Below are 144179 nucleotides of genomic sequence, written 5' to 3' on the forward strand. Positions count from 1 at the left end.
AATGGCAGAGTACCTCCATAGTGGTGGAGTGCCTCGGTAATGGTGGACGCCCCTTCCACACCGAGCTGCAACGTCCTGGGTTCAGGTGTGCTTGCCGTGAAACTCTCAACCCTGAGCGTTTCCAATTGCTGTTTGGTTTTTGTGGGGGTGGGACCCGCCGAGCCTGATCACCTGGCTCCCTGCCTCAGAGCCCTTTTTTTTTTAAGTTGCACGGTTGACTCTCTCCCAGGTGTTTCAGTCATCTGCTGAAAGGGCACCAGGATCTGTGTGATTTCCCATGCAGCGACCCACTGCACTGGCTTAAACAACATTGCTGCCTGGGAATCTCCTGTCCTGGCTTACTGTTTAAGTCCTGTTTAATCAGATAAATGTGCTAATCTGCCTTCCCAAATCTCAAATTGCCAGTTTAGCAGGGCAACCAGACCAGTGTATTTTGTATGGAGTGCCTCTGTGCTGTGGCGCTGGCCGAAACGGCCGTGCAAGCTGAATCAGCTGTGCTGGCAGCCCATGGGGCTCCTACACCTGGGAATCTCCTGGTCTGTGGGCAATAAAGATCCGTCTGGAAATCCGGCGTCCATTCATCCTCTGCACTTTCACTGGGAGCTGCAATCCTGAGTTGCTCCTATAGCGCCATCTTCTCCTCTCCAGAACCTAGATTTTCTCCAAAAGCTGTTTCTTTGAGAAGTTCAATAACATTGATAAACTTCCAGCCATTGGTTATAATGTTACCTGTAGGTTTTTGTAGGAAGAAACAAATATGAAACAGGAAACACAAAAAACACAGATTACAAGTATCAGGGATGAGAGAGGTGGGATCACTACAGATCTTACAGATAATAAAAGAATAATAAGGGAATATTATTAAATTTGTGGCAATAAATTGGACAACTTAGATGAAACAGAAAAATAGACAAATTCTTTGAAAGATACAAACTACCAAAGATCATTTCAGAAGAAAGATGATCTAAATAGCCCTGTATCTCTTAAAAGAATTGAAGTTGAAATTGTAGTTGAAAACTCCCCCCAACAAAGAAAACTCCAGGTCCAGATGGGTTCACTAGTGAATTCCACTAACTATTTAAGGGAGAAACAATGTCAATTCTACATGAAGTTTTCAAGGAAAATGAAGAAGAGTGGATACTTCTCAACTCATTCTCTGAAGCCAGAATTACTCTGATACCAAAATCAGAAAAAGACTATAAGAAAACTATAGACCAATATAAATTATAAATATTTATGCAAAAAATTAAAACAAAATTTTAGCAAATCCACTGGTACAATAAAAATAATAATATGTTAGGACTAAGTTAATTTTATCCCAGGAATGCAAGGCTGTCTTAATATTTAAAAATACAATCAAATATAATTCATCATATAAAAAAACTAAAACAGCAAAACCATATGATCATCTCAATGAATACAAGTTTGACAAAATTCAGCATTAATTCCATAAAAAAACTCAGCAAAATAAGAACAAAAGAGAACTTCTCAACCTGAAAAAGGTTATCTAAAAAAACCTACAGATAACATTATAATCAATGACAAAAAATGGCATCTTTCCCCTCAGATCAGAAATAAAATAAGAATGTTTGCTTTCTTCTATTCAATGGTGTATTGAAAGTTCTAGCCTGTGTAATAAGGGAAAAATGAAACAAAACCTTCAGACTAGAAAGAAAGAAGTAAAACTGTCTTTATTCACAGCTGACATAATCACAGTAGTAGAAAATCTAATGGAATCTACAAAAAAGCTACTAGAAATAATAAGTGAGTTTAAAGAGGTCACAGGATGCAAGCTCAGTGTACACAAATACATTGCATTTCTATATACAATAAAAAATCAGAAATTAAAATTAAAAATATATAATAGCATCAAAATATGAAATACTTAGGAATAAGTGTGACAAAAATGTGAGACTTGTAGAGTGAAAGCTGCACAACATTGCTGAAAGGAACTAAAGACCTAAGTAAATTCAGAGGTACACCATATTCCTGGGTTGAAAGATTTAAAATTGATAAGATGTCAATTTAAATTGATCAACACAATCCCGATAAAAATCATAGCCACTTTTTTCTTGATGGAAATTTTAAAAACTAATTCTAAATTTCATATCTAAATGCAAATAACCTAGAGTAGTAGAAACAAAACAAAAACAAGGTTGGAGGAGTAACACTACCTGGTTTCAAACCTATAAAGCTACATTAATCAACACAGTATGGTACTGGTGTTGAGATCAATAAATAGATCAATGGAATGAAATATAAAGTCCAGAAACAGACCCATGCATATATGAAAAGCTGATTTTGACAAAGGTACAAAGACAACTCAGTGGAGAAACAATAGTCTTTTCAACAGGTTTGGAGGCATAACTTTGTTAGATATGTTATAGAGTAGTAGCTAGATTGCCAGTTTGTAAATGTAAATGCTGAAACAATTAGATATCCAAGTAACATAACAAATGAACTTCAAGTCATACTCCAAATTATATACAAAACCCAAAACGTTTCCATTTAAATCATGGTCAAAATATTTGAATAAATACTTCACCAAAGAAGATACACCAATGGCAAATAAATGCATGAAAAAATGCTCAACATCATCTGTCATTAGAGAAATACAAATTAAAACCCCAATCAGATATACTACACACTTAGCGCGGTAGCTAAAATTAAAAAGACTGACCCTATCAAGTGTTGTTGAGAAAGTCAAGCAAGCAGAACTCTCAGACACTCTTGGCGAGAACGTAAAATGGTAAAACCACTTTGGAAAACAGTTTGAGCGTTTTGTAAAATGGTAGATATATATCTACCATACTTTCTACTCCTGGGTATTTATCCAAGAGAAATGAAAGCATATGTACATTCAAAGATATTTATATGAATGTTCACAGATGATTTGTTTGTTATAATCAAATACTGAGAACAGCCCAAATGTCTATTAATAGATGAGTGGAGAAAAAAAACTGGTATATTTTTGTTATAAAATACTACTCAGAAATGAAAAAGAATGAACTATTAGTACATGCTACCACATGGATAAATCCCAAAATAATTATGCTGAGTGAAAGAAGTCAGATAAAAGGGTACATAATGATAATTCTACTTATATAAAATACTAGAAAATGTAATGTATAATGATAGAAAGCAGATCAGTGACTATTTGGAATGGGAGTGCAGAGAGAGACACAAGAGGGAGAGATTACCAAGTGGCATGAAGAAACATTTGAGGTGATGAAAATGTTCATTACCTTAACTGTGGTGATGGTTTTGTGGATGTACACATGTCAACATTTATCAAATTATACATTTTAAATACTTGCAATTTTTTTGTATATCAATTGTATCTCAATATTTTTAAAAACCAAATCTTATGATTTGGCTTCAAGTATCTAAAGCAAAATATAGGTCGAGGGGCTCCAAAATCACAGTACTTAAAGGATTAACTTTATTGGTTCTAAAATGCACCTTGTCTTTGTGAAAGCAACTATTCTTGTTAATTTCCCAGTCAACAGGCCACAAAGTCCATAACCAAAGCTTTCTCAACATACTCAGTTCAAGTAGATCAAGTCCTTAAAAACAGGCGTCACTACCCCATTTTTCTCTTTCCTTATCTTGAGGAGGGGAAGGAAGAGATGTATGAAAAATATGTAAGATAAGATATAAAAGAGGTTGGTGGAAATGTGCGATGGAATACCAGAAAATGTCTATCAATATCCAAAATATAAGATTTTTCTTTACCTTTTCTCCTTTTGTTTTCCTTCTTTCTTCACTGCCCTCTGCTTTTAAAAATTCTTTTTCCTTTCCCTTGTTTCTTTTACCTTCTGTTTTTCCACTTTCTTTCACTTCCCACATCTCAATTCCCCCATTTGCTGGCAGGATTGTACAGTGGCTGGCCACAGCATGGACTATGGAGCAGTCTGCCCAAGTTCAAATCCCTTGCTCACAGTGTTAGGCATGGGAATATCCTGCACTTTATCTCCCCTATTTTAAATGGGGTAATATCAAATGCTCCTTCCTTCTAGGTTGCCGTGAGGATTAAATGTATCAATATAGGAAAAACACTTGGAATAGGTAATCGCCAGGTAAGTGTTATCATTCTTAGAGCCACCATTCTATATCAGACACATTGGACTCCAATCAATTTAACATAAATAGCCCTGGGCTCAAAGAAAGAAAGCAGAAGTGAGGTTCCAAGGGCTGGAACCCAGTCCTGACTTGGTCATTACAGTTCTCTGACCCTGACCCTGTTACCTACACATCAATGCTTAAACTGTTTATTGGTAAATGAGAAGTTTAGTGTAAAAGCTGGTCCCATTCAGCTTGTACCACTGCTTTTTGAAATCCAAAAGTATAAAAAATATTAACAAATGAAAAGCTGTTTGATAACTTTTAGGCACAACTGAGAAGTGGCATGGATTTTCATATTAAAATAAAGACCATTTTTTTACTTAGTAAGAAAGATAACATCACAATTACATGGACATCACTAAAATTTTAGCGGACCACTAAATTACCTCTTTAATGTTTTATGAGAAATTGCAACATACAGTTTGATTCTTATCTTCTGAAATCAAACATATTTAAAGTTTGGGTCAGAACTCCGCCTTTCCAAAGTTGTACATGAAGCCTCTTGAGAAGTTAGCAGCTTGCTTACTCATCAGTGAGTAGAGAGTGTACCATCAGCTTGGACTTTGCGATCCAGCAGGAACAATCCTCATTTCAGGAGCACTCTGCAGCTGTTCTCTCTTCTCTGAGGTCAAGCAGCATGAGTGGTGAGTGAAGTAACCATTGAAAACCAGAGTCCTCATGGCTCACTTTGTGTGAAATTCCCTGGAGTAAGTGTAATATTCTACATGCAATCCTGTCATTCAAGAAAATCACTCAGTAGGGGTTTAATATAGAAACTGTTTTTACTTGGCCTCATTACACATAACTTTTTTTTTGTTTCCTTGTTTTTATCTACACAGCACCTTTCATATATCTGCTGTGAGTAAGAGTCAAATTAAGCCCTGTTTAAGTACCAACTCTTTCTACTTGTTAAGAAAGGCCTGTGGCAAGTTATTTATCTATTCCAAGCCTCAGTTATGTCATTACCTATATGGAAACAAGAATGCCTCCCTCATTGGATTGGACTGAGGATTAAATGAACAAAATATCCTATGTATCCTCTATAGCAGGGATCCCCAACCCATGAGCCACAGACTGGTCCTGGTACTAGCAACTGGCTGGTGGCCTGTTAGGAACTGGGCCTCACAGCAGGAGATGAGCGGTGGGCAAGTGAGCAAAGCTTTGTCTATATTTATAGCTGCTCCCCAATGCTCATATTAGCACCTGAATTCCTCCTCCTGTCAGATCAGCGGTGGCATTAGTAGGGCAAACCCTACTGTTAACTGTGCATGAAAGGGATGTGTGTTGCAAACTCCTTATGAGAATCTATTGCCTGATGGGTCTGTCACTGTCTCCCTTCACCCCCAGATGGGACCTTCTAGTTGCAGGAAAACAAGTTCAGGGCTCCCACTCATTCTACATTACGGTGGGTTGTATAATTATTTCATTATATATTACACTTTAATCATAATAGAAATAAAGTACACACTAAATGTAATCCACTTGAATCATCCCCAAACCATCCCCCACCCCCTGGTCCATGGAAAAATTGTCTTCCATGAAATTGGTCCCTGGTGCCAAAAAGGTTGGGGACCACTGTTCTAAAGCACATCCTTCTAGGTTATCAGATTCTAGTCCTGTTCATGGTTTTTGAGCTATTTAGCAATTATTTGCAATGTTTTTAATTTTTAAAAATTATTTTTAAATTAAAAAATCTTTTTTGAAAGAATATCACTCTGTCACCAGGCTGGAGTACAGTGGCACAATTATAACTCACCACAGCCTTGATCTCCTGGGTTCAAGTGATCCTCCCACCTCAGCCTCCCGAGCAGCTGGATCTGCAAGTGTGCACCACCATGCTCAGCTAATTTTTATAGAGATGGGATTTCACCATGTTGCCCAGGCTGGTCTTGAACTCCTAAGCTCAAGTGATCCTCTTGCCTCAACCTTCCAAACGTAACTTCTCTGATTATATGGCTTTATGAGGACTACAGATATGACATTATGACTCTGAAAGCGGGCATGCAGCAGGGAGTTAATGCTCCTTTGAAGGGTTATTTCCATGATGATGAGGGGAATTCCTTCTTTTAATACTCATTTGGAGAAATTGCCAAAATGTTAGAAACTTCTAATTCTCTAAAGATTGAATTAGTAGTACTACATTTCCACTGGGTCAAGCTCATATCCAGAAACTGCTACACTGATTACCCAGTCAATGGGCATCAACTTGTCAATTGAAGACATATGAGAAACAATGAAGAATTTTGTCAAAATATAATAAAGGAACACTGATTAGGTCTTATGTCAGGTTCCAATTATGAGTCCCAAATCCCACTGTGGCACCAGGAATATTTCTTGATAGTCCTCATAATTCCTAGAGGACGTGTTTACAGCACTCTGCTGGAATGAGTTGCTCCCACAAAACCTACAACATGGTTGATTCTATGTCATTTGCTGCTAGCTGGATTCACCTTTCCATACTTACATATTCCTTTAGCTGTTTAGAGATGGTCAGAGGTATCCATAGCCTCTCTGCATATCCATGAGACAGCCTGCAAGACTCTTGCCCCATCTAGCCATGAGTTTTAACATTAAACCAGTTGTCAGAGGAAAGTGGGTGAGAACTAGCTGGACTGATTCAGTATCTTGATTGACCGTTATAGAAGATGGGTTTAGGGGGTAGCTTAATATACCTAACTAGAATGTCTACATCAGGGCTTAAAATTTTGAGTGTGTGTGTGCACACACCCATGTATTTGGGACAATAAACAGAAAATCCAAGTTTTTACTCTGATTTCCAAGATGAGGCTGATTAAGAGGTAGCAGGGAATCTTTATAACTCACTGCTAAGTACAACCTAAAAAATAATTTTATTACTAAAAATTGGAAAAATGTAGGAAATAAAATACAGCTCCACAGAAATATAAACTACTACTATTTTAGTGTATTCCCTACTAGAATGTGCTTATTTTTATACTGTTGAGATCCTATGTATGTAGTATTTTTAACTTGTACTTGCACTTAAGATGTTCTGTGAATTTGCCTATATGTGTAATTATTTTTAATGGCAAAATGTTATTTGATTGTAGTTATATTTCAACGTAGTTAACTGCTTTCTTTTTGTTGGACACAGTGTTATGTTGTTATGAATATTTGTGCATCACTCATTGCAGTTTTCTCTTTACGATTATTTCCATGACGAAGACTCTCAATAAATTTTACCAAAGGCTTGTGCCAAAATACTCTTTAAAATTTTTTTAAAAATAATTTTTATATTTAAAATATTCTCCTGTTATCCAACAAAATATTCTCCTGTTAACCGTGTATGAGAATGCTCCATGTCATGTCAATATTGCCAGCATTAAATGCTTCTGGAATAAAGAAAAAAGTCCTTGCTAGTTTGATGGTAGAACAGTATTTTATTTACATCTTTTGATTACCAGTTACATTTCTTTTTTCTCTTCTGCCAACAACTTGTTCGTGTCCTTTGCTCAGTTTTCCATTTTTCATCCACATTAATGAAATTACTTTGTTTTATTAAGTCTCAATAGAAACAATACTTATGAAAGTTCATTTTATTGGATTTAAATATTTTATTTAAACAAATGTTCTGAAGGCTGCAGTTTATTGATAAGAAAAATATAAAGCATACATGTTTGTAGATTATGTATTGACATGATAGTATATAGATTCTCCAATAACATAATTTCGTTGTGCTACTAGTGGAATGCATTCTGTGGAAACATGCTTTTACCTTCAAATCTGAGCACAATACCCTTACATCAAAAATGAAGAAAAGGATAATAAAAGCACGACTTTGATTAGTTTAAGTTTTGGTAGGCCACATCTGATTTGTTGAAGAGTAAATTCGTTTATTTACCTCTTCAAGGAAGTCATTACTTTTTGCATCTCTTTCTGTGCCTCTTTATCCTATAAAGAAAATACAAATACATAATGAAACTTCATGCATTCATCTTGATACTCTAGTGTGCTGAAATAGACTTTTGTTTTGAAAGACCATTACAAAGAGACCAGCTGGGTGCAGTGACTCACACCTGCAATCCCAGCATTTTGGGAGGCCAAGGCAGGGGAATTGCTCAAGCCCAACAGTTCAAAACCAGCCTGGGCAACATAGTGAGATTCTGTATCTATCAAAAAAAAAAAAAAAAAAAAAAAGAAAAGGAAAGAAAAAAATTATCTGGGCATGGTGGCATGCATCTGGTAGTCCCAGCTACTTGGGAGGCTGAAGTGGGAGGATCGCTTGAGCCTGGAAGGCTGAGGCTGTAGTGAGCCATGATCACACCACTGCACTCCAGCATGGGTGAGTGAGATCCTGTCTCAAAAAAATGAAAAAAGAAAGAACTGGATTTTTAAAGACCAGATCCAGATCTATGATAATGTGGGCAATGTGGATAGCTATTTCTGGGCTCTTCCTTCACCAGATCTGGAGTAATGGGATTCAGGACGAAGAGACTTCCATGTAAGCTGACAATGGATCTGCCCTTGTGTCAATCTATTATGGATTTTTTTCTTCAGCTGTGAGATGTGAAGAAGTACTAGACCTAGCAGCAAGATGTGAAGAAATCTGAGATTCTGTTAGAGCTGGTCAACATATATTTCATTATTGACTTTATTAGGAAGCCTATAGTTAAGACTAAAAATCATGTAATATGTTTTATAGGACACTATATCTATTGTTAATTCTTTACAACGAATGTGGATTTGAAAGAGTGGCAATAAATTCAGATGACGGAGTACTTTTATGCATTTTTGCATTTGACAAACATTTTCTGAGCGCCTATCCAAGGCTTTAAGAGATGTAACATATTTGAAATAATCAGATGAAGACAACAGGACAAGGGTAGATATTTGGAAGTATTTGTTAGCTAAATTATTTTTGAAATTGTAGGTTTTCTAAGCACTGATTCTATTGTAGTGATCAACTAAAGTCTATCGTCTATTAAACAATATTTACTGAAGGTTGTGAGAAAATAAAATTACTGGTATCTGAGATACTAATGTGGTATTTAGAAGAACTGATTTAAAAATCAGTAATTCCAGGTATTGAGTTCATGTTTATCAAACTGCTGGGCTATCTCAGTGCTTGGCAGATGCCATCTATTAGTAAATAGATGGTCCTAAGTAAATGTCTGCTAAATGAATGATTAGACACTGAAACATGGTGGCAAGTATCTATATCTAGGAATTAATTTCTTACAGCAGAATTACATAGATGAGAGCATTATTTCAATTAGTTGGTTAAAGAAGTGAATATTCACAAACTGTAACAGAAGAGGGCCCTCATGTGCTCCAGATCCCATTCTCTCTGGCTTCCCCAGGCCCTTATTCTATCAATTATCTCCTTTTTCTCCAATCTTTCTTGAACCCTTCCTTCTTTGCTGGCTTTTTCTCATAATCATTTAAATGTGCTTCTGTACTTCCCATCTACAACAAACCCTCAACTCAAGCATCCCTTTAACCTTACGACTCTCCTCCTTACCCCATGAAATTCTCTGGAAGAGTGTCTACACATAATGACTATATTTTCTCGCCTCCTGACTGCTTGGAACTCTGGTTTCCACTCTCTGCTGTTCTACTAAAACAGCCTAGTTTAAGATCACTGATGATATCCACATCAAGTTCAACACTCACTCCAGTCCTTGCTTGCTTGACTTCTCCAGAGCATCTAACGTAGTTTACCATTTCCAGCATCCCTTGGCTTCCGAGGTCTCACCTTCTCTGACCACTTCTTTCAGTCTCACTTGCAGGTTTCTCCTCCTCCCCCATTCCATTATGTTGGTGTTTCTCAGGGGTAGATTTTTTGACTTCTGCTTTCCATGTACTACATAGTCTCTTTGGATGACTTCTTCCATAGGGCACCTTCAGACATTGTTTATATGCCAAATATCCAATTACTCACTGGACTTAAAAATCTCACAAACACAAACTCAACGTTCCAAAACTGAAGTCACCTTCCCCACCAACCTGGTTTTCCTGTATTTCCTGTGTTAATAAAGCGCATCTCCATCTATCCTGGTCAGTTTCCCAAGCCAGAAACCAAGATGTCATCCTTGAGTCCTCCTTCTCCCTCAATAACCAATCTCCAAGTCTTATAGAGAATACTACCTACAATTCTGTGGAATCTGTTCTCTCCTCTTAATTCCTCACTACCATCATCTTAGTCCATGCCACCATATCATGTCTGTGTCATTGCAGTTGTTACCTAAATGATATTCCTGCTTCCAGTTTTGCTCCCCTCCACTCCAAGCCAGTCTCCATATGGTGGCTATTGTGCTCTTTTCTAAAAATCTCATTGTATTATCTGTTGCTGAAGACCCTTCAGTGGTTTTCCTCTGCTTTAAAGAAAAAGGCATATAAGGCTCTCATCTCTTCTCCCCCTCCAGTATTCAACATTTCAGTCACATCATATACTTGATTCAGTACTTTCTATGTCTGTTTTCTAGTGTTTCATAAAGTATGGCCCCATACTATGTGTTCCAGTATCATCTGGGATATTTAATACTATAATGGATATTTACCTGTATTTCCATTCTAGCCAGAGAGATACATATTTCAACACTCACCTAATAGTTATCACACAAGATTTTGTGTTCTACATTTTCCAGTTACATTAAAAATAATTTTCTGGCCAAAGTCTTTGTAAATATGTTTAGAGCTGCATAAAAAATGGAAGCTGATCAACTGATAATAATGACAAAATATTAAAGGAAAAAATGACCCAATTACTTGGCATGTTTCATTTGTTAAAAGATAAATATCAATAGGTTATATTCCATTTTTACTTCATTTTTAATATTCCATTCCGACTTTTACTTCATAGATATTCTCTAGGACTAATCTATTAAAGAGGGGTTATTTCATTGCTCATTAAGTACTACCAAATTCTATATTCTACACCTCTAAGAAAGAATCACAATTCTATACCTTTATGCTACATTTTTTTTTAAAGTAATACATCACTGGGCAAAAGTCTCAATTATTTGTTGAATTGTGTGCTAAAGGGTTCTTGGTAGAGTTTTTTCCCAGTATAAGTTGCATAAAATCCAGGTAAAAGCATTTTCTATATTGACTTGAGGCCTGGGGAACCTCCCCAACATAAGAACTTTTAAGGTTCATGAAGGTATGGGCAATCGCTGAAGACTTTCCCTAATTCAGGACACTGACAGTATTTTCTTTCTTTATTATTATTCTTAATAATTTTCTTTTTTTTTTTCATTTTAACAGGTTGCTTTTCTCTTAGAGTGTTTTATACAGCATGAATCCTCAAATGTCCTAGAGTGCTGCTCTATGAGTAAAGGGTTTATTATGTTTATTTCGTTGAATTGCTTCTCTAGCATGAATTATTATTTTTCCAATGGTTTCTTCCTCCTTGAAAAAACTTGCCACTTTCTTTCTGGTTTTACTCTAAGTTTTTTTTCTGCATATCAAGGCTTGAGCTTTGCCTAAAGGGTGTAGTGTTTAGCCCCGTGGGAGCTCTCTGGTATCTAAAAGCAGAACCCAGACAGATGGAAACTTGAGAGACCACCTATAAAGATTAGGGCTGAGGCTGAAGGCTCTTCCAAATGCTGTACATTCATATGGTTTCTCTCTATTGTGCATTGTCTCATTATGACTAAGGTGAGACCATTAAGGGAAGGCTTTCCCACATAGATCGTATTCATGTGGTTTCTCTCCTGTGTTAATTCACTGTGTTGTTTAAAGGATAAATGGTCCCTGAAGGCATTTCCACATAGATTACAGGCAAAGAGTTTCTCTCTTGAGTTCTCTGGTATGAGTAAGAATTAGCTCTCTAGTGAATTGTTTCCTACATTCATTATATTTATAGAGCTTCCCTCCAGTGCAAGCTAACACATGTTGAGTCAATGTTGGCCTGTGAGTGACAACTTCCTCATACTCATTATATTCCAAGGGCTCCTCTCCACTGTGACATCTCTGCTACTGAGACTATAACAGGCTGTTGAAGCCTTGCTCACATACCTTTATTTATTCATTTATTTTCCCACATATGAATCTGATGCCAAGCATTCAATATAGTCTCTAATTAACATCTTCCACTTTGGTTACATTCATCTGGTGTGTTACTCTCCTTTGCGTATAGAAATTTTCTCCTTTGTAGTAGGTCAGCTGCAATCTGACTAGTTTTAAGGTTTTCATTATGTTTCAAGCACTTAATATATTGGCTATATTTATGCAATTGCCCTCGTATAAGAACTCAGGTTATGATTTTGAGCTCAGGTTATTCCTTTTCTTCCAAATTTGAATTATCCACACCTTTGAGCTGAGATAGCACACTTTCTCTAACTTCAAATTAAAGCCATGTGATTGTGCTGCATTCCTAATTTGCCCTCCCCAGGCCAATCCTACTGTGGAGGAACAGGGTTCACCCCCATGAATCTCAGTATTGACATGCTGTTACATGGCTCCTTCCTGTAGATATTCTCCATGGAAGTTCTTTGTTTTTAAGACTTTCCTAACAGACAATTCCATCAAACAGTGGTAAAGGATATGAACAGACACTTCTCAAAAGAAGGCGTTTATGCAGCCAACAAACATATGAAAAAAAGCTCATCATCACTGGTTATTAGAGAAAGGCAAATCAAAACCACAATGAGATACCATTTCATGCCACTTAGAATGGGGATCATTAAAATGTAAGGAAACAACAGATGCCAGAGAATTAGTTCAACTATTATGGAAGACAGTGAGGCGATTCCTCAAGGATCTAGAACCAGAAATGCCATTTGACCCAGCATTCCCATTACTGGGTATATACCCAAAGGATTATAAATCATTCTACTATAAAGACTCATGCACACATATGTTTATTGTAGCACTGCTCACAACAGCAAAGACTTGGTACCCACCCAAATGCCCATCAATGATAGACTGGATAAAGAAAATGTGGCACATATATACCATGGAATACTATGCAGCCACAAAAAGGATGAGTTCATGTCCTTTGCAAGGACATGGATGAAGCTGGAAAACATCATTCTCAGCAAACTGACACAAAAACAGAAAACCAAACACTGCATGTTCTCACTCACAAGTGAGAGTTGAACAATGAGAACACATGGAAACAGGGAGGGAAACATCATACACTGGGGCCTGTCACAGGGTGGGGCTAGGGGAAGGATAGCTTTAGGAGAAATACCTAACGTAGATGAGTTGATAGGTGCAGGAAGCCATCATAGCACATAGACTATGTAACAAACCTGCATGTTCTACACATGTATCCCAGAACTTAAAGTATACTAATAAAAAAAAGTAAAATTATTTTTAGAGATAGGGATCTTGCTGTGTTGTTCAGGCTGGTCTCAAACTCCTAGGCTCAAGTGATCTGCCCTAGTTGGCTTCCCAAAGTGCTGGGATTACAGGCATGAGTCATCACACCTGGCCACATTTTTCTGTATATCTAAAATAGTTCTAAGATTAAATGCTTGTTTTTAAGAACAAAATGTAGCTACCTACATTTTTCCCCTTCTGACCTGTCCTGACCATTGTTATCACTCAGGATCATTTGTGAAATATTTATGGGAAACTAAATGTAAACTGGAGAAAGTAAAAAAAGAAAGAAAGAGAAAGACTTTCCTGCCTGGATGCTGGTTTTGAAGATTTTTTTCCAGAATCACATCTCTGTGCAGCTTCCTCTGAGATGGGTCTAGCAGGGCCTACTCTTTCTGAGTAAAATCCAAAGCCATATCCTCAAGGGTTAACATTTCCTAAGGATGTACTGTCAAGAACTCAGTCACCCCGTCTTTTTCTGTAATCTCACCCACGGACCATAGGAGCACTAAGCCAGAAAAGCAGAACCCAGATAGATGGAAGCTTGAGTGAGACCATGATGACACTGAGGTTGGGGGCACCACGTTCTAGAGCTCGGAGCTTCTCCTTCTCTCTAGAAAAGGCCAGGAACCCGTATTTTTCATGAGCCCTCTACTGCCCAAGCAGGTCTTAAATATTTAAACAACTGTGCTTAAATTCTCATTTCCTTAGATTATATAGCAAAACCTCAGGATCACCTTTCCTAGCCCGTAGCCCAGGTTGCAGTACCAGTTTTATTTTCTTATAAATCTCTGTGCTTACATTTCCAAAACACTCATTACATTTTATTGCTATGACTTTTTCAGTGCCTGCCTTTCCCACTAGACCACAGAATTTGTGATGGCAGAGGTGTCTGTTCCCTTTGTATCCCAAGCCTCTAGCAGAGTACACCTCCATATTTGTAATGTAAGTGAATAAAGATAATCTCTCTTTCACTCACTCAAACACACACATTAAAAATACAGATTTATTTCATCTGATAATGTTGGAGAAATACAGTTTAGAAAAATACATCAATGCTCTCTGCTAAAGACTTTGGATAAATAAGAGAGAGACTTATTTATTTTAAACTGTCATTATTCTCCTAGCATTTGGGTAATGATTATCAAACACCAACTTCATAAGACAAGGTACTGGTTAGGAACAGCTATTCCCAAACTAATGCTGTATCATTATTTATTTTAAGAAAACAAATAAATAAAAGGGGTCTAAGAAACTTCTTTAGAGTGTTTTTAAGATCCATTTAAACAATACACCAAGGCCATTACAAATATTGCAAAATCTTAAGAAATAATACATTTTAAATGCAAATGACAAGAAGGTAAGAGTCAAAAGAATAGAAGTAGGGGGTTGTAAACAGACTTCCTGCAACTCACGAAAATGTCTGTTCAGACAGTAGGAAAAGTCTGTCTATACTATAATCGCCTAATTTTTTTAAAAAGTACTAGGAATAATTCTCCAGGCATGGATAGCACAGATGAGTTAATTTATAAGAAATAAGTTTTAACCAGAAAGAAACGGGCAAACAAGAATTTCTAGCAAATGAGACACCATTACTGGATTTTGGCAAGCAATCCATTTATTACTCTGAGCAGTAGCATTCCTATAAGAGGAAGGCAGAGTAAATGTATACAAATTCTGTTTCATAAAGCTATCCAGAAACCAATGTCTTAATTAAGATAATCAAACATGATATCTTAAGAAAGAAAATTTAAAGGAGAATTAGGATTTTGTTACTAAGAGTAGTTACCAATGAGAGTTTTGCTTCTTAACCCATGTAACAGGCTGGAAATATAGCTCAGGACTTTAATCTAAAGGCCATTTTGGGCTCAAGCCTGTAAACCCAGCACTTTGGGAGGCCGAGGCGGGTGGATCACGAGGTCAAGAGATCGAGACCATCCTGGTCAACATGGTGAAACCCCATCTCTACTAAACATACAAAAAATTAGCTGGGCATGGTATTACGTGCTTGCAATCCCAGCTACTCAGGAGGCTGGACCCAGGAAGCGGAGGTTGCAGTGAGCCGAGATCGCGCCATTGCACTCCAGCCTGGGTAAAGAGCGAAACTCGGTCTCAAAATAAAAAAATAAAAATAAAGGCCATTTCGAAGACAACTATACGACTTGCTAAATATAATGTGCTCTTAACTTTTAGCACTCCCAGACTACACTTCTTGTGGTTTGTTTCTGGTAACACTGCGTTTACCATTCTGAAAGTCTGTTTGTCTCAGAAAGGTACTTAATGCCATTTCAAAATATTTCAACAATGTCAAAATATGGGTTTTTCTTTACCAGTTTAAGACATTTCTTATCATAAAACAAAATATTACATAATGCTTTTTATATTTGATCTTTCTCAGCAGACTCCACGTCAATGAACTTTAATACTGCCTCCAGGCAAGCAACTTTCAGCTTGCCAGTGAAGTCATTATTTCATTCAGCGATCATTCTCACTCTGTCTTAGACATCGACATCCCTTTTTTAAAAAAGAAATGTCTCCCAGGATCTGCGATTACTCTCCCAGGGTCAAGAAAAGTCCACATGAATAATAAAAATACTGCAGTTTCAAATTCTGGGATGTAAGGCTGCCTACACCTATGAATCTGGGCTCTAGAGACCAAATGGCTAACACTCCCAATATGAAGCAGCAGTGTGATGAGCTTAGAGTTCCCTAATAGGGGACAGAAGACATGTCCACAAATGACTATAATGCAAAGAAGAAGCTATAAATGCTACAGGAAACAAACATGTTATGAAATTTCAAATGAGAGGGAAAATTGATGGCTAGGTTGTATTCATTGTAACTAGTGGCATTGCTAGACATTTTGGAAATGAATAAACTTGGTTAGCAAAATCACTAATGGGGTATATTTCAATCTGAAAAAAGTTTATAGAGATGGATAGGCACTACATATAACTTAATTCATCCTATTTTCTCATTGAAAAGGAAATGGAAATATTCCTTACACAGCTTTACTACTTAGGAAAACATTGCTAAGAATACAAGTGGAGACATCACTGAGGAAAACAAAATGCAATGTGGGAAATATTTGCTCATATGATTTTGCTTATTACAGAGCTACTTCCAATGTCTAGCCTTTTTAGTTACATTCATTACTAGTCCTCTTATTAGTATTGACACTATTATTTTTTAAGAGCACATTATATTTAGCAAGTGGTATACTTGTCTTTGAAATGGCCTTTTGATTAAAGTCCTGAACTATATTTCCAGCCTGTTACATGGGTTGAGAAGCATAACTATCATTGTATATGATATTAATGTCTTGGTTCTTTCTACCAACACTTACCAAGCGCTTATTATATGCCAGGCAGTAAACTCAGGATTAGGGGTACAGTGGTGAATGAAACAAACCTGGCTGTTACTTTCATGAAACAACTACATTAATAATGACATAATCACAACTGTGAAATGATAGCAAGGAAAAGCATAGGAGGCTTTCTTGCCAATGGGTGTCAAGAAAGTCTTTCCTGAAGAAACGGCATTCATGGTGAGACCTGGAGGATAAGGAGGAATAAAGCCAGTGGAAGGAGTGGAGGGTGGGTAGGAGTGTTTCAGAAAGTAGGAACAGTATGTTCTAACAGTGAAGGGCAGGCTGGATGGTGCAGAGGAGGGGAAAGCGGGGAACAGATGAAGCTTGAGAGAGTGGTAGGAGCTGGATCAGAGCCTTGAAGGACATGCTAAAAATTCTGAACCTCATCCTAACAGCAAAGGGTTTTGAGCAGAGAAGTGATGTGTTGACATTTATGTTTAATCTGCTGCTTGGGCTGCCACTGGAGTCAAGAATGGCCTGGCAGGAGGCAAGGAAGCTGTGAGGAAAAAGGGTGGGAGGGTGGCACAATTCGTGGTCCAGGGGAAAGTGGGCACACTCCTTTCACTATAGGCAAACAGAGCTTTGCTTTTTCACTTTTGTGCCTCTGTTCATAACCTGCAATGTACTTGCCCATACCTCCACATTATATAGATCTTTCAAAGTCTACATCTGATGCCACCTAGCCTCTTCTAGGTGAAAATAATTTCTCCCTTTTCAAAATTTCCAAAAACTGATGATTTGTAATTCTCTTAGTACTTTCTGCTTTGAGCTATAGTTATTTGGACACACATCATATGTTCCCTTCTAGGCTCTTGCCTCCTAGAAGGCAAGAGGAGTGTTTTATTTGTTTATAGTTCAGATCACAATAAATATTGGAACCTGTACTGCTCCAAAAACAGAGAAAGAAGAGGGTTTTTGTTTTTTCTGAGGCATTTCTTTTTTGCTATGATTTAGAGGATGATAATGTTTGGTGGTGTGAGAAGAGCAGGAAAAGATGTACCTGTTTTTGTTTTCGTTGTGCCCACACCACCAGTCAATGGCTCACAGTATCAGACTGAGTTGTTAACCCTGTGGAATGCTTGAAACTTACATCATACCCAGAATCCTGAATTATTAAATAAAAAGGCAAGAGACAGGGCAATAGTTTCTTTTTCATTAATGGCTAGTGTCCAAAAACCAAGAACATGTTATTACATTTTTTCATCTTAGTCATGGCCTTGGATACCCACATGTGCCGTGAGCTGGGGACTGAGGATAGCAACCATGGACGCTCATGTTGCTCTAGGCTGGGCCACCTATCTAGGTTGTTTGCTGCCTAGTTAATCCCCAGGTCCCCAGAATTATGCTGCGCCCCCTCCTTCCCAGTGGAGGAATTATGCTTGCTCCAGTCCCTGCTGTCTTGCATCCAACAAGCATCAGGATGTTTTAATTACTAGGGGTCTCCTGGTGACAGGTTATCTTACAGAGATACAGCAAATTCTAAAACTTCATAGTACATGTAAAATCCAAGTCAAAGATTTTAGTAAAAAAGAAAACTCCATACAGAAGGAGAGAGTAGAAGGGTAGCTGCCAGGGGCTGGGAGAGTGGGAGAATTGGGTAGATACTGGTCCAGAGTACAAAGTTTCAGTTATGCAGGATGAATAGGCTCTGGAGATTTAAAGGACAGCAACATGACTATAGATAATAATACTGTATTGTATATTTAAAATTTGCTAAGACAGTAGATCTCAAATGTTTTCAACCACAAAAAGAGTAACCGAGGTGATGTGTTAACTAGATTGATTGTGGTAGTCATTTCATAATGTATATGTGTACTAAAACATCATGCTGTATACCTTACATATATAGTTTTTATTTGTCAATTATACCTCAATAAAGCTAGAAAAATAAAAATAAATACACAAAATTGAATAAAGAAAGAAAACTACAAATGTATCTAGCAAGTTGTTCATATTTTGAGCTTGAATAGTACCAAGGAGACAACAGCACTCACCGTTACTTTCTGGACTTACCTCTTTGGTAACAGTAGGAAGCAACAATGCCAAATTACAGAACTTCAAAGCATTCTGGTTTTCCTCAAGATCAGTATAACACTGGAAATGAGAAATAACCAATATTAAATGTAATCATGTTTTTTATGGGTTCAAAGTGATCTTAAAGCAAAACAGTGGTCTTCATTACCTTTGCTAAGTACATGTAGTTGGGAATAGAATAACCAGGGCATAGTTCTTCAGCCTGATTTAAGAGAAAAATACAAGAGAATAACAGGGCAATATTAAAATAACAATAATCACAAGTAGAGAAAATATATTTTAACAAATCAACTATTTTGAACCAAACTGCCCTAAGAATTTAGGTTGGTTATTTCACATGTGAATCACTTGATCAGTTTAAGTATCTTTTGGGAGGAAACATAGCTTTTGCATTTAGCCATTAAAATAAAATTGATTACCATGATCATAAAGCTTGTAAAGCAATGAGATACTTTGTGGTTTTCAGATTTCTTTACATAATCATTTTCCTCAGTCTTCTTTCTCTATCCTTTTACTTTTAAGAACAAAATAACTAGTGATATGCCTAGGACAAGTCCCATCTATCCATCCATCCTTCCATTGACAGGGTCTTGCTCTGTCACACAGGCTAGAGTCCAGTGGCATGATCTTGGCTCACTGCAACCTCCGCCTCCTAGGTTCAGGCAATTCTTGTGCCTTAGCCTCCTGAGTAGCTGGGATTATAGGCGCCTGCCACCATGCCTGGCTAATTTTTGTATTTTTTAGTAGAGACAAGGTTTCACTATGTTGGCCAGGCTGGTCTCAAACTCCTGACCTCAAGTGATCTTCCCCTTCAACCTCCCAAAGTGCTGGGATTACTGGTGTGAGCCACTACTCCTGGCCTCACTATCTATTTAGAAAATGAGAGTAGTGCATGACTGGTACCCCATGGTAAGCATCTTCCACTAGATTAATATTTGATTTCTTATGATTTCAACATATTCCACAGGAGTTAAATATTATCTGAAGTATATCACATCATGGACTGTTAAAGGAAAGACAGATCCTTGAAATAACCAGTCCAGGTAGTAGACATCAGTATTATAAAGGTACTTTTCTCCTATCTACTAATCTTTTATGTACCAGTTCCTTTATCTCTGGGAAATAAGAATTCTTTCAGGTATGGTATTGTTACTAGACAGCTCTTCTTAGAACCTAAGTCAGTCTAGCTTCAGAGTCAGCTTTTGTTGTTTTGAAGGGCCAGGCAAGCAAGCTTACAACCTGCAGTCCCCACCGTAGGGGTTGTAGAACATAAGATAAAAAGATACTTTTAAAAATTTACAAAAATACGCTTTTTTCACAAGATATAAACAATCTAGACAGTTCCAAAATTAAAAAGTGAAATTAGCTCCTTCCTAATTTTATCCTCAACTTCAATCTCATGCCCCAGGGGTAACCACTATCAACAGTTTGACATGTGTCCTACCAGATTCTGAGCCAAGCATGGGCAAATTAAAAAAACAGATGTTTTGTTTCTGAAAATAAAACAAAATGGAACCGTTTTACATATATATAATTTACATATATATAAAATTCTTGTCAATTATACCTCAGTGAAGCTAGAAAAATACACATAAACACATAAAACTGAATAGATGTATATATTGACAGAAAATCTACATATTGGCCCCAAACTTTTTTCCCATATTACAAACACATTTTCATGTTAGCATACAGAGACACCTCATCACTTTTAAGAGCTGTATTTCATATTCTGCATGAATCATAATGAAAGGAAGCATTCCCCATTGGACATCTTGATTTATTCTCAATTTTCATTACTACTACTAATAATCAATGAACATACTTTTCCCCATATGCTTGTTTACATGTGTGTTTATGACTATAAGGAAGAGTCCCAGAGTTGAATTGCTGAGTCAAAAGCATATATTTTTAAAGACAGATACTAATGAAGATAAATCCAAATTAGAGTGCTGAGGAGGGGTCCAACACCTTATGAGAGCACATCCCTTGTAAAAGACATTTTATTCTGTACAGAATCCAAAAGAGAAGTGTTTTAGAAGGAGGAGGACAAAAATCTCTTGGAGTAGGGAGCCAGACTTGATAAAAATCTTTAAGACCAGGTAGGTTTACATTGTCTGGACGTGGAATGGAACCTGCTGGAAAGACAAAAAAGCTACCACAGATGAAAGGAAGTGGTCAATTTCAATCAAGTCAGAGCCTTGACCATCCAATAGTGCCATCCATGGATTCTGGTTCTCCTGCTTTTTTTTTTTTTGTCTGATCACTTCCATTTCAAGACCTCTCATTTGATAAGTGCATTTCTTGAGCCATTCTAATAAGAGGGGTAAAACTGAACTTTATTCAGTTATACCTTCTTCTATGCCCAGTAGTTGTCTCAGCTCTGTCCAAATCCCATATTGGGGATAACTTGCCCCAATATATGCATGTAAACAGCTTATTTTTTTAATGCTGGCATTTTAATTCTGCATATATATCTTAAAACCTATGTTTAGTTAACTAAAGTTATTATAAATCAGAACACCTCTTTCTGTTCTTATGGCTTAAAACACTAAAGCCCAACAGGACACAGACAGGCAACTAACAACACTGAATTCCTAAGGTAAAAGAGATTCTGACCTTTCACAAAAGGCCTTGGATGAATTAGAAGGGGTGTAGCATTAGTTAAATGCTCATGTTTCAGTGTAATGTTCCAAATGATGAGGCAGTTTCTAGAGAGGCCCTTAGAACACTCTTTATCATAACACCTAGCAAAGAATATTATACATGTTTAATTTCTCTTGGCTATCCAAGTTCCTTGAAGGCAGGAGCTGTGTTGGTCATTTCTGTGTTACCAGTATTTGATGCCATGTTTGGTACTAGTTATGTGCTTAATAAACACTGTTGAATAAATTAACTTTTCTTTAAAACATCTTAGAAGCTCAAGCAGCAGGCTTATACCATATCAGGACACGGCAGAGAGCTCTGCAGCTGGGGAAACCACCAATACAGACTCAGGGATCATATGATTGCAAACAGTAAGGGCAATCAGGGTAGCCTGTATCCCAGCATTGCCACACCTGTCATTTACTACACACACCCATCCTCTGATCCAGTGGTTTCCAGCTATGCCATCAGCTGCCATTGGAATCAATAGCTTTATGATCTTTAAAAACACTGATCAAGGTTTAAAAGCACATACCATACGACCTAACAATTCCACCCCTAGGTGGTTACCCAAGAGAAATAAAGTATGTCTACATCAAAGCTTGCATTTGAATGCTCACAGGAGTTTTATTCAAAATAGCATCAAACCAGAAACAACTCAAATGTCTAACAGTAAGTTAACATAGAAACAAATTAAGGTACATACATATAATGAAATATTACTTAGCAATGAACTAGAACTGCCGATACACTCAATAAAACGAATGAGTCTCAAAACATTATGCTGAGTAAAAGAAGCCAGATACATGCAAAAGTACATGTTGTATGATTCCATTTATATTAAATTTTAGAATGGGCAAAACTAATTTATAGTAATAGAAAGAAGATCAGTGGTTACCTGGGGCAGGAGGCAGGGGAAATTAACAGCAAAGGGGCAAAGATAACTCTCTAGGATAATGAAAATGATCTCTTGAAATGGTGGTGGTTACATAGATATATAAGTTTGTCAAACTTCACTGAGCTGTACACTTAAAATGGGTGCAATTTATTGTTTATAAACTATACTTCAAGATACTCAGAGGTTCTATAACAATAAGGCTGGGTCATGGCCTGGGCCAACATTTTGTAAAGTGCCCCAGATGACTGCAGTGCACAGCCAAGGTGGAGAACCACTGCTTTAGGAAATCACACCAGAATTTTGGATGAGGTGGAAAGCATGCTATAGTTTGCAAGAATTTCCCCACGGGATTCAAAGATGACTCCTACAGGTGTCTAAAACTACCTCCCTAGATGCTTTGAGGCTATGGAGGACCAATTTTCTCCTGCTATAATAGCAAAATAATAGTAGCTAACATTGATTTTTAGTTAGAACATTTAACATGTTAGACCCTGGGCCAAGAATATCAAATGTATTATTTTATGTAACCTTCAAAAAAACTGTACAAAGTACGTATTATTATGGCCACTGCACAGATGAAGAATTTGACAGTGTGAGAACTAAGGAAATGTGTCCAGGTCACACAGACAGGAAAGGCTCAGGTCTCAACTTCACTCGTCTGACTCTAAAGTCAGTGCTCTCAATGTCTACGGGACCCAGCTGGATGGCTCTAGAGGCACATTCTTGGCCCTCTTTGGAGGGGTGGTTTTGGGTCGGGGGTCCTACAGTCTGGGTCCCATCGACACGGCCTCCTGTGTTGTAGGACCCAGGGGGTTGCAGACTCTCCTGGGTGTGGGAGCCAGGGTGTTTGCTGTTTCCCTTTCCTTGCCTCCACCTCCCAGATTTCTTAGCTCCACCACAGCCTTAGCCTCAGCACTCCTCGCCCCTCAGTCCCCTCAGTCATTCTGCTAAATATGGTGAGAAGCATTCCTGATGCCTCCTCTCTTTCCTTTGACAAACACCATGGAATGTGTTTTCAGACTAAAGTCTAAGTCATGATTTAATGTGGGGCTCCCCAAGATGGTTTTCCAAGGTGTTTAAATTTTAATGAAATTAAAATTCTGTGACTTTTTACTGAGGACTTACTGGGCACCAGGCATACTCTAAGTAATTTACTTGCAGGGATGTAGATAATTCTTACAATACTGCTGTGAGGTAAGTACTATTATCTTCATGTTATTGATTAAATTGAGAGAGAGATTAAGTGAATTGCCCAATGTTACTCAGCTGGTAAGTGGTACAGCTGAGATTTAACCAGGTAGTCTGGTTCTGGAATTTGCATTCTTTACCTTAACATTATTGGGCTACTTACCACTTTTGATTTTATCTGTGTATTACTTTAGGTACATTAGCATCTCAAGAACTTTTCTACAGTGTTCTGAAAAGCTGCTCCTCAATTACAACTTTGATATTATGAGGAAATGAGTTTTGAGTACAGATAACATTTTTTGCTGGTGAATGTGGCATCTTTTACATAAATCTTTTATCTCAGATATATCAAAATCTACATTTGTATACAATTTAAAATGAGGAACCTAATTTTCAGTGGTAAGAAAAAGGTGAAGAAATGGGAGTGATACAGTCTCAGCCTTCACTCGTATTTAAATCAAATCTTTGACTGCCATTGTGTGAAATGAAACAAATTAAGTTTCTGAGGTCTTGACTCCCTTTTAAAAAACATACAAAAAAGGGATCACATTACATAAAAAACAAGAAATGTGCAGTCCTTTTCTTTTTATTTTTTAAACTCTGTTCTGCTGGGCTTGTGCTTAATTTCAGGACACTTCACGTTTTCACTTGAGGCAGCCACTGGCCATTGGTGGTGAGAGATAGAAAGTGAGAAGAAACCTACTTGCCATCTTAGACTACGTGATTTATAAATTCCCTCTTAGTTCTACAAAATCGATCCCTGAAATACAGCCCAAATATTAGCATGTACAAGACATTTATTTTATTTTATTTTATTTTTGAGAAAAAGTCACGCTCTTTTGGTTAGGCTGGAGTGCAATGGTGCCGAGCATGGCTCACTGCAGCCTTGAACTACTGAGCTCAAGTGATCCTGCTGCCTCAGCCTCCTAAGTAGGTGGGACTACAGGTGCATGCCACCATGTCCAGCAAATTTTTTATGTCTTGTAGAGATGGGGAGTTGCTATGTTGCTCAGGCTGGTCTCAAAGTCCTGGCCTCAAGCAATCCTTCCATCTCAGCCTTCTGAAGTGTTGGGATTACAGAAGTGAGCCACTGGACACAGCCTTATCTATATTTTTATAAACTTGAAATAAGTAGGTTGGGAAGGAAAACACATTTAGTAACTAGAAAATTTTGAAGGTGGTTCCAGAGAAGGGATTATTACCCCAACAGGAAGTTGATTATGCAGGTGGCTATATTATACATTTACATGTGTGTTCATACACACATATTACTGCTTAGAGTTGTATTAGTATAGGGACTATATACTTTCAGACAGAATTGAGAATACTGATTTGGTCTAATGCCCCAAGAATCTTCCAGAGAAGTGTCTGCAACTTTAGGAGGTAGCTTTTAAAATAACTCTTCCTCTTGACACTTTTATTTCTTTAAGATTAAACTGGTTCTATGTTAGGCTAATCAGGAGTACTGGGATTATGCCTAACCATCAGGGCATGACTTCTGAGCCACCTTCTGCACATGCTCATGTGACTTGGAGAGCTGTTCTTGGACTTAGTAGTAAAGGCTGTCATACCTAAACTTTCCTTTAGGCTGCTGAGTTATTTTTTATAAGTAGCTTGTAATTCCTAGAACCTAGGGCATAACTAGCTGTTCTAGGAAGTTTAGATTTAAAACATATTAAATAACTTTTATTATGAGAGGCTTAAAACAGAACATGCCAACACTAGGATTCAAACTAAGGCTTCACATGGAGAAAAGATTTCCTTGACAATGGTAGCAGGGATTGGTGCAGATGGTAATCAGTCTGACACTAAAATAATGAATAGACAAAATGTACCTTAAGGAAACTGTGTAAAGCTTCTTCAACAGTTGAAGATGGTACTTTTCCAAACAGAGTAGCAGCCATTTTTTTCTCAATCCAGCTCAGTTTGGAGACCTGCAAATACACAACAATGTCACTCTTGGAAGTTGTTCACCTTTTGAAGGGATTAATTTTCTCTCCCTGGTTAGATGTGTGTGTATGTGTGTGTGTGTCTGTATATAAATATATACAAATGTAAATATATAGCCATAAATAATATATATTAGTAATATTACCCTCATGGTATTACTGTTAATATGTTACCTTCCTTTTTCACAATTCTAAGGAACGATGGGCTTCAGAAGCACTGGTTTCAAAACCAACTTGAAATACTCTTAATAAGAAGATTTGTGTTGAATCAGAGGAAAAGGGAGTGGAGTGGGAAATAATGCTGATCCTGTTTGTTCATCTGATTCTGCATTCTGAGGTGACTACAGCATATTTCTTCATACAGCATATAGGAGCTACAAGACTTTTGCCTTTGCTCTCCTCTCGCCTACTCCATGCTGCCAAGAGGCCTCCTGACCCAGAGGTAGCATCTCAGGTATGTAAATAGAATAAGAATCCTTAAGCCAGGAGTGTAGAATGGGGGCTCAGTACACATAATTTACAATCCAGAAGATTTTTTAAAAAATCAATAACACCAAAACTAAATTTCATATTACCATTGATTTTTTGCTTCTAAAAAGTTTTCTTTTTTCTCCAAATATAAATATTAGAAGTTCATTATAAAAGATTGAACTGGCTCAAAATGAATACTTAAAAGGGTATTGACCCAGTTGATGCTCTGCCCAGCCCCATAAAGTATCTTCATTCTCAGTCCAATCATCTAGATTCCTAGGTAGCCAATATCCTCTTTTTTTTTTTTTTTTGACAGTGTCTGACCTTGTTGCTCAGGCTGGAGTGCAGCAGCACGATTATGGCACACTGTAGCCTCGACCCCCGGGGCTTAACAATCCTCCCACTTCAGCTGCCTGAGTAGTTGGGTGGGACTACAGGTGTGCATCACATGCTCAATTAATTTTTAAAATCTTTTGTATAGACAGGGTCTTCCTGTATGGTCCAGGCTGGTCCTGAACTCCTGGGCTCACGAGATCCTCCTTCCACAGCCTCTCAAAGTGCTAGGATTACAGACATAAGCCATCTTGCCCAGTCCATTATCCTCTACTTAAAAATTATTTCCTTATTTTTTGACATAATTTTTCTTATTGGTATTCTTATTTTTGCTTTGTTTTGAACTTTGTAAAAAATAATATACTGCTTAGTTCCTTGTATGACTTGCTTTTTCACATAATGGTATGGCTCTAAGACTTCATCCAGGATAATGAATATGACAGAAGTTCAGTCATTTAAATAACTGAAAAATGTCATCATTTCAACAGACATCAGCAATGTTTTTACCCACACTTTTGTCAACAGACATTTGGGTCTTCTTCATTTTTTTGCTCTTAGGACCAAGGGTGCCATAGCCATTCTTGCACATACATTCTGGAGCACATTTGGGAGTCTCTGTAGGGTAAGCACGATCATATGGCAGGCAAATAGTCAAATATAAAAGATAATACTCAATGGTTTCCAAGGTAGTCATGCTGATTGATGTTTCCACAGCAAAGTAATAATTCCTGCTGCTCCATATCCTTGCAACACCTCATACTGAGATTTAAACATTTTTATCAAATGAGTAGGAATAAAATGGATCTAATTGGAGCTTTCATTATCATTTTCTATAATTTTGTTTTTTACATTTTTAGTTTAATTGCATTATGGTCAGAAAAACTGCATGACATCAATTCTTTGAAATTAATTAAGACTTGGTTCATGGCCTCATATATGGTCCATTTTTGTACACATTCTGCATATGCTTGAAAAGATGTCTATTCTACAGTGGTTAGCAACATGGCTTCATATTTGTTAGATCCAGCTTATAAGTTGAGGCGCCAATGTTTTACAAATACTTTTTTGTTTTCTTGTTCCATTAATTACCAAAAGAGGGGGCTGAAAATACCAGTGCATGGTTGATCTGTACATTTATCCTGACAATTTGGTCAATTTTTACTTTATAGTTTTGAGGCTGTTATTAGAAGCACAGTAGTTTATAAATACTTTCCTTGTGAAGTATAATTACTATATAGTTACCCTCTTTATCACTAGATATACTTTTGCCTTAAAATTTATGTATGTGTGTGTGTGTGTGTGTGTGTTGTATAGTAGTAGTCCTCTTTTCTTCATAGGGTATATTTCAGGACCCCCAACAGATGCCTGAAACCATATATATGTTTTAGTTTGATTATTATTTATTTGGTTACTATTTGATATAACTTTTCTACATGTTTCTACATTTCTCGGTCACTGTGTATTTTTAAAATTGGCTTTACTGAGGTAAATTTATGTAAAATAAAATTTCCTCCTTTAGAGGTGTATAGTTCAATGAGTTTTGATAAATGCATACAACCCTGTAACTGCCACAACAATCAGTATATAGTACATTTTCATCATCCTAAAAAGTTCTCGCATAACCCTTTGCCGTCAAACTCCCTAACCTGCCCCTAGCCCTAGACAACTACTGATCTGACTATAATTTGCCTTTTCTAGAATTTCATATCAACGCAATTAGGTAGTCTTTTGTGAGCTTTCTTGGCATAATGCTTTGAAGTGGCATGCATGTTGTTATGCTGCTAAAGCTGCTATGAACATTCACATACTATTGAATGTGTGAGCAGATATTTTTATTTCTCTTGGTGAATACTTAGGAATTGATCAGATATTTATTTATTATTCACATATTTCCATCGAAACATATGAGCTCCAATTGCTCTATATCTTTGCCAGTACCTGGTACTGTCATCTTTTTAATTTTAGCCCTTTGGGTGAATATACAGCAGTCTTTCTCTGTGGTTTTAATTCACATTTCTCTAATGACTATGGATGATCAATATCTTTTCATATGCTTGCTTGCCACTCACAGACTTTCTTTTGTTAAGTAATTGAAATTTGATCTGGAAAACAGTCAAACATATGTGGAAACACTTCTTTTCAATTTAATTTTACACTATAATTGGTGTTGAACAAAATGCTTTAATTAGCATAGGTAATGTTATAAAGACTGCCTGGCATCCTGGAGTAGGAGAAAAGCTCTGTCAAGTCCTTTTGAAAGTTCCAGCATGTCTTGTTGCATGGCTATAACTAACAGTTCATTTTCAGAAAGCAGCACTGAATTTTGCTCATGCTGCTCATCCATTCCCTGCCAATTCCTCTTATTTTAAAAAACATATTATATATAGCTATTTAATATTCTGTATCCCTTAGTTCCAAAATCTGAAGTCCTTTTAGATCCACTGCTGTTTTTTGTTTTTTTTTTCTGCTGGCAGTCATTACTGTTGGCTTCTTTCTTGGTATAGTCTATAATTTTTGACTGTGAACTTATCATTGTTGGGACACTTTCTGTGAAAGTTTTACAAAGCCTCTCTAAAGGTACATTCCTCTACAGAGGATTAGCATGTGCTTTTTCTACTTCCCCATGGCATGAAGATCAGAGTTCAATTTTGAATTAAAATTTCTTTCTTGGACCTTTAAGCCTAGATAGGTAATGTACATTCAAGTTCCAGACACTTGTGAGGTTGGGTAAATAGCTTTTAAAATCTTAGGAGCATTTCCTCCTTTCAGCTCTATCATCCCAATGGTTAAGGCTGAGAATGAATTTTCACTGCTATAAGCTTCTGCTGAATAAATTTCATTTAAGTTCATCTTTTTCCCCCCTGGGCATTGTGCTTTTTGAGTCCTAGATATATTGTGGCAGTCTTCAAGTTGCTCTCTGCTCTGCTCAGGTCTGTAGTACCCCAACCCCAACAAAGATCTACAGACCTAAGCTTTAGGTTACCAGCCTTGGTAAATACCTCGGACTATCAGGTCGTTTCAAGGCTGTTTTACCAGTCCTTGGAACTGGTATTCTTGCTTTGTTTCTGGCCTTTGGCTGTTCTCCTTTTTTTTTTTACAGGTTCTTCCATTGATCTGATTGGAAACAGACATACAGACTTCAAACTAACACACAACTTTAAGATATTGTGTGGCCAGAAAATTTTGAGTTCTTTAGTCTGCATATGCTGGAAACAGTCTTTACACATTTGCTCATACTTGCATTATTACCTTGGGGGAAGCTGATTCCCTCTGATGGAAAGAGTTCCAACTTCCTCTTCCACAATTAATATTCATTATCTAGACTTATAATTTGTAGGCAGTAGAGCATACTAGTTAAGAGCAAAGATTTTAGAAGCAAACTGCCTGGGCTGAGTGTGGTGGCTCATGCCTGTAATTCCAGCACTTTGGGAGGCCGAGGTGGGTGGATCATTTGAGGTCAGGAGTGTGAGACCAGCCTGGCCAACATGGCGAAAACCTGTCTCTATTAAAAATGCAAAAAAAAAAAAAACCAAAAAACAAACACTAGCCAGGCGTGGTGGCACATGCCTGTAATCCCAGCTACTTGGGAGGTTGAGGCAAGAGAATCACTTGAACTCAGTAGATGGAGGCTGCAGGGAGCTGAGATCACACCACTGCACTCCAGCCTGGGTGACAGAGTGAGACTTGATCTTAAAAAAAAAGAAGAAGAAGAGAATAAAGAAACAAACTACCTGTGTTTGAATCCTGTTCCACTACTTATTAGCTGAGTCAACCTGGGCAAATTATTAACCTTAGAGGGTTTTTGAAAAAGTGAGTCAGCTACAATATATAAAATGTTTACAGCTATATAAAATGCTTATGGGAGCCATGTATATGTTAGTCATTATTACTACTGCTTTTCATATTCTTTGTTTTTTGTACTTTTTCTCTACTTTGAGTGAATCAATCATTTAAGCAACAAATAGTTGTAGAAGCAGCTTATTTTAAGTGCAAAAAAACCTGAGCTAGATGCTAAAAAAATACCAAGATGTATAAAATGTGGCCTCTTTCCTTGAAGAGCTTTCAGATAACTTGGGATCAACAGAAAATAAACAGTAAGTAAAACGTGAGTTGTTGTAAGGTAATACAACCTTAGCAACTAGCGTGCTCAACAGTGCAATATTCAGAAAATGAAGACATCGTTGTGTATTTTACAACATTAAGTAGATCATAAAAATTTGAGTGTTGTAACCATTCTATTATTTGACTTTGCAGCCTAACAACTAGGAAAAAATGAGTAAAACAGATGATATACCTTTATACCTTTTTCCTTAACAAAATGTAGGTTTCCTTCCTATGTAACACAATATAAAGAGCATAAATTTTGGAATTAAATTTGAATTTCGATGCTGCCTCTTTCATTGACTAGTTAAATGGGACTTTGGGAAGGTGCTTATCATCATGAAGACTCAGATTCTTACTCGTTAAAACTGGTATAATAATAACTGCTTCCCAGCACTGTTTTAAGGATGAAATGCAACAAGAAATATAAAGGACAGAATGCATATCTGGCACACAGCAGCAGGTGTTCGATAAAAGCAAACTTCCTTCTTCATCTCTAATTCTCTTTCATCTGCAATGAAGAAGTTATCTCTTTGCCTACCCTAATTTTATCATTCAAAAAATGGCATTTCCCTTTCATGGTAATTTTTTTCACACATTCTTTTTTTTTGAGACGGAGTTTTGCTCTTGTTACCCAAGTTGGAGTGCAATGGCGCGATCTCGGCTCACCGCAACCTCCACCTCCTGGGTTCAGGCAATTCTCCTGCCTCAGCCTCCTGAGTAGCTGGGATTACAGGCACGCGCCACCATGCCCAGATAATTTTTTGTATTTTTAGTAGAGACGGGGTTTCACCATGTTGACCAGGATGGTCTCGATCTGTTGACCTCGTGATCCACCTGCCTTGGCCTCCCAAAGTGCTGGGATTACAGGCTTGAGCCACCGCTTTTCACACATTCTTAAGATATATTTTCACATTCTGTAATTTTCTATAAACTAATAGTCATTTAAGACATGGATCAGCTGCTTTTATTTGAGCTATATCTCTATGTCACATAACCCTTCCAAATTAAATTCCTTAAAAGCAAGGAGTGTTTTATTCAAGTCTGGCCAGTTAGTAGTTAGCACATAATTTGGGCTCAGTATACAAATTATACTGCTGGATGAAAAAAACATCCTCCCAAGGAACTGTGAGTAATGTACCTAGATACAGGGCATGTGTGTGGATGGTTGATCCCAACCTGAGACAGCCACAAAGGGAGGGAATGTGATTACTGCAAAAAGAAATGAAAGAGCAGGAAAGAGAAAGATCACATATATATATAAAATGTGTCATATAACATACATATATATATAAATTACAAGTTTAGAAATAAAATACATATATTATAAATTTAAAAATTATAATGTATAAATTATAAATTCAAATAAAATTTTAACATATGTATTATACATTAAGTAAAACTTATATTGCTATTATAATTCTCCCTAAATCAGGCACTGGGTAAAAATAAAGCAATGAATAAGTCATTGAAAATGTATCCTATAATCAGAGTATATTCAAATAAAGTTTATAAATAAAGGCATTCAACTTACAGTATAACAGTATCTTCCTTTGAGGTAATATAGAAAGGGTTCTTCTGGTAAAAGTTTGATTGCTATATCTAGATGTTCCTGAAAGAAGCATCCAAAGGAAAATCATCTCCCAAGTTTCAGATATTGTAAAATGGAACTATGCCAAAGCCTAGTAACCCAAAAGTGGTTTTAAAATGTTGTCTCAGTCCTTCCCATCCCTATCATTAATACATTGAGATCTTATCAATAATTAAACTACCAAAATGATTGCTTACAACTAGAACCAGAACTGTGACTAGGATTTAATAATTTAAATTGTTTAAATTAATGTGTAATTTAAAGCCAAAATACTATTATAAAAATAGAAAACATCAAAATCGTATGTTTGCCTATCCATGACTTGACTACTGAATAGTTACTGATTCTGAGGTGAGCTTACAAATATGGAATGACATGGAATGGGTAATAATGGCAGAAAAAAATAGCAGAGCTAGATGGGAGAGAAATCTATTCCTCTGGCATTATCAAATGGTTATAGAGAGCTGGAAAATAGGGAAGAACTGTTTACTTATCTCTGTAATTACTGATGTTGAGGGGTTACGTACTGAGCTCTGGAGGCAAATAATACATTATGTGTATGTATTACTCACTTTATTCATCTATCATGGCAAATTTAAATCCCAGATTGGATCTTGCTTTTCCTCCACCAAATCAATACACAGAGATTGTTAACTACTTAGTGCTAGTTACACTTACGATATTAGTGAGCTTATGATCAAAAGGCTAGTTTTTTTTTTTTTGAGATGGAGTCTCGTTCTGTTGCCCAGACTGGAGTGTAGTGGCACAATCATGGCTCAATGAAACCTCCATCTCCCTGAATCAAGTGATTTTCCTGCCTCAGCCTCCTGAATAGGCGGGATTACAGGTGCCCACCACCATGCCTGGCTAATTTTTGCATTTTTAGTAGAGATGGGGTTTCATCATGTTGGCCAGGCTAGTCTCGAACTCCTGACCTCAAACTATCTGCCTGCCTCAGCCTCCTAAAGTGCTGCAATTACAGGTGTGAGCCACTGCACCTGGCTGGCTAATTCTTAATCTTTGAAAAAGCAATACTCATTTATTCTGTGACTTCTTTCAAATTAGTAATAATCTTTAATCACCCAAATAACTTATTTTTGTCATAGTATTATTTAAAGAATATCATTTCATTTTCTAATGTTTAAACAAACAAAAAAGCAAATTCCCAGAGCTTAATCTGTTGAATAATCTGGCTTATACCTGTTGAAGGAACATATGGCTATCTTAAAACATTTTTAATATTAAGAAATACCCTTCTGTAAATCTGGATCTGAAAAGAAATATTAAAAAAAAATACCTTGAAGAGGTGCCCATAGTTGATTTTGTTTTGTAAACCCTCAAACTCAGATACATAGCCACACAAAACTGCATACCTGAAAAGGATAAAAACAGTTGCCACTGTGTACATTTTAAATAAACTGCCACCAAAGCATAACATTAAAAGAAAATCTAAAGCATTCATTAATATTTAACAAGAATATTCATATGAATATGAGGGCCCTAACAATAACAAATACTTGACATTAATGTGAGGTCAGTTCTCTCATCTATAACCAGGGATACTAACAATATTTACATGAATACTACGAGGGTAAAATAAGCTAGAACAGGTCATGTGATTAGAACAGTGCCTGGGATATAGGGAGTTTCAACAAATGTTACCTGCCACTGTCAATATCATCATTTTGTGACAGAATCTCAAAAGAAACTCTCAGAAAAAGTCTAATCACATTAAGTGTTAAATTAGAAAAAATATTGTCAACAGATTTATAACATTAAAAACATTGTTAAAGTCAACTTTAAAGAATTTATTCCCTCCTTTAAAAAAACTTAGTTTCATGAGCTCCTTTAATATCAATGAAAATGCAAATAAATACTATGATTATAACAAAATCAAAGGTAATTTTAGAGTATGCTTTCTCAAAAAATTTCCCCTTCTCCCTCAACCCTTCCTGGAAACACTGCATTACTAGAATAGTGCATCCCATAGGTCATTTACTTGTTTCTACTGGAAATACAAAATTTACACGAATAATTATTTGACTATAAATTGCATGCAATCTTTGTTCAGCAATTTGCTTATTTACTGGAAAAACTGCGGATATGTTGTTTTTCACATTCAGAGCATTTCTATCTGTATAAAAATCTTCAGAATATTTTAGAGTGTTTTTGTCTAAGGTAAAATATCCATTTACCTTATTTACCTTTTTTGTGGGGGGGAGGTTACACAATAAGCCTTTCAGCAGTCATCGTTTACTGTTTTTCTTAAAAGACTATACTTAAGATTAAAGGGTGAATACTTCAGTTGATTACTTGAATGGTTAAAGAAAGATTCCAAAGTTGGCCACCTCTGAGACCTGGATGGGAAGTAAGTGGAAGGCACTTGCTCCCTAGGGAGGAGGGCCAGGTAAGTCTCCAGCTGTGGAGCCAGAGCCAAGTCTCTGAGGTGCTGGGAGAGGTGAATGGCCTGGCCTGCTTATTAAAAAAATATTTCAAGAGTAGGTGTTAAGTTTTACTTGCATTGTCATAGTAACTAAGATGAAATATATAATTTTGGATGTTATTTATCTCAGTCCCTTCTGTGAATACGTATAACTTCCACATACAAAAACCAGTGAGCAATTTTAATTTGGAACAATAAGATCATTCCTAGACACAAAAGATGCCATCATTTTAGTATTTGTGTTTTTCATATTTTTTTGGACTCTGCCTCTTTAAAGTTTAAAATACATCCATCTTTTTATGTATCATAAATTCAAAGTACCTGGTCACTTTCTCCCAAAGGGTCATTACTTCTTTTCTGTCAATCAATTCTACCTATGTTTGTGTGTGTATATGATTTTTTTAATACTGCTCATCTAAAATACATAATTTTATGCTTTATTTCTCAAACACTCAGATTGACGGAAATTCTGAAAAAGTTAATTCACACTATGGTGTATTACCTCCATCTAGAGGTCATTCTAACTACATACGTTTTGACAAGAACACTGTATTTTCTTTGCATTGATAGTGAATATATCCTTAATAATTGACTATCATACTGGTTCAACAACTACTAAAACAACTCCATTAATTTCCCTGCAGTATTTCTGATTCAGCACCAATGCTGTTTTCACAATGAAAAGCAGAGGCAGCATCCTGTTAACGGAAAAATGATTAGGTATATAAGAATATAAAACTGGGTTCTAGTTTCTGGTTTCCCACTTATTGTATGGCTCTGATTACTAGCCAACACACACCCATGCGTGCGCACACACACAGAAGTACCTTGCTTACTCCATCTACAAAGTGAAAACAAGCTGTTCTGTGAACCACAAGCTATAACACATGTGGATATAATTTGCAAACAGTAGAGCACAACAAATATGTAAGACATTACTTATAATTAAGGTCAGGCTTATTTGGCCAACAAACTGCAAATCCTTTGGTGACTTTATTCTCATTCTCTCAATTCCAGAAGTATTAAGTACTTTTTGTTAGTACAACAAAAACAACTGAATCTTATAGAAACCATACATAGCTTTAAAGTTACAAAGCCATTTCATTTTAGAAAAGATAGAGATAAAACTAAGCCATTAAAATAATCTTCATTTTTCAATCATTCCCAAATAATATTAAGCCTTTATTCTTAAAATTAGAAAATTATTCTTAAAGATTACATCTTTTGTTTCAAAATGAAGGTTTATAAACCATCATATAACACTGTAAACCATGGGTCTGCAAACTTTTGCAGTAGGGCCAGAGAGTAAACATTTTAGGCTTTGGGACCAGACAGTCTTTTGCAACTACTCTGCTGCTATGCAAAAATGCATGTGTGGGGCTGTGATCCAATAAAACTTTATTTACAAAAACAGGCAGTCAAATTCATCTGCAGGCCACAGTTTGTCATTCATGCTGAATGAATGAGAAAATATCTTATTAACATATTAATAAACTCGGTTTTAGTTCAGTTTTAACATACTTAAAGAGTACCCAACAGAATAAGATTTCAACATTTTATTACAATTAATTATAAAATCATTGCTTCTCAAGTCAAAGTTTAAATTTCTTTTTTCATTCCCTAAAACATCTACAATTTTAGGAGAACTTTTGCATTCAGTAGGATATAGTATAAGAATTAAGATTAAATTGATATTTAAATTTCTTAAATTTTAATCAACTGAGATTTTAATTTTTTTAATTCAAAACTGATAGTAAGAAATTAGGTGAAACACAATTGGATCACTACTCTGTGTGTGTTAATCTTGGGATTAAATGCTACGGTTATAAACAAAGTGTTTAGTTCTCAACAAACAGTAAAAGAAGATGAACCAAGAGATATAACCAGATTAGTGGAAGACAGACTGGGAAACCCACTAATGGAGAGCTCAGCATAATCTATGCTCACAAGATACATTTCAAGGTACTTAATGAAACCCTCAGAGAAAATTCAACATGGCTCCTCTATGAAAATTTGGAAACTCACACTGATAAATAACCTCAAATTAAGGATTTACTCCAAATACACATTTTAAATGTGATTATTCATAGGTACAGATGCATGTAGGAGAGAAGGAAGAGGACAGGATGGGGAAGGAAGAGCAATAGAGGACAGGGAGAAAGAAGAGAAGGAAAAGGAGGGGAGGGAGCATAGAAGGGGGAGGTAAGAAACAGGAAGAGTGGGGAAGGAAAAGGAGGAATTGAGAGTTAAAAGCAGGACTTGGGTGTTCTTTCTGCATCCTAATTAGGCTAACCAGTTCCCAAATGCCTCCATTATCAAAGGAGATGAAGAGAGTAAGGCTTGATCACCACAAATTCATTATAGTTACTACTAAAAGTAGAACAAAAGTACTTTAACATGTATGTTAATTTACTAGTGTTATTATGTAAATTAGATGATCTAGGTAAACCTGGCTAATATAAAAAATAGCCAAGCCCCTCTGTACTAGGGAAGTAATCTTGAAAATCTGTATCAAATTGTTATCTGGAAAATTACCTTTTCCCTAGAATTCTGGCAGAAGCACCCAGAGTACAAAACAATACTTTATCTATCAGGTACTCTAATCCCTAAAGCAAGATTCTCTACTACCAATGCTTGACATACCAAGAAATTATTCACAGGTTCTGTCAGATTTAGCCCTTCACTCTACTCCAGGCTATCTAAGAGAAGGCAAAGAATTTGCAGGAGGGAGGGAGACTGTGAGTGAGGATTTCTTCAGGGTTGGGGTGCTGTGGGTTCCACCTTCTACCCTCTCATGACAGAGGGCAGGTGACAGGCTTGCATCTCATCTAAAGCCATCTGAGGGCAGCATCAAAAAGTCTATTCATATTTTGGCATGTGTCTCTTTGAGTCTGGACAAATAAAATGTTACCAGATTCCTGCCCAAGGAATTTTAAGTGAGAGTTTGTGAGTGGAGCTCCCCCTGCTGATAGCAGAGTGAAAAAACAGGTCTCCTTTGGGAAAAGGGTTTGTACTTCAGATTTTGGTGGGGCAAAAATGAAACAAATGTGGACCTGTGGATAGGGAGCCATTTTGAGAGAGATTTTGCCTGGGTGCCCCTACGTCATGGGGATGGGAAAGAAAATAACTGCAGAGAAGGGTGGATTTCTGGAAACTTAGGGCTGACGAAAGGGTCATACATTTATTATTGTATTTTCCCACCATCTGGGGTACCTGCATTGCTGGGGAGAAAAAGAAACCAAGGAACTACAAATGTAAAAATGCAACTACAAGTAAAAGGAAGAATAATAATTAAAACGATATATTTCTACTTGTTTTATAATAAGTTATATTTATAAAATAATGTTTACATAAACATACAAAGGGTCCAAACACAACACAATTAAGAAAGATTTTTTTTTGCTCCAAGGATATTTACCTATACCTATCTAACTAATTAAATTCTCTTCGAGCTTTTTATATCATAAATGACTTTTCCTTGATCTGTGGAATTTGTATATTACGATACATCAATGCTTAAGAAATGGTTGATGTGCTTTTCTATATTTCATTTAGAAACATGCCATCATTTTAGTATTTGTGTTCAAATAAAATGTTATACTGAACTAGATTTAATTATAATTTATCATCTTCAAAGCCAGTAGACTTGGTAGATTCATTCATGAATTTTTCAATAAAAGTTTTGCTTAAATATATTTAAAAGAATGCATAATAAAAATGTGAATAAACAGAGTAAGAACACTTACTGTGCTATTATGTGTATTTTTCAAGGAATGTGACTGACAGATTAAACATGTGGGCCAATAATATTTTGAAAAATCCATTTAATTTAGAAAGAGGCAGATTAGAATTTAAAAGCCTGCATAAATCCTATATACTTACCACAGATGACAATGTCCATTCATGGGTGCTCTATTAATAGCTCTTTCACTTAAAGTTTTTCCTGAAAGATAAGGTACTTACACTTAGTATCTTCAAGTGAGTTGGTAGGAGGTGGATTCTTGAATTAACTCAATGGTTCCCAAATTTCTTTAAATATAAGATTCATATCACAGTACTTCAGAAACATATTGCATGATGGTATACTCACTTTGAGTTTTATCAAAGAATTCTGTCCTCTCCAGTGATTAAATCTTTCCTAAGCATAACAATCTTAAACTGCTATTATAAGAAGAAGATGAATCCCAGCATTCTTCCACGGCTGGTCTGAGCCCCTGCCTTGCTCTCGGCTCCAGTGTCATTACCATTACTAACCACTTACACCTTATACACTGAATATAATTGGCTGCCCCTTTATTATCTTTTCCATAGAGTAGTTCCTTAGTGTTACGCAGCCTTCATCATATTTATGCCTCTCCTCTCCCTCCTCCCCTGCCCACCACCCTCCATTTTCACACTGTTCCTCGACAAAATAATTTTGAATAAATATTTCTTAAATGGATAAATTAAAGGAATTCTTTTACATTTATTTCAATATCTGAATGAACACATCTAAGCCTTTTTCGACTCCTTTCTCTTTGGTACTATAAACTTCTTTTTTTTAAAGATATATCCTATTTGAATCCTATGCTTCATTATTGCCCCTGAATTCTCTTCAACCTATTGCTTTCTGAATTTCACCACCTAAGACAATTAACTCAATTAAACTCCTATTCCATTTAAAAATAGAGATCCAGATTGATTTTACCCATGGGAAACCGTAACTTCCATAAGAAAGACTTCCCTGCATCAACCTCCAACCTCTGCCATCATATCCTCCTTTCTGCTACATGGGCTCACAAACGACCTGATCTGTCTGTCTATCTGTCTATTTGTCTGTCTATCTGAGACAGGGTCTCGCTCTGTCACCCATGCTGGAGTGCAGTGGTGGAATCATAGCTCACTGCAGCCTTGATCTCTTGTACTCAAACAATCCTCCCACCTTAGTCATGTGTTATTTTTAGTAGAGACAGGGTCTCCCTATGTTGCCCAGGCTGGTCTCAGATTCCTGAGCACAAATCATCTAGCTACTTTGGCCTCCCAAAGTGCTGGGATTACAGGCATAAACCACTGTGTCCGGCCTCTGTACTCTTCTTTAATAAGAACTCATTTCCATTCATTTTTGTATATGTATGATTATTTGAATGGTGCTGCCTCCCCTATAAAGCCATAAACTCCCCTGTAGTCTGAAAACATGTCTATTTTACTATCTTATTCTTACCTTAGCACATAATACCCAGGGTAGGGCGGGTACTTATGAAAAAAATGTATTTAATATTGATGAATGTTGGAACAGTTTACACAGATATACTTTGATTTTCTCAGTAGATATGAAAATAAATCCCCTTGTTCTCTTTTGTTGTTTTTATTTATCCTGAAATTAATACATCTCTAGAATTCTGTTTTGTATATGGTCTTCAAACTGGATTGCTACAGAAAACCTCTACAAAGCTGATGATAAATATGCCAACAAGAGGGGAATGCCCTCTCATCCTCCTCCCACTGCGGGGAACTAAAGCACAGAGGTCATTCAGCAAATAAATCTCCAAGTGGAAAAAAATATAATTACAAGGAGTTTGGTAGAACTTTCTGCTTGGAAATAAAAATTACAGAGAATTAGACTGGGAAGAACCCTTTCTTGCTGTGTCTTCCTCTTGCTATCTTTTCCAGAAGAAAAGACTGGAAAAGAGAAGCCTTTGGAATAAATGAAGAATTAAAATAATTTTGATGTCAAAGTACTATACTGACATTCAGAGAGATTGCAGGTAGGGGCTTTTGCAAGAACACATTTGACATTCAGTGAGAGCCCAGGTGAAATATAAAAATAACAATTTGACATTTTGTCTATTTATAGTTGTTCTCATTGTGATGAAAATTCCAAAAACATACAGAAAGGTATAGATGACACAATAGTGAACCACCATGTAATCATCATTCAGCTTAGAAAATTATCAAACAAGGTTTTTAACAAGGTTAATCTTGTTTCATCAAGTTACATTTGGAAAAAACATTAAAGTCTGAGAGTTTATTCAGTAACTTGTCCTCTACCTGTTATTATTCTCGAACACCGCCACTACATTTCTTGTCTATGTTTTATAAAGTTAAAAGATGAAATTTGAGTGTTTTCGGTCACCTATTCTAATATACTCAAGTATTTCTGAAGACCATATACTTTAGTCCTAAAATGCCTTTCTGTTCTGTGAATTTTTTTTGTACCAGAATATATTAAAACAGATGAAATATATTGGTTTTAGCTAAGATAATTTAGCTTTAGTTAAAATTCACTAGTGATTTAGTATAGCTCTTAATGGTTACTTGAGAATTATCTTTATAAAATGCTTACCAATATTAGCATAATGTTTCTTTTCCTGTGTGTCTGTAGATAGTTCATACATGTCTCCATAAGCACGAGCAAATCGCCACATAAACTCTATTTCATCTCTAAACTGAAAAGAAAACATAGAGTTCCTTGTTAACTTAACTTGGTAACTGGTCTATTCTATTCTTGTTTTCTTTTCTTTTTTTTACTTTAAGTTCTGGGGTACATGTGGAGATTGTGCAGGATTGTTACCTAGGTATACACATGCCACGGTAGTTTGCTGCCTCCATTCCCCTGTCACCTACATTAGGTATTTCGCTTAATGTTATCCTTCCCCAATCCCCCCAGTCCCCTGCTATCCCTCCCCTATTCTACCCTTGTTTTCTACTGAAAATTTTTAACAACTTAGGCAGGCAAACTGGTATTTATAGATTCTCGAATCTACGTATATGAATATTTCAGTGTGAAACATTCTGGAATCCAAATACTCATGGCTAATAAATATGACCTAATGTAGTGTTACATTTGGATCTTAAAACCAATTAATAGTATCCAGACACTAGCTCCATCTATGCAGAGGAGACATTTGATAGGTACCAAAATCTAGAAATTCTTCCTGGGCTGTGGCATCTGTTTCTTCTTTTCCTTTCCAAATTATCTATTATCAATATAATGAGCATCCCAGTTAATATCTGTAAGTTGAAAAGCATATACTCAGGCCGGGCGCGGTGGCTCACGCCTGTAATCCCAGCACTTTGGGAGGCCGAGGCGGGTGGATCACGAGGTCGAGAGATCGAGACCAACCTGGTCAACATGGTGAAACCCCGTCTCTACTAAAATACAAAAAAACTTAGCTGGGCATGGTGGCGCATGCCTGTAATCCCAGCTACTCGGGAGGCTGAGGCAGGAGAATTGTCTGAACCCAGGAGGCGGAGGTTGCCGTGAGCCGAGATCGCGCCATTGCACTCCAGCCTGGGTAACAAGAGCAAAACTCCGTCTCAAAAAAAAAAAAAAAAAAAGAAAAGCATACACTCAAAAGAGCAGGCTGGGCGCGGTGGCTCAAGCCTGTAATCCCAGCGCTTTGGGAGGCCGAGGCGGTTGGATCATGAGGTCAACAGAACAAGATCATCCTAGTCAACATGGTAAAACCCTGTCTCTACTAAAAATACAAAAAAATTAGCTGGGCATGGTGGCGCGTGCCTGTAATCCCAGCTACTCAGGAGGCTGAGGCAGGAGAATTGCCTGAACCCAGGAGGCAGAGGTTGCGGTGAGCTGAGATCGCGCTATTGCACTCCAGCCTGGGTAACAAGCGTGAAACCCCGTCTCAAAAAAAAAAAAAAGAAAAAGAAAAGAGCAGTAACTGTTTTTACTTAAATTACCTAAATATAATCCTGAAGATCTATCAAGTTTTAGATAATGTGTTTAGAGCTGCTAAATCCTCAAAGATATTTATTTTTCCTTGGGACACTGCAAACTCGTTTAATTTTTTAGTGGTGGTGGTGAGAGCACTGGACAGGCTTTCCTTTTCTTGTTCAGGCCTCACATTAAACACTGCCAAATTAACAAATGACCATTGGTAGAAATAGCTTTAAATGCCCTTATCTCTCTCAAAGTATTTACTAAATATACAAATTAATCAAATAAAATAAATCTGCATAATTATAGCTCTGGTTCTCATTTTTGTGACCTTAGAGTCTAATAAACTTTCACATTTACTTTTTAATGTGTGAAACATTTACTTTACCTGTGTGAACCATGACACAATTATTATAGTCATAACTGAATGAGATGGCGGGTTAAATAAAAAAGTGAAACTATACAAAGAGCTATTGTCATGCCTCTTACCTTTTCTTTGTGGTCACAAAGTAGTTCAAAACTCTCCGACTTGCCGGACTCACTCATACGCAAATGATCTACCTTCTGAAGAAGGACATCTAAATTTAATTCCTCTACATGTATGTTAAATGCCTTAGGGACTGGAAAACTCTGTTCTTCTGTGTCAGTATTAGCTGTAATATACCTAAAATCGCAGAAATAATCATCAACTCCTTTGAAAGTTATATATAGTAGCCAGAGCAATGCTTTTAAAATGCAAGTCAAATCATGCTCCTCTCATGCTTGAAACTGCAGTAGCATCCACTTTCACTAAGGAAAAGCTCAAGTCCTAAAGCAGTCTACAAATCCCTGCGATTTGCTGCCTAATCCCATTACCTCTTTGATCTCATTTCCTACCACTCTTCTCACTCATTCAAATCCACACAGTTCACCTAGCTGCTTCTTCAATACTCTAAGAACATGCCTACTTCAGAACCTCCACTTGCTGTTCCCTCTAATGAAATGCTATTCCCTTAGACAGCCACATAATTCACAACCTCACCTCCTTCAAGTTTCTGCTCCAATTTCATTTTCTCAATGTGGCCCATCCAGACCATTCTATTTAATATTGCAATCCCCACATCCTCTTAATCTCTAACCTCCCTCATCACACTTGAGTTTTTTTTTCCCATAGCATGTATAACCTTCTAACATACTGTATAGTTTACTGGTCTACTACATGTGCTGTTTCTCAGTATCCTCCCCATTAGAATGCAAGCTCCCTGATGGTAGATTCATCAACTGATGTACCAAGTGCCTAGAACAGCACTATTCACTGAATGTTGCTGAATGTATGATACACAGAGTTGTAGGAACTCAGCAGGCATTCAAAATTGTGAGTGTGCGTAAACTCACACAAACACATATTTATAGTTCAAGATGATGTTCTAAATTTTAATTTTAACTTGGTTTTTAAAAATTAATACTATTGCCCACATTTCATTTTTGCCAGCAAACGATACAAACAACTTATTTTTATTTTCATTAAATCAGTCCTGCCTGTTCTAAAAAGATTTTCAGGAAGTATATAAGGATATATAACATATAAGAGAATAAATTAGAAGTAGTGAAAAAAGAGAAAGGCCAAATGTGAACAAAGTCAATATGAAAAACACACGAATTTTAGATAGCTATACCTTTGCTACAAAGGATACAAATGCTCTTCATTTTCTAGCAGCCAATGCAATCAGTTTCACAACTTGCAGCTCTCATTAGATACAAACAAAAATACTAACAAAGCAAGTTCTTAAATTTCTTTCATATGCCTTATTAAGAAGACATTATATGAACTGATTTCCAACTTCTTCAATAACATTTTTTACTAATGGAAACCTTATTCTTCCAATTTCTCAAACCAAAAAACTTGGAATCATCCTTGAAGCTTCTCTTTTCTTTCTCCTAAGCAACACCCAGTCTGTTAGCAAATCCTGTTGGTTCTATCTTAAAAATGCATTCAGAATCTGGCCACTTCTTCCCACCTCTCCCCACTACCACCTTGGTCTAAGCCTCCATCATCTCATCTGGATTACTGTAATGGCCTTTTATCACATCTCTTTGCTTTCGTCCTTGACCCTTGCATTCTATTCTCAACACAGTAGCAAGAATAATTCAGATCATGTCACTCCCTTGCTCAAAACTCTCCAACAGATGCCGAAATCAGAGTGAAATCCTAAGCCCCTTCAGGGGTTTACAAGGCCTAACATAATCTGGTCCAATACCTCTGAGTATCTTCTATCACTTTCCTTCTTGCTCACAGTATTTCAGAAACTCTAACTTTCTTGATATTCCTTGAACACATTAGTCAAACAGAAAGTAATAACATCAATATCAACAAAAAGGATGCCCATGCAAAACCCCATCCTAAGTTGCTCTGAATCAAAGATCAATGGTAGATAAATCCACAAAGATGAGGGAAAACCAGCACAAAAAGGCTGAAAATTCTGAAACCAGAATGCCTCTTCTCCCCAAAAGGATCCTTGCCAGCAAGGGAACAAAACTGGATGGAAAATGAGTTTGATGAACTGACAAAAGGTGGGTAATAACAAACTCCTTAGAACAAAAGAAGCATGTTCTAACTCAATGCAAGGAAGCTAAGAACCTTGATAAAAGGCTACAGAAACTCCTAACTAGAATAACCAGTTTAGAGAAGAATATAAATGGCCTGAAGGAGCTGAAAAACAAAACACAAGTATCAACAGCCAAATCAATCAAGGGGAAGAAAGGATATCAGAGATTGAAGATTAACTTAATAAAATAAAGCATAAAGACAAGATTAGAGGAAAAACAATGAAAAGGAATGAACAAAGCCTCCAAGAAATAGGAGACTATGTGAAAAGACCAAACCTACATTTTATTAGTGTAGCTGAAAGTTATGGGGAGAATGGAACCAAGTTGGAAAACATACTTCACAATATTATCCAGGAGAACTTCCCCAACATAGCAAGACAGGCCAATGTTCAAATTCAGCAAATACAGAGAACACCACAAAGATGGTCCTTGAGGGCAACCCCAAGACATAATTGTCAGATTCACCAAGGCTGAAACACACACACAAAAATGTTAATGGCGGCCAGGTGCGGTGGCTCACGCCTGTAATCCCAGCACTTTGAGAGGCCAAAGTGGGTGGATCACAAGGTCAAGAGATCGAGACCATCCTGGTCAACCTGGTGAAACCCCGTCTCTACTAAAAATGCAAAAAATCAGCTGGGCATGGTGGCGCGTGCCTGTAATCCCAGCTACTTAGGAGGCCGAGGCAGGAGAATTGCCTGAACTCAGGAGGCAGAGGTTGCGGTGAGCTGAGATCATGCCATTGCACTCCAGCCTGGGTAACAAGAGCGAAATTCCATCTCAAAAAAAAAGAATGTTAATGGCAGCTAGACAGAAAGGTCAGGTTACCCATAAAGGGAAGCCCATCAGACTAAGCAGATCTCTCTGCAGAAATTCTACAAGCCAGAAGAGAGTGAGGGCCAATATTTAACATTCTTTAAAAAAGAATTTTCAACCCAGAATTTCATATCCAGCCAAACTAAGCTTCATAAGTGAAAGAGAAATAAAATCCTTTACAGACAAGCAAATGCTGAGGGAGTTGGTCACCACCAGCCCTGACTTACAAGAGCTCCTGAAGGAAGCACTAAATATGGAAAGAAAAAACTAGTACTAGCCACTGCAAAAACATACCAAAATATACAGATCAATGACACTATGATGAAATTGTATTAACTAATGTGCAAAATAACCAGCTAGCATCATGATGAGAGAAAAAAATTCAGACATAACAATATTAACTTTAAATGTAAATGGGCTAAATTCCCCAATTAAAAGACACATATCAACCTTAAATGTAAATGAGTTAAATGACCCAATTAAAAGAAACAGACTGGCAAACGGGATAAAGAGTCAAGATCTATTGATGTGCTGTATTCATGAGACCCATCTCATGTACAAAGACACACATACACAGGCTCAAAATAAAGGGATACAGGTATATTTATCAAGCAAATGGAAAGCAAAAAAAAAAAAAAAAAAGCAGGGGTTGCAATCCTAGTCTCTGATAAAACAGACTTGAAACCAACAAAGATCAAAAAAGACCAAGAAGGACATTACATAATGGTAAAGAGATCAATACAACACGAAGAGCTAACTATCCTAAATATGTATGCTCCCAACACAGGAGCACCAAGATTCATAAAGCAAGTTCTTAGAGACCTACAGAGACTTACACTTCCACACAACAATAATAAGAGACTTTAACACCCCACTGTCAATATTAGACAGACAAGATAGAAAATTAACAAGAATATTCAGGTCTTGAACCCACCTCAAAACCAAGCAGAGCTAAGAGACATCTATAGAACTCTCTACCACAAGTCAACAGAATATACATTCTTCTCAGCACCACATAGCACCTTTTCTAAAATCAACTACATAATTGGAAGTAAAACACTCCTCAGCAAACATAAAAGAACAGAAAGCATAACAAACAGTCTCTCAGACAACAGTGCAATCAAATTAGAACTCAAAATTAAGAAATTCACTAAAAACTGCACAACTACAAGGAAACTGAACAACCTGCTCCTGAATGACTACTGGGTAAATAGCAAAATTAAGGCAGAAATAAATTAGTTATTTGAAACCAATGAGAACAAAGATATCAATGTACCAGAATCTCTAGGAGACAGCTGAGGCAGTGTTTAGGGGGAAATTTATAGCACTAAATGCCCATATGAGAAACTGGGAAAGATCTAAAATCACACTAACATTACAATTAAAAGAACTAGAGAAGCAAGAGCAAACAAATTCAAAAGCTAGCAGAAGATGAGAAACAACTAAGGTCAGAGCAGAACTGAAGGAGACAGATATTAAAAAAACCCTTCAAAAATCAATGAATCCAGGAGTGGGTGTTTTGAAAAGATTAACAAAATAGATAGACTGCTAGCCAGACTAATACAGAAGAAAAGAGAGAAGAATCAAATAGACACAATAAAAAATGATAAAAGGGATATCATCACTGATCCCACAGAAATACAAACTACTATCAGAGAATACTATAAACATCTCTATGCAAATAAACTAGAAAATCTGGAAAAAAAATGGATAAATTACTGAACACATATAGTCTCCCAAGACTAAATCAGGAAGAAGTAAATCCCTGAATAGACCAATAACAAGCTCTGAAATTGAGGCAGTCAGTAATAGCCCACCAACCAAAACAACAAAAGCCCAGGTCCAGACAGATTCACAGCTGAATTCTACCAGAAATACAAAGAGGAGCTGGTATCATTCCTTCTGAAACTATTCCAAACAAAAGAAAAAGAGAAACTCCTCCCTAACTCATTTTATGAGGCCAGCATCATTCTGATACCAAAACCTAACAAAGACACAACAAAATAAGAAAATTTCAGGCCAATATCCCTGATGAACATCAATGTGAAAATCCTCAATAAAATACTGGCAAATTAAATCCAGCAGCACATCAAAAAGCTTATCCACTACAATCAGGTCGGCTTCATCCCTGGGATGCAAGGCTGGCTCAACATACACAAATCAATAAACATAATCTATCACATAAACAGAACCAATGACAAAAACCACAAGATTGTCTCAATAGATGCAAAAAAGGCCTTCAATAAAATTCAACACCCTTCATGCTAAAAACACTCAATAAACTAGGTATTGATGGAACATATCTCAAAACAAAAAGAACTATTTATGACAAATCCATGGCCAATATCATACTGAATGGGCAAAAGCTGGAAGCATTCCCTTTGAAAACCAGCACAAGACGAGAATGAGCTCTCTCACTACTCCTATTCAACTGGAATACTGGTCAGTACTGGAAGTTCTGGCCAGGGCAATCAGGCAAGAGAAAGAAAGTAAACTGTACTCAAAGAGGAAAAGAGGAAGTCAAATTTTCTCTGTTTGCAGATGACATAATTGTATATTTGGAAAACCTTATCATCTCAGCCCCAAAACTCCTTAAGCTGATAAGGAACTTCAGCAAAGTTTCAGGGTATACAATCAATGCGCAAAAATCACAAGCATTCCTTTAAACCAATACTAGAGAGCCAAATAATCAGTGAACTCCCATTAACAATTGCTACAAATAGAATAAAATACCTAGGAATACAACTTACAAGGGATGTGAAGGACCTCTTCAAGGAGAACTACAAACCACAGCTCAAGGAAATATGAGAGGACACAAACAAATGGAAAAACATTCCATGCTCATGGATAGGAAGAATCAATATCATGGAAATGGCCAGACTGCCCAAAGTAATTTACAGATTCAATGCTATTCCCAACAAGCTACTACTGACTTTCCTTACATAATTAGAAAAAACTACTTTAAATTTTATATCGAACCAAAAAAGAGCCCATATAGCCAAGACAACCCTAATCAAAAAGAACAAAGCTGGAGGTATCACACTACCTGACTTCAAACTATACTACAAGGCTACAGTAATCAAAACAGCATGATACTGGTACCAAAACAGATATATAGACCAATGGAACAGAACAGAGGCCTCAGAAATAACATCACACATCTATAACCACCTGATCTTTAACAAACCTGACAAAAACAAGCAATGGGGAAAGGATTCCCTGTTCAATAAATGGTGTTGGGAAAACTGGCTAGCCATATGCAGCAAACTGACACTGGACCTCTTTCTTACACCTTATATAAAAATTAACTCAAGATGAATTAAAAATTTAAATGTAAGACCTAAAACCATAAAAACCCTAGAAGAAAACCTAGACAATACAATTCAGAATTGAAGATTTAAAAATAAGATTTAAAATAATAAAAAACCCTATAAGAAAACCTAGGCAATTCCATTCAGGACATAGGCAGGGGCAAAGACTTCATAACTAAAACACCAAAAGCAATTGCAACAAAAGCCAAAATTGACAAATGGAATTTAATTAAAGAGCTTCTGCACAGCAAACGGAACTATCATCAGAGTGAACAGGCAACCTACAGAATGGGAGAAAAGTTCTGAAATCTATCCACTTACAAAGGGCTAATATCAAAAATCTCCAAGGAACCAAAACAAATTTACAAGACAAAAACAGACAACTCCATCAAAAGCAGGTGAAGGATATGAACAGACACTTTTCAAAAGAAGACATTCACATGGCCAACAAACATATGAAAATAAACTCATCATCCTTGGTCATTAGAGAAATGCAAATCAAAACTACAATGAGATACCAGCTCATACCAGTTAGAAGAGCAATCATTAAAAAATCAGGACACAACAGATGCTGGAGAGGATGCAGAGAAATAGAAAGGCTTTTACACTGCTGGTGGAAGTGCAAATTAGTTCAACCACTGTGGACACTGTTGGTGGAAGAGCAAATTAGTTCAACCACTGTGGAAGACAGTGTGGCAATTCCTCAAGGATCTAGAACTAGAAATACCATTTGACCCAGCAATCTCATTACTGGGTATATACCCAAAGGAATATAAATCATTCTACTATAAAGACATATACACATATGTTTATTGCAGCACTATTCACAATAGCAAAGACTTGGAACCAACCCAAATGCCCATCAATGATAGACTGAATAAAGAAAATGTGGCACATACACACCATGGAATACTATGCATCCATAAAACAGAATGATAGTTCATGTTCTTTGCAGGGACATGGATGAAGCTGGAAACCATTATTCTCGGCAAACTAACACAGGAACAGAAAAACACTGCATGTTCTCACTCATAAGTGGGAGCTGAACAATGAGAACACATGGACACAGGGAGGGGAACACCACACACTGGGGCCTGTCAGGGGATGGGGTACAAGGGGAGGGGTAGCATTAGGACAAATACCTAACTTAGATGGTGAGTTGATGGGTGCAACAAACTACCATCTACCTATGTAACAAACCCGCACTTTCTGCACATGTATCCCAAAACTTAAAGTATAATTTTAAAAAAAGAAGGAAATGTCCCAAATCAACAACCTGAATCAAAATATTAAGAAACTAGACAAAGAACAAACTAAACCCAAAGCTAGCAGGAGAAAATAAAATTAAAGCAGAAATAAACGTAGTAGAGAAAAACAATAGAGAAAATCAATGGAACCAAGTTTGTTCTTCAGTATGATCAACAAAATTCATAAAGCTTTAACTGGACTGACTAAGAAAAAAGAGAGTATACTCAAATAAATAAAATAAAAAATGAAAGGGGGATAATACTGATTTTATAGAAATAAAAAAGATTCTAAGAGAGTAATATGAAGAATTGTGTGCCAGCAAATTGGATAACATAGATAAAATCAACAAATTCCTGGAAATACACAAACTACTAAAACTGAATCAGGAATAAATAAAAATTTGAATAGACCTATAACTAGTAAAAAGATTAAATCAGTAATTAAAAAGCTCCCAAAAAGGGAATGCCCAAATGTTAGGTAGCATTTGACAGTGATGCCATATAATTTGAAGAACATCTGAAGAAGAATTAACAGCAGTCCTCCTCAAACTCTTCCAAAACACTGCAGAGGAAGAAACACTTCTGAACTCATTCTATGAGATCAGCACACCCTGATATCAAAGCTAGATGAATCTACTAGATGAATCAAAGCTAGATGAAAGCTACTAGAAAACTAAAAACCAATATCTCTGATGAACACTGACAAAAAAATTATCAATAAAATACCAGCAAACAGAATTCAACAACCCATTAGGATTATGTATCACAACCAAGTGGAATTTATTCCAGGAATGCAAGGAAGTTCAATGTAAAAAATCAGCCAATGTTATATAGCTGTGTTAGTCCGTTTTCAAGCTGTTGACAAAGACATACCAAAGATTGAGAAGAAAAAGAGGTTTAATTGGACTTACAGTTCCATATGGCTGCAGAGGCCTCAGAATCATGGCAGGAGGTGAAAGCCACTTCTTACATGATGGTGGCAAGAGAAAAGAAGGAAGAAGCAAAAGTGAAAACTCCTGATCACCCCATCAGATCTCATGAGACTTATTCACTATCACGAGAATAGCATAGGAAAGACTGGCCCCTATGATTTAATTATCCCCCATCCCTCCTACAACATGTGGGAATTTTGGGAGATACAATTCAAGTTGAGATTTGGGTGGGGACACAGCCAAACCATATCAATACCACATAAACAAAATGAAGGGAAAAATAACCCATGACCATCTCCATTGATGCAGAAAAAGTATTCGATAAAATTTATCACCTCTTTAGGAAAAAAACACTCAACAAACTAAGAATAAAAAGAAACTGCTTCAACATAATAAAGGCCGTATATGAAAAGTCCACAGCTAACATCATACTCAATGGTGAAAGGCTGAAAGACTTCCGATTAAGATTAGGAACAAGACAAGGGTGCTGTTTATCAATTCTATTCAACTTAGTACTAAAAGTCCCAGCCAGTGCAACTAGGCAAGATGATGAAATAAAAGGCATCCAAATTAGAGAAGAAGCAGCAAAATTATCCTCTCATCACAGACAACATAATCTTATAGATAGGAAAAAAACCCTAAATATTTCACACACATACATAAAATAAGAATTAATAAATCCAGCAAAGTTGCAGGATAGAAAATCAACAAACAAAAATCAGTTGTTTCTATGCATTAACAATGAGCTATCTGGAAAGAAAATTGTAAAAATAATTTCATTTATAATTGCATCAAAAGTGTGGAACGCATAGAAATAAACTTAGCTAAGGAGATGAAAAACCTGTACATGGAAAACAACAAAACACTGCTGAAAGAATTTAAAGAAGATACAAATAGAAATAGAAAGACATCCCATGTTTGTAGATTTGAAAGTTTATAATGTTAAGATATGAATCCTACCCTAAGTAATCTACAGATTCAATGTAATCCCTCTGAAAATCCCAATGCTACTTTTTATAGAAGTAGAAAAATCTGTCCTGAAATTCATTTGGAATTTCAACACATCCCAAATGGCCAAAATGATCTTGAAAAAGAAAAACAAAGTTGGAGGTCTCACACCTCCTGATTTAAAAACTTACTACAAAGCTACAGTAACCAAAACAGTGTGGTACAGTGTGGCATAAAGATAGATGTATAGGCCAGTGAAGGAAAATGGAGAGCCCAGAAGTAAACCACACATATATGGTCATCTCTTCAACAAATGGTGTTGAGAAAACTGGGCAGCCACATATAAAGAATGAAGTAAGACCATTACTTAATATCACACACAAAAATTAACTCAAAATGTATCAAAAACCTAAATATAAAACATAAATAAAGCTATAAAATTCTTAAAAGAAAACATAGTGCAAAAGCTTCACAAGAGTGGATTTGGCAACGATTTGCTGGGTATGGCACTAAAAGCATAGGCAAAACAAGAAAACAATTGATAAACTAGACTACCTCAAAACCTAAAACTTCTATGGATCAAAGAACACAATCAACAAGTAAAAAGGCAACCCACACATTGGGAGAAGATATTTGCAAATTATATCTGTTAAAGGGTTAATATCTAAAATATATAAAGAACTCCTACAAATCAACAAAAAAACCCAAAAAACTTGATTTAACAAATAGTCAAAGGACCTGAACAGATATTTCTCTAAAGAAGATATACAAATGGGCAGCAGCCACACCAGAAGATCAATGTCAATAATCATTAGGGATATTCAAATAAAAACCACAATGAGATACTACCACATACCCATTAGGATGGCTACTATAACAACAACAAAAAAACAAAATAATTTGTGTTGGTAAGGTAGTGGAAAAACTGGAATCCTTCTATACTCTTGGTGCAAATGTAAAATGGTGCAGCCACTGTAAAAAACAATATGGTGGAAGAGTAGGCAGCCCAAAGATGGCCAAATAGGAACAACTCTGAAGTGAAGTTCCCAGCAAGAACAATGCAGAGGGTGAGTGATCACCACATTTCCAAATGAGTTTTTACTGCCCACAGACCAAGAGATTCCTGGGCTGAAAAGTGCCATGAATTTCCAGTATGTCTGTTTCAGCTGGCGCTGCAGGTCTCCACACAAAAACTCACACAAATCTGGGCAGCCATTTCAACTGGTTCCTGGATTGCCTGGGAGACAGACCCACCCATTCAACTGAAAAAAAGGGGGCAGAAGTGGGGGCTAGGAGATCTGGCTTGGTGGGTCCCACCCCAACAAAGGCCAGCAATCTGACATGCTCTAGCTTGAGAGTTTCATAGGCAAAAGCAGCTGGACCCTAGACGGTCCAGCTCTTTATGGGGAAGGGCGTCCACCATTACTGAGGCAGTTTTCTGCAATTACTTAGTAATCGGCCATTACTGAGGCAGTTTTCCATTACCGAGGCAGTCTGCCATTACCAAGGTAGACTGCCATTACTGAGGCAGTTCTAACTATGCCTCTGTAAACAAAACCACAAGGAAGTTCACACAGCAGCTGGGCAGAGCCCATGGCAGCGCAGCAATGCCTCTGCTGGCAGACTGTCATTAGGCTACCTCCTTGCTGGGCAGGGAATCTCTGAAAAAAGGCAGCAGCATGTCAGGAACTTGTCAATAAATCCCCACCTTCCCAGGACAGAGCACCAGGGAAAAAAGGCAGTTATGAGTTCTGCTGCAGCAGACCTAAATGTACCTAACTAGCAGCTCTGAATGGAACAATGGAGCTCCCAGCTCAGCACTGGAGCTCCTATAAGGGACAGACTGTCTCCTCAAGCAGCTCCCCAACCCCTCTATATACAAAGAGGTATCTCATAAAGAAGAGCTCAGGCTGACACCTGGCGAGTATCCATCTGGGACAAGGTTAACAAAAGAGGAAACTGGCAGCAGCCCTTACTGTTCTGCAGCCACTGCAGGTCATCCCCAGGCAAGCAGGGTCTGGAGTGGACCTCCAGCAGTCCTACAGCAGAGGGGCCTGACTGTTAGAAAGAAAACTAAAAAACAGAGAGAAATAACTTCAGCATCAACAAAAAGGATGTCCACTCAGAGATCCCATCTGAAAGTCACCAACTACAAAGACCACTGTTAGATAAATCAACAAAGATAGGAAGAAACCAGCCCAAAATTGATGAAAACACTTAAAACCAGAACGCCTCTCCTCCCCAAGGGATCACAACTCCTAACCAGCAAGGGAACAAGGCTGGATGGAGAATGAGTCTGATGAATTGACAGAAACAGGCTTCAGAAAGTGGGTAATAAGAAACTTCTCTGAGCTAAAAGAAATGTTCTAACCCAATGCAAAGAAACTAAGAACTTTGAAAAAAGGTTTGACAAAATGCTAACGAGAATAAAGAGCTTAGAGAAGAATAAAAATGACTTGATGAAGCTGAAAAACACAACACGAGAACTTCACAACGCATACAAAAGTTTCAATGGCCAAATCGACCAAGCAGAAGAAAGGATATCAGAGATTGAAGATTAACTCAATGAAATAAAATGAGAAGGTAAGATTAGAGAAAAAATAGTGAAAAGAAATTAACAAAGCCTCTAAGAAACATGGGATTACATGAAAAGACCTAATCTATATTTAATAGGCGTATCTGAATGTGACAGAGACAATGAATCCAAGCTGGAAAACACTCTTCAGGTTATTATCCAGAAAAACTTCTCCAACCTATCAAGCCAGGCCAACATTAAGGTGAGGAAATACAGAGAATGCCACAAAGATATGCCTCAAGAAGAGCAACCCCAAGGCACATAATCGTCAGGGTTGAAATGAAGGAAAAATGCTAAGAGCATCCAGAGAGAAAAGTTGGGTTACCCACAAAGTGAAGCTCATCAGATTCACAGTCGATCTCTTGGCAGAAACCCTACAAGCCAGAAGAGAGTGGGGGCCAGTATTCAAAATCCTTAAAGAAAAGGACTTTGAACCTAGAATTTCATATCTAGCCAAACTAAGCTTCATAAGTGAAGGAGAAATAGAATCCTTTATAAACAAGCAATGGCTGAGAGATTTCCTCACCACCAGGTCTGCCTTACAAGAGCTCCTGAAAGAAGCACTAAACATAGAAAGGAACAACCAGTACCAACCACTCCAAAACGTACCAAATTGTAAAGAGCATCTACACAATGAAGAAAATGTGTGAACTAATGGGCAAAACATCCAGGTAGCATCAAAATGGCAGGATCAAATTCACACATAACAATATTAACCTTAAATATAAATGGGCTAAATGCCCCAATCAAAAGACACAGACTGGTAAATTAGATAAAAAGTCAAAACCCATTGGTGTGCTGTATCCAGGAAATCTATCTCACGTGCAAGGACACACATAGGCTCAAAATAAGGGGATGGAGGAAGATTTACCAAGTGAATGGAGAGCAAAAAAAAAGCAGGAGTCACAATCCTAGTCTCTGATAAAATAGACTCTTTAAACCAACAAAGATCAAAAGAGACAAAGAAGGGCATTACATAATGGTAAAAGGATCAATGCAACAAGAAGAGCTAACAATCCTAAATATATACGCACCCCATATAGGAGCACCCAGATACATAAAGCAAGTTCTTAATGACCTACAAAGAGATTAAGACTCCCACACAATAATAGTGGGAGACTTTAACACTCCACTGTCAGTATCAGACAGATCAACAAGATACAAAATTAACAAGGATATCTAGGACTTGAACTCAGATCTGGACCAAGCAAACCTAATAGACATCTATAGAACTCTCCACCCCAAATCCACAGAATATACATTCTTCTCAGCACCACATTGCACCTACTCTAAAACTGACCACATAATTGGAAGTAAATCACTCCTCAGCAAATTCAAAAGAATGGAAATCATAACAGTCTCTCAGACCACAGTGCAATCAAAATAGAACTCTGGATTGAGAAACTAACTCAGAACCACACAACTTCATGGAAACTGAACAACTGGCTCTTGAATGTTGACTGGATAAACAATGAAATGAAGGCAGAAATAAAGATGTTTCTCAAAACGAACAAGAATGAAGACACAACGTACCAGAAACTCTGGGACACATTTAAAGCAGTGTCTAGAGGAAAATTTATAGCAATAAATACCCACTTGAGAAGCAAGGAGAGATCTAAAATCGACACACTGACATGAAAATTGAAAGAGTTAGAGGAGTAAGACCAAAAAAACTCAAAAGCTAGCAGAAGACAAGAAATAACTAAGATCAGAGCAGAACTGAAGGAGATGGAGACATAAAACACCCTTCAAAAACTCAATAAATCCAGGAGCTCAGCTTTTGAAAAGATCAACAAAACTGACCACTAGCCAGATTAATAAAAGCGAAAAGAATCAAATAGATGCAATAAAAAATGATAAAGGGGATATCACCACAGATTACACAGAAATAAAAACTACCTTCAGAGATTACTACAAACAACTCTAAGCAGATGAACCAGTAAACCTGGAAGAAATGGATAAATTCCTGGACACTTCCATCCTCACAAGCCTAAAACAGGAAGAAGTCAAACCCTGAATAGACCAATAACAAGGGCTGAAGTTGAGGCAGCAATTAATAGCTTAACAACCAAAAAAAGCCTAGGTCCAGATGGGTTCACAGCTGAATTCTACCAGACATACAAAAAGGAGCTGGTACCACTTCTTCTGAAACTATTTCAAACAATCCAAAAAGAGGGAACTCTTCCCAAATCATTTTATGAGACCAACATCATCCTCATACCAAAACACAGCAGATACTCAACAGAAAAAGAAAACTTCAGGCCAATATCCATGATGAACATCAACACAAAAATCTTCAATAAAATACTGGCAAGCCGATTGCAACAGCACATCAAAAAGCTTTTCCATCATGAACAAGTAGGCTTCATCCAGGGGATGCAAGGCTGGTTCAACATACACAAGTCTGTAAATGTTATCTACCACATAAACAGAACCAAAGACAAAAATCACATGATTATCTCAATAGATGCAGAGAATGCCTTTGTCAAAATTCAACAGCCTTTTATGCTAAAAACTCTTAATAAACTAGATATTGACAGAAGATATCTCAAAATAATAAAAGCTATTCATGACAAACCCACAGCAAATATCATACTGAATGGGCAAAAACTGAAGCATTCCCTTTGAAATCTGGCACTAGACAAGGATGTCCTCTCTCACCACTCCTATTCAATATAGTATTAGAAGTTCTAGCCAGAGCAATCAGACAAGAAAAAGAAATTAAGGGTATTCCATTAGGAAATGAGGAAGTCAAATTATCTCTATTTGCAGACAACATGATTGTATATCTAGAAGACCCCATTGTCCCAGCCCCAAATCTCCTGAAACTGATAAGCAACTTCAGCAAAGTCTCAGGATACAAAATCAATGTACAAAAATCACAAGCATTCCTACCAATAACAGACTTAAAGAGAGCCAAATCAAGAACAAACGGCATTCACAATTGCTACAAAGAGAATAAAATACCTAGGAATACAACTAACAAAGAATGCAAAGGACCTCTTCAAGGAGAACTACAAACCACTGCTCAAGGAAATAAGAGAGGACACAAACAGATGGAGAAACATTCCATGTTAATGGTTAGGAAGAATCAATATCGTGAAAATGGCCATACTGCTCAAAGTAATCTACAGATTCAATGCTATCCCCATCAAGCTACCTATGACCCTCTTCGCAGAAGCGAAGAAACCACCTTAAGCTTCATACAGAACCAAAAGAGAGCCCACATAGCCAGGTATAACCCAAGTACCTGACTTCAAACTACTACAAGGCTACAGTAATCAAAACAGCATGGTACTGGTACCAAAACAGGGATATTGACCAATGGAACAGAACAGAGACCTCGGAAGCAATGTTACACATTTACAGCCATCTGATCTTTGACAAACCTGACAAAAACAAGCAAAGGGGAAAGGATTCCCTGTTTAATAAATGGTGTTGGGAAAACTGGCTAGCCATGTGCAGAAAGCAGAAACTGGACCCCTTCCTGACACCTTACACTAAAATCATCTCCAGAAGGATTAAAGATTTAAACATAAGACCTAACACCATAAAAAGACTGGAAGAAACCCTAGGCAAAACCATTCAGGACATAGGCATAGGCAAGGACTTCATGACTAAAACACCAAAAGCAATGGCAACAAAAGCCAAAATAGACAAATGGGACCTAATTAAACTCCAGAGCTTCTGCACAGCAAAAGAAAGTCATTAGAGTCAATCAGCAACCAACAGAATGGGAAAATTTTTTTGTAATCTACCCATCTGACAAAGGACTAATATCCAGAATCTACAAAGAACTAAAATAGTTTTACAAGAAAAAAAAAAAACAAGCCCATTCAAAAGTGGGCGAAGGATATGAACAGATACTTTTCAAAAGAAGACATATATGAGGCCAACAAACATATGAAAAAATGCTCATCATTACTGGTCATTAGAGAAATGCAAATCAAAACTACATTGAGATACCATCTCATGCCAATTAGAATGGTGATCATTAAAAAATCTGGAGACAACAGATGCTGGAGAGGATGTGGAGAAACAGGAACACTTTTACACTGTTGGTGGGAGTGTCAATTAGTTCAACCATTGTGAAGACAGTGTGGTGATTCCTCAAGGACCTAGAAATAGAAATTCCATTTGATCCAGCAATCCCATTACTGCGTATATATCTAAAGGATTATAAATCATTCTGTTATAAGGACACATGCACATGTATGTTCAGTGCAGCACTGTTTACAATAGCAAAGACTTGGAACCAACCCAAATGACCACTGATGATAGACTGGACAGGGAAAATGTGGCACATATACATCATGGAATACTATACAGCCATAAAAAACGATGAGTTTGTGTCCTTTGTAGGGACATGGATGAACCTGGAAACGATCATTCTTAGCAAACTGACACAAGAACAGAAAATCAAACACTGCATCTTCTCACTCAGAGGCAGGTGTCGAACAATTAGAACACATGGACACAGGGAGGGGAGCATCACACACTGAGGTCTGTGGGGTTGAGCTAGGGGAGGGACAGCATGGGGTGGGAAGTTGCGGAGGGGTAACACGGAAAGAAATGACAGATATAGGTGATGAGGAGGAAGGCAGCAAACTACATTGCCATGTATGTACCTATGTAACAGTCCTGCATGTTCTTCACATGTACCCCAAAACCTAGAACACGATAAAATTTTTTTTTTAAAAAGCATACTATTTCTACTGATTCAAGTATCATAAAAGATACTAAACTCTCAAAAATGTATTACTTTTAGATCATCCATACCTTGAGGGTTGATGTTATTTTCAAATAACAAAAGTATTACAATAGTCACTCAGAAATCTGAGATTAGCCCATCTTTACGCAGTAAATCTGAAAACAGCTTGAAACAAAATTATCTTTGACTTCCACAGCCCAATAACGTCAGTAAACTAACTTTCAAAAGTATAGGAATTAAATTTATACCGCAATGTAGGAATCATTTTCAGAGAATGCAGTGAAGCTTGGTGAGGAAAGGGGAGTTTAGGAGCAGTGAATTCTACAGACTATGCAGATGACTGGTGGGAAAACTATTTGAGGTGCCCTTCTAAGAGAGGGTAAAGTCTGAGGAGACCTTATTTCAGGAATTTCAAAAAGTGAAGATCTGTCTTCATCTTCAAAGGAGCCTGAAGTTACTTCGCTTTCCGATGGGATAAAGCAATCAGAATTTTTATAAGATGAAGAAATTCCAGCTTTATGGAGGAATGACAAAGTTCCACTTTGAGAGGGATGCTGTTGAATCATGACTGGAGAATGATCTTTGCTGTACCTTTCAGAACCAGGAAGAAGGAAATCTTTTGAATTGTTACTTAATTGGCCTCTTTGTTGAATATCAGTGGCAATTCCATTTTGTTGATCAGGACGGTAAATATCACTTGCAAGAGAAAAGGATGATGCACTTTGTTGATAGGAGGCTCTATCAATACTGTTCCGAAAGGCTGGAGAAGTGGCGTTTATTTCAAAATTCTTACAATTTTTAGTGCTATATTCAGGAGCAGAGATGGTTATATGTTTTTGAGCATCATTATTACTTGGGGTTTTAAAAAAGATTTTGATTTCATTTAGATTAAACACACTCTGGCCACTTGCTTGAGGATTAAAAAAAATCGCACTCTTGTAACAGGGAACTATACTTAGTTTATGGGACATAAGGCTACTAAAACGGTCTGAGGCAGATTTTAAATCAGTGAAGCTTGTGTCTTCTTCACAATCAAAGTTAGCTCTACTTTGCTGCCAGTAAGGGGAAGCATTTCCTTTCTGAAATCTAGCGAATAAAGAACATCTTCTTTCAGAGAAAGGTGGACTTGATAGAGACGATAACCTTCTACTTGCTTTGGCTGAATTGACTTTATGTGTCACAGGGGAATAAGATGTTTTATGACCGAGAGATACATTTGGCTGTAAAACAGAAGAAGCTCCATGATGCTGGGCATCTGTAGTAACTTGATCTTCTGGACAACATCGTTGGAAGCGCTGGTCCTCTTTGCAGTAGCTAGAGTGAGAAAAGGGTCAAATGAGGAAAAAAAATAGGGAGCAGAGTGGAGACCTGCCAAGCCTCCTAAAGACTAATATCCACCTTTTGGTGGCCACCAATTGGTGTTGTTTCCATATCAATATGGAAACAGCAGGGAATAAGAAGAATAGGGGAGCTAAAGTTAATAGTCACAGAGTTACCCACAAAAACGCATAAGTCTAAACGGTTATCTCTACCTATGCAGTTCCTACTCACACTATTAAACCTTAGGAAGAGAAGTTGAAGAAATCAGGGAAGCAGGTAGCAAGAAAGATCAGGGGAAACATATGCAAGATTCCCAAAGGAAAAGAAAGAACTGGTTTTAAAGGTAATAAACCAGAATATCTGTTTGAGACTACTAAACTACTGTATTTAAAGGAGTTAAGGAGAGTAAACTTACACTCTGTTGACTCACTGTATTTTAAAATATTAACCATGGATGAAGCAGAATCTCTCTGGGGAGAATGTTTTAAGTGAATATCCAGATAGCCCAGTATATCTAGTTACCACGGAAAACTAAAGGAAGCACTAAAGCTTGGTTTATGAATATTTTCATGTGTTTTTAGCACATGTTAAAGTTTTTTTTTCTAAGGCTTACCTTAAGCATTTTCCCATTTTGAATTTAATCCAAAGTAAGTCTCTCTCTTCCCTTCTAGGCCATCATCCTTAAGCCATAAAATGCCCTGTGTAGGTGGAACAGGTCAGAAGACTGAATGCTCAAACTGCATATGGAATTAACATGGCAACAACGTATGAGTGTGACAACAGAGACTCTAGAATCTCATGACGTCAGTTTAGAATAGAATTGTTCTGTAGCTCACCTTTCTCAAAAGTTAGAATTCACAGGGCTGTGGAATGTGTTTTACCTTCACTGTTCGAGGAATCAGCCAACAAATCCAGGGGTGGGAAAACAGCTGGATGAGGACAATAACATATATGACACCTGTACAATCCTTAATTTGGACCATCTCTCTCACCAGCTGCCCTCCACACCCCTGTCCTACTAACTCATTCTTCTTTCACTTGAATATTCTTTACACCAGATTTTTGCAGCCTCCAGTGATACGGAAAAGCAACTGTTACAGACTTTGGTCTAAAGGTACATTGAGAAGGGAAAAAAAGTTTAATAAGTAGGAAATGTCACTGTTCCCACAAATGAAACAAGACTCATCCACGCTGGCAATAAAGTATGCCATCTGACTGACTGCCTGGGCCATTTGCACAGATCATGGGGATATGCTGTGCCACTATTTAGCACTCCTCAGAACAACTGATACTCATCTAAACACTAGGTTAACAGAGTTATTAGAAAAGAAACACTGGGCCGGGCGCAGTGGCTCACACCTGTAATCCCAGCACTTTGGGAGGCTGAGGCGGGTGGATCATGAGGTGAAGAGATCAAGACCATCCTGGCCAACATAGTGAAATCCCGTCTCTACTAAACATATATATTAAAAAATTGCCGGGCGCGGTGGCTCATGCCTGTAATCCCAGCACTTTGGGGGCCAAGGTGGGTAGATCACCAGGTCAAGAGATCGAGACCATCCTGGTCAACAAGGTGAAACCCCGTCTCTACTAACAATACAAAAAAATTAGCTGGGCATGGTGGCGCACGCCTGTAATCCCAGCTACTCGGGAGGCTGAGGCAGAAGAATTGCCTGAACCCAGGAGGTGGAGGTTGCAGTGAGCCGTGATCGCGCCACTGCACTACAGCCTGGCGCCTGGCGACAAAACGAGATTCTGTCTCAAAAAAAAAAAAAAAAAAAAGAAAAGAAACACTATCCTTTCTTATCCAATTCAATTTGGGCTATTGTCCCCATAATAGGTATATGTGTATGTGTATAGCTACCTATGACATGAACACCATCTCAAATACTTTTATTTACTGTGCAATCTCCTGATCCTAAATATTACTACCACCTCTAGCCTTTGCATCCTTCCTAACACCCTACTGCAGGAAATTCTTGGACAAATTCCTTTTAAGAGACCCAAAGCTCTCTAATGTTCACCGTATGATGGTTGGATTTGTGATTTGATTTTACTCTATGTAAAAGCTAATAAATTAAGCTCTTACTGGTTCATGGATGTTGGCAGAAGACATGAGATTACTGGGTTAGAGACAGAAGACAGAAGACTTATGTTACTTACGACACAGCAAAGCAGCATGATCATGAGGACATTTACATTGGTTCTGCTTTGTTGCACATTGCCACAGGGGCAATGCAGAGGACTCAAGAGACTTGCATTTACAGTGGATTGTGTCACGGAAAAGAACACTGAGCTTAGATGATCTACCACTTCTGCAGCAAGCAGTAAGCAAATCTGCTAAACCTGGTCTCGGTTCTGAAGGGAAACAGTAACTCATTCTTCAAGGTTGCTCACCATGACCCTGAAAAATGGCCCACATAAAGAGTGATCAGGGCCTTACATGCTTGGCTCATGTAACAAGATGTCTGGGAGCACAAGAAGCCCAAAGAGGACTGTTTGTCTCTGTAACAATCTATTACATTTTCCCTCTCTTGTGAGATTACTTACTGTCTTTTGTTCCTGAGTCACACTAAGATCTGATTATCATTTTCCAAAAGGATCTCTTTTGCACTTTGCCAGAACAGAATATGTAATGCTTATAAAGTTCCTATAAGAAATTTTTCTTTGCAAAATTGGGCCAGCTTGTTGTTTAACACTGCCACCAATGGCCTCTAAAAGCAGCATTTGCTCACCGAGCTACCCCAAAGGAAATAATTATTTATGACTACATCTAAAAACTGTCAGTCATTGCTACTCAGTGGAGGTAGTAAAGAGGTCAGATCACTCCCCTGACTCTATTCAAGCAAATCTACGATTATCCAGACATAAAAGAAGGGGTTTGGGTGTGTGTGCATTTGGGGGATGAGGAAGAAGATCCAGATCTGCTCAGATATTAGAAAATAAATCTCATACCAGTACAGGTAATATCTAGAAGCTGTTTAATATTGTTCTAGATAAGAACTTATCTAACTCTCTAACTGTCCTCAGATTGCCTCCTTTTGGCTTATTCTTAAGAGAACCAAAATTAGACTCAGCCCAAAAGCAAATAGTAACCCCTTATAATAACAAGCATCTAAAACATGTTCTTCCATCAATTCATTCCCAGTTCTCTTTTATCGTGCCCTATGGCCACCCAACCATCCTCCTTTTCTACTACAGCCACTCTATTCTCACCAAGGTCAACAGTCCATCATTATACTCACTATACCCAGTGAAACTTTTGTTTATCTGTAACCATAATTGCCAATCATTAAAACCACAATTTCATCATGATCACTCAGGTGGATGTTAGAAACTCTTCTAGAACAAAGTTTCTCAAACATTAGGGAGTGTAAGAGTCATCCAACAGAGCTTGTTAAGATGCAGATTCCTGAGCACTGCTCCCAGACATCCTGATTCACTATGTCTGGGATATGTCCTGAGAATATGCATTTCCCACACTCTCACAGTTTAGATGGGATGCTGATGTTGCTGGTCCACAGACCACCGTATGAGTAGCTCTGTTCCAGAACATATGGGTCATGACAATCCCGAGTTAAAACAGAAGCGCCTTCTGAGGTACCTCAGAGCAGCTGTCTATCTAAGCTGGAGTCTAGAAAAGACAGTGAATACTAGGACTGAATGTCCTCCAATAAAAATCTACTGGTTATTATATTTATGGATTTAATGCTAACAGGGACACTGATGAGGAAGACAACAAAATGTAGAGAAGAGATTACCCTTTTCCAAGCATACTTACTCCTTTACTAGAGAACAGCAATGCTAGCTTATATTGTCAGTTTCATGTTACCAGATATTATCTTGAGCTTAATCAGTTTCTCTAGAGTCTGCAAGTGATACTATTCTTTCTTTGACATGTTATCCCAATACCTGAGGTGTACTGCTGCTAAAAGGGTCAGGTGACACCACCTTGTTTCATAGGTTATTTCCTTTGCTCTGTTTTTGATATTTTTTAAAAAGGCCGCTTTCCTGCATTTTTACTCTTGCCCTCTGTATTGGCTTCTTCCCTGTGGCCCATAAATATGCTCAAGTATCTCTCAGGTGAAAACAAACACAAAAAATAAAACATAAAATATATGTTCTCTGAAACTGATACCCCTTCTTAATTATACATCCTCCTTCCATCTAAAGTCAAGTTCCTTGAAATAAGCGTCTGCCCTTCTGGTGTCCACATCTTTACCTCTCTTTCATTTGTCCAGGCCTAGATCAGGTTTCTATACTCATAATTACCCAGCAACTGATCCTGAGAGGCTTCTCAATAAATGACCTCCTAGGTCTCAAATCTGGCAAACACAGTTCAGTCCCTATTTTACTTGACCAAACACATTAGAAGTGAAAGGCTACTGTTAAACGTATTTTTCTAGTTCAGGGGTTGGCAAACCATACCCTGGGGCCCAATATACCAACTACTTGTTTTTATAAATAAAGTTTTATTGGAATGCAGCCATACTCATATTGCCTATGGCTGCTTTCACACTACAATGGCAGAGTTAAATATTTGAGATGGAGGTTGTATGGTCCTCAGAGCCTAAAATTCTTTCTTTTTTTTTTTTTTTGAGATTGGCTTTTTAAAATTGTGTTTTCAATGAGAAGTACATCATCTGCTTACAAAATAACCCTTGAAAAATCCAGGGAGTACAGATACTATAAAACAAAGCAAACTCCAGTAATGAGACACTATAGATACCATGCATCAACAGTCTCAGTTGCAGGTTAAGAAAACTAAAATTTAAAAATCACTACACAGAAACGGTCCAAGTTTTCAGCGTGGCAAAACTTGGGTGTAGTTACACAAAACATTTAATAAACGGAATTGTTTTCCCCTATGCGTAAACAAAATGACAAGACTAAGTCTGTGCCTGGTGATTTCAATCTAACCCTGAAGCTGCACAAAATATGCAGACACCTTATATACTTCACCTGTTAGCATGACCATCTTTTTTTCTTAGGTGGTGGGGGGAAGGGCAAGGTGAATGTGCAGAGCAAAGATGTAGGGAGTAGAAATATTGCATACTAGACATTATAAAGTCACAGTGAAAAGAAAGCCTCAATTAATGCATACCCTAAGGGGGAAAAGACTATACTCCAACTTCAGAAAGTTAACTTAGAAGAATAAGGAGAGAGTTTAATTGCAGTTTAACATGAAAAATGTATATATAATAGAATGGAGCACAATGAATGATTTATGAAATATACAGCTTAAAATTCTGATAGAAAACGTTTGCCAACTCCTGTTCTAGTAGATTTAATACATTTGACCATTTCCTTCTAATTTATAAAGTAATTCATTATTTAAAATAGTTTATTTTAGACAGTGCAAAGCAACTTGATTATCTTAACTTTCATTATCATCTAAAACAACATGAGAAATGCATTATCAACCACATTTTAAGATAAATAAATTGAGGTTTGGAGAAGTAAAGTTACACAGCTAAAGGCTGAGTCAGGATTCATGCTTGGGTCAGAATGATTCTAAAACTTGTGGCTTTTACCACTATTCTGAAACTCTTGTCCTCTCTTGTTTCTGTGACACCTTTGTCCGCTGGTTCACTGCCCACTTCTTTGACCTTTCATCTCTCTTCTTTTGCAGGCTCATTCACCTCTGTCCGTTCTTCATTACTGGTTCCAGAAAGCTATATACTCCACTCTCTTCTCTTTTCCCATGCTATACATTGTGGTGATGCAATGGCATCTGTTCCCACAGCAGCCAGCTTCATAGTCATACCAGTGGGATGCCCAGAACGTGAACAACTTTCCAGGGAGAAATGCTTCTCAGCCTTTAGCAGTTCTTTCATCAGTAGCATGTAGATGGCTGCTCATGCTGGCAGTGGCTTCAGTCTCTTAGCAAGTCCTGTCCAGGAAGGTCTAGCATCTGGCTGCAGGACAGAAGGACGCTGGGCACTTATTGCTTTGTTCTTGGCTTTTAGGGTTCTAGTTTTAACTAGTTAAAAGACCAAGAGCATCACTCTTTAACATCCTGCTAGTTTTTTAAAATCTGTTTTACTTGCAAGACTTTGCTTTATTTCCTGCTACATCCCCCAGAGTCCAGACAGTGACTACTACAGAGTAGACACTCACATTGAATGAATGACAAGACTGTCATTTGTTACTGTCAACTTTTATTTTTTAAAAAGAAATTCATAGAAGAAATCTAAATGGCAAATGAATGATGAAAAGTTCAATCTCACTAATGTTCAGGGAAATTGAAAAATAATTAGTTACCATTTCATCTCCATCAGGATGGCTAAAATTAAAAAGTCTAACAATATAAGAATTTTTATGGGAAGATAAGAATTCTCATACACTGCTCATAGGATGGTAACTTGGTACACTTCAAGGAATAATTTAACAATATATAATAACAATATAGTCTATAACTCAGCACTTCAAATGTACACTTCCAAGAAATTCTTCCACATATTCCTAAGAAATTATGAAGGAAGGTGTTCAATAAGAGCAAAAACATGAGGATTCCTAGGCTGGCAGCACAGCAGTCTGAAGTCGATCTGGAACACTTGAGCTTGGTGGGAGGAGGCAGTCTGTGATTACTGAGGCTTGAGTAGGCAGTTTTCCCCTCACAATGTAAACAAAGCCAATAGGAAGTTCTAACTGGGTGGAGCCCACCACAGGGCCATAAAGCCACTGTAGCCAGACTACCTCTCTAGATTCCTCTTCTCTGGGGACAGCATCTCTGAAACAAAGACAGCAGCCCCAGTCAGGGGCTTATAGATAAAATTCCAATCTCGTGGTACAGAAAATGAGGGGGAAGGAGCAGCTATGAGCACAGCTTCAGCAGACTTAAACATTCTTGCCTGTGGCTCTGAAGAGAGCAGCAGATCTCCCAGCATAGCACTCGAGCTCTGCTAAGGGACAGACTGCCTCCTCAAGTGGGTCCCTGATCCCCATACTTCCTGACAGGGAGACACCTCCCAGCAGGGGTCGACAGACACCTCATACAGGAGAGCACCGGCTGGTATCTGGAGAGTGCTCCTCTGGGAAGAGGCTTCTAGAGGAAGGAGCAGGAAGCAATCTTTGCTGTTCTGCAGCCTCCACTGATGGTACCCACGTAAATAGGGTCTGGAGTGGAACCCCAGCAAACTGCAGCAGACCTGAAGAAGAGGGCCCAGACTGTTTGAAGGAAAATAACAAACAGAAAGCAATAGCATCAACATCAACAAAAAGGATGACCACCAAAAAACTCCATCTGAAAGTCAACAACAGCAAAGACTAAAGGTAAATAAATCCACAAAGATGAGTAAAAACCAGTGCAAAAAGACTGAAAATTCCAAAAACCAGAATGGCTCTTCTCTTCCAAAGGATCACAATTCCTCACCATCAAGGGAACAAAACTAGATGGAGAATGAGTTTGATGAACTGACAGAAGTAGGCTTCAGAAGGTGGGTAATAACAAACTCCTGAGCTAAAGAAGCATGTTTTAACCCAATGCAAGGAGCTAAGAACCTTGATAAAAGGTTAGAGGAATTGCTAACTAGAATAACCAGTTTAGAAAAGAACATAAATGATCTGATGGAGCTGAAAAACACAGCAAGAGAACTTCATGAAGCATATACAAGTATCAATAGCTAAATCAATCAAGCAGAAGAAAAGATATCAGAGATTGAAGATCAACTTAATAAAATAAAGCATGAAGACAAGATTAGAGAAAGAAAATTAAAAGCAATGAACAAAGCCTCCAAGAAACATAAGATCATGTAAAAAGACCAAACCTACGTTTGATTGGTGTACCTGAACGTGACGAGTTCAGACTGCCTCCTCAAGTGGGTCCAAGGAGAATGGAACCAAGTTGGAAAACACACTTCACAAGATTATCCAGGAAAACTTCTACAAACATAGCAAGACAGGCCAATGTTCAAGAAATACAGAGAACATCACAAAGATACTTCTCGAGAAGAGCAACCCCAAAACACAGTTGTCAGATTCATCAAGGTTGAAAAGAAGGAAAAAATGTTAAGGGCAGCAAGAGAGAAAGGCCAGATTACCCAAAAAGGGAAGCCCATCAGACTAACAGCAGATCTGCAGAAACTGCAAGCCAGAGGAGAGTGGGGGGCCAATATTTAACATTCTTAAAGAAAAGAATTTTCAATCCAGAATTTCCTATCCAGCCAAACTAAGCTTCATAAGTGAAGGAGAAATAAAATCCTTTGCAGAAAAGCAAATGCTGAGGGGATTTTGTCACCACCAGGCCTGCCTTATAAGAGCTCCTGAAGGAAGCACTAAATATTGAAAGGAAAAACCAGTACCAGCCACTGCACAAACAAACCAAAATACAAAGACGATTGACTCTATGAAGTAACTGCATCAACTAATGGGCAAAATAACCAGCTAGAATCATAATGACAGGATCAAATTCACACACAGCAGTATTAACCTTAAATGTAAATGGGCTAAATGTTCCAATTAAAAGGCACAGACCAGCAAATTGGATAACAAGTCAAGACCCATCATTGTGTTATATTCAGGAGACCCATCTCACGTGCAAAGACACATATAGACTCAAAATAAAGGGATGGAGGAATACTTATCAAGCAAATGGAAAGCAAACAACAACCACAACAACAAAAAACTGGGATGGCAATCCTAGTCGCTGATAAAACAGACTTGAAACCAACAAAGATAAAAAAAGACAAAGAAGGGCATTACATAGTGGTAAAAAAATCAACCACATAATTGGAAGTAAAGCACTCCTCAGCAAATGCCAAAGAACAGAAATCACAACAACAGTCTCTCAGACCACAGTGCAATCAAATTAGAACCAGTACTTAAGAAACTCACTCAAAACTCACTGAACAACCTGCTGCTGAATGACTACTGGGTAAATAACAAAATTAAGGCAGAAATAAAGATGTTCTTTGAAACCAATGAGAACAAAGACACAGTGCCTAGAGTCTCTGGGTCACAGCTAAAGCAGTGTTTAGGGGGAAATTTATAACACTAAATGCCCACAGAAGAAAGGAAGAAAGATCTAAAATTGACACCCTAACATCACAATTAAAAGAACTAGAGAACCACGAGCAAACACATTCAAAAGCTAGCAGAAGACAAGAAATAACTAAGATCAGAGCAGAACCAAAGGAGATAGAGACATGAAAAACCCTTCAAGAACTGGTTTTTTGAAAAGATTAACAAAATAGACCATTAGCCAGACTAATAAAGAAGAAAAGAGAAGAATCAAATAGACACAATAAAATAATAATAAAGAGGAGATCACCACTTATGCCACAGAAATAAAAACTACCATCAGAGAATACTATAAACACCTCTATGCAAATAAACTAGAAAATCTAGAAGAAATGTATGAATTTGGGGACACATAAACTCTCCCAAGACTAAATCAGGAAGAAGTCAAATCCCTGAATAGACCAATAACAAGTTCAGAAATGTAGACAGTCATTAATAGCCTACCAAACAAAAAAAGCCCAGGTCCAGACAGATTCACAGCTGAATTCTACCAGAAGTACAAACAGGAGCTGGTACCATTCCTTCTGAAACTATTCCAAACAATAGAAAAAGAGGAACTCCTCCCTAACTCATTTTATGAGGCCAGCCTCATTCTGATACCAAAACCTGGCAGAGACCCAACAAAATAAGAAAATTTCAGGCCAATATCCCGGATGAACATCAATGCAAAAATCCTCTATAAAACCAAATCCAGCAGCACATTAAAAAGCTTATCCACCAAGATCAAATCGGCTTCATCCTGGGGATGCAAGGCTGGTTTAACATACACAAATCAATAAACATAATCCATCACATAAACAAAACCAACAACAAAAATCACGATTATCTCAAACGATGCAGAAAAGGCCTTTGATAAAATTCAACACCCCTTCATGCTAAAAACACTCAATAAACTAGCTATTGATGGAACATATCTCAAAATAATAAGAGCTATTTATGACAAACCCACAGCCAATATCATACTGAATGGGCAAAAGCTGGAAGCATTCAATTTGAAAATCAGCACAAAACAAGGATTCCCTCTCTCACCACTCCTATTCAACACAGTACTGGAAGTTCTGGCCAGGGCAATCAGGCAAGAGAAAGAAATAAAGGGTATTCAGATAGGAAGAGAGGAAATCAAATTGTCTCTGTTTGTAGATGACATGATTGTATATTTAGAAGACCCCATCGTCTCAGGCCAAAAACTCCTTACGCTGATAAGCAACTTCAGCAAAATCTCAGGTACCCAATCAATGTGCAAAAATCACAAGCATTCCTATACAACAATAATAGAGAGCCAAATCATGAGCAAACTCCCATTCACAATTGCTATAAGAGAATAAAATACCTAGGATTACAACTAATAAGGGATGAGAAGGACTTCTTGAAGGAGAACTACAAACCACTGCTCAAGGAAATAAGAGAGGACATAAACAAATGGAAAAACATTCCATGCTCATGGATAGGAAGAATCAATATCATGAAAATGGTCAGACTGTTCAATTTATGGATTCAATGCTATTCTCATCAAGCTACCACTGACTTTCTTCACAGAATTAGAAAAAAACTGCTTTAAATTTCATATGGAACCAAAACTTTATTGCAAAGCAAGTTACAAAACATGTGTACCATATAATGACATGTATGTAAATTTTAAGAACCAAAGACCATATATGCCTTGTTTATATAAAAGTGCACATTAGCATTTTATTGCTAACGAAGGCACCCAGGATCAAGCAAGAAGAGGGAATGTCTCTCCTGACATCAATCTTAAAGTTTTGACATGTCTAGTTTTTCCAACTAGCTGTGAATTACTGTCATTCACAAATTTCACAAATCCTCTTGAACCACATAAAAAATTTGTGCCGATACCATTACTTGAAATTCATTAAGTCCCATAATTATCTTCTTTGTATTTGTCCTGAACGAATCCTAAACTTACCAAAGTTTGCCTCTTTTTCTAGAATTTTAGAATTTCTTGAATAAGCCTATGCTCAACTTAACCAGTGTCTTTTCAGATTGAAGATCATTCACCCTTTTGGTCTACACTCCTTTAGCAGAACTGCCATTTTTCCTCCCAGTCTAGTGGACCTTCTCTGGTTAGTCCTTGTTTCCATTAGATCTTTTCTAAAATGCAATTGCCAAAACTGCACACAAGGCACGTGATGAGGAAATATTATAGATTTACGTACAGGTAGAATAACCATCTGGTTTGTCTTCAATACTCTCGATACTAAATTCTATGTTGTGATTTTTCTTATTAGAGTACTAAGCTACTGTTTTCTACACCCATAATAAATAACTACTAGGTCTCTTTTCTGAATTACACTTTCAAACGATTTAGAACTATTTTAGATTTCTTCTGAATATTTCCCTTACCTATTTTAAAATCAGTCAACAACCTTTGTTGTTGTTCAAGAACACAAATTTTGGAGACCTTCCTAGAGCTATCATTTGTGGCTCTGCCTTATTTGAAAACTATTCAGAGTCATTACTTTAGTTCATTTACAAAGATGCTAAAGAATTCCAGTCATAGCACTGATCTCAAAGACCTGATCGACTATTTACATTTTTTAATCTATGAAATTATGCCTAGGACCTCCCTCCAGAGCCTTTGTTTCCTCCAGATCCCTTCTTCCAATTTCAAGGTAATTTAGCAGATCACTCATTCATTCAAGAAATCTTTACTGGCATATACTCTGTGCTAGGCACAGAAATAAGGCATTAGGACTACAACAATAAAAACATAAGATCCCTGCCCTCAAGAATTTCAGAGTGTATCATATTCACTAGTGATCCTTTTTTTTTTTTTAATCTGCCTATTTTATTCCTCAAAAACACTAGTCAGGCACCATTTCTTTATTCACACATTATTTGCTTTTCCCTAAAAGAACATTTATTGATGTTCCTGGTTTTAACATTCAATGGACTAACCCATGCAAAGATGAGACAGAATCACCTATATATTCTCAAATCTTTTTTGACCTGCACTAAAATTCAGTAGCCACTAGCCCCAAATGGCTATTTAAATTTGGATTAATTACAATTAAATAAAATTACAACTTCAATGAAATAAAAGAAAAATTCAGTTCCTCAGTTGCAACAGCCACATTTCAAGTGCTTTATAGCCACAAGTGGCTAGTGGCTATCATCTTGGGCAGCATAGACTTGGACTATTTCCATCACCGCAGAAAGTTCTTTTGAACAGCAGTGGTCTAGAGAATTCTCATATAAGGAGTCACACAGCGGCCACATTAAAACAATAGGTTATACACTGTGGCAAATAATTACTGCCTTCTTCAATATTCACATAATACCACCTGCTACTAGTAAGTTATTTATATTTTTTTGGTCAATAGGGTCTGAACTAGCTTAAATACTGACTACTGGATATTATTTTAATTATAATCTAAGTCAAAATATCATTCCTTTTCATTTCATGTGAGCGGCAGAATATATGACTGGAATCCATAATGAAAATAGCTAAATAATAGTAATAATGACAATAATCAATTCAACATGGGAAACATCTTAAAGAAACTTACCCTCCTTCGCTTTCTGCTTCCTCTGAACTATTACTTGTTGCTGAACTTTGAATTGTGGGGAGCCTTCTTTTCCTTGCTCTATGCTGAGGGCTTATCTTATGGACAGTTACTTTCCCTCCAAGTTCATCTTGTATATATTCCTCCAGCTTTGGAATAGCTTCTTTAAGAAATCTGATTTCCTCTTTGAGTTCTTCCATATTTGTCAGTAATTCATTTAACTTCTCCATTATCTGGAGTTGCCTTTCTTGAAAGATCACTGTTGTTCCTTGGTCATTATGTATTTCATCTTGCAAAGTTATTGAATTAAATGTATTACCCAGAGAAAGAAATTTAGGTAAATTCATTGCTATCTGAGGTTTACGGACCTTGTGGTACCACAAGAGCAGCAAGCTGATTCCAGCAGTTCCCGCCATGATGCCAAGTATCAGTTCTTTGTTCGTGGAATGAGGCATTTCTTGGTTTTGGTTTCTAAAACTAAAAACATAAATGTAAATGAATATCATTTATGTCTTTGTCCAAGACAAAAATATAGGTGCTTTTTCAATCAATGCAAACCAAGTTTATACCACAGGATTTATAAAAAGTAGGACAATAGCCCAAAGAATGAGAAGGGACAAGTAGAAGTATACTGTTGTAAGAGTCTTAGATTACAATGAAGCATTATCATATTAAGTTAAAGATGCATAGCTGTAAACCCTAGAATGACCACCAAAAGACAAAAATCCAAGGTAATACATAATTAGACAATAATAGAGATAAAAATGGAACACTAAAGATACTCACTTGGTCCAAAAGAAGGCAGGAAAAGGAGAAAAAAAGGCGAGATGGGCAGATAGAAAACAAACAGAAGAGAAATTACACCATTATAAAATGGGAAAATGGTGCCAAAAGATCAAGAAATAACAGTTTTTGTTTGTCAACAGAAAGACCCCATAAAAAGAAAAGAAAAATTGATGAAATACAAAGTATAGAAGGAGATGGGCTCTGTTGCACAAGTACGGGGTTGACCTTTGATGGGAACACAAACCATTCATTCATAGTAATAAAAGGCAGATTATGTGAGCAGAGATTTAGATAGGTCAGTAGATACAGTGGTGGGAAGTTATGCAAGCTCTCTTTAATTGCTTCACTCTTTTAAGTGAGATAGGAAGAAAAGTAAATAGCTGGGAGTGAGAATTGGGGAAAAAATATCAGTAAGATGAAAATTCTGAATTAGGTTATATACCTGAAATTCACCATCCTCTGCTTTGTATTCTATGATTCCACATATTCTAACCAAGCATTGTTTCTTACACTCTAAATGGCCAACTAAATGCTTCAAATGATTCCCTGGTGGTCTAGTGGTTAGGATTCGATGCTCTCAAATGCCCTATGGAAGAGGGTCTGAGAGAATAAGCAGCCATAATCTATTTCTGAAAAGTCTGCTTAAAAGAAGAATATCTCTCTTTTGATTCCTATTTCACTAGATTATATGCCCGGAATACAGAAAGTATCCTATTTGGATGCTGTACACTTCATTACAGGCCTAAGTGTCAATGAGAACTGAATTTAAAACAAATCTTCTAGAAATTACCTCAAGTAGTGAATATCATATCCAAGAGATTTAAGAATACCTTATTTCAAACCAAAGATTTCAGAGAAAGCCTTAATACTTAATCTGGCCTGCTTGACCTCACAGAAATTTGTCTGGAATTAACTTAAAAAATTTTTTTGCCACTTAATTGATATAACTGGGAATTATAAGTCTAACCATCTGCCCACTCCCAGCTCATCCAGGAGACATGCCAGCAGCAGAATCCAATCAATTTGTAACTTCAGCTGAAATTGTAGCTAATTGTTACTAGATATGTAAATGTATTTCTACAAAAAAATTATATCATGAAACTAAATTATCTTGAAAGCTTATTGCAAAATGATGATATAAGAAAAGTCACTATATGCCCATTAATTACAACTGCATTACAGCTAATAATCACACATCAAGTTCAATCATTTGGATTTTTAAGATGATTGAACTTGATTATCAATCAAATTATTAGGCAGGATGTCCACATGCTGATCTAGAGATCTATTAGAGGAACTTCCTGTTCTGATTGCTTTCTTTTGTTCATACCTTGGACTTCTACATTAAGAAATACAGTCTAGTTGGAAAATATTTTCATTTAATAAGCAAATAAGTAGCAGTAAAAATCTATCTAAAAAGGAGACTTTATTCTTGAGACAGGACCAGGTTTCAGCAGGTGGGAAAGAGTTGCATTTTGCGTGGCCCTTTCTTTAGAAACTGCACCAATTCCAAATAATCTCTTCCTGCAGGTCCTATTATTATTTTGCAGATAAGTGAACTAAGACACACAGGTATCAAGTCTTTTACCCAATGATCATCCAGCTAGGAAGTGAAAACGTCACCTTTGACACCCTGTTCCTAACTCTTGGATGCACCCATAACATGTGGAAGATTTGGAAAGCAACAACAAGGAGGTGAAGGAGAGAATGCTGACTGAGCAGAGATGTTCAGAGCTGAAAAATTATTTCAGAACCAAGAAAACTAGAAAAAAATAGAACTAATGGAGCTGATATGTTTTAAATAAACACAAAGATAAATCAAGCTACATTTTTTACAACAGTATAAAACGAATGTGCTTCAACAGATAATTTTTTAAATGACACACTAAAAACAATGTACAAAATACATCAGAATACTTGCTTGCTTGCAGAATAATTTCAAAGGTTGTAGGAAGTCATCTACATAGCTTTTTTTTGAGAGAGTCTCACTCTGTCACCTAGGCTATGGAGTGCAGTGGTACAATCACTGCTCATTGCAGCAATGACCTCTTGGACTCAAGCCATCCTCCTGCCTCAGCCTCCCTAGTAGCTGGGACCACAAGCTGGTCAACCACGCCTGGCTGGTTTTTAAATTATTTGTAGAGAGTGGGTCTCCCTGGGTTGCTAGGCTGGTCTGGAACTCCTGGGCCCAAGCAATTTTGCCTCCACCTCTCAAAGTGCTGGGATAGCCCCATGAGCCACTGCCTACAGCATTTTCAGCTTTCATGCTTCTAATTATGTTAAGAGGATACACTTGTATCGTAGTACAAAAAATATAGTAATTAAAAACTTTACCAAATGGATTTTAGAACTCTAATAATCAGATGCAAAGTATTATTTGTTGCGTTTCAATTTGTAAGGTGCTAGTAAATAACAATAGAAAATGGCAATTTAATATAGATTATGGCACCAAAATTAACATGTCATATTAATCAAAGGTTATTAACAGAGATGAGAATATTCTAAAATAACATCAAAATGTTGACGCTGATGAAAATTAGAACATGAAAATGAAATGTTTTTTGAATATCTGAAGAAACATTTCATTTTCATGTTCTAGTTTTTAAGTTAATTTTTAGATGTAGAAATTATGTTTTACAAAATCATAATGCTTTCACCATATATCTAGCATATATATTAATTTACCTTATCAGCAGACACTTAGAGGGGAAAAATATAAAATGCATAAATCTAATCAACTCGGGGAATGTAAGAAAAATTCTGCAAGGATAATGAGACATTACAAAAAAGCCCGAGGTTTAAGTTTCCTAAGGGAATTGAACTGAGACCTTGAACTAGCGATCAGATTTCCTACAGCGTCCCGGAAAACCTGGCACTTTCGAAGTTAATTCTCAAGTTCACTTCATCAGGTTTTCATAATTTTTTGTATTTTATAATTTATTTTAAATTTAGGGCTCCCAGATGTTTGGATTATTCGCTTTTGTTGCAGAACTGATAATCTGGCCTTCATTTTTGTGTAAAATAGTACAGACCAAGTCTGAGAGCAAAAAACCGCACACAAACAAATCAAAACGTTTGCGAAACGCTGAAAGATCCAAAGAGCCGAGGCGAGAGCCCAGCAAGTGTCTCAGCTGAATCTGAGGTTTGCAGGAACCAGCCAGACCGAGGCAGCAAACTGCCTGCTCCCACGGACCCCAGAAGGGCCGAGGAAACCCCGCCGACCTGCGGAGCTCAGGCTTCGGTGGCTCGGAGTCAGCGAGAGATGTGCCCGGAAAACCACAATGGGCCCGCTGCTCCAGCCCCCGGAATGCAAAGAAGCACTCACTGGCGGGCTCAAGCTCCGCAGGGACACGCCGACCCGGAAGTGCAGTCGTCGCCACCGTAATTACTTCCGCTTCCCTCCGCAAGTCCCCGGCCCTGTCCGGCCCCCCCGCCGGCTGAGCCGCCCCCTTCCAAACTGCGCACGCACCTGTATTCACTGCGCCTGTCGGCGGTCGGAAAGCGGAGACCACGACCTGCTGGCGGGCGGCGGCAGCTGGACTGGAGCCCCAGAGCCCGCGGGTCCTAAGGTCCCGTGCCGCGGCGGTCGCGTCCTGACCCAGATAGCGGAGGCGCCGGGGGAGGAGCCCGCGGCCGCTCGGACGGCCGCTCCCGCCCCCTCTCTCTGTGGGTTCATTTCCACCCTGACCAAGGTCCGATTCACATTTTCCAAAATAAAATTGCGCGCAGCTGGGCACTTGGGTCGCGCCGGACTGTGTGGCTCGGGGCCGTCGCCTCCCTTCGAAGCCGGTTCGCCCCATTGCGTTCCCTCTCGCATCGTTGCCACTCCCCAAGTTCACCCAGCCCCCGCCAGCTCGCTTCGTTCCCACTCCCAAACCCACTCCCTCTCCCCTAGATAACCCTTTTTCTGTGCGCTTTCTAGGCACAAACTTGCACTTCGCACGACTGAGTTAAACGCAGACGCCTTGCGCTAATTACTGATAACGCAGCCCCATTTTCCTAACGCTAACTCATGTTTTCTTTTAATGAGCAATTTTGCCAGCCATTCTGAGTTGCCTTTAGATGAAAGCCTCTGTCTTTTCAGATGCCTGACATTTAGTTTTACCCAGTTTTTTGTGGTTTGTGTAATGAAACCAATTCTGTTAAATATTTTCTTAAAAACTGGGCCGAGCGCGGTGGCTCACGCCTGTAATCCCAGCACTTTGGGAGTCCAAGGCAGGCGGATCACCTGAGGTCAAGTGTTCGAGACCAGACTGGCCAACATGGCGAACCCTCTATCTACTAAAAATACAAAAAGTTAGCAGGGCGTGGTGATGGACCGCCTGTAATACCAGCTACGGGGGAAGCTGAAGCAGGAGAATCGCTTGAACCCCGGAGGCAGAGGTTGCAGTGAGGCAAGATCACGCCATTGCACTCCAGCCTGAGGCAGAATGAGACTGTCTCAAAAAACAAACAAAAAACTAAGTTGTATTTGAGAAAAGAGCAGATTAACCTCTCAGATTTGAAACTGTAAAGTATTACCCTCCACAAACCCACTTTCACTCTTATTATGGTTTACAGCAGGCTTGCAATGTAGTACTAACACTTGCTTTATTTAACTAGAATACAATATGATATAAACTGATCATGCAAAAAAAAGTTTTTTAAAAAAGATTTAGATACCAAAGCAACTTTACTCTCTCTTCGCTAATGCTTAAAAGGAGCTGTTTAGTATTTAAAAGAAAATTTAAGCTTTTCCAGGAGCCCAGAGTTGTTCACTGCTGCACCCCCAGCACATAGCACAGAAGAGGCTTTCAATAAAAATGTGGCATATGGGCTATGAACAAGGCCTTGCCAGTCTATTCCAAGAGGAAGATGGCAGCTGATACTGACTTGATCTTCAAGTTCCGGACATAGAGCAAAATAGCTGGACTCCCTCTGTATTCTTATGTCACACTTGCTCCTTTCCAATACTTTTATTTCTATTCCTTGATCAGTAAAAATTATCTGAAAAGTAGAAACTCAGGGACAGTGATAACCATTGACCTTGGCAAAGCTAAAATTAAATATCAAAGAGAGACACTAACTTTGCTAGGTACTGTTGCAGGGGTGATATAAAAAGAAGAAATTATTCCCCTCACCACTGCTAGGAGTGTTCAGTCTAAAAGGACTATCTGAAGGAAAAATCAGAACACACTAAGAATCTCTGAGTTGCTGTTACTCATCACAACCAGTACAGCATTACAGTCATTTGGGAGGAGCAGGTACAGACCCTTCACGATTTGCCCCAACCTACTTTTCCAGCTTTTCTCCACTACTTTCACCAGACATCATTATACGCTTCAGCTCTAGCTAAGCTACTGATCCACAAGCTGTATCCTTTTTATCCTGTTCTTGTGCCTGAAGTGTCCTCCTGCTTGCCATGTGTCCAAAACCAATTCATCTACTTTAACCACTTTCCCTTGAGAAACTACACACTCTCCTTCCCCATAAGAAGTATTAATCCATCCCCCATCAAAACTTATGGAAGGATCGGGAATACAAAACCCCTCCCTGCTCTCTTACAGCAAACCTCTCTGTACACTATGTATAATTACTGCTTGCCAGTGACTGTGTTTGTGATGCTTCAAGGATGGTAGCATTTATCTTTCTATCTTGGGAACCTGGCATGGTGCACACCCTCTATATTAGAAAACTATTTGAAAAAAAATATTTGAAATAATGTACATTTGGGGTAAAAGCATTAGAAAATGTATGGTCCTTCATTATAGTAATGTGAGATGGGTGTGTCAATAGTTTTTTTGTTTTTTGGGGGGTTTTATCTGAGTGGTTTTATTTCCAGGAAGCAATTGAATGACAAAGTTAGTTTTAACCCTGTAACAATACCAATATGCTATATAGTTATCTATTCAGTTTTCTTGTTCCCTGTTGTTAAGTATTTCCAAATCTTATCATACTTACAACCTGAATTTCTTTATTTGTAAACTGAGGGCTGAGCTGCAGATATAATTAGTACCACTATGCAATCCCCAACCCCCACTTCAAAACAGCAGAATCAACAACCTTCTTCATTGCCAGGCTGGTTTTAAGGACGTATTTTACTGCAAAAAGCTGGGGGAAAAAATTTAAATTAAGAACACCCTAACCATTGAGAGAGGAGTTTGAGAGAGGGAGAAGTGCACAGGCAAAGAGCAGGGATAGAGGAAGAAGTCCGCCAGGTGTAACCGAAGCTCTAAGTTCTCCGAGTCATTTGTAGAGGAGGAGCAAACAGCAGCAGCAACAGCTGCAGCAAGACCATTTATTGAGTCTTCTACACAGTTTCCAAGCTTCATTCTTTATGAATTATCTTACTCAATTTTCCCAACAATTGAATGAAGTAAATAACATACAGGTGAGGAAACCAAGGTTTCAAGAGGTCACATAGTCGGTTTTAGAGACACTAATCAAACCTAGCTTTATCTGAGAGCCTTTTCTCTTTAACCCCACCCAGTGGACCCCCAGACCCTGCCTTTGATAGAACACTTGAGTGGGCTCTTCATAGCACCATTTACAATTATATCATCGCCCTTCTAATGTGATATTACATGGTTTGTATCCACCACTTCAGTTATTTATGGTTCAGCTTTAACTGCTTCTATTAGAGGAGAAACTGAATCCTCAAATCTGATCATTTACCCCATGGGGGTTTTCTGCAGTTTACCGAATCTCTAATCCACAGAGTATAAAATTACTTTGTTTTTATGATATTCAGGTTAGGCTAGGAATAGAATATGGGGAAAAGAGGAATATAATACTATGTCTGATGTAGTTTAAAAAATTAGGCGCTCTCTAGAACACAGAAAAATTACAAAACAATTTCTGAATAGAAACTAACTTGGACTTTCTAAGGGAAAAATATTTTCTCTGAAAAAAGCAGGATAAGCTTATTAAATATTTTCATTTGTTCCACTAAGTGATTAGTGGAACAAATTATTCATCACTTAATAAATTCAATAAAATGGTTGGCCTACTATTTCTATACTCAACAAATTAAAAATGGCATTTTAGAAAGATATATTTGAAAAATTAACAACAATACATATGTTATACTACTTAGCAGTTCAATATTTAATCAATTTGTTAAAAATATACATATCTCATTAAGATATAGGATTCTTATTAGAAAGTTTCTATTTCATTAGAAAAATTAAGTTTTTGTCCCATGAAAAAAGTCATTTTCAGAAAGGCATGTACTGACCTTGCTCAGTGATTTTCAGAAGTTTTTCTGTGATAGTTCAAGAAAATAATGAAGTTTCTTTAGAAATTGTGGAAGATTTTTTAAGTCACATTCCTCCACTGATTTTCCATGGCCTTTGTAAATAAAGCACAGCCTTGGATACAATCTAAAATGGAACTTGACAGATTCAGAGGAAAGAGTGGTTTTGCCCCTCCCTCTGCATTCTTTCTTCATCCTGGGAGATGATGTTCAGGGACACTCTTGACGGTATATACATCAACTTCACAAGCCAAGGTCAGTTTCATTGGGCTAATTAAAAACAGGTGAATGTTCATCAGATGAAATGTTAACATGTGTACAAAAATTCAAAATAACTGAATGGACTTAATTACATATAATAATTAGAATTAAATACTTCATGTTGGGCTTGGGTGGTAAGTCAATTTTATATAATATTCTGCTGGGAAAAAATGGGGTTAGCAGTATTCCAGACTTACTGTCTTCAGACTATACAAAGAAAAGTGATTTTCCCTTTAGGAGCAGATCCTGTTTAAGAAATTGTTCAGTAGACAGACCCCCTGGATATACAAATAAATCTACAGAGAGAATCTACTCTCATATATTGCAATAGAGACACATTAATTAACCAATCATTGTTAGAACTTCTTGCATTTTATGAAAATTATACTATCATTATAATTGACACATATTTGAACTCTCAGAGAAGACAGTCTAGAAAAAAATGAAAACTGAAAAACTACTGTAATGATTTTAGAAGAAAGCCTGACTAAAGAAAGTAATAAACCCATATGTATTGTGATCCAAAATGATTTTAATTTGATTGGAACATGGTGCATATCTTATGAAAATTTTGCTATAAATGGTGGTTAATTTCTGTGAGAAACCCACAAAACCATACCCTGTGTGATAACATACAGTATGGTTTTGCACTGACTTCTGACTTAGACCTGCTGATGTCAGGAAATCATTTATCTGTTGCTATAGCCTTGGCTGCTCTACTTACAAAACAAAAAACTGTACTTGTCCCTGCCAACTGCTGCAGCTGATAACTGTCCAATGATCAGAAAAACCCCACTCTCCAGCTATGACATCCACTCACCAGCTAGTGCAGAAAGAATCCTTCCTACCATCAGCCACAGGCTCTGCCAGGTTTCCAACAAGAAGACAATGACCACAGCCACAGCACTCTTTGACTTTCTCACATGAGGCAAACAACCCTTAAGAAACAACTTCTTTAAAGAAATAACAACAACAACAAAAAAGACAATTCTGACAGTAATGACTTCACATTTACTTCTAGTATCATAAACCTTCCATTTCTCAAGCACAAGGGTGCTGAGAGGAAACTTCTAGACATAATGAGCAGCCAGTCACTCATTGTACAAGAAGCATAACTCAAGGAGCATCTATGTAATACATGAAAGATTGTTAATAAGCTAATGTGAATAATTCAGGTAAATGCAGTAAGATTAAATTGACATTACAAAAGTTCAAAAGATTTTCATAAAATATTTAACAGTGAGAATCCAACAGTAGACATCAAGGCACTTTCAGTATTTTCCTTTGCTAAAGCTGTGCAACTATGAGATGAGGCCAAATAGGCAGCATTATTTTCTCCCCTTTTAAAGAAGTAGAAACTGTAAAAAATCTTTAAGCAAAAGAATACATTGCTAATGTGGCTTAGGTGAAAGCTTCAAAAGCATCTAACATCTAAATGAAAAATAAAAATGTCAGTTGATTCAAACCCTTTAAAATGCTGTGGTACCACCAATTACCCTTCCTAAAAGAAACTTCCAGTTACCCTGCCTGCCCTCTTATGTTACCACTTCCTTATTTAACAACCTTCACTAGGAAAAACCTGCAATGTGTCCTCTCACGGGCTTCACTTCCTGAGTTCTGTCCCATGTACCAACCTACTGCAGAAACCACTAAAACTTCTCTTACCAAGGAGGGCAAAGGTCTCCTGGTTTCCCTTTTGATCTCTTTGGAACAGGGTTTCTCAACGTCAGTACTATTGATTTTTTTGGACAGAGAATTACTTGTTTTAGGGAGAATTCTACATTGTAGGATGTTTAGCAACATCTCCGGCCTCTGCCAACTAATATATGTTAACATGCAATTTCATGGAATCTAAGCCCTTAATTAACACTAAACAGCACAAACACAGGTACATTCTTCTAGAGATTTAAATAATGCTTATGTAGGCTTGCTAAGCAATGCCCCAGGATTGAAAGAATATGCCATGAAATCTTAATCTCTAAATTTTGAATAATTTTTCTTAAAAGCATGGGGTATGTCTTACTCATTTTTGTACCCTCAGTACATGACATTCAGTAATGTGTATTTTGAATGAATGGATAGATGGATAAATAAAAATCTAGATATCTGAATTCTCCAATTTCAGCCAGAAGTTTTGGCAAATTTTCTGTATGTGATCAGCCTATGTGATTGCTAGTTCTTTTTTTAAAATTGGAGAAAGACCTCCATAAGCCTGGCTGTGGAGTATGGAATCATAGAGGAACAGAGAAAGGAGAAATGAAGTTTCCAAAATTACATGGTAACTTTTTACTTTACCTTGGAGACCTAAATTTTCTCTAAAGCTATTTCTGTTTTTCAAATTACTTGTCAGAATTTACTATCTAGTGTTTTGCGTTATTTCTAAGTATATGTATGCTCTAAAATATTTGTGTCACTGGTTCTGCTTTGCAAGGCCCATTAAATCTCTTATGTAGTATTTGTAATTAAGACTGCAGACTGAAAGATGGAATGGTTATGTGCATATAAACCGACTGGATTATTTATCCATCAGTCTGTCAGAGATGTTTGAACCAGAGTGACACCATCTTGAATGAGGGCTGGGTAAAATAAGACTGAGACCTACTGGGCTGGATTCCTAGGAGGTGAGGCATTCTTATTCACAGGATGAGATAGGAGGCCACCACAAGATACAGGTCACAATGACCTTGCTGATGAAACAGATTCAGTAAAGAAACCAACCAAAACCGACCAAAACCATGATGGCTATGGGAATGACCTCTGGTAGTCCTCCCTGCTCATTATATGCTGATTATAATGCAATAGCATGTTAAAAGACAAGATATTGTAGGCTTGTTAAGCAAAACCATATAGGATAACTTCCTGAAATTACCATGGCATTTGTAAATTGTCCCACCAGTGCCATGACAGTTGAAAAATGCCAGGGTAATGTCAGGAAGTTTTCCTATATGGTTTAAAAAGGGGAGGAACCCTCAGTTCTGAGAATTGCCTACCTAGTTCCCAGAAAACTCATGAATAATCCACCCCTTGTTTAGCATATATAACCAAGAAATAACTCTAAGTATCCTTGGTGGAGCAGCCCCACTGCTCTGCCTATAGAGTAACCATTCTTTATTCCTTTACTTTCCTAATAAACTTGCTGTCACTTCGTGGACTCATCTGGAATTCTTTATTGTGCAAGATCCAAGAACCCTTTCTTGAGATCTGGATCCAGATCCCTTTCTAGTAACAAATCCATTCATTCAAGAGATGTAGATTCTCTGACCACAAAACCTTTGAATTCTTACTTGTGAGATGGGGCCCAGAAAATTTCAGTTTAAAAGATTATTTTGAATTGATGTTGCAAGGACCATCCTTTGGAAAATGTTGCATGTAGCAGTATAGATGATCTTCTGATGAATTTCTAAAGAGCAGATGAGATAAGGCAGCATCATTATTGAGGAACCACTATTGAAATCTGTTCTTCATTCATTCATTTTTGGTGTTTTATGCAAAACAAAGTTCAAAGAGCATGTTGAAAGGAACCAAAGGAAATTGTGGTTTTGGAACTTTATTAGCCATTCTTGCAACTTGTCCTGCCAAAGAGAGGGAGAGAAGTAAGAAAAGAGATTCATTTTAGCATGATAGAAAACTGTCCCTACTTTTCTCGAACCTCTTTGAGTAAGAGCACTCTTGGCTCTGGGTCCTGTTTGGCATCTCTAAGAGCCCACGTGTTCTAGCAAGACTTGGCAGCCTGTGTGAGGCCATCATTATGAGCAACTCATACTCTTAAGAACTTGGCCAACAGGTTTATTGTTATCTTCCAAATTAATCATTTGTGTCACAATTGTTCTGTGCTTGCCAAATTCCTTTTCCCCTAGGAGTTAATTCTCAGGATGTATACGTCCAATGGACGTAATCAAAGGTTTGATACCTGAGGTATGAGAATGCTTTCTGAATCCTCTATCAGACAGAACAATTGCATTCACCGGGCACTTGGAGTGCTCAAAGTACTTTCATGTGTTTGTGCTTGTCACCTCAACCTCTGAGGTAGGCAGAGCACATAATTTCATTCCCATTTTGCAGAGGAGGAAAGAGAATCTCAGTGGTTATATAATGTATTGACTTGTCCAGGTCACACATTGCGTAGAAGCTCAGATCCCTTCACTTACAGTTGAGGGCTTTCTCATCTCCCCTGTGCAAGCCTAGTTGCCAGTGTGCATTTCTGGTGCTCGAGGTGGCAAGATTAGGCTTACACAGTGAGTGCACAGAAAGGTAAGAAAGTGCTAATGCTAATTTTTGATGTGCAAAAAAAAAATGCACATGGAGATTTTAAGTTTCTCCATGTGCATTATTTTATTTAGTAGGAGAAGAAAATAAAAATATTAATGAATAAAAATGCTACCCTTTGTTAATAAATGACTGACAAAACACTAGTTGCCTGTAGAGGTGCTGAGTTCTTTATGAAATACATTCAAAGTTTTGACCTTAAACAAACACTGATAAAGCACTTTCATTATCTTCATTTGGCATTGACTTCAAGTTGACTTCAGATTATTTCCAGTGGTTTTCTGGAAAATGCAGTTTGTTCGCCTCTTTACCGTAATGTTCTGTAGTGTTGTGCAAATTCACAGACTTGGAATTAGACCCTAAGGAGGTCACTTCGATTTTCAAAGACCTTCATATGACATTTGAAGTATTTTTAGTGTTCTGCAAATAAAGTGAGAGGCCTTGTGGAATGTGGCTGTGCTTGTGACCTTTGTTAGTACAAGTTGGAAGAAAGCTCACCACACTGGCACCCAGGTGGAGTAAGCATTTGCACTTTCAAATGACAGCTTAAAATAACTGGCAAGAAAAATTTAAGTTTGCAAGTTCAAAGCCCTCGAGCAATTGGAAGTTTACTTTTCAAAATACAGTGTCAATTTCAAATAATTATTCTTACAAAAAGTCAGAGCCTCTTGAAGCATATCTCAGACATAAAAGAATAATAAAATGTGGCAGCTTTTGAACTTATGCCATAACCAGTTATGGTAAGAAAGGTCCCATTAGTTCTAGGAATCACCGAGAAACCGTTCTCAAGATTTCAACTCAAAGAAAACAGGCTCTTTGTCCTTTTTGTTTATCCAGAACACTAGGACGTGATTGTAGGAACTTATTAGACTGACTTTCTGAGATCACCTAGTAGATCACTGAAGTAAATCACATGGGGAATGATTATTGAGAAGTGTAGTAGGAAAAAAAAAGCATAGAGAATGAAAATCTAGTTGGAGGTGGGAGTCATAAAAAAATAGTACAGAGGCTGTCCATCCTTGTCTATATGTATGTTTACAATATCTAAATAACCATGATAAGGGAGTCGTTTATTTGATCTGCCATGGTACTATGTAAAAACACTGCAAACAGGGTGTCAGAGAAACCTATATCAGAAGCAGAACTAGAATTGGAGACAAGTCACTGAGGGGATCTTAACTGAAGGGATGGTACTGAGCAGATAGAGAAAAAGAGAGTAGGGCTCCTGAACCCCCAGAAAGAGCAAAGATGCTAAAGGAGATCATTCTTGTTTTTCCTGGGATTGATGAGGCGGCCCTTAGCTGAAAACAAGAACTGCTAAATAACCAGCCTCTAAGTTGAAAGAATACCTCCTTCCCTAAGGGCTTATGGAAAGGGGTCATCTCAGCAACTGCCAGCAGACAGACCCCTTCCCCAATAACACACACTCCAACTTGGTTCTCAGGTCTGTGCAGGAAGAAATAACCCCCCAGGAGAGGGCAGTGCTTTTAAAAGAGAGGCTAGGTGCCTCCCTTCTACCTGTGGGGCTCGTCCTTCACAAGGACAAGGGTGTTTGCCCAGAGAATTGCTTATAATGCAAGAAAGAAGGGGATTTGTCGTCTTCATCTCCTGTTGGAGGCCTGTGGAGTCAGGGCTCACTCTCTTGCCTCCAGGCCTTGCAGTCTGGGAAGCGCCCTTGGGAGAATGGCAAGTAGTATGACCAGGTGGAGAGAGTAATGTTCCCAAGAAATACTGAAGATATATCCTATCAGTGCCCACACTTACTACAGTGGTAGATGTGACTGAGGGCTACAGAAATTCTGGGGACCATTATAGGGACGAGGGAAGGGCATATGCAGTCACAAAAAACATGGCCTTTTGCCTTCCCCTGGGTGGTGATTGAGAAGGTGCATTTAAATTGTGAAAGAGATTGCCATTGTTTACGAGTGCTATTTTTGGTGTGTCCACACCATTAGGGTCATGTGTACCCTCCAACTGTCCACACCCAGGGTACTAGTATGCCATGAATTAGATCAGCTGTGCTAAGAGAAAGGGGGGCAGGACCTGAGTGCCCTTACTGACCACCTGCATCGCCAACTCTTCAGTTGGAGGGGAGTGTCGCCACTAACCAGAAAGAGGGTACCCAGCATGCCCTGGGCAGCCACCTGAGAAACCGTCTCTTCCCCTTCTCCTCCTACCCACACTGAGGGCAGAGGAGCAGTAAAGGGTTAAGGTGAAGAGAGTGAAGATGGAGAGACGTGATGGAGAGCATGCCTAGCCTGATATAAAAGGGAAGAGAGCGGCTGAACTGGAGATTGAGATGCTGACTGGGCTACATTTCCATACAAAGACTTAGGAGTCAGGCTGACAATGGTCAAGGCAACCAGCCATGCAGTAAGAAGAGGGAATTTGATAGAACATAATTGACAGCAGTTTGGAGAAACAAATTCATTCCACTTGTTTATTAGGGTTCTCTAAAGGGACAGAACTAATAGGATAGATAAATACATGAAGGGGAGTTTATGAGGAGAATTGACTCACACAATCACAAGGTGAAGTCCCACTATAGGGTGCGTGCAAGCTGAGGAGCATGGAAGCCAGCCCGAGTCCCCAAACCTAATAAGTAGGGAGGAGGACAGTGCGGCCTTCAGTCTGTGGCCAAAGCCGCCTGAGAGCCCCTGGCAAATCACTGATATTAAGTCCAAAAGTCCAAAAACAGAAGAACTTGGAGTCTGATATTTGAGGGCAGGAAGCATCCAGCATGGGAGAAAGATGAAGGCCAGAAGACTTGGCAAGTCAAGTCTTTCCACCTTCTTCTGCCTGCTTTATTTCAGCCAAGCTGGTGGTTGATTAGATGGTACCCACCCAGATTGAGGGTGCGTCTGCCTCTCCCAATCCACTGACTCAAAAGATAATCTCCTTTAGCAATGCCCTCATAGACACACCCCAGAACAATACTTTGCATTCTTCAGTCCAATCAAGTTGACACTGGACACAAACCATCACAGTGTTACATATGTACAAATGAATTGACATTAGAGGAATCTATTTTATGAAATATTTGGAGTTCACCATAAGAACTTTTACAAGTTAACTTGACTCAGCTCCCTGTTAAAATCTGGTTGTCTTGGTCTTCATTGTATAGGACTATTGATATCCTTCTGTATAGGAAGAAGGAATGGATTCACTCTCTTCCAAGCTTAATATAATTCAGTAGCAATTGTTTACCTTAATGATTTTCAGAAACTCCAATGCTAGTATTACACCCATAGGAAAGATGGAAAAAATTATCTCCTTGTCAGCAATCTCTGGGAACTGTTACCTGAATCAAATTGGTCCCTGGAGGAATGGCCAAATTAAATTAATTTATTTTTACAATGTAATAGCATTCATGAGCAAGCTCTAGGATCGCTTTCATTTCTAATCAAGAAGAATTTCATTACTGAAAATTTAAAACCAGCTGTATTTGCTTATCATAATTTAAAAATATTTTTATCAATAAAAGATTTCAACATTTAGATTTTAAAACAAATAGAAGTACATTAATTAAAGAGTTAAAGCACTCTGTCCTTTTCACTCCATCCTGCTCTCCAGAGATAAATGCTGTTAAGATTTTGAGTACATGATATTTTTGCATTTGAATGCAAATTTCTATGATGTGTAAGCACGTGTGTATGTTATGCATACCGTTCAAACCATATAATGATCTGTAATTTTTTTCATTTAATAAATGCTTCATTTTTATTACTATTTCATTGAGAGAATATACTGTATTTTTAACTAGCCTCTGAATTAATAGACATCTAAGTTATTTCTATCATTGGCTATTAAAAACAGTGACTCATTGCAAGTACATTATAAGAAAGAAAAATAAGACCGGTCCCTGCCATCCAGGAACAGATCTGACGTAGTAGGGCTCGATGTTATTATAAACTAATGTCATGCTCATAGCTAACCCAGCCTGTTTTCACAGAACATCCAGTTCTGACAAGGATACTGTGCAACACAATGCCAAACACCTGCCTCTTTTGCTAAATGGGTGACTGCTTATTCTTTACCAGTCACAGCTTTATCTTAGCTCTAGCCTGCCTTCCTGATAGATAAGAATTATTGATGCCAAATTATTTAATTGCTTCCTTTCTGATGGTATCAAGATTGTTCTGCAGAACCTCTCTAAAACTATCCAACTAAAACCCAAATTCTATGATCTGTTCATTCTAATGCCACCTTACTGAGACACCCCATAATCAACTACAGGTATGTTCCTGGTTGTCTTTACTGGAGGGCATTAACAATTTAGTTCTTCAAATATGTAGGTAACATTTTTAGAACTGGAATTCCTGAGTCAAAGAGATCAATGTTTAAAATTGTGATAGATATTGCCTAATTGCCCTTCACATATTGCACAATTTAAATGCTCAGCAACAATTTTTCTCTTGGTTGCTAGCCTTTTCTTACGGTTATGTGAAGTTTTCTTTATGACGATGATAATGATTGCGATAAACTGGACACTTCGCTAAGTGATTTCCACGTAATAAACAACTTCTTGTTAATGCTCATAACAAACCTATGATGTCAGTTCTATTGTTTCCATTTTAGAGATGAGAAAACTGAGGTGATTAGAGGCTAAGTAACTGCCCAAGGTCACATGGCCAGGAAGTGCTAGAGCTGGGATTTGCCCTGTCTAGCCCCAGAGTCCCTGCTTGTATCCACTATACCATGGGGCCTCATTACACTAGTAGAAAATATGCTGGGTCTACATGAAAAAAAGTTAAACCATATTGAGAAATAAAAAGGAAGGCTGAAATGAATGAAAAGCATACTATGTTCTTGGACACAAAGATTCCTTATTTTAAAGATGCCATATTTTCTTATATAAATTCACAAATTTTCAACCAAAAACATTTTATTTTTGTGCACTTGACAAAATAATTTTAATGTTTACCTGGAAGAAGAACATGCAACAGTAACCAGGAAAATCTGAAAATTAATAACGAAATCAAACTAGCTCTCCCAAGTACTAAAATTTACTGGAACCAGTGCAAGGACAGTGTAATTAGTGGAAGACCCTAGGGCCCAAAAATAGACCCAGATATACATGACATTAGAAGCCAATGGAAAATAGAGGAATCACTTAGGAAATAGCAAAGGTATAATTTACTAGCCTCATACAAAAATTGTAGCCAGATCCCTGCTCTACTACGCCAAAAGATTTAGCCATAAAATATTAAGCAATAAAATTATTTTAAAAATTTTAAAGCTTTAATCAACGAGCAGGAAGATTTTTTCTAATAATAGCATGAAACACATTAGCAATAAAGAAAAATGTGACATATTTGACTAAAGAAATTAAAAGCAGAAAATAACAGGAACAAAGTGAAAAATGTTTCTAAAACATACTAGAAGAAATATTTCTCACATTTTCACATTCTATGATATTTACTGTAATTTTTATAATTGTTAAAGGACATGTGGCTCATTGTAAAAATAAATACAAATAATTATTAAGAAGATAAAAATTGTTACCAAAAAAGTAGCAATTTTTTGGGTACCCAGCCTTCCAGACACTTTTCTGTGCTCACATATGTCATATGAATGAAATGTGTAAGGTCTACTGGAATAATATTTATAATGGAAGTGTCTTTATTTTTCATAGCATCATACAATGTAATCAACCACTTTTTGATTCTTCAACGGTATATTGTGACCATTTCATACATATAGAAAGATACGATTCTCAGAGAGCAGTCCCCAGGCCAGCAGCAAGAGAGACTGTCAGTAGCTTGGGCAACATGGTGAAACCCCGTCTTTACAAAAAATACAAAAATTAGCCAACTGTAGTGGCAAGTGCTTTTGGTCCCAGCTACTGAGGACGCTGAGGGGGGCGGATGGATTGAGCCTGGGGGGTGGAGGCTGCAGTGAGCTGGGACCGCACCACTGCACTTGCACCACTGCACTCCAGCCTAAGTGATAGAACAAGAGTCTCAAAAAAAAAAAAAAAAAAAGGAAGAAAAGAAACTCTGAGAAGTGCACCTCCTTAAGGCCCATGGCAGATTTATAGATCTATTAAGTCAAAAATTTCTGAGTTTTCACAAGTTCAATTCCTCGATTCTGATGATGCTCACTTACGGCACCTCTTTTGACCATGTAGTATTTCATTGGTTGTATGGCTTCACCATGATTTATGTAACCAGCTCCCTTTGTTGATTTTTTTGCTGTTATAAACAATGCTATGACAATCATTCTTTTTTTTTGTAAAGTCTTTATTGAGATGTAATTCATATGCCATATAATTCACCCATTTAAAGTATACAATCCAATGGTTTTTAGTATATTCACAGCATTAGGCAGCTCTCAGTACAATCTAATTTTACAACATTTTTTATCACCCCAAAAAGAAACCCGGTACTCATTAACCATCCCTCCCCATTCTTCTCATTCCCAGCAGCTAGTAACCACTAAACTATTGTCTGACTCTCGTGGAATTGTCTATTCTGGGCATTCCATATAAATGGAATCATACAATACTTGGCCTTTTGTGTCTGGCTTCTTTCACTTAGTGTAGTATTTCAAGATTCACCCATGTTGTGGCATGTATCAGCACTTAATTTTGAAAAACAATTCTTTAGGCCAGGCGAGGTAGCTCAGGCCTGTAATCCCAGGGGAGGCTTAGGTGGGTGGATCACTTGAGGTCAGGAATTCAAAACCAGCCTGGCTACCATGGTGAAATGCATCTCTACTAAAAAAAAACAAAACAAACAAACAAACAAACAAAAAACTTAACAGGGCATGGTGGCTTTGAGCTGGGACTACAGAGTCCCACCTACTTGGGAGACTGAGGCAGGAGAATCTCCTGAGCTCAGGAGGTGGAGGTTGCAGTGAGCCGAGAGCATGCCACTGGGCGATGGGGGGAGCTTCAGTCTCAAATAATAATAATAATTTTTGTGAGTACATAGTGGGTGTATACATTTGTGGGGAACATGAGATCTTTTGATACAGGCATGCAATGAATAATAATGACATCATAGAAAACAGGCTATCCATCCCCTCAAGCATTTATCTTTTGTGTTACAAATAATCCAATTATACTCTTAGTTATTTTTAAATGTACAATTAAAGTATTACTGAGTATAGACACCCTGTTTTGCTATCAAATACTAGGCTTTATTCAATCATTCTAACTATTTTTGGACCCCTTAACCATCTCCACCTCTTCCCCAACCCCAACAACCCTTCCCAGCCTTTGGTAATGATCCTTCTATTCTCAATCTACATGAGATTAATTAAAAAAAATTTAGATCCCACAAATAAGTGCGAATATGCAATGTTTGTCTTTCTGTGCCTGTCTGGGTTATTTCACTTAACATAATGTCAGTATTTCATTTTTTAAATTACCAAATAATATTCCGTTGTATGAACATACTACATTTTATTTAGGCATTCACCAGTTCATGGAATATCTGGGTTGTTTCCTCTTTTTGGTTCTCAGGAATAATGTCTCTATGAATATTTGATTTTGTGTTGATGAGCACCATGTTTTTCTTTCCAAGCACTCTTGAAAAAAACAGCTTTGAGACATGCCATAAAATTCAGCCATTTTTAAGTGTACAGTTCAATATATTTTACTAAATTTACAGGCTTGTGTAACCATCAAGACAATTCTCAACAAGCATCCTTGTTCATGCATTTCTTCATTCTTGAGAAGATATTTTAAATTAGTTAAACATTATCACTTTCCCTATCAGAACAATCAAAGCCTCAATATTTTCCCTCCCTGAGACTGGAGGTGGTTGAAAACACAGATTTTGGAAAGGCCATAAAGTAAAGCAAGGCTCTAGCTAATTAGTTGGGTAATTTTCTGGATTCCAAAATGTAAAACACCCCACTCCTGTCTTCTGGGACATTCTCCTTTAATTACTTAACACATTGTCATTTGAAATGCAGCTTTGCTTGTCTTGTCTCAGCTGCTCAGCTGTCAGAGGATTAATTATGCTTTCTGTTGTTGCTGTTCAGTCAACTGCAGAGGGGAGAAAGAAATTATGGCAACTTTAGTGAGGAAAAAACCTTACATAGTGCTGAAATAAGTCATTATCAATGTATTATAGTCCGAACCTTTTTTTTGTTTTGTTTTTTGAGACGGAGTCTTGCTCTGTCACCAGGCTGGAGTGCAGTGCGCAATCTCGGCTCACTGCAACCTCCGACTCCTGGGTTCAAGCTGGATTCTTCTGCCTCAGCCTCCTGAGTAGCTGGGACAACAGGTGCGTGCCACCACGCCCGGCTAATTTTTTTGTATTTTTAGTAGAGACGGGATTTCACCGTGTTGGCCAGGATGGTTTCCATCTTTTGACCTTGTGATCCGCCCTCCTTGGCCTCCCAAAGTGCTGGGATTACAGGCGTGAGCCACCATGCCCAGCCTAGTCCAAACCTTTTTTAACTGTTAGTATGACAATGTAATCACTGTTGCCATGTCCAAATTGTCAACCCCACTCCCTGCTACCTCCAGAGATGACCAAGCAAATCCCCCCTGCAGGACATTCCAGGCAAATCACACCTGGAATGCTGTGAACCCTGGCTCCCCAATATCTGTGTGTTCCTGTTTGAGATTTGGAACTGACTATAGGCCGGGCGCGGTGGCTCACGCCCATAATCCCAGCAGTTTGGGAGGCTGAGATGGGTGGATCATGAGGTCAAGAGATCGAGACCATCCTGGTCAACAAGGTGAAACCCTGTCTCTACTAAAAATACAAAAATTAGCTGGGCATAGTGGTGCGTGCCTGTAATCCCAGCTACTCAGGAGGCTGAGGCAGGAGAATTGCCTGAACCCAGGAGGCGGAGGTTGCGGTGAGCCGAGATCGCGCCATTGTACTCCAGCCTGGGTAACAAGAGCGAAACTTCGTCTCAAAAAAAAAAAAAAAAAGGAACTGACTATATGTAAACTGCATGGACTCCTCTTGCCCTGAGAAGAGCAATGGAAAACTCTCTGACTTTGGTTTCCTCCTGGTCTACTAAGGACAGTTGCTCTTATTATTATTATTTTTTACAACATTTAATTTTGAACTCCGGCAAAACTGCTAAATAAAAGCAAAGATTGTAGATCAGAGAAAAACATCACACACTTGATATTTTGGGACTATTAAAGATCCACTTCATAAAAACACTACCGAATTGTTCCCAGCTTGCCAAGTAAGCTAGGTTTGTTTTTAGCTTCCTAGCCTCTCTTTCTGCATCCTTCTCCCTACTCCAGTACTCCCAACCCGTCGAAAGCCCTCCAGAAAAGATATGACAGATCCTCTCTAGCCATCCTCTCTGGCCCTCCTTTTGCCTTATTCCACCCGTTGCACTATCCATCTCTGCCCAGGCCTTCCATTTGACACTTGTCTACTTCTCCCTTTGGCTCCCCGCAATGAGAGAAGCTCTCAAGATTATGCACTATGTCTGTTACATTCTTAGCTCTTTTTACTGACTTTGGTGCTTGGTATCTACTGAATAATTCACTGTTAAAAAAAATGAATGAATGATGAAGTAAGAGTAAAATTAGACCACTTCTAGAGAAATTTGCATTTTAATATCTCTGACTATGGGTTTTTAACTTAAATAAGCCCTAAGCCAAGGTTCTTAACCCAGTGGCTATTTTGCTCTCCCATGGGACATCGGCAATTTCTGGAGACGTTTTTGGTTGTCACGACAGGGGAGGGAGCTACTAATAACACCTAGTAGGTAGAGATCAGGGATGCTGCTAAGCATCTTTCAATGCCCAGGACAGCTCCCCACAGCAAAGAATTATCCAGCCCAAAATGTCTGTAGTACCAAGTTTGAGAAACTATGTCCCTAGAAACATTTTAGGGACAGGATGGGTATTGTAACTCCTGAAATCATATCATTTAGGCACTATTTTTAAGTAGTCCTTATGTCTGCAGACAGATACTACTGAACGTTTTTCGTGGAAATACCTCCCTGATTTCTTTGTGAAGATTTTATATAAATGTATTCCATAGGCGTGTCTTTTGGATCTTGGATGAGTGAAAGAAAAACGGGTATAGCTATGTCACTTAAAAGATTTTGCTGCAAGTCTGAACTGGAGCTGTCTATTTTTAACCTAGGTTGTGTCTAAGTATCCACTCAGCACCTACTATGTGCCTGGCATTATTCGAGGTCTGGAATGACAGCACTGAACAAGACACATAAGGCCTCTGCTTACTGGGCAATGACATTCTCATGGGCGTAGATGCAATAAACCGGTGACTCTAAAACATGTTGGCAAAGCTAAGGGCTATTGGTAAAATAAAATGAGAGAATATGGTAAAGGGGCAAGTTTAGATTGGATGATCAGAGAAAACTTCATGGAAAGGAGATCTCTAAGCTGAGATCTGCCTGTCATGAGAAGATCAAAGTGAAGAACAATAGCAAAGGGAACACCCAGGACAAAGGCGCTGTGGTGGGAGGAGCTTGATGTGTCAGATGAATGAGAAGGCCCGCGTAGATTCACTATTATAGAGGAGGGTCAGTGGTGCAGGATGGGGCTGGAGGTGTAGTTAGAGGCCACACGACAGAGAGCACATACGCAGTATAGATTTCATTCTAAGTACAGTAGGGATCCAGGGAATGCAAGGACCTGGTTTTCATTTTTAAAGGATCATCTGGGATGTTCTGTAAGAATGGAGTAGAAGAAAAAAGTAGGACAGAGTCCTGGGGGAGCCCATAGTATCCCCTGGGAGATGTTTTTTGTTGGATACAGTCATATACCATGCTGATGAGGCCCAGCAGGAGAGTGTTTTCTAACAGCAGAAATGATATGCTTGTAAAGTCATATAAGACACTTTCTGGTGTTGGGGCACAGAAAATGATACCCCCAAACATGGCACTTTGGCATGTTGAGTACTTTGAATTAGAAAGAAAAATAAAATGTCTGGGCCCTCTAAATGTATTATGCCAAGGCGGAAGTTTATCCCTGGAAACTCAGTCACCATAGCATGTTTGCTTCTTTTGCTTCTTGAGTATAGATTAACACTTTTCCTCATTGCTCCTGTTCTGTAATTGACTAGGAGAGACCAGAGGTCAGACCTCCTGTTCCAATCACTGGTCTTTGTTACACATTAATTGCTTCCTTTATTGTCCTGTGCCTGACTCAGACCTGACTCACAAAAGATCCTATGACTGTTATATCTTCAGTGTGGAATGTTAAATATACCTTTTTCAAAAGGAAAAGACCACCTCAACTAAGCAAATCATTGTAACTATGCATTAACCCTTATATAGAAAGATGTTGAAATTCTGTTAAGCTCCTCTAAACTTTGTCTGTATAAATGATCCTAAACTTCTTTACTTCTGAACACTGACTTCCCTTGGTGGCCATTTTCAAACTTTTACACTTGAATAAACTCTGTTTAAACTAGATTCTGAACTTTATTTAGATCAACAGAATTAAAGAAAATGGTAAGGCCTCAGAACCGTAGTCTCTCTCCTATCAGCATAGTTTCTCCTACCACCCTTTTTTTTTTTTTTTTTTTTGAGATGCGGTCTTGTTCTAACACCTAGCATGGACTGCAGTGGTGCAATCTCGGCTCACTGCAATCCCCGCCTCCCAGGTTCAAATGATTCTGCTGTCTCAGTCTCCCGAGTAGCTGAGACTACAGGTACCCGCCACCATGCCCAGCTAATTTTTGTATTTTTAGTAGAGACGGGGTTTCACCATGTTGGCCAGGCTGGTCTTGAACTCCTGACCTCAGGTGATCTGCCTACCTCAGTCTCTCTAAGTGCTGGGATTACAGGCATGAGCCACCAAGCCTGGCCTCACTGAACCTCTTCCTTTTCCAAAACAGAAGAAGGGACTCTCTCTGGAATTTCTTTGTCTGAATGTGAAAGCTTCTTTCTAAAAGAAATGCAGTTGTCTTAAGACCCCCTTCCTAAGGATCTCATCATATAACCAAAAAAGATCAATCACTGGAGGCCCAGCATGGTGGTGTATGCCTGTAATCCCAGCAATTTGGGAGGCTGAGGCTGGCAGATCACTTGAGGTTAGGAGTTCGAGACCACCTGGCCAACATGACAAAACCCTATGTCTACTAAAAATACAAAAATTAGCTGGGTGTGGTGGTGGGCACCTGTAGTCCCAGCTACTTGGGAGGCTGAGGCATGAGAATTGCTTGAACATGGGAGGTGGAGATTGCAGTGAGCTGAGATCACACCAGGGCACTCCAGCTTGGGTGACAGATTGAGACATTGTCAAAAAAACAAAAAACAACAACAAAAAAACTCATATCTATCTATCTATCTATATCCGTACATATATCTGTATCTATATCTATATCTAGATATATATCTCTCCAGTGATAGTTATATATATATCACTGGAGAAGTGAAGAGACTGGAGGGTCTTCACCACACCCAGCCTTTTTATCTATTCTTCTGAGGGCAGTTCTGAGAGATTACCTGGAGGACTCTAAATGCATAGTAAGACAACCTTTGTTTATGGTAAAGTTCTGCCCCTCACCTGCCTGTCTCCTCCCCTAGAGCTCAGGGGAACTTTGTCCCAGGCCATTGTTCTTTGGGCTCATTTATTTTCCCTGAAAATAATTTACTCCTATATTTCCTGTCTCCCCATCTCCTGTGAAGAAGGGTATGTAAGTATCTGGACCTCACTGGGTAATTGGGTAATCACGCTCCTGTCATTTTTCCCTCATGCACATTAAATAAATTTGTATGCCTTTTTCTCCTGTTAATCTGTCTTTTGTCAATTCATTTTCAGCAAAACTGCAGTGAGCAGAGAGGAAGCTTTCCTTCTGCTCCTGTACCAGGAGTGGCCATGGGGAACGGATCTCTCGGACACCAAATACAGGAGGAAGGAGTTTATTTGGCCGGGGCAAGGTGGCATCATAGTTGCCTAACAGCCAAGCTCCCCTAACAAAGGAAGGTTCCGTCTTTATATAGGCTTATACTTTAGATGTTACACGTGGAAGAATCTTAGGTTTATAGCTTAACATATGAAAAGGGTCTCGGTTTACAGTCTCAGGAATTACATATGAAAAGGGCTTCCATTTACTGTCTTAGGAATGAAAAGGGGAAGTTTACAGTCTTAAAAAAAGGAGAAATTGATCTGAGATGCATGGGTCTCCCTCTTCACTCCTACACTGGGGACTTATAGAAATGTGTGGGGTATCCTAATTTTGGGGGGATTGAGATCCTGTATTAGCAGCTAAAGATAAGAAACCATCAATGATGAGTATATTAATGCAATGTTATTTCTACCTAAAATTTAGGGAGTCTTGGTAAAATGTGGGTTATATTTAAGCTAATATTTTGAGTCAACAGAACTTCTCCATTGCTCACATGGCCTTGCTGGTTCTGCCAGAGTCTTCAAATTCAGACAGTAATGTGATGTGTTTTCCCTTGCCTATGGGACTTGCTGCTTTCTAAGTTCAATAGTTGGAATACTTCTTATTCCACCTCTGAATTCTATATATGCAGAACATTTCATTGCTGAAAGTCATATGCTCACAATTAGCCATTGTAAATCTCTAGGCAAAGGATGATGATACGAGGATCAAGCATTCACCTAAGAGGAATTACGTATCTCAGGTTGATGGTAGAGAATGTATTTGACACTTTTGTGGGTTTGACTGCCCATGTGCTCTAAATATAATGAGCCTAAGATTTTTGTCTGAAGGAGAAAGTATAAAAATATTGAGGCATCAGTAAGAACACTTCCAACTACAAGTAACAACAGCAAGATGGTCTAACAGTAGTTTTCAAAAAGAGGCAAGTGGTTGCTGGCATTGATTCATCAATCAGTGGTGCCATCAAAAGTCAGACTCTGTCTTTTGGCTGTATTTTTCTCAGCATTGACTTTTTGTCCTAGTGCTTTTCTTGCTTAAGGCAGAAAGGAGAAAGATGTGGTGCCAGTTGTCAGGAAAGAAAAGCTATCTCTGAAATCCCCATGAAACTTATCCTTTCAACTCATTGGCCAGAAACAGAACATATGGCCTTTCCCAGCTGCAAGAGAAGCTGGAAAGCAGGTATCTGGCTTTTTGACCTCAAGAGTAGATGAAAGAGAGAAGAAGGTTGGGTATAGTTTTGGGTTAATTGGCCAACAGAGTCTGCCATACTGACCAAGGGAGAGTTGGAGGGAATGTGTAGCCAAGACAAGATGTAGAACTCTGAAAAACACCACAGTGGATGTAAAGCACATAGGGTATACATGGGACAATGTCTTCTTCGATCTCTCTGTAATCTTTCCATATGCTGTCTTTAGTGCTTCATGCTGTACTGTAACACATTAACATAACTATATTAAGAGATATTTTGCACCGAAGAATTTTAAAGCAATGTTATTATCTATTCAATCACAGTATCCTAATTTTTAGGTTCAATTTAATGCTCAATTTTCATATATTATGGAGTCTAAGAATATCTTAACAGATATGCCAATGGCTGGCATATTCCGGCAAGATTTTTTTTTAAAATATAAATTCTCATGTATTCTGTGGTTTGTATAAAAGCCCTTCAGCAGCGTTGGAAGAGTGGAAAGAGAAAGAGAACAGGAGAAAACAGCAACCAGGTGGGGAAGCTCTTTTGAAAGAAGAGAGCTCTCTGGAATATTGTCTTGAGGGCATTATAGAGGGTAACTCAATAAAACTGTAAGGAAAGAAAGTGGGCCTGGGAAAGTATGATTTTTTTTTTAAAGGGAATATAATTTTTAAAAGTAGAAAGTCAAAGCATTGAGAGTGTAACGTTTGTATATCTCCTACCCAACTTCATTTGTTGAAGTCCTAACTCCCAATGTGATGGGAGGTGAGGCCTTCGGTAAGTGATTAGATCATGAGGGTGGAGCCATCATGAATGGTATTAGTGCCCTTATAAAAGAGACCCAGAGAGCTTGCCTCCCCTTTTGCCATATAAGGTTACAGTAAAAAGAGCAGTCTGTGAACCAGGAAGTGGTGATGGCGCCCTCCTCCAGTTTAATGATAAAAAGCCAGTGACTCTGGACTTCTAACTCCTTGAACCTAGAGGGAAGGGTCCCTTAATTCATGCACATTAAGCTACAGTGACCCTTGGACTTTGTATGTACTTTTTGTGCCTTTTCCCCTTATTTATCTAAATAAGAGAAAAACAGAAGTTTATTAACATGTATGTTTCATATGTGTATGGGAGACACCCGGGGAATGAGTAATTCTCAAAGAGGTGGCTCTGACTTTCAGCTTAGATGACACCTTCCACAAAGAAAAATAAAATTTTAAAGAAGTGACAAGACAAGAAAAAAAGGACTGTGAGTCTCTAGAGGCAGCACATTAGGAGAAAGTGAATAAATGGCAGAGAAAGGCGACTTAGGCTTGTTAATGCAGCTTCCTCTCGTGCCATCTCCAGGCGGGTGAGGGTCCAAAGTCGTCTTCAGCGGTTATCCTCCCTGGTAGAGAGGGTGAGGCAGGCTACATCTATCTTTGTAAATCTGTATCCTGCTTTTAGGCAAATAGATGGAGGGCAGAGAACTTTCTTTCTTGTATCTGCTTCTTTATTGTTGCCTTCAGCTCAAAACAATCTGGAGGCCAAAAAGGCATGCTTTTTAATGGTGTATTCTGGTCTCCCACAATACTAAGTAAAAAAAAAAATCTCTCATTTCATCGAAATTAAATTATTCTAGGATGCTTCTGGATTAGATTTGCTGTAAGACAAATGTAATACTTGACTACAACTCCCTTAGCTTTGTTGGGGGTGGGGGGAATAAATATTTTTTAAACATTTACTAACATCCCTCAATAAAACAAAACATGGCTAGTATAGCAGGTAAGGTTTTCACAGTCACAAAATTAAAATATGAGGAAATGTCACTTTATTTCTTTATTCATCCATAACTGTACTTAGTGGTGAAACACTTAATTCTGGCCAACAATACAATGGAAAAAATTTAAATGGCCAAATCGAAGTAACTCAGTTACTTTCAGATTTTTTTCTTTTTTTTTGAGACAAAGTCTTGCTCTATCACCGAGGCTAGAGTGCAGTGGCACCATTTTGGCTCACTGTAGCCTCCGCCTCCTGGGTTCCAGGGATTCTTGTGCCTCAGCCTCCCCAGTAGCTGGGACTACAGCCACACACCTCCATGCCCAGCTAATTTTTTGTATTTTTAGTAAAGATGGGGGTTCATAATGTTGACCAGGCTGGTCTTGAACCCTTGACCTCAAATGATCCACCTGCCTCAGCCTCCCAAAGTGATGGGATTTCAAGCATGAGCCACCATGCCCAGTCTACTTGCAGATTTTAAAATCTCTGTTGGGTAACCACTCAGTCAAACCTGGGACTCTTTCTCTCCTCACTCGCTTTCTCTGCTGTTCCTAGGGGTGAGCTAAGCTCTTGGGGTGGCTCATCCATGTGGCCATGCTCTGTTCCCATTTACTTCCCATGATAGGAGTTTGATTCTGCTTCCAGCCCTCACCTCCACCTCTGTCTTTGGGTTCATGCTCTGGCTTTTGCTACAGATGTCTGTGGTCATTTCCGTGGCCTTTAGTTTCAAGGTCTAGCAGGTTGTTCCTTTTTTGGCCCAACCACAAGCTTTCTCTGGTGTCTGGTCCTCTTAGCATTTGTGCTTCCCTAGCTCCCAACTCCATCCCAGAGGGTTTCAGGAGCTCTTGCCTGCTTTTCTACCTGGGTACTCAGAACTGTCTGAGATGAACAAACCTATTCGTAAAAATAATGGTGACACAGTTAAGCATAAACATCGAATAAGAAACTACCTGCCCACAAGCTCTTGCAAAAATCCCTAATTTACTTTTACAAAGTTGTGATCTTGACAGAAGAAAATAAGAAATCAATATTGCTTCTAACAGTACAAGTACCGCTCTGGGAAAGCAGGAAGAACTGGATTCTCTTTTCTTAGATAAGGGAAGAAAAATGTCAAAGATAAGATAGTGTTGCCTTGGGAAAGAACGTTGGCCTTCAGGGTTATTCTCTTCTGGGAGTCTGAGTGGCCCTTGAGGATTCGATACTAGGGGCTGAGCCAGTGTTGATTCCTGTGCCAGTGAGCTCTGTGTATAAAGCACACAGCTTCTAAGATGAAGAGCTGCCAAATACTAACCACCGCACACTGAATCGGTGCCATCAGGGCCTGCTTGGTGTGTGGGCTCCGTATCTAAACTGCAGTTTCTGAGTTTTTTGTTTTGTTTTGTTTTTCGTTTTTTAAATGGGAATAAAAAGCTGACAGATCCAGTTTCACCATGATTTCCAAATGCTCTTTTGTGTCAGTTAAAGGAGAGTTTTGAATGGTGATGTGCCACATGTTTACATGCACACAATGTTGGAAGTTAAAATCTCAGTGAAAAGGAGTTTTGCACAGATACAAACTTACCCGGCACGGTGGTGGCACTGAGGGTTGCGGCACGGCGGTGGCACTGAGGGTTGTCTTCTTCTTGGGCTGTCTTGATGGAAGAAAGCTGGTTGAAAGGGCTGAGTTGCTGTTTGGCCTCTGAAATTGATTTACTTTGTGACCTCAAGTAAGTCACCCTTTGGAATCTGTGTTTTAGATAAGTCAAGAACTTAGCCTTGAAATTGTACTGAGGGATAAAGCAGACTGTCTGAATGACTGGACTGTAGCTTCTCAGAAGGGCAGTGCAAATCTAAGTTTCTTGTATGCTGGTGAACCTGACGTTGAAACATCAGGGCTGGAAAGGGGCTTCTATACCATCCAGCCTAGCTTTCACATTTGGCAGATAAGGAACCCAGGGAGGGGAAAATGACTTACAAAGATCATGAGCCAAAGAGTGTGGAGCTGGAGCCATAACCCAGGCCTTATAATTATAGTGAAGTTACCCACCCCAACATCTAATGATGAATAATTTATTAAGTGGTTAACTGCAAGGCAAGATTGCTCACAGTACTCTCAATGACTCTTCAGGCTCTGTGACCTAGAGGAGATAGAACAGAAGGAGGATTTAAGGAAACGTCTCCAATAAATCAGGCAAAATTTGCTGAGTGTGAATTCTCATCAATGCTGTCATCTCTAGAAATGGGCCATATCATCAGCCCAGGAGTTGCTGCCTTCAAGTAGGAGGTAACCTCTCATAGAGACTTGACTTAGGGATAGGAGGAAGAAAGCATTGAACAAACAAAGCAGGATTAAAGGTAGGAGTAGAGGCCTTCTAGGGGTGCTGGACTTGTGCACAGAGAACTTCCTAACAGAGCACTGTCTGCCTCTTTCTCGTATCTACCCCTGGGTTGATTTTATAGGCAAGGAAAACAAATCTTGTCCCTCTAGCCATCTTAGGTTCTTCCACTAAGACCCCATAAATTAGACGAACAAAAGCACCTTCACCAGAGAAACACATGCAGAAGTTTATTAGTGTATGTGTCACACATGTACATGGAGGTACTCAGAGATGAGAAACTCAAAGGTGTGCTTCGAACTTGGGCTTATATAACATCTTAACAATAACAAAAAAACAACTGTTTTGTAGAGAAGTGACAAGAGAAAGGAAAAGCACTCTGGACTTCATGGGGTAGCGAGACGTGGGAAGATAAATGGGAAACTCATGGACGATAAGGGCTGGTTGGTCAAGTTTGTTCCTCTGGCCTAGCGTGTGGGATCTAGGATCTAGACTTGTCTCTGGTGATGAGGAACTGTCCTACCCTTCCTGGAAGAAAGAAAGAGAGCAGAGTGTTTCTTCTGTCCACTTCTTAATTACCATCAGCTCAGAATAATCCTTGTCTGTTAAAGCAAACTAAATATGGGGGCTCCTGAGAAGGGTTCCGTACTTCTACATTTGAGTCCTTGTGAATGAAGTGCAACCTAGCTTAATAGGCAGACGAGACTGAAAACCTTACTAGGAGGATGTGCCTGTGACAGTCGCTGAGTCTTGGCCAATCCCAGCAGCCATACTTCAACCACTCATACACTGCTGACTGATCAAATTGTGTTCAAATAAGGCAAACACCAAGCTGTGACCAGACCAGCTGTTTCTGTACCTCACTTTCTATTTCTAGTTGTCATTTTACCTTTTTTGTCTATAAGTTTATTCTGACCACAAGGAACCCCTGGAGTCTCTCTGAATTGGCTGCCCAATTCACAGATCATTCATCGCTTAATTAAACTCCCTTAAATTTAATTCGGCTGAAGAGTTTCTTTGAGGAATTCAACCACTACATTTGAAGCATGCAACTATGGGACACTTAATGAGAAGTTGTGCTGATTCAGGAAGCCTCAGTCCCCAGACTGAGTGACAGTAGATGGATGTGGATAAAACAGTATCTTATTCTTGGCACCTGAAAATAAGTGAGAGGAAAGGGGTGGTGGAGGAGAGGAAGCCAGCAGGAGAATAGAAGAGAAAGTGGGGTGCAGGCTCGTGACTGAGCAGATCCTGTAACTGACTTGATTGACAGGGTGAGGCTGAGGAGGGGCAGTATGATCTCTGCATGGGAGGTCACAGGTTCCAGCCTCTAGGCCAGAATCATGGCGGAGTTGGAAGAAGAACGAAGTTTGAATGAAGTCCAACTTCATTCCCTAGAGAATTCCCAGGGACTTGGCTTTTCAGAAAGGAGCCTTGGGCAACTGATGCTGCCGGGGCTCCAGGTGATTCCACCCCTGACATAGAGTCCTTTGAGACCTACAAAGTCTAGACTTCATAATGAATAATAGCAGTGCCTGTTAAGTGCTTCCATGTTATGAAATGTGATAAGCATTTTAAAAATGCAGTGTCTCCGAAAAACCCTTCAAAAAATCAATAAATCCAAGAGCTGGTTTTTTGAAAAGATCAACAAAATAGACAGACCACTAGCCAGATTGATTAAAAATAAAAGAGAGAACAACCAAAAAGATGCAATAAAAAATGATAAAGGGGAAATCACCACAGATTCCACAGAAATTCAAACCATCATCAGAGAATATTACAAACAACTCTATGCACATAAACTAGTAAACCTGGAAGAAATGGATAAATTCCTGGACTCCTGTGTCCTCCCAAGCCTAAACCAGGAGGAAGCTGAAACTATGAATAGACCAATAACAAGGTCTGAAGTTGAGGCAGCAATTAAGAGCCTACCTCACAAAAAAAGCCCAGGTCCCGATGGGTTCACAGCCGAATTCTACCAGACACACAAGGAGGAGCTGGTACCATTCCTTCTAAAACTATTTCAAACAATCCAAAAAGAGGGAATCCTTCCCAAATCATTTTATGAGACCAACATCATCCTGATACCAAAACCCGGCAGAGACCCAACGAGAAAAGAAAACTTCAGGCCAATATCCATGATGAACATAGATGCAAAAATCTTCAATAAAATATTGGCAAGCCGATTGCAACAGCAAATCAAAAAACTTATTCATCATGATCAAGTAGGATTCATCCCGGGGATGCAAGGCTGGTTCAACATACGCAAGTCTATCAACGTAATTCACCACATAAACAGAACCAAAAACAAAAACCACATGATTATCTCAATTGACGCAGAGAAGGCATTTGACAAAATTCAACAGCCCTTTATGCTAAAAACCCTCAATAAACTCGGTATCGATGGAACGTATCTCAAAGTAATAAAAGCTATTTATGACAAACCAACAGCCAATATCATACTGAATGGGCAAAAACTGGAAGCATTCCCTTTGAAATCTGGTACTAGACAAGGATGCCCTCTTTCACCACTCCTATTCAATATAGTACTGGAAGTTCTAGCCAGAGCAATCAGGCAAGAAAAAGAAATAAAGGGTATTCAAATAGGAAAGGTGGAAGCCAAATTGTCTCTATTTGCAGACGACATGATAGTATACCTAGAAGACCCCATCGCCTCAGCTCAAAAACTCCTGAAACTGATAAACAACTTCAGCAAAGTCTCAGGATATAAAATCAATGTGCAAAAATCACAAGCATTCGTCTACACCAATAACAGACTTAAAGAAAGCCAAATCAAGAGCGAACTGCCATTCGCAATTGCTACAAAAAGAATAAAATACCTTGGAATACAACTCACAAGGAACGTAAGGGACCTCTTCAAGGAGAACTACAAAACACTGCTCAACGAAATCAGAGAGGACACAAACAGATGGAGAAACATTCCATGTTCATGGTTAGGAAGAATTAATATCGTGAAAATGGCTATACTGCCCAAAGTAATTTACAGAATCAACGCTATCCCCATCAAGCTACCATTGACTTTCTTCACAGAACTGGAAAAAACCACCATGAACTTCATATGGAACCAAAAGAGAGCCCGCATAGCCAAGTCAATTCTAAGCAAAAAGAACACAGCGGGGGGCATCACACTACCGGATTTCAAACTATACTACAAGGCTACAGTAATCAAAACAGCATGGTACTGGTACCAAAACAGAGATATAGACCAATGGAACAAAACAGAGGCACCGGAGGCAACACAACATACATACAACTATACAATCTTTGATAAACCTGACAAAAACAAGCAATGGGGCAAGGATTCCATGTTTAACAAATGGTGTTGGGAAAACTGGCTAGCCATGTGCAGAAAGCAGAAACTGGACCCCTTCCTGACACCTTACACTAAAATTAACTCCAGATGGATTAAAGACTTAAACATAAGACCTGGCACCATAAAAACCCTAGAAGGAAATCTAGGCAAAACTATCCAGGACATAGGAGTAGGCAAGGACTTCATGAACAAAACACCAAGAGCATTGGCAACAAAAGCCAAAATAGACAAATGGGACCTAATGAAACTCCACAGCTTCTGCACGGCAAAAGAAACAGTCACTAGAGTGGATCGGCAACCAACAGAATGGGAAAAAATTTTCGCAGTCTACCCATCTGACAAAGGGCTGATATCCAGAATTTACAAACAACTCAAGCAGATTTACAGGAAAAAAACAAACAAGCCCATTCAAAAGTGGGCAAAGGATATGAACAGATACTTTACGAAAGAAGACATATATGAGGCCAACAATCATATGAAAAAATGCTCATCGTCACTGGTCATCAGAGAGATGCAAATCAAAACCACATTGAGATACCATCTCACGCCAGTTAGAATGGCGATCATTAAAAAATCTGGAGACAACAGATGCTGGAGAGGATGTGGAGAAAAAGGAACACTTTTACACTGTTGGTGGGAGTGTAAATTAGTTCAACCATTGTGGAAGACAGTGTGGCGATTCCTCAAGGCCTTAGAAATAGAAATTCCATTTGACCCAGCAATCCCATTACTGGGTATATATCCAAAAGACTATAAATCGTTCTACTATAAGGACACATGTACACGAATGTTCATTGCAGCACTGTTTACAATAGCAAAGACCTGGAATCAACCCAAATGCCCATTGATAATAGACTGGATTGGAAAAATGTGGCACATATACACCATGGAATATTATGCAGCAATCAGAAATGATGAGTTCGTGTCGTTTGTAGGGACATGGATGAATCTGGAAAACATCATCCTCAGCAAACTGACACAAGAACAGAAAATGAAACACCGCATATTCTCACTCATAGGTGGGTGATGAAAAATGAGAACACATGGACACAGGGAGGGGAGTACTAAACACTGGGGTCTATTGGGGGGAAAAGGGGAGGGCCAGTGGGAGGGGGAGGTGGGGAGGGATAGCCTGGGGAGAAATGCCAAATGTGGGTGAAGGGGAGAAAGGAAGCAAAACACACTGCCATGTGTGTACCTACGCAACTGTCTTGCATGCTCTGCTCATGTACCCCAAAACCTATAATCCAATAAAAAATTAAAAAAAAAAAATGCAAAATAAGAAAATGAAAGTTAAAAAAAAAATAAAATAAAAAAATAAAATAAAATAAAAATGCAGTGTCTCATTTAATAATCACAACACTCTTTGAGTTAAATATTTCCAGCCCACTTTACAGATGAGGAAGTTGAGGTTTAGAGATGTAAATATAAGTGGCTCAAGCCTACCCAACATAAAAGCAAACAGAGATCCCAATCAAATTCTCATGTCAAATTCATATTTTTAACCATTATACTGCACTGCCTTCTTTTGGGTGGGTTATGACTTTCTGGGGAGGAACCTTTCTGGAGGTCAGTAGCCATATGTTAGAGCAGGATATAAATTTAGGATTCACACAGCGTCTGAGCTGGGGACAGAGGAAAGACGAGTGTGTGGGGACTCTACATACTTGGAATCTGCCCCTGAGACCTGGTCTAGGCTCTTCTTTGAGTGATACCAATTTTCTGGCTTTTTTTTTTTTTTTTTTTCTGAGTAAACCTGTCCATTTCAAGCTCATTGTCAGTATCAGAAACCCTGACAGATCAAGGAGGAGAAAGCAAAATGGAATAGGAAGGTGAACGGGGGTAGGAAAGCAGTAGGCACTGAGCATGTTCGACTGGGTCCTGGTCTCAAGCGTTCATCTGCCACAGAACAGCTCTGATCTTGTGGAATAGAGGGACAGAGTAAGATCATCAAGCAGAGACCAGGGCCAGGGGTCTGGTTAGACCACAGATATTTGTTCAGGCAGAAATGAAGACCAGATAATGTAGTAGAGGTGGGTGTGTATGACAGGTGTGGGTGGGGAGGCGAGCCCAGAGACAAGGGACTCCTGTGGGTAGGGGGGACCAAGCACCATGAGGGTTTGGAGCAGGCAGGAAGGGTCTGTGGGTCCATATGACTTCAACAAAAATAACAGACTAGTGGGTTCTAGGCGTCATGCTTTGGCATCTGGCCCAGCAATGCGACTCCTCGGAGCCACCACCAAATCCAGACAGACCCAGAAGACACTCTACTCCCTTGTGCTTGGCTGTCACTCTGCCCAGTTTGGGTAGAAAAACCGGCCACAAGAGGGCAGTAGGAAGCCACGGATGCTGGCGGATCTGCAGAGGGCTGGGTGCTCTGTGGGGGCCCAGTGGGTTTAGATAGAAAATGACCTGAGGAAAAATAACCATAGCACCCTTGAGTGCCCTTGGACACTGCTGCCTCAACTCCACCCTGGACATTCCGATTCTATAGCCTGGTTAGGGGCTAGCAGTCTGAATTTTTAAACAACTCCCATGTGACATGGGAACTGCTCTCCCAAAATATGCAGAATCTTCCATTCCATTCCCTTAAACCAGAATGACAAATAGGATTGTTAGGAGAATAGCATCTGTTAAAATGTTTTGTGGGAAAAATAGACAATACAACAATGCATATATAAAATATATGCTCATTTCAAAGAAGAATAAACACAGCAAATAGCTGTGCAAACACCTCTTAGGTTAAAAAATAGAATGTCGCCGGCATCCCTGGGCACCCCTTCCATCTCTCATTCCCTCTTCTCCCCATAGCTAGCTTGAGACTCTCCCGTGTGGATGCACGTATGTGAAGGTTAGTGCCTTCTATGGACAACTTACATACTCTTATCTCTTATGTTGATGGACATTTAGGTTTTTGGGGGGTGTTTTGTTTGTTTTGTTTGTTTTTTCCTGTTAGGGACAATGCTGCTAAGGGCAGTCTTGCACCTGGATAATTTTTCAAGGTATTTTCTACCTAGGAGTAGAATTGCTGGGGTTTTGTGTATACATGGTAAGCATTTGATCACATCAATATTAAGGAGTTTTTGTTTTTTGTTTTGTTTTGTTTTTGAGACAAGTTTTCACTCTGTCACCTAGGCTGGAGTACAGTGGCATAATCATGGCTCACTGCCGCCTCCACCTCCCAGGTTCAATCAGTCCTCTCACCTCAGCCTCCTGAGTAGCTGGGACTACAGACATGTGCCACCACACCCAGCTAATGTTTGTATTTATTTTTTTTTTTTTTGTAGAGATAGGATTTCCCTATATTGCCTAGGCTGGTCTTGAACTCCTGGACTCAAGTGATCCTCCCAGCTCTGCCTCCCGAAATGCTGGGATTATACGCATGAGCCACTGCACCTGGCTGGGACTTTTTAAAGAGAGTATAAAGGCAAGACACATAGTGGGGTAAGATCTTTGCAATATGTATAATTAATAAAGGACTAATATCCAGAGTATATAAGGAACCATAAACCATTTTTTTTAAAGGCAGATAGCCCAGTAGGAAAATGGGCAAAAGTTGCGAGCACTTCACACACAAGAAAATCCAGGTTACTAAAAATATTAAAAGATGCCCACCTTCACTGGTTATCAGGGAAATGCAAATTAAAGCCACAAGGAGATTCCAGCACATTTCTTACCGATTAGTCAAAATTAAGGATTAGTCAATATCAAGTATTGTTGAGGCTATGGAATAATAGAAACTCCTAGTCATTGCAAAATAAAATGGATATAATCACTTTGAGAAACACCGATATTATCTAGCTAATTCTCTGTGGGAGCACAGGTTGGAGAATGCAGTCGCATCTGGGAAGCCAAGTGTTCAGTGCTGAAGTGGCACTGTTAAGGGAGCTTGCAGAGAGGTCTAAGGAAAGCAGTTGCCTTGGTGCAGCCATGGCCTCCGTGGGTTCACAGCCAAGCACCGGCAGGGAGGCCTGAGGTACTGTGGGTCAGCAGGTCCAGCAGTCTGGAAGCAGAGCTAGGCACGGGGCAGTGGACAGTGAGGTCAGCCTGTACCCTGTGGGGGCATCTTATCTCTTCACAAAGCGCTCCAGAGAGGAATGGCTCCTGCTTCACTCTCAATTCCCCAGTCTCATCTAAATTCTTCCCCAGTCTCACCATCTCATCAGAGTTGGTTCTCTGACCAACTCTAACAGAACATACAGGAAAGAGGATTCTGGGGGATGTAGTTTCCATCTGTATAAATATTCTATTACTGCTATAACAAAACACAGACTTAGTGGCTTAAAAATGCAAATGTATTAGCTTTTAGAGTTCTGGAAATCAAAAGTCCAAAATGGGCTTCACTGGACCAAAATCAAGGTATTGGCAGGGTTGGACCCCCTCTGAAGATTGGGGGAGAATCCATTTCCTTGCCTTTTCCACTGTCTAGAGACTGACTTATTCTTGGTTCAAGCCCCCTTCCTCCACCTGCAAAGTGCATCGGCTTCTGTTTCTGTGGTCACATCCACTTTCTGATTCTCATCCTCTTGGTTCTCTAGTATAAGGACCCTTGTGATGATAATCCAGGATATCTCCTCATCTCAAAATCCTTAACTTAATCACACCTGCTAAATCCCTGTTGCCATGGAAGGTAACATAGTCCCAGGTTCCAGGGATTTGAATGTGGATGTATCTGGGGCTGTTCTTCAGCCTAGCACATTATCAGACCAAGTTGACAATAGCACAGTCCATCCATCTTCCCCCATCGAGTGGGAGCCTTTTTCCCTGGATATTTTTTCAGTTTGCTCACATAGATTCTCATACAATGTATAGTCTCCTCCTTTCATGGGGAGGTTTTGTTGGTAATTTATAGACTCTGTGGCTCATACAGTATTTCTGGACTTTCTTTGCCCTCTCAGCTCCTGCTGTGGTCTCACGTTTTGGTTCACCCACCCATGTTCTGGACTTGTGAGAATTCCTTTTCACCCAGTTTTGTTGAAGATGACCTCAATGTTCTTTGATCATTCTAGTTTCTATGTCTGTTTTATTATGATTTGGGGGAGATTACATGCAACTATACCACTTCCAAATTCTTGACATCTGAATGATCTCTACTCTTGCCATAGTTTTGAACCAGTGGATGGAGCAGCATTGTTTATATTAAAGTTGGAAAATAGGTACTACAGTAAAGATTAATGAAGGTTTTCAAAAGACCATTTCTGACTGGCACAGTGGCTGATACCTATAATCTCAGCACTTTGGGAGGCCAAGATGGGTGGGTCGCTTGAGTTCAAAAGTTCAGGACCAGCCTGGCAACATGGCAAAACCCCATCTCTAAAAAACACAAAAATTAGCTGGGCATGGTGGCACACATCTATAGTCTCAGCTACTCGGGAGGCTGAGGTGGGAGGATTGCTTGAGCCTGGGAGGTCGAGGCTGCAATGAGCCAATATCAGGACACGGTGCTCCAGCTTGGGAGACAGAGCAAGATCCTGTCTCAAAAAAAAAAAGACCCTTTCGGAGGAAGGATTTCCCAGCCAATCTCTTTCCAAACCATCCCTTAAAATATGGGTCAGCATTAAACTTCAAAGGTGAGTAGTTATTCATATTACTAGAAATAAAATTGGATAGGAGGGTGATGTGACCAAGATATTCCTCCATTATGGTCAGAAATGAAATTGCAAAGGTTTAGGGTCAAGATGTTTTCCCAGTTGAGGTATGAGTTACAAATACCTGCTTTAAAGATTCTCAAACAAAGTGGTTTCTTTTCTTTCCTCTGCCCTCCCCTCCCCTCCCCTCTCCTCCCCTTCCCTTCCTTCGAGTCTTGTTTTGTCACCCAGGCTGGTGTGCAGTGGTGCGATCTCAGCTCACTGCAATTTCCGCCTCTTGGGTTCAAGTGATTCTCCTGCCTCAGCCTTCAGAGTAGCTGGGATTACAGGCACGTGCCACTGTGCCTGGCTAATTTTTGTATTTTTAGGAAAGATGGGATTTCACCATGTTGGCCAGGCTGGTCTTGAACTCCTGACCTCAAGTGATCCACCTGCCTTGGCCTTCTACGGTGCTGCGATTATAGGTGTGAGCCACTGTGCCCGGCCTGCTTTGATTTCTTAATGCCCTTATAAAAGTTTGGCTTAACTTCATCCTAAATGAGACTTCAGACTGTGAACCACGCCGAAGGAATCTCTTGGCCCACCTACCTCAAAGTTTCTGCTTGCAACCACAGAACACACACACCCCACACCATTTGAAATGTTCGCCTAGCATGTGACCATCTTTGTGGTTGTAATTTTCAAATATCTATTTCTGTACCCTTTTATGAAGAATTCAAATCTCTAGTAGAAAATCCTCTTCCAACAAAACCTTCCCATTGCATTTGAGCAACCCACAGGCCACTTGGAGAACTTTCAAAGACCAGCCTTTGAGAACCTGTAATTTAGAGCATCAAAGGAATCATGATGTCTTGAGTTTAGGAGGACCGAAAAGATACTTGGTACAGTCCCCTCCCAAATTTAAAAATGAGTAAAGCAAGCAATGTATATTTATTTAGATATGAAAACTGTCTTAAAGTGATTAACTGTGGAACCTAGATGTCGGCTGAGACCTTCCCTGCCATTTGGGCATTTGGGCAACTTTCTAATCAGACTCTACTAGACTTCTGTATTCACAAATATTGTTTCACCTTCCTTCCATCTGGAAACTTATACTCCTTGGAGATTTCTGTAACTGGTCTTTCTCTTAATTGTCTCAAAAAGCTAACGATGTCACAGAGAAGTCCCAGGGAGTCACATGACACTACATTCCACATTCTGCCACCTCCTGTACTCTCCTTTCTCCTCTCTTCCCTTCCCCACTTTCTAACCTCACCTCTGCTCCATCACAAGGGGCAAATGACCCTGCCTCCTTGCACTGTGTACCCTTTCCAGACGGTCTTGGCACCAGCTAAGATCCACCATCACTCTCCCCACCGCCTCAGAGACTCATCTGCTCGAGTGGCCTTTTGAGAATTTTTCCAACAAGGATGAGACTGCTGTGAAGAGGACATTATCTACCAGCCACTGAAATGATAACAATATTGTCATCTCTTTATGTATATGGCAGACAAAAAGATAATAAAATCATGAAACTACATGAAAAGCGATTTCATTTCTATTTATATATATATTTTATTGTACTTTAGGTTCTGGGATACTTGTGCAGATTATGCAGGATTGTTGCATAGGTACATACATGACAATGTGGTTTGCTGCCTCCATCCCCATCACCTGTATCTGGCATTTCTCCCCATGTTATCCCTCCCCAACTCCCACCCCTACTGTCCCTCCTTTAGTCCCCCCCAACAGATCCCAGGTGTGATGCTACCCTCCCTGTTTGTGTTCTCACTGTTCAACATCTGCCTATGAGTGAGAACATGCGGTGTTTGATTTTCTGTTCTTGCGCCAGTTTGCCGAGAATGATGATTTCCAGATTCATCTATGTCCCTACAAAGGACACAAACTCATCATTTTTTATGGCTGCATAGTATTCCATGGTGTATATGTGCCACATTTTCCCAGTCCAGTCTATGATCGATAGGCATTTGGGTTGGTTCCAGGTCTTTGCTATTGTAAACAGTGCCGCAATGAACATACATGTGCATGTGTCTTTATAATAGAACAATTTATAATCCTTTGGATATATACCAAGGAATGGGATTGCTGGGTCAAATGGAATTTCTATTTCTAGGTCCTTGAGGAATCGCCACACTGTCTTCCACAATGGTTGAACTAACTTAGACTCACACCAACAGTGTAACAGTGTTCCTATTTCTTCACATCTTCTCCAGCATCTGTTGTCTGCTATTTAGTTGATTCCTCCTCACCTAGGCCCACAACATGCCTAAGGTGTTGTCAAAGGCTTTTCCTCCATAATTTCTTTCCTTAGAAGGTTCAGCAAATGTTAATTATCTTAATCTTAAGCCTCTCTCAATGCTATTTAAGCGGCAGGAGTGACTTAGCAAGGTGGCAGGGCTAGGAAGGGTCTGAATCCCCTGCCATAGCAGGCATTAACCCTTCAGTTGTTGTATCATGGGGTGATCCAGGGAGAATGAAAAGGGGCAGAGAGGTCTGAACTGTAAGGGTAGGGAGGAGGAGGCTAGAGGGAATCTTTAGGGGAGTTGGAAGCTATATGGTTGGTGCAAAGGTAATTGTGGTGTTTGCCACTGAAAGGAACTATGTATTTCTATGCAGACGGAGCTGTGCTGGAGTCTACAGAAGGCACACATAATGGAAAGCTCTGGCTTTAAGGAGGCTGCAGGCAGACACTGACCAAGGTGTTGCCAGAGGGATTCAAGGAATTCTGAGGAGCTGAGGGGAGGTTGCGGGCAGGGAGCACCTCAGGCTGATGTGGAGGTAGGCAAATAAAGGCTGGTAAAGACACACACCCATCTGAGAAAAGATGTGTCTTTGTAGGTTTGCAGGTAATATTAGATGAAACCAGAGAGCTCAGCATTGAGAGCAGATGCAAATGGTGGCAGCAAGGCAAGGCAGGAGCTTCCAGCTGTTCTTAGAAGGAAATCTTATGCCGAAGGTAAAAATACAAAATAGACGAAAGCAGAACTAGGCAGCGGGGATGGGGTGGGATGAAAATAGTCTGAGAACTGCTGGTTCAGATGAAGACCCTCGGTGGCAGGCTGCTTTGCTGGAGAGTTCCTGACCAAGATCCCCACAGGATAGGCTTCAGACTCATCAGAGTCTGAGAGACCATCAGGATAGAGCAGGAGATGGAGGTAAACATCAAATGTCAGCTACTCTTCTTAGTGAGAAAAATGGACTGGACTCTTTACAATTTTCTGTGCTTAACTATGTGGCAAATTAAGTCGTAATCAGAAACCTCTTTATTAATTTAGCATGAGAAAGCATGATCATCAGTCCGGAACTGTGATTCAAAGTCTGTATTCTTAACATTCTCTTTTCATATAGACATGTGGAAGGACATAATCTGCATGAATCAATTCAGGGAAAATTAAAGAATGAAATCAAATTTTTAATCACATCAGCTAAAATATTCTGATATTTCTATCTTTTAAATCAAAAGACTCCAAATTTTGTTGATAGTACACCCCAATCAGCAAAAACTAGTGGGGCCCACATTGCCAGTAGATGCATATTTATTTATGAATTATCTGTATCTTCTACTGACATTTTGAATAATAAACATTAATCAAAATTAATTTAAAAATGGGCTGGATGTGGTGGCTCACGCCTGTAATCCCAGCACTTTGGGAGGCCAAGATGGGTGGATCATCTGAGGTCAGGAGTTTGAGACTAGCCTGACTGCCATAGTGAAACCCCATCTCTACTAAAAATACAAAAATTAGCCAGGCATGGTGGCGGGTGCCTGTAGTCCCAGCTACTTGGGAGTCTGAGGCAGAAGAATCACTTGAAGCCGGGAGGCAGAGGTTGCAGTAAGCTGAGATCACACCACTGCACTCCAGCCTGGGAGACAGAGGGAGACTCCATCTCAAAACAGAAAGAAAGTTCTTGCATTTTCTTTAGTTGTTACAGTGGGATATTTCAACTATCATTTAATAAAATAAATAGATTTTACCATGAATTTCCTGTGTGTGGCTCTTTTTTGGATGGATATATTGAAAACATTCTATAAAACACATTAGGTGTGTGGAGATGACTTTTCCTGTCATTGGAATTATTCCCCCAGAACATATTTATACATGAAACTTGAACTCTTCATCATAGTTATTTATAATATAGTCCTTCCTGGCTGTATATGGTTCAGAGCTAGTTGTGTTTCTTAGTGATTAAGTTGCTAAACACAATTTTTCCTTTATACCAAGTTGGCAATATGTGGTGTATTTGTCAAGTTGAAACAGACAGCACTTTGTTAGCAGTATAGACCAGCTAGAAAGGTGAGAGCCTGTACCAAAGCAATGAGAGCAGGGATACAGAGAAACAAATACATCAAGGCAATATTCGTGAGGCCAGGTTGAAGGAGTGGGAGTGGGATATGGGGTGAAAGGGTAGAAAGAACGTGATAGAGCCTGCTTTCAGGTTTCTGGCTTGGATACCTAGATGGATGGTGATATTAGTAAATACTATAGAGAATATAGGAGAAGGATGAGATTTGAAACAAAGTTGATGGGTTTACTTCTGTGCCACATGCTGAGTTTGAGGTTCTTGAATAGATTGATAATTCATCATGGTTTGCCTGAACTGTGCGGATTTATGCCTGTTTTCCTAGTTTAATTAGTAATTGCACCCTCTTTTTTCTCAGAAAGAAAAGAAAAGTACTTGACTGGCTTCATTTGTCCTCAGAGTTGATCTCCTAGATGATCAGCCACTTCCCGAACATGGCAGGTTATGGAATCATTAGAAAGTGGGACTAGAGTTACCTTCTTGGAGACAAATTCATCTGAAATTTCTAAGCAAACATTTTTGATGCAATTTTCACTGCCTTCTTGGCAGTTATGTATAGAGTTGTAGTGTTACTAACCCAATGTATTTGTTTATATGTAGCAGCAAAGCACTGGTGTTTAAATGAGAAATTCTGAGCATTTGCTTCTGTTAGCTCGCTTACTCAATAAAGTCGAATAATCGCTTTGACTTTAAACTTTTAAATTTTTCACCTCTAAATGCCACCTAAGTTCAGATGATTTTGTTGCATTATTAGCCAGTACTTCTCTGCAACTACGATTTTAACACTTTGTCTTCAATATGGCTACAAAATCTGTAGATTATACTTCAGACTAAAAGTATACGAGGACCTTTGATTTTTGTTTCTTTGCAATGACTTCCATTGTCATCATCTGGTTTATCACTACTGCCACATTCAGTCAAATGTGCCTTTACAGGACATATATATCTATGTATAGAAAGTAGCATTTGGCAAGGGTATTGTTAGAGTCTAGGAAATTGGCATTTTTTATATTTTTCAAATTTTCTACAATAATCTTGTATTTCTTGAATCGGAAATTATGTTTGATTTCTAAAAAAAAATAATAAATAAAGCCCAGAAAAGCTTATTCCACTGCTTATCAATTAGGGTCAAAAATAGGACAAATTTAACTTCTTTAATTTAGTTAACAACATTAGCTACAAATTAAATATAGGCTTGATTAAAAAGTAAAACGATCATAAAAAACTAGCAGGTTAAAATACCCACATGCTGATTTCCTCAAAACCTGATGCGCTGTTGGCTTCTTGCTGACCGCTTGTTCTACATCTAGCACACAGCTTGTGCCTGCTGTGACTCAGCGTGCAAGTGTGACAGCAGGTGAACAAGCCTCCTCCCTGTTTCACAGGATGGCTCCGTAGACCACATGCGTGGATGTTACAACAACATCAAATTGCCGTAAAAGTGTCTGAACAGTTACTCTCAATTTCCAACCTACCAGACAGAGCAGGGGCAAAGGGCTCCGCAGGACATCCTTTGATAGCACTCACTTGTATGGATTTATGCTTCCGCATCTGGGGACAAGCAACACCACTACTAAATGTTCTTTTCCCTGGCTGGACGTTTCTGGAACACCCAACCTCCTCCCGCTCCCACCACACCTCAAGGTTGCAGGAGTGGGAGGTATGAAAGAAAAGCTTGTGGTCTCACCTGCCCCATCAGCTTCTTTCTCTTTTCTGCACCTTCCTGGGACTAAATAGACTTTCCTCTCACCTCTTTTTATTTCCTATAAAACGTTTGTGGTCCTGTCTGGATTTTCATATGTTAAAGTAGGAGATCAAAGCATTTGGAAGAACTTTTTCTCTCTGAATAATGCCTAGCTTTCAAGTTTAGTGTTTTGCTATAACATCCTATCCTGAATTACTAAAACTGTTATCCAAAACACATTTTTCCACTTTGCATTTCTACTGTAACAAGATGAGCGACAGATGATGAGGGGGAAGACATGTAGCCCCCAAAATGTAAGAAGAAAAGTACATTGACATTTTTTCAGGTGCTTTCTTTAGAGGGCTCTGTCAGTTGACTTCTACAGAAGGATGTGCGCTGCACTCCATGACTCACATGCCTGCATGCTGTACCAGCACTAGCGGTGCAGTGTGGTGGTTAGTGGCTCTCTGAGGACTCTGTCTGGGTTGTCTGTCATGATCAGTGTTTCCCTCATTAAGGCTCCAGCTATACTAGTTCTGGGCTTTGCTCTTTAATCTTTTCCTGCCCGTTGCCACCTGGGACGCTCTCACCTACCACAGGAAGTCTCCAATTCATAAATGGTCTATATTCTGAGCGTCTGTAAGTGTAGCCCTTGAAACCCAGAGCTCATTTTTCTGCAAAGAGAATGTTCTAAGTGTGTGTTGGGTCTCCGGGTCAATCCACAAAGGCCCATTCAACTCCTACTGCAGGTAATGAATTTTCCCTTTGCTCCTTTTATAGATCATAGAATTATGGAATGTCAGAGCTGAAATAGAATTTAGAACATCATGCTACACAGCGGTAACAGGGTTGTCTTCCACTGTATTCTATTATAAGTACCCCCGCGTTCCATCTACATGAGACATTAGGTAGGGTCCTGTGGTCTAGCCTGGAAACCCAGTCACCCTTTACAACACCGTGAATGAAATAGTCATGAACAGAAATAGTCTTCCACAGAGAACTTCGTCTTAGCTACTTTATGCCTTTGAGGCACACTGCAAGGAGCAGGGTTTTGTCAATGAGGTCTCTCCATCTGTGTGCAGGCATGGCTGATATTTATGCACCTAAAATCAGTATCAACGCAGGAGTCACCATTAAGAAGACCAGTGGGCTCAGGTGTGGGAGTAGAGGTGAGAAGGAACCCCTCTTGGCTTTCATTTAGTCAAGCATACTTCCATCCTAGGGGATCTGTTTCCCGTCCTTTCTGTCCGAGATGCTTTTGTCCGGGCATCCCCACTGTACACTCTCACTTCAGCTGCTCTGTGCTCAAGAACCACGGCTCAGTGAGGCCCTTAATGACTGCTCTAACCAAACCAGCACCTCCTAGCACTCCTGTTCTCCTGCCCTTCCTTAACTTTTCCCTGCAGCACTGTTCATTTGCTTATTTGTTGGATTTCCTGCCTGCCATTTGGCGCCTCCTGCAACTCCCATGTAAGTTTCATGAGGGTAGGATTTTGTCTCTTGTTTGCTGTCACACCATTGGTGCCTAGAACACTGTCTATGTGGCACACAGCAGGAGCTCTGGAAATATATTTTTGAGTGAAAGAACGAAGCGAGTAATGTGCTAGATGTTCTATATATGTTCTTTTATTTAACACTCAAAACACTTTTGTGAGATTGCTTTTCTTTTAAAACAGATGAATGACGTAGCACTCTTAGGATTTTTTGTTTTGTTGTGTTTTGTGTATTTAGAGATAGGAAATCTCACTCTGTCACCCAGGCTGGAGTGCAGTGGCTTGATCAGAGCTCAAGCTCATAGCTTATCACTGCAGCCTTAGACTCTTGAGCTCAAGTGGTTCTCCTGCTCAGCCTCTGGCCTCCTGCAGTGCTGGGATGACATGTGTGAGCCACCACACCCAGCCAGCACCCTTGGTTTCAAAAGCAACTTTAGGCCAGGCACAGTGGCCCACACTTGTAATCCCAGCACTTTAGGAAACTGAGGTGGGTGGATCTCTTGAAGTCAGGAGCTCGAGACCAGCCTGGCCAATGTGGTGAACCCCTGTCTCTACTAAAAATAACAAAAATTAGCTGGGCATGGTGGTGCCACTGCTCATCAGCCTAGGAGAAAGAGTGAGACTCCATCTCAAATCAAAATAAAAGCCACTATAGCAATACAATTTTGTGACTTTTATATGTATTTTATCCATTTGTAATTGTTACTAGTTTTGAATCTCAAGAAAATCTTAAATTCTCTAGAGAAAAAATCTGAATTTAAAAAATTCTTTTTGGATTTAGTTTAGGGAGAAAGAATGGCACTCTAAAGTGGGTTTCTTTAAAGAAATATATTGAGGGCAACTTTTAGTCAATTTGATTTAGTCAGTAAATCTCAAATTGATACTCAGGATGTGCTGCTGTAGGGAGAATTTAAGGTCCTTTTCTTCAAAGGCCTTATCTCTTCATACTGGGAAAATAATAGGTAATCACTTCATTCATCCATTCATTCATTTAACAAGTAAGACTTGTGCCCTCGAGGAGTTATATTCCAGAAAGACAGATAGCTTTGAAAAAAAAACCAAAAAACAGAAAGAAAGAAAAAGAAAAAACAAAACTATGGATAACATGGTAGGTAACAGTAACAGAGAATGCTGTATAAAATGCTGTGAGGGCTGTAGATCATAACCCAATGATCTGGGTTGCATATAAAATCCTTGGCATCTTCCCGGAGTTCATGATTAGGCAAACTTGGCATATCCCTACAATGAGCTACACACATCAGACAAAAAAGGATGGAGCCCATATCAGTACATGAAAAGCAGGTCTTCACTGGTGGCCCTAAAGTGAACATTCACAGATATGTATCAGAAAGGGATTCATAGCCACATTTTGTGAGATAGCAGAAACGATAACAACTTTGAAATCAGATGGAAAATTGGACTTAAAAATGCTTCTCATTTAGTTGAGTAATCTTGGACACAGCACTTGCTAGCTGAGAGCCTCTCCAGCTCACAGGATTGCTGTGAAGCAAACCCCCAGCACAGGCTGACAGCTAGTATGTGCTCCATAAATGTCATATAACAATAGCTGCCTTGATCTGCTAGCTTTGGGGCAAATGTTACAATATCATTTACTCAACAAAACAACCTTGTAAGTATAATTGTTCATATTTTACAGATGAAAGACTGAGGGTAAGAGAAATCATATAGCTATTCAGTGGCTTAGCTGAAATTCACCCCATTTTTATCCTTTTCCAAAGTTAGTGCTCTTAAGCATTACATAAATGATTATATTTCAAGTTAATTTTATTCTCCCATAGGTTGGTTAAGAATACAAGAATATAGAATTAAAATATATGTACATGAACCTGTATTTATCAGTAAGTACTAGGGTATAAAATTGTCTTTCCCTCACTAAGCCCTAATGCTCACTGACCTATTAACAATGCGTTATGATTTTATTTCTTGACAGTAGATGGCGCTGCTGATTGTCAAAAGAGACAAAGATTCACACTCCCCTCATCTTTCCTTAGCTGTTGAAAAACAAAGGGCCGGTGAAAAGAAAGCATTTTCATTGTAACGAAGGGTTGAAATGAAAAGTTTGGACCTGTCATGTAATTAAGCAGAACGTGTGTATGATCCACACACATTTTATCCGGAACTCTAGGGAAGATCTCCTGAGCTATTTGCAAAATTTCATTCTTAGGATTAAAACAAAATGTAGTAAAATTTAATTATCCAGACAAACGATAGATTTATAGTTCTCTATCAGACAGATTTTATTTCTGTGCCTTAATTTTAGCAAGAGATGAGTATTAAGACAACCATGACTTTAGTTGACAAAAACTCATGTACAGCTGGCTCCCAGAGTCCTGAGGGAGGTATGGAGGAATATGGTGGTTCAGATAAAACAAAACAAAAAACCATGATATGACCTTTGAGTACATCACTAAATGTCTCAGGACAGAAGTTTTCTCATTTGTAAAACGGAAATATTTCTTGCCTAATTCACATGACAGTGGCAAGGATCAAACACAGCAATGTAATACAAACACCTTGAGAATTGTCGTGCTCTTCCCAAATACGCCTTTTTTCATAGTTACCATACGATCAACCTCCTATGGGTCAAATCGTAATACAAGGAAAACTGGAATTCAGAATAAAATACTCAAGCATTAAATTTCCTCATTGGTCCAAAAGTACTTTAATAGGCTTTAGTGAATTAGATTCATGCAAGAAAAGGGACGAATGTATTTTCAACTGTAAAAGGAGTGCTTAGCTTGGTAATCAGCTACCCAGAAAATGAAACAGAACACTTGAATCCAAAGCACTGAAGTGAATTGAGGCGGCCTCCACTTTCCTCTCCTGCCTGTACCACCTCTCCTCTGTGGGAGTGTACCTGTGTGTGTGGGGGGGAATTGTGGGTGCACATGTCTAGGGAACAGAGGCTATACAGACTTGACTCAGTAGAGCCAGGCTACAGAGATGGTCATAAACCTGAAGAGGCCTAGCTGGGAGCTTTCCTTTGGCTTTCACAAGCAGCATAGGTATTTAACCTGCTCTTCTTTAAACAAAGACTCCCAAATATTTGCTGACGATGTAGAGTATTGCCATTTCTGCTTCAAAAACTCCTGTTGCTGCTGTCCCAAGAGCAGAACGTGCCCTCCACACCAGCAGCCCCGGGGCCAGATGCAGCTTCTCAGTGACCCACTTCCATGCTCCACCATGTGCTCTAGGCTTTAGGGACCTAAAACATCGCAGCCATGGCATAACTTAGATGGGTCAGCTTCTATAAAAGCATAGTGGGCAGATTCTAGAACCCTGACCCTCTCTTCTGCTGTTACAGATTCTAGTGGCCTCTGGAGATTCAGAGAAGTCCTTCCTCAGGAAGGAATCTCTGCCAGGCCTTCAGTAGGGCCCCGTCATGTGCCCCAGGGGATAGTCACTCAGAGCCTTATCACATTTGTGACTGTAGAGGTGTTTGTGTGATTTGTTTAATTTATCCCACTAGACTTCAAGTTCAGGGGGCATGGGGGATAAGTCTGTTTTTTCCCAATACTGTGTCCCCATGCTGGGCACAGAAAGTACAGAGTAGGTGCTCGGCAAAGAGCTTTTGAATGAATGAATGATTGGCTGTAGTCTTCCTTGGAAAGGGCTGGCAGGCATGAAAGTGTTAAATCAACTCACCACTAAGCACCCAGGCTGACCAGCCTTCTCCCCTTCTTCCAGTTTGGCAATTGGAAGGATTAAACAGTCTGATTGTTGCTACCATTCCTCTGCAGTCTCTATGTCCTTAAATCACAGGACTTTCAAAGGGACCCTGGGGAGGACAGGCTGGCAGAGGAGGGAAGAGGGTTTCTGGCTGAGTGAAATGGGCCATGGGCCTGCAGCCCACCCCTCTTCACGCTCTCCAGAGCCCTTCCTATGAAACCAGCCCCACAAGTGAGTGTCTGCGGCCCCCTCCCTCCTCTTTCCCTTATTGCTCCCTGTGGGGATGGGGCTGGCACAGAGCTTGATCCTAAGTAAAAGTCTGTTCTAACAGGAAGCAAATAATGTTCCTTCCCTGACGGAGGTGTTTCCTTCTCAAAGAAATTACAAAGGGCTCTTTTCAGAGAGACAGGGGCCAGGAATGGTGTGTGGCCTCGCTGCTGTCTGCCTTGGGTGGAGTGAGCACATTCTGGAATCCAGGAGCTTCCTCTTCTAAGGAGGCGCCAGGCCATGCACTGAGATGGAGTGGCCCAGCCTCCGGGGAGCCTCAGTCCCTTTACCTGCTCGATACAAGGATTTTCTGGAAGTCCCCAGGGTCATTGTCAAGGCCCCTGTTTTCTTTTCTGGCTTCCGGAATGCAGCAGTCAGAGATCTTCCTCCTGCCCTGCAGTCCCCAGGCTGGATTCTCTTCCTTGCTGTGATCTCCTCTGAGAACCCCTGGTTCTCCAGTGTTCCTTCCTGAGCCCCCCTTCTGGGACCACACTGTCTCCTGAGTGAGCGTACTGAGTTTCATGGCTATACATTTCCTCCCTGTGCTGAGGAATCCCACCTGCTTAGTTCCAGCGCCCACCTCACCCCCAACTCATCCAGGTCCTGGCATCCCCCTGCAGACTCTGCTCCACTCGGATGCCTCACTGATGTTTCCCACTCACTGGATCTAAAGCCACACTCTTGACCCTGACTTCACCCACCAGCTTGCCTTTCTCTTCATCTTCCCTGTCACAGAAAGTGGCTCAGTCCCAAACCGTCTCTTTCCTTATACCCCACATCTAATCCACAGCAAGGCTTCTCAGCTCCACCTTCAAAATCTACCCCTCAACTTTCTTCTTCCCACCACCGCCACCTCAAATGCCCTCGGCCCGGAGCCATACTACCTGGCTCCTGGACCTCAGTAAAAGTCTCTGATCTTTCTGCTTCCACTCCTGTCCTGCTACAGACGGTTATCCTGACAGCAGCCAGGGTGATCTTTTCAACTACCAGACCAGGTCGCCTTGCTCAAACCCAGCCGGGGCTTCCCTCCTACACAGCATGACACTCAAACTCCACATGACGGTCTGACCACCCTCACTGGCTGTGGCCCCGGCTTGTCCTTCTGACTTGGCTTTTGTCTGCTGGGCACTTGCCTTGGCATTCCTCCATCCCCCAGCTCGTCACTGCCCAGCCTTTGCCCTGTGTCCTCTCTCTGGAGTTCTTTCCCTCAGGTCTTCAGGTGGCTTTGCTCTTGGGCTTTCTGGAGAAAAAGAAAGCCACATCCACTGAGAGGCTGAGTTTGGCCACCTACTTAAGGTAGCCTCTCGTCACTCTCCATCCCTTCTTCTGCCTTTGCTTTTGATCCAGCACTTGTTACGACCTGTGTTCAGTGCTTAGATGAGAGCACACGAAACCCTGGCTGGTTTGAGTAGGGGAAGGATTTATTTGTAGACTTTTGACAGCTCCAGGAATGTTTGGGAAGGCGTAGTCATTTATAGTCAAGAACGGTGCACACATTGCACCAATTTGGGGTCTCGCTGCTGCCCCAGCTGCCACTGGTTATGTCACCAATGCTACTGTCCCAGATACTAACACTGCTGCAACCTGCTGTCACCAGCACCTGTGGAATCCCCATCTTTCTGCAGCTGCTGCCTTCACCTGCGAGGGCTTTCTGCAGTCTCTATGTCCTTGAATCACTGGCTCTTAACTCAAATTGTGGGCCAGTGTGTCTGGCTGGTGGAGCCTTGGCCACAAGCCTTGGCTCCTTCTACAAGGGAGGCTGAGAAAACCACTATCAGGCATTTTCAATTTCTATGTAATGGTCCATGGGCTCTGCTTACCTACAAGATTCCCTGAGGTAGAGAATCTCCAGACAGAGGGTGAAGGTTCAGATTCTGGGCAACCAAAAAACAATGATAAGCATGCACTTTACGAGCTGGCTTTCTAGTATACGTTTATGCGTTTTATGTGTTTACTGCGTAGCTACCCCATTAGAATGGAAGTGACAGGAGGTCAGGCACTTTGTCTTTTCCCCTCTGTATTCACAGAGTTCAGAACAGAAGTGACCCTTGATAACTATTGAATGGATAGCACAACCAGTATTGAAGGTTTGGCAATTGGAAGGATTAAACAGTCTGATTGTTGCTACCATTCCTTCTTTAGGTAGCTGACGCTTCTGTCCCTCTTCTGGTCTGATTGCTCCCTCTCCTGACCCTTAAGGCAAAAGCCAGCCAGCTTGGCAGATGCAGCTTGCCAGTAAAAAAAGACAAGTAGACCAGGGCCAGGTGCTCCATGCCAGGAAAGGAAGTCAGTAGTGACAAAGGAGAATCCCAAGGGACTTCAGGGAGGGAAGATATGGCTACTGAAGGGCACAGGGCCAGAGCATGTGCAAATTATATTGTGGAGACAGTGAGAATGCCCTACCTTGCCAGCTACTTCTTTGAGAAGAGAGTAGAGTCGCAGGAATGAAGGCTCCTTTTAACCATCCTGTGCCTTCAGACTTGGAGTCTGATGGAGGTGGTAGGGTTGGGGGAGGGACAGGGAGAAGGGAATATAGTGGCTGGAGAGCTGGGGTCAGTAAACAGAGGGATGGTGGAAAAAGTTCCCATTCTATCTCTTTAAGTTTCAGAAACCTGTTGTTTTCCAAGGCCAGTGACTGCCTCTGACACTGTAGCCTCCAGGAGTGGACAGTTTCTGAGTGTGTGTGTGTGTGTGTGCGCGCGCATGTGTTGGGTGGTGGCGGAGAACAAGTGAAAGAAATGAAAGCATGCCAGGTCAGGTAGGGAGGAGGAGATGACACACTCGCACTGCCAGGGGTCACAGTGCTGTCCTATTATTGCTTTAGGCTCTACTTCAACTGCTCAGTAGCTTCATCCTCTCTTTTAACATTCAACCTTTAAGCATTTTGATCATGCACGTAACGGGATGGGAATGGCCATCTTGGCTGTCTTGCTGCAGGTCTGAATGCATTATATGTAGCAGGTGCATTGAAAGAGCTCAGGACACTTGTCCAGCCATCAGGGTCAGGTCCATAGGGTTAATGCTCTGATGGGATCTAGGCCACCTGATCAGCTGGTTCCTTTATCCATTCTCCACCCCTTGCCTGGCCTCATCCTTCCCCCACAAGAGTATAAGCATCATAGGAAAGAACATCTGGTGTAGTTCCCACCACCCTCTTTCACCCCAGCTAGTCCTTGGCCACCTGGACTCCTGAGTCCAGTGGGTCCCGGCAGGACTGGGGATCAGGGACAGCTGGGATGCCCTATATGGAGTCTTTAAGAAAAAGGGCATAGGCAAGTGGAACTCTAGCCATGGGGCTCAGGGAGAACCAGATGCAGAAATGTTCTCTTTTAAAAAGAAAGAGAAAAATTGAGAGTGAAAAGCAGTGTCTGGGCAGGACAGTCTGCAGGGGAGGGATGGGTGGAGGAAGGAGAAAAGGAGTGGGAAGTGAGGAAAGAAAAAGCAAAGAAGAGGACACATTGAGGGGAGACTCAGACTGAATACAATGTGGGGGAAATGCTAAACATTCTATTTATAGATTCTAGAGAACTTCTAAGAAGAGGCCCTGTGAGTTAGCTTAGCTGTGTTAAAAGATGACTAATTATAGTCATTTATGGAAAGTGCTGCTTAGCATTTCTAGCTAATCATCACGCAGGCTGGATTATTCATGTTGTGAGTGTCTGTCAGAGCATCTTTTGTTGAGAATTTTATTTGATTGCAACACCTGGCCATGAAGATCCACCTTATTCTCATGCAGCAGAGTTACCTACTCAGGACTAAAGCAAAACACTCCAGAAGGAATGCTTTCTAAGAATAAAGAAAAACCAAGCAAACGCCTGTAAGTATACCACATGATTTTTAAAAAGTTGGCATGAAGGTTGGTAAAAGAAGTTTAACAAAACACTAGGAATATTTTTAAGTTGTTGAAGCTTCCCATGCCCCCACGCCCTATCCTCACCACCATCCCACACATGCACACACCCATCCACACTCTGCCCTTTGAACACGAGATCCTTGGCAGTTTCAGAAATTGTCTCGCCCAATCTGCAAACCTATTCATTATAGTGCTTCGCACATGAACAGAAGTTGCTTTTCCCCTTTTACAAGGAAAGGATACAAAGGCCAATGTGTCTGTTACTAATGATGCCTGGGTCACTCAGGAAATCTGTATCATATCAAGCAACGTCGAGTTTGGATTAAAACACAAGAAGGTTAGGTTAAAACCAGGTGAAAACATCTTGACTTTTAGCTTAAAAATGTGTGTTGTTCTGTGCATTAGATTCACGGTGTTGAAAAGTAACCTTCCCAAATGCACTCTGGGTATGTGTAAATGCATAATCCTTGCAGCAGTTTGGAAGGAAGCAGGTCAACATGGCCCCATGTGTAGCCCCGACGCCTGCCACCACCGTCTCCGTGTGAACGTGATAAACCGGGCCAGTGTACCAGGGCTTCTCTGCCAATGGTTGGAATGCAGACAGAGAATTGCAAACAGAAAAGGAAAGCAGATTTGAATCACTTAGTTCCTGTATAAATTCATCCACTTCTCTCCAGTAACATTTGGCATCATCACTGGGGGATGGATCAGTCTTTACAGGCCCAATCAGATGAAGACATTACAGAACACAAAAGGTATGTCAAGTCTTCCCACACGGCAGCAGGCCTGAGAGAAAAGCCAGACTCTGGAGTCAAGAGTGGGAACAAACTACCCTGTTTAAAAATGTGACTTACTGTTTCAAAACAACAGAAAAGAATCAGGAATCAGAAAATAAAAGCAAGATTTTAAAAAATGCATCAAGCATTTTCTCCTTAAAAATGTTACTTTTGGGCCAGACATGTTGGCTCACACTTTTAATCCCAGCACTTTGGGAGGCTGAGATTGGTGGCTCACCCTGAGGCTAGGAGTTCGAGAGCAGCCTGGCCAACATGGTGAAACCCCATCTCTACTAAAAATACAAAAAATTAGCTGGGTGTGGTGGCAAGCGCCTGTAATTCCAGCTACTTGGGAGGCTGAGGCAGGAGAATCGCTTGAACCCAGGAGTCAGCAGTTGCAGTGAGCCAATATCGTGTCACTGCACTCTAGCCTGGGTGACAGAGTGAGACTCCATCTCAAAAAACACCAAGTTACTTTCATGTGAAGTTGTGATTTGGCGCTTAGTACCTTCTCTGCCCGTAACCTGGTTACTGGATAAGAACAGAATGATTCACTTAGAGGCCATCTATTGCAATCTGTTCTGCTATTTGACTCCCCTCTTTGTGCCTCAACACGTTGTCATCCTGCTTCTGCCTCAAAACGTTAAATGGCAGCAAGCTTCTTGCCTGTTGGAGCAACGCATCTGTCTTTAGATGATGCAGTTGAGAAATGAAACACCCTGTTACCATGTCACTCTCTACAGAGTACACGTATTGATCGTCAGAGATACACAAGACAGGTCCAAGTTCTCTTCCATGTACAAGCTCTCGCTCGTTAGGAAACCTCAATCATGTGTCTTTTAAAACTGTCCTTATGTCCTCCAGTCTGTCAGCACCCTTGACTCACGATGTCAGGCTCCTGCATCATCCCTGCTGCCAGCTCAGTCCTGGTTCCAGTTTGCTTCCATTCCTCTTAAGCATGGAACTGGCGACAGAACTCATGGTATGACCTGAGGTTTGGCTGGGTTTTGCAGCTATCCGTCATGTTTTTGGCCACCTATTCACTTTTGCTTTTGTTTGTTTGTCGAGATGGAATCTCACTCTGTCACCCAGGCTGGAGTGCAGTGTCAAGATCAGCGCTTACTGCAATTACGACCTCCCGGGTGCAAGTGATCCTCTTGCCTCAGCCTCATGAGTAAGCTGAAACTACAGGTGTGCCACCACACCCGGCTAATTTTTTAAATTTTTTGTAGAGATGTGGTCTCACTCTGTTGCCCAGGTTAATCTCAAACTCCTGGGCTCAAATAACCCACCTTCCTCAGACTCCCAAAATATTGAGATTACAGGCATAGGCCACTGTGCCTGGTTCCTATCAACTTTTAAACATCCCCCATCATGAGCCTGTTTGCTCCTAAGGAAGAATTCAAAGCTTGTTCTCCAGGCCTCTCTTGCAGTTGAGTTTGGGCATGCGATCCTGACACCCTGATTCCATACAACTGTGTAAGACCGTGATTTGGAATCTATGGACATGAAGAAGCAGGCCTGGGCCGCAGCCATTCTGATGAGGGTGGGTGCAGCAGTAATAGCCAGCATTTCAGAGACAAAGAGGGGTGAGGTCCTTCAAGGAGGTCCCCGAGACCAGAGTTTGAGAGATAAGTTACAGTGCTGCGTGAAAGAATAATGACCTCCCAAAGATGTTCATGTCCCAGCCATTGGAACCTGAATATGAACACATTAAGTCACATGGCAGAGGGGGCTTTGCAGATGAAATCAAGCTAATGATCTTGAGATGGAGAGATGGTCCTGGATTATCTGGGTGAGCTCAGTGTAATCACAAGGGTCCTTATAAGGGAAGAGGCGGGAGGTTCAGGATCAGAGAAGGTGATGTGATGATGGAAGCAGAGACAGAAAGAGATGAAACAGATGATGATGAAAACAGAAGTAAGAGGGAAAGATTTGAAGCCACATTGCTGGCTGTGAAGACAGAGGAGGAGGAGGCCATGAGCCAAGGATGCAGGTGGCCTCTAGAAGATGGAAAAGGCAAGGAAAATCATGCTCCTCTAGAACCTCTAGAAAAGGAAAGCAGCCTTGTCACACCTTGATTTTAGCCCAGCGAGGCCCATTTTGAACTTCTGACCTCCAGAACTGTAAGAGAATATATGGTATTGTTTTAATCCCCTACGTGTGTGTTCATTTGTCAGAACTGCAGCAGGAAATGGATACCTGGGCACCAGCTCCAAAGCCCAGTGATGGCAGCAGCAGGGTCTCCACTGAGAGCAGTTCCATGCAATTCCCACCCTGATTTTAACCTTAATACTTCCAAAACTGATTCTCTGGCTCTCCCAAAGACTCTATAAAATCCCCTTATATCACTTAGCAAATTTATTTTCTTCAAAAACTGACTTGAATATGTAGGTTTTTGTGGCTCATAACAAAGAGCTTGGGTAATTCCTTCCCCAAGGCTCCTCTCTCCATTCTGTTTTATTTCTGAATTGTCTCTCAAATCCATAGTTGCTGCTCTATCACCCCTGCCTTGTTTCAGGTCTTGCTATTTCTTATCTAGGCGGTTTTCATGCACTCTTAATTATTTTTCCTGTCTCTGGTCTCTTGTTCCAGCCCTTCCTTCACATTCCTGTCATATCATTTTATTTTCACAACTTAGCCAGAGTACTTCATTGCCTTATTGGAAACATGTTGATGGCGTCTCATTGCCAAGAGGATAAAGACCAAAGTCTCTACATAACATGGAAGAACCCTAACTACCTTCCATGAACCTGCTTAGACAATCACCAAGAACAAAGGCTTTGATGCTAGTGACATCTGATGAGCTCCAGGGCCGTGAGTAAATCCCTGAATCACAGGGAACATCATCTGTAAAGCAGTAACAATGACATTTTTTTCATTTGTAAAGTGATGATTAAAAAAAAATCCTACCTCATGGTCTCCTCATGAAAATGAAACAAGATAATGAATGAAAAACACACTGGTCTGTTCAGTGCTTGGTATATAGGAGGCATTTGATTATATGTGCATGAGTGTGCGTGTGAGTTTCATGAATTACCACCCCCCACCTTGTACCACCAAATACGTGTCATATCATCCCTGCATTTTTATGCCAATATTTCTTTAACCTCAAGCCGTTTCCTACTTCTCTTTGGCTTGGCAAACTCTTATAAGTTTGAGCTCAAATATCATCTTTTCTTGGAGCTTTCTCTGACTCCCTCAAACAAGGGGGTCAGTGCTTCCTCTAGGCACCTCTCTGGTGGCAATTATCTGACTCTATTGCAATGACTTGCTTACAAAGTCACCCCCTTCATTGAGGGTCTTTTTAATTTTGAAGTCTGCAAGTTCTGACATGGTGCTTAGAAGCCAGGGGAAAAGGGAAGGGTGGAACTGCCACGCCCTTTTTCCAACAACTGAGGTTTGGTTGAAAGTACCAAAGTTCGAACCTGAAACTTCACATGATTGGAGAGCAAATCTATGTAAGTGTTCTAAGTAGCCTTTAAAGAAAATTACTGTAAGAAAGTTGACGATTACACAGTGGGCGAATAAGAGTAATTATTTTACAAAGGATTTCTAGACGCAAAAAGATTGCTTTCCAAAAATGTTTTCTTTAAAGAGGAAGTTGACCAGTTGCTATAGGCAGTTATTTATTTAATAAAGAGTTTCAGTTCTATCTAAAGTTAAGACAAAGCACCTGATTCAGAATGAGTTCCGCCGGGTGCGGTGGCTCAAGCCTGTAATCCCAGCACTTTGGGAGGCCGAGGTGGGTGGATCACGAGGTCAAGAGATCAAGACCATCCTGATCAACATGGTGAAACTCCGTCTCTACTAAAATTACAAAAAAAAAAAAATTAGCTGGGCATGGTGGCACGTGCCTGTAATCCCAGCTACTCAGGAGGCTGAGGCAGGAGAATTGCCTGAACCCAGAAGCCGGAGGTTGCGGTGAGCTGAGATAGCGCCATTGCACTCCAGCCCGGGTAACAAGAGTGAAACTCGGTCTCAAAAAAAAAAAAAAAAAAAAAAGAATGAGTTCTACTGAGGAAAGAAGCATTGAGTCTATGCAGCTATTTACCTTTTAGTACACAGTGAAGAAAACCTAAGTGATATTTGTTTTCCTTTTCACAAAGGTCAACGAAAAGTTTCAAATCAGCTAATGTATCTAAATTTTTAATATTAAATCACAAGTTTGTAACTAAGATCTCCAAAACAGGGTTATTCCATGAGTTACTTGGACTTTCAAAGCAAATATACAAAAGTAAAGAAAGGCTTCCTATTGCTACTTCAGGCTCTTATGAACTTGGCTGTACAAATGTCACTCACAACTCATTTGACCTCTCATGTCTACTTCCCCAGAAACATTTTTCATAGGTGGAAATTGCAACTAGAGCCAGTGGCCAGCTCTCCCGCTCATGCCACCAACATCAGCAGCAGAGCCACATTCAGAAGTCCAGAGGCAATGTGAAACTTGGCTGGGGTCACTAAGGCCATGAACCTTGTTAGGAACAAAAACCAAAAGGTTATGACCTCAGTTGCATCTAAAGTAAAGACATTCCTGCTTTAGATTATAAACTGGTTTGGATGAAAAGCAGCTGATGTGTGGACACTCTGATGGTTTCAACAGGCTTTTCAACCCTTGTAATTATCTCTCTGCTAAAGTAAATGTTAGCGTAACCATTGACATTTGATAAGTCACTCTGCTACCCAAGGCAGAAGATGGATAAACTTTAATCATTGTTTGGGTAGTCCATATGCATTTCTTATCATAGAACACTATCCTATTTTGTTGACTTTATGTATAGAATATAGTCACATAAATTTGCTTGTAAGTTGACATAATTGCACATGTATGCAAGTTTTTTTCTGCTTTTCAGTACATGTATGGTTTTAAAACATGACAGTCCTAGAGAGCAAATTGTGACTTTCCTTTGCAAGTTTGAAGATTAGGCAGCGGACAAGGAGAGGCAGAAATGAGAGCCTACTGAGAAAACACAGCAAATTAAAGATGAAGTGGCTCCGCAGGGACCACAAGCCTCTGGGGGTGTGTTTTTGCTAAGACTGATTACATATTGTCCTTTTCCAGCATCATGCATGGCACCCCTTCTCAGATTAGTGAGAATAATCTTTCTCAAAAGATAAGAAACATGCCGTTTTTCAATAAGGAGACAACCTGTCATAATTACATATAAATAAAACCATAACTCGAGGGCTCTAGTCATTTATAGACATAATTTCTTCCATCTTCTATGAAGTAGCTGCAAGTGAAGAAGCAAGTGACAAGCAGTTCACACACAGACACATGGCATACCAGGGACTTCTGCCAACTCTATAGAATCTGAAATAGTTTTCTGGCATCTGAGCAAGGAATGGGTTCCAGGCTTGAGACAACTGTGCACATCAGAGGAGTGGGTTCCCTCCCCGCAGCTGGGGCCCCAGAGAATCCTGCTGTCCTCCCAAGCAGGCTGCTCTGCTTCGAGTGCAGCTAATGCTTGAAAAAAGGTAGCAAGGAGTAGCTCAGCCCAAGCCCATATCCACACACTGCTATGAAAAAGTCTTAAAGACTCCATGACATCTTATTTACTCTACTTAGTAAGAGAAAGTATCCATGTCCTCCTCTCTCCTTCAAATTAGGCAATATTGACCTCTCTTTGGGGGTTCTTCAAAGACCCATTAATAAGAGCTCCTTCCCTGGGCCTTACCAACTTGCAAGTGAGTTGGTGGAGACTGGTGTATTTCACATTCAGCAAATGTTTCCTGAGCATTCACTATGTTCAGGGCACTATGCTATGGCCAAGGGAAAAGTTCACGGAGGAGTAATAATCATCATTAAAAAATAACAGCTCAGGGAAGAGTAATAAAAATAATAATAATGGCCAGGCTTGGTGGCTCATGCCTGTAATCCCAGCACTTTGGGAGGCTAAGGCGGACGGATCACGAGTTCAGGAGGTCAAGATCATCCCGGCCAACATGATGAAACCCCATTTCTACTAAAATACAAAAAATTACCTGGGCATGGTGGCAGGTGCTTGTGGTGCCAGCTATTCAGGAAGCTGAGGCAGGGGAATTGCTTGGACAAGGGAGATGGAGGTTGCGGTGAGCTGAGATCATGCCACTGCACTCCAGCCTAGTGACAGAGTGAGATTCTGTCTAAAAATAATAATAATTATTAATAATAATAGTGAGTTCAACGTACTGTGCTTTTTCCTATGTGTCAGGCCCCATGGTATGCACTTTACAGGATTGTCTCACTTGATCCTCAAAAACGATACTGCAAGATGGGTATTGTCACTCCTATTTTAGACAAGGAAGCTGGGACTCAGAAAAATTAAGGGACTTGGTGAAGCAGAGAATGTCAAGGGAATTGATTTAGTAGTGAATGGGGAGTCCCTGAAGATTGGTTAGCAGCGAAGAGACCTGATCAAGTACTAAAAAAGTCCATGCAATGGCAAGAAGATCAACTAAGAGGCAGGAAAATTAGCCGGGAGATCAGGTGACACTCCATGAAAAATGTGATGAAAGCTGACATGCAAATCTAAACCATATGCAGATCTGCAGATCTGTCGTAAGAACACAAACAACTGCAATAAAAACTATAAAGAAAAGCAAGATAATTGTAAATGCAAAAATTCAGACCAGTAGTGAGTTCTGGAATGGTGGGCAGGTGCAGATGATGGAATTAGGAATGGAATCTTAGGGGGCTTCTATGGCATTTAAATGCTCCATTCCTGAGCTGCATTGAGAAAATATATAAATATATAACATGATAACATTAAATTTAATAAATGTATTATACGTTATACAAAATATATTATATTTGAATAAAATAAATGTGTTATGCAATACGTGGAAAATATATTATATTTGAATATAATAAGGGCTTGTTCAGTGGTGAGGCCAGTGGAGACAGGAGGAGATCTGTTTTCTTGGATTTCCTTGGCTTGGTGACTGACTGGAGATGGGGATGGAGGAGGCAAAGTCCTCACAAAATGTTGGGGCAGAACACAAGAAAAGGTGTGAAGTCAGTGGTAGGATCTGGTTAAGGGCCTATGGGAAGGAGTAAGTGTCGTTTGGGATAAAGAGGTTTGTGGCAGCAGAAGGCCTTGGATTTCCAGCTGGTTGAATATTTGAAACCACTTGTTGTTCCCAAGGCTTGGAACAAGGGACAGATCTGGAGAGCACTCCAGAGAGATGGGGCAGGAGGGGAGGGACAACGGAAAGCCCAAGCGCAGGGAGCGCTTGGTGAGGGCTGAGGACAGAGACTAGGGAGACCCCTATGTGTTTGCACAGGAGAAGAGAGAGCAACCAGGAAGAAGCCATGGAGGGGCTGTTGGAGAGAATGATGGGCAGAGAGCAACTGAAGGCCTCACAGAAATCAAGGGAGACATTTCCAGAAAGAGGGTGGGGTGGGGGAGATTGTTAATGGAGTCCAATGCTGGGACCATCATAGATAAAAGGTGGATCAAAGCCACCGGCATGGACAATCATGAAGCCATGAAAGACAGATGGTAGGTTACTCCTGCTTTTTGAATACATTTGAAGGTAAAGAAAAGGGGTCAAAGAGGTCAAAGGGCTTTTTCTTGTTGCCTTGTGAGCAATGGAGAACCTGTGCTCACTTACAGGTAGAGAGAACGAAGCCAAGGGAGAGGGAAGCTTTAAAACAAAAAAACAGAAGGGACGATGACTGGAGCAAAATTACAGAGGGGACCCAGGACAAGGCAGATGCATGGGTCGTCCTCAGAGACAGGAGGAAAAAATGAATGTCTGAAGTCAAAAGGAGAGACATTGAGAAAGGTCATGTCTATGGCTCGGTGTCTCAAGAGTGTGAGAGGACAACCTGAGCAAATGAGTTTGGGGACTTGAGGAGAATGGGGCGACTCGGGGAGCCAATTTGAGAGATGCCTGAAAATGTACGAATTTTGTCCAAAGGATTGTCCAGCAGTCGCGAAGGTCACATGCAGGCTCACCAGCCCATGTCAGTGGCTCCAGTGAGCACAGCCTTGCCACTGTTCTCCTCAGTGCTTGGCAGCTCAAGAGGGAGGGCATAGAGGGTCAGGGCAGCAAAGACAGGGCTGATGCGGTGGAGGTCAAGGTCAGGAGGGAATGGCAGAGACGTCAGACGGTCATCTGGGAGGGCCGGGGGCCTGCCAGGGTGAGGAGGGAGGTGTGGGCATGGAGGCAGCTGTGTAGGAGAAGGATGTGCTGCCCTCCAGCCAGTGCCCCCACATTCATTCCTGTTCTTTTCAGGGCCCCTCGCCTTCTAGCCTTCAGGCAGTGTACACCAGCGGGGGCCCTGGGAGAGCACTGGGAGTGCAGAGGAGAATCATGGTCATTTCTCGGCTTCTTACCCCTTCCTGTGGCATCACTGGCAGCAGCTATGTTTTCTCCTTGGCTGTGGATCCTGCCGGGAAACCCATTCCTATGTGGTCCCAGCTCCCATGTAGCAGCCGCTGACCCATGGCTCTGATGACCAGACTCTGTTCGCACCACTTCCTACCCATGTTCCTCCAGTCTCAGCAGTGGCCTTAGGTTCCAAAGATGCCACTCTGCCTATAAACCATGAAGTGATTCCCTGGTTGAAATGTCTAGAGTGGTTTCTGTCTTCCTCGGAGGACTTTAATTGATATACTGGAATAGAATTAAAAACAGGTATCTTTCTCTTGATCTGCTCCCATATCCTTTTTATACCTTTCCCTCCAAACAAGTGGGGAACAATATATAGTTTGAAAGTTACACAAAGCAGCAAAATAAAAGAATGGGCAAGTGTGGATACAAATGTCTTCTGAATGGAGAAAAGATTGGGCATGATGGCCTTGGGTTAACTGGAAGAGACAGCACAAGCTTCTTTGCTACTTTCCAGAGATGAAAGTGGTGTGAACACAGAGCCATGTTTGAGTGTGCCATCATCTACATGGCCCTCTGGCCTCTAAGTAGCTCCTCTACCATAGGTCTTGGTACCTGAAATTCCTCTAATCCTGCCATATATATATATATTTGTGTCAAGTTACTTTTCAGCTCCAGGAAGTTTCTATTGACATAGAATAAGGAATATAAGAAAACCACTCTATTAGATCAGGATGGCCTGGCTCTCCAGTTGGAGAGGCTTTAGGAGCTAGAAACATAATAGAGCTTCAGTTTGAATAGACAGAAACTGGGGGGAGGCTTTCTAGGGACAAGCCAGGTGGAGACTGGCTATAGGGACCAATGGACAGAGAGGGCGGGTTTGCTGGGAATAGACAGTGGGCACCTCCACCTGGCTGGCACTTTAAGCAATGGAGGGAGAGGAGGTTGGGCTGGTGGGCCGGAACCCTAGGACCTAGACTGCCAAACTGAGGATCTGGACTTCACCCAGAAGGCAGTGGGAAGCAGAGCTCTGCACAGAGCTAGAGCATGTCAGAAGTGGCATGTTAGGACAAAGAAAACCCTGAGTCCAGTGGCATCATGGAGAATGGATCGAAGGCAAAGGGAAACCAGAGACAGGAAGACTGATGAGGAGGTTGTTGCAATAATCCAGGCACAATGTGATGAGGACCTGGGCTAGAATAGTGGCAGGAGATGAGGGAAATAATGGATGCGAGGGACTATTCCACAGGATGAGGCTGGTTGGATAGGAGAGTTCTAGCAGATGGATGAGATTCAAGCAAGGTTCATTGGTTGGAAGTGCTTCAAAAATATGCACTTTATTACTTATTCTGAGATATTTATGACTTCTCCAATGTCATTACCTAACTCACTTACAATCTGAAAACTCATATCCACTTTATCCATCACATGGGAGTCACTCCTATTCTGTGTCTTCACAAATATATTAGCTTGACCCTTTAAAAAAGTCTTTTATAACATAACATGTAATTAATTTTTTTAAACCAAGGTTTACAGAATCCCAGAACCCCCACACCCAGGCTTGATCAAGAATGATTAGAAAAGCTTGGAAGTGGTAACTAAGCATTAACTTAGTTTGCCCAAATGGGGAAGACTGTATCTCTCCTATGGCCAACTCAGGTCATGTGACAGCTCAAAGCCCAGCTGCCTTATCCAGAAATCACTATAGTGTAGTCCCAAGTTGTCGCGTAATGGAGGAGAGGCATGTCCACCAGAAAAGAAGACATCCCGTCACTAGAGAAATGGTTTATTTTGAGTTTAATTTGGCAGTAAATAGAGCCCATTCTAGAATTTTCCTTTGAGGTTTAATAGATAATTCAAAGCATTTGGATTCTAAGTTTGAGTTAAATAGATCATACTGGGTGTACAAATATAAGAATATATTGGGAAACAGACAATATAAATGATAACGGAAGAGAACCTCAGCTTGATCCAATCCATGCAAGAAACAGAAATTCGATTGCCTTTGCTAAAAGCTTTTCTTCTATGAACTATATAAGATGAGAATGCTATGGTCACATGGTCACTGTTACTTGTGCCCAGAGAATAAGTTCCCTGCTAGTGACTATGACTGTCCTCAAAAGCAAAATTTCTACCTTAAGACTGTGAAGTGGTTGATGATCTATGAGCGGCAGTTAACATTCAGCCCAGTTTTCTGAAAGCCACCGCACTTACTCCCCACAGTTGATGCCTGGCTCCAACTCTGTGAAACCCCCTGAAAGCCCCTCTTAATTCACTGACCCAATTCTCAACAGCCTGCCTCAACCCACAATTTCCCTCTCCCTGTACTGCCTCTGAGTGCTCAGGTCATCAACTTCATTCTCTCATTTCTGTCCTTCCTCTCAGAGAACTCAATGTACAGTGTTCCCTTCCAGCTTAGACTCTGGGGCCAATGGATGACATTTGGATGCTCTACTCTTGCTACGCTTTCTACTTTCATGAGAGTTTTGGTTTGTCCTATGTTAATTTTAACCATTCCCTACCCTTGATTTAAATGTACACTTCTGGCAAGGTCCTGATTTGTGGGCAGTTTGTTCATTTAACAAATGTTTAGTGAGTTCCTGCTAGTTTCAGGCACAGTGCGAAAAGCTGAGTTGCCAAAGTAAAATTGTGTTCCCTCCAGGAGCTCCTAGGCTGGAAGGGACATAAAATTATTACATATAAGCACATATGACTCATAAGAATCTTTGCTGATTTGGATAGAAATTTTCTGCCCTTGGAATTTGGTATCTAATCCCCAAATAAAACACTTTAAAGAATGCCAATCAGAAGGAATAGTTAAGACTAAAATAAGTTGTTGTGTTTGGGGATTAGGGATGATTTATATTCTAATTAGAAATTTCCTGTAATGAGAAAATAATATTTAAGCAATCAACACAAATATAAATGTTGGATAATGTCACTGTGACTCATAAACTCACTACATGCCTGCCGCATCTAGGAGAAATGTCTGACCAATGAGATCAGAACAAGGGGCTGCCTCAGAATCCCACACAGGAGCTGTGGACAATGTCTACCACCCCTCTGTGGACACTGATCTGCATGACCTCAACTGAAAGAGCCCCCAGAAAGAGCTCAAAAATGAACAAATGATGAGTTTTAAAGGTTTTCTCTTCCACTCTCCTCAACCTTTCAATCTCTCCTTTGCTCACTCAGTCTTTGTGCAATTGCTGCTTGTGATATGGATGGAAGACAAGGAAATATTGGGGAAAAGAGGGCAGTTTCCCAGAAAAGGCCCCACTCTCAAGCCTAAATGAGACCAGGCATTCCTGTTTTCATACCCAGAAGTTGCCTTTGGGCCCAACACACCCCTCCATACTGTATCCATATAAACCCCAAGCCCCTGACTCCGCAAGGGGTAGAACAGAAGAACAGCAGAATGGCACAGCAAAAAGAAGAGAACAAGTGTCTAAACACCAAGAGGAATTTGACTGGGGGTGGTCAGAGAGGAGATCAGCTGCTGGGTGAACAAACTTCAGGGGAAGATCATCTTCCCACTCCATACCCTTTCTAGCCCCCCATTCAATCTGCTGAGAGCCACATTCACCATCCTCAAGTCCAGGTGCAACCTCATTTTTCCTGGATGCTGGACAAGGACCTGGGTATCAAGAGGGCACTAAGCTGTTTAACACTTAAGCCATCTGTGGACAGCAAAGCTAAAAGAGTGCATTGTAACACATGCCCACATGGGCTTCAGGAGTTATAACTCCCACCCGTGGACACTGTGATGGGGTTGGAGCCCAAGGGCACTCCCCTGGCTCCTGCACATGCTTTTCTGTATGCTCTCCCTCCCATAAGAGGTTTGAACATGCGCAGTGGCCAAACATATGAGTCACACCCCTGTTGCAGGTCCTTTGAAGGTGTGTGGGCAGTCAGGGAACTCTCCTGTTTCACTTACCTACCTTGAGCCCAGCAGTGTATTGGTATCAAGGCAGTTGCAGAGAAAACGAAGTCCTGGACTGCCCCAACATGAGATTTCAGGCAGTGCCACTGCTGTGAGAGTGCGGGGGAAAGTGGGAAAAACTGGCAGAGGCTAGGACTATTGGAGGATGTCCATGTGGTGGAAAGCCTATCTGTCAGTGTCACCAAGAAGCTCAGGAGATGGATGATCAAGAAACTTCATCATTTTCTAGAACAGTGCCACTCTGAGGAGGTATCACGATCTACCCGGGTCCCAGACCACAGCAGTTATCAAATCCCAGGTCTGCTGGTTGCCAGCACCTCCCAGAGGACACCCACTCCAGGGAGGCTTCTTGAAGACATTAGTACCAGGCTAGATCCCTGAATAGGCACAGCTTCAGTGAGCAGGGAGTAGACTGGGTCTAGAGCTTCATTCTTTGCTCAATTCAGGAGCCTTGGGAGGCTGATGGAAGGGTGAACTGAGGTGCCTGCTGTGTAGCCAGTGATAGGGCTGTCTCTCAGGGAGTTCACAGCAGGACACTCTTTTGCTTACTGTGGAGGTTTGCTCTCTGGTGATTTCCAAATTAGGAATCCAAGCTAGCCTGGAAACCCAGGAATGAAGGAGGAGAAAAAGGCTTGTTCCAAAGAGGGGACTGAGCTGCTCTTGGCCCACCGCCTGAAAGGAAAGGCCACAAGCTCTCTATCCACCCGGCACGCGGATCACCCCCTCCTCAATGGCACTTTCATTCCCTAGAACTCATTTGGTTGAACGTCTGACAATAGGTATATTTATCTTTATTTAAAGTATCAGGAAAGAACATCTGCAGCTTCATGATTTCTACCTCCATCCATAATCTGTGATAGAAGATGATGCTCTCTGGCTTGTTACCAATGCCAACAAACAAATCATAATGTGTTTGACTTTCATTTGGTGCCAGGGACCCAGGCCATACTGGCCAATGATGATTATTTATGGTAGAATTTAAAATGGAACTTTGATTTATGAATCAATTATTTGCTATGTGGTCTTAAAATGTGCACCTACATATTTTTAGATGGAGGCTCAAAGACAAACAGGTGCTGTTCTCTTGATTTACTCTTTATGGTGATTAGTAGGCCAGGAGGGGCGAGGAGCAGGCAGGCCAGCAGGCCACCTGAGGCCAGGTGGGAAAAGAGGCAGCTTTGTGGATCACAGGCCCCCAGGGAAAATATCTCAGCATTCTCAGCTCATCCCTCCTGCCATCCCCCTGCTTCCCTTTGTGTCCTAGGTAAGCGCCTCAGGCCCCAAAGGGGGCAAGGGTACTGTTCCCTGTACTCCTGGGTCCCTGAGAAATGGATAAGTGCACCCCATGAGGTAAGAAGAAGTACAACACTTCCAGGAAACCTCCCTTGTTCCCTGGCCCTACTCCTCGGGGTGACCCTGGCCAGGCTGTTTTCTAGCCCATATTTACTTCCTTGACTGACCTGCTGCACACCCACCAGACTCAGACCTCCACCCAATGTCACAGCTGCTTGGACCAGATGCAAGACCACAGGCAGAGGCGAGGGGCAGAGCCCCAGAGCATCACCCCCACCACACACTAATGGTTGGAGGAAACCTTTGAGGTTGGTCTTGGGCAATTGTCCAAATTGTCTTTTGGGGCTTTTTATTAACTTGTGTGTGTGTGTGTGTGTGTGAGGTAGAGTCTCACTCTGTTGCCCAGGCTGGAATGCAACCTTTACCTTCCTGGTTCAGGGTTCAAATGATTCTCCTGCCTCAGTCTCCTGAGTAGCTGGAATTACAGCTACTCAGGAGGTGGTGAGCTCCACCACGTCCAGCTAATTTTTGTATTTTTAGTAGAGACAGTGTTTCGCCATGTTGGTCAGACTGGTCTCAAACTCCCGACTTCAGATCTGCCCACTCCAGCCTCCCAAAGTACTGGGATTACAGGCATGAGCCACCATGCCCAGCCTGTTAGTTGATTAATTTTTAATTTCTTTTGTCTAACACATATTTGTTGAGCATTTGTTCAGTGCCAGCCTAAAGCTGAAATAACTGACATTTTGTCTTGTGGTACTTGCTGTCTAGCTGGGAACAGAGCTGAGCAACAGGCCATTGCTCTACAATGTGATGAGAGGACCTATCGGGGAGCTCTGGGCACTGTAGAAGGGCGCCTTGCCTTCGCTTGGCTTGGGGGCTGGGGTGGAGGAGGGCCGACAGGGAAGAATAAGTAAAAGTCGGGCAGGCAGTCTGAGTTTGGGCGTGGGAGTGAGGAAAAGATGCTGGTGAGGGTGTTCCCAGTAGAGCGGACAAAGCTCAAGGTCACTGTGTCCAGACGGGAGGAAGCATGGCAGATTCTGAGAGCTGGCAGAGGCTGGATAAGCCTGGACCCCTGGGTGTGAGGTGGCAGGCATGGAGAGGTGCCAGAGAGAGAGCCAGGGGACTGATTATGGGGACTTCAAAGCCATGTTGGAGGTTAGGGCTGAATGTCCCATGGCCAGGCATCACTCTCACTGCCAGGATCATGTTCAGATGTTCTCTGACCCCCTTCCAGCCTGGCCAGGGCTGTGGGCTAGGACCAGAGAAAGAGAAGAGAGAGAACAGGACAGAGCAGCTTCCCCACGGGCTGTGTACGTATCCTGCTCCTTTGGGTCACCTTTAGCAGGCAGCCTTGTGGGCCAGGGGTAGGGACACTCTTGCCACTGATTTTTAATTTCTAGGATGCCTTAATAAATGTCATTCTTATCTCAGGAAATGAATTTGAAATGTTGCAGACACACCATGCCCTGCATGGCAGAAAAGCTCTCACTGCCTCTGCAAGGGCTGCTCTGCAATCCTGATGGCCAAGGTTGCTGTCGGGTCTCTGGGTAGACTCAGGCTCTCCCTGGCCATGGCACCTTAGCCAAGTCATTGAACTTGGAAGCTTTTTGTCCAACAGATTTGTTTTCCTGTTTTCAGGCTCTGAAGAAGGAATCACTTTTGCTCCTTCTGGCTCTGTCATCTGCCCTCCCTGGACCTAAGCCCACTGTTTTCCCTCCTGTGGCTCCTGGCCTCAGACAGGCTGTCCGCCATCCCACCCTGACTTCTGGTTCTATAGCAGGAATGGTGTGCACTAGACATGGCAGGTCAGAGCAGAAATGCCTTGGCAGAGAGGCAGGAGGCAGCTTTCCTGGCCCTCAGCTCTGCTGCACCGGCTTCAAGCCAACATTTCTTTTCCTTCCTTTTATAAATAGTCTGTTCACCCACAAGACTGGACCAGAAGA

General features: G+C 39.8%; 1 protein-coding gene across 20 annotated transcripts; it reads right to left on the minus strand.

Annotated features, from left to right (window-relative positions):
- Positions 1-7677: 7677 nt before the first annotated feature.
- On the minus strand, positions 7678-81223 carry RMDN2 (regulator of microtubule dynamics 2). Of its 20 annotated transcripts, none has more exons than XM_035272779.3 (12): positions 81082-81223; positions 73083-73556; positions 42578-42752; positions 40757-40859; positions 38317-38377; positions 33289-33364; positions 31935-32012; positions 25382-25480; positions 18963-19016; positions 18794-18874; positions 10328-10460; positions 7914-8034 (listed from the first exon to the last, which is right to left on the minus strand). In XM_035272779.3, the coding sequence occupies exons 2-12, from the start codon at positions 73532-73534 to the stop codon at positions 8030-8032; spliced, it is 1317 nt and encodes a 438-aa protein (XP_035128670.2). In that variant the 5' UTR covers positions 73535-73556; positions 81082-81223; the 3' UTR covers positions 7914-8029. The 20 variants fall into 20 exon arrangements, 19 of the variants coding, with proteins under 19 accessions (XP_078205603.1, XP_078205604.1, XP_078205605.1 ...); XM_035272778.3 differs by lacking the exon at positions 81082-81223 and adding an exon at positions 77335-77481; XM_035272780.3 differs by lacking the exon at positions 81082-81223 and adding an exon at positions 77191-77233.
- Positions 81224-144179: the final 62956 nt, after the last annotated feature.

This window comes from Callithrix jacchus, chromosome 14, assembly GCF_049354715.1.
Source record: "Callithrix jacchus isolate 240 chromosome 14, calJac240_pri, whole genome shotgun sequence".
Classification (NCBI taxonomy): Eukaryota; Metazoa; Chordata; class Mammalia; order Primates; family Cebidae; genus Callithrix; species Callithrix jacchus.

What these genes read in the sequence shown, in the direction of transcription:
- RMDN2 (XM_054245034.2), bottom strand. An exon ending in ACTATGGGCACCTCTTCAAG is followed by an intron (nt 32,013 to 33,288) that starts GTATTTTTTTTT and finishes TGCTTCTTTCAG; the next exon opens with GAACATCTAGATATAGCAAT. An exon ending in CTTTACACAGTTTCCTTAAG is followed by an intron (nt 19,017 to 25,381) that starts GTACATTTTGTC and finishes CTCTTAAATCAG; the next exon opens with GCTGAAGAACTATGCCCTGG.